The sequence below is a fragment of the Lytechinus variegatus genome, chromosome 3 (genome assembly GCF_018143015.1).
Source record: "Lytechinus variegatus isolate NC3 chromosome 3, Lvar_3.0, whole genome shotgun sequence".
Classification (NCBI taxonomy): Eukaryota; Metazoa; Echinodermata; class Echinoidea; order Temnopleuroida; family Toxopneustidae; genus Lytechinus; species Lytechinus variegatus.
Window position 1 is genome coordinate 75,327,849 of NC_054742.1, and position 144,179 is coordinate 75,472,027.

Consider the following 144,179-nt stretch of genomic DNA (forward strand, 5'->3'; position numbering starts at 1 on the left):
CCTGGGGAAATGGTTGCCCGTCAAAAATATAAAAAAAACTATTTAAAACAGTTTCTAATAAATCTTTGTAAATCTTTTATCTTTCTATGCCTAATAGCGCTAAGCTGTTCCGGTCATATTTATTTTATCATTCTATTTCCTTCTGTTTTTTTTTTTTTGGGGGGGGGGGCGTTCTCGACACCTGTTTGAGATGCGAGTAATAATTAATATTCCAAGTCGACGTGAATTCTACGAATGGCTTGGGCCTATACGAAACGAAAATATGTGGAATCTTATTTTCCCACCTAAAACATGAATTGACTGTCTTCCAATTGCAAGAAGAGAGGTTTTCATGGTTATTGCAGCAAATTCGAAAGATCAGTAACGATTTTTGACACATGCGTGATTTTTTTTAAGCTACCGTGGCTTTATGAATGCACCCGATAGATGCGAACCACAGTTCAGAACAGTGACCCGAACTCTCGATCCGACAGTCAATATGAACATGATGAAGGCACACATTTGTTTTGGTCGTAGAGGGAGCTATTTAGAATAGATTCTTCGGCCTTTCGACAGAAATTAAGACTTGCAGGAAAGACGAACAAAAGAACGGTGGCATTAAAGGGCCTTTGATGGCGGCCGTTCCTTTGAAGACAAGGGAACGTTGGGCGGGAAAGCCGAAGCGAAAACCCGGATGCGGGAAGAACGATGAAGAACGGTGCATGGACTTTTGACAAGCTACCTTAGGTCCATGCTGAAACTATAACTCTCATAAGACTTCTGTTGATGATGCTTATACTAATAATATCCAATCAAGATTCGTTTATCACTGTCAATTATTGCTATGTTCATTTGTATTGTTCTATACTCGCCTATAGATAATGAAACTGCCCAGCACGAGCAGGAGAAATATTTTTAGTCATTCATAATGCTTTGATATTATGACTTTGTTCTTGTTATAATTCATTGCGATTTAAAATGTTTTGAAAGTAAAGCTTAATTGACAGGAAAGCAGATTTCTATTTTAAATAATGCACTGTGTATGCCTACAAAATGCGTATGTGAAAGAGAGAGGAAGGGGGGGGGGTTGTAGCTAGTATGCATGGTCGAAGGGAGAGAGCGAAAGGGGAGGGGTCGTGGCGTGGGCAATAACCAGGGAATGTTAAGATCGTACGTGTGTGTGTGTGTGTGGGATTTGTGAAGAAGTCAATATTCGAAGCGAATGCATATTTATAGACATGTCTATACTACTACTGGTGATGACGGCTGAATAATCTTTCTTTACATGTATATTTTGGCGATATTGAATTTTAAAAATATTTTCTTGTACCATGAGTGAGAAGATCGAGGTACGTGATTCAATAAATTGCATCAGTTTTTAAGATAACAGAAATTCACGAACAGATTATTAAAAAAAAAAAAAAAAGAGTCAGAAAGATCTAATTCTTAATTTAATAGCCCATCCAGCGTAAACAACATGAATGATATTTGAGGTCACGAAACCAGCTGATTCGCATTGAAACAACAGGTTAACAGGTCACGCACATGGCACACATTCTATGGGCGGGATTTCGGGGAAACACGTTTTCAAGCATGATGATTGGCTCAACCCCGAAAGTGAATAATATGTAGACCACGTGCCATCGGCTTTGGGGCGTCTCGTTGACATTCCAACTCATTTCATAAGTAATTAGGCTAACGACATTGTAAAGATAACTCTGTATAAAACACAATTCCGATATAAAACATATTGAGACATAAGTGAAATTGAAAAATTCATCCAACGATATTCAAATTATACTAGCAACTCATGTGGGCGTGAACAAATGACATACATGTCCTCTAAACGTTCACACATATCAACTTCAATAATTCGTACTTAAAATGCAGGGACCGCGGAAAGGTCTTGAAAGTGGGGCGGGGGGGCTGACCATGCAAAAAACACTATTAGGTGGTTCATTTTATGTCTTTGTACAGGGTTTTGGAAAAAAGGTGGGGTGGCTCACCGTGGCTGAGTCCCACCCAACCCCCCCCCCCCCGTTTCCACGCCCCCTGAAATGAATATCTGTGATTGAATTGTCAATTTCACTTTGTTGTATAGTTCTATCGAAATCTATTGAATCACGTACCCCTTTCCAATCGCCATAAAGATTATGCAGCCACAATAACAGTAGACACATCCATAAATGATTTTTAATTTCATTCGCTCCGAACATTGACTTCTTCTCGCCCCCCCCCCCACAAAGTCACAAACATCCCATCATTTTCATTTACATTACCCACGACCACCTCCCATTATTCTCTTTCTCCTTTGCACCGGACCTTTACACAAATTAATTTCAAATAATATTTTATGTTAATTCGTAATTGTTAAGCAATTGTACAACAAATACATGAAGCATCCACTGTGATGACTACAAACATTTCTCAGGACCGTGGCATGTGCGTTCTTTATTTAAATTGGCAGGAAAAGAGAAATAAAGAACTAAGCTTTTTCGATAAACCGGTATTAGTAATACCGTTCGGTATGAAAGTCATACCGGTATGGATACCGCCGTTGAAATTTCAATACCGAAATACCGTCATACCAAAAGTTGAAAATATACCGGTATTTTCTTCTGTATTGTCGTTTATGGGTATTTTTACAGTAAAATTAAGCCAAAACAATAAGTTCTTTGGCTCTCTCAACGTATTTAACGAAATCAGAATCCAATAATCTAACCTCGAAATGAATACATCGCCCCTTAACTACTGTCTGAGCTCCGTTAGCCGCTGCATAAGGCCTCGGCCCCACCGCTTCTGATACTGGGGTGCATGTCGGCTCAGCTCCATGCACTCGACACAGCTACAGTAAACAATGAAGTCGACCGAGACGGAGAGCATTTCATGAAGAGGTTTTTTCAGTGGTTTCAACAACAGATTTGCTTTCCGCCAATCACATGCGAGGGTTTCCTAGCTTGTAACATCCCTCTACACAAACAAAATCACTGACAAAACTCTTTTTGAAACACTCCCTAGCCTGCCTTTTGACCACGTGGTGTATTGCGGGCTTCAACAAAGTATCAACCTTGGCTTGGGGCGTTGACAGACAAACCACAGGGATTAACACTTTTTTATCTTTATGCAATGTTTTTTTTCTGGACTGCTCTTGACTTGTTTCTATTATGACAAGTTTACGTTTATACTATAAGCCTGCTACAAAAATCGTCTGACCCCCCCAAAAAAAAAAAAAAAATAGATACATAAAGAAAAAAAATACATTTATGAATAAATAAATTAAATATGAAAATAAAAAAAGACAGAAAATGTTGATAACATTAACAGGAAAAAAATGTTACGCCATCCCTCTTTGTTTATTTTGATCTGTGAAGTGATCGTAAATGTAAGAAAGTGGCTGAGAATATTTGTGTGATTTGTGATGGGTGTTGTATCCTTTTTGTGCATGTGCGGTCATGAATAAAATAAAATAAACTATTGGATTGATTGTAATTTAAATTTATGATGGTCTCGTGGCGTGACATGATGTTGATCAACTAAAATTTGGCAAGTGTGAAAGATGAAATTGACAAAAAAAGAGGGGAAGATCGAGATTCGGAGAAGAGGAGGATGTTGATTGTTCGTGGTAAGAGAGGGGTTGTGATGGGGAGAGAATGGGCCAATGGGAAAGAGAGAGTGAAAAAATAAGGGGCTGGGGAGATAAAGAAAAACAAAAGCAAGAAAAAATTAGTGAAAAAGAGGCAGCCGGGGGATAAGAAGTTTAGGGGGGGGGTTACTTTTAGACAACATGGAGATTCACAAGAGGGGGGGGGTTCAACACAATGGACATTTATAAGAAAAGTTATTTACAAGACATCAAAATTTGAGGTTAACAACCTTTGAACCTTCGACGAACACGATGTGAGTGGTAAACAAAAGGGGCGAATCTGAATGTGAATGAGTGGGGCCAGATCGGTGAAGGGAAAATCACGCATATATCCGTAACATTTTTAGCAGGGAATTTTGGTGCTTGGAAGTAGGGCATGTAAACACATTTAGCAAAGTAAGTAGCAGCGAGTTTGTGCGGTAGGCCTGGGACTTTCGGGTTTTTTTCTCTTCGGGTACCCGTGGCAGGTTTCGGGCGGGTACCCGGGTACCCGAAAATCATGTCGCTCGAAATATGACTGGTGGAAAAACCCCATTGGTGACGTCATCAAGCCAATGCGATGCAAGCCAATTTATGAATGAAAATATAGTAAGCATGCGCATTGCAAGCCTCCCGTGCGCCACGCATTATCGAAACAAGTCTGCAATACTCTGTCACCTCGTACCAAAATCGACCTAGAATTCCACTTTTCTATATTTTATATGAATTATGAAAGGTATTCTCAGAAGATCTATTTTCTCACCGATAGCGCACAGGTAAGCAAATTTTTATTACTTCTTGCTTTTCCGTCAAAATCGTACGAAGTAGCGTTGATATTACATCGTGTTCGTGAGTTTGTAGAATCTATCGCTACGTGAACAAAGTCAATTGATTTCCGGGTTTCGGAGCGTCAAATGCGCCAGCCAATCACGATCGTGTTACCATTTTCGGTTTATGATGGACTGAAAATGGTATCAAGAACGTGATTGGCTGGCGCCTCGTATGCTCCGAAACCCGGAAATCAATTGACTTTGTTCACGTAGCGATAGATTCTACAAACTCACAAACACGATGCAACATCGACGCTACTTCGTAAGATTTTGACGGAAAAGCAAGAAGTAATAAAAGTTTGCTTACCTGTGCGCTATCAGTGAGAAAATAGATCCTCTGAGAATACCTTTCATAATTCATATGAAATAAAGGAAAGTGGAATTCTAGGTCGATTTTGGTACGAGGTGAAAGAGTATTGCAGACTTGTTTGGACGGAATACTGCGTGGGGCTTGCAATGCGCATACTTACTATATTTTCATTCATAAATTGGCTTGCGTCGCAGTGGCTGGATGACGTCACTGCGCTGCAAAAGAAACATGGCGACGATTGAACGATCTCAGTCACATCATCACTTGAAAAACTAGTTATTTTGAGGGTAATTGGTGAGATTCAAAATGAGACTTGTGTACTTTTGTGATGAGTTTACAATCATGTCTTACACTACGCAATACAAATCAAATGTACGTTATACTGGTGAGCAATTTTCGGGTATCGGGTATTGATTTTTCTACCCGGGTACCCGAGGCTTCCGGGCGGGACCCGGGTACCCGGGTTTTAGTCCCAGCCCTATTGTGCGGTGTAGCATTTGGCAACTTGACTTATTGATTTCGTACCATGTGCTTGCTGAGATAATTTTGCACACATGCACAGGTATTTCACAGCTCTCGTTGGGGAGAGAGCATGATCGTATAACTTTTGGTAAAGAAAGAGAAAGTTTTTGTCAATGAGAATGGACCATGCTTAGCATTCCTCAGCTGACCACAAGCATCCCCTCTTTATCCGAGGCCATATCAGGGCTAAACAGACATTGGACACTGTTTGCACAATAAATTGGGAATTTACTCGGTATTAGTCGGTATACCGGTATTGAAGCTATTAGTAATACCGGTATTGAAAATATCATTACCGAAAAAGCTTATAAAGAACAATACAAATGAAAATACACCGTAGGTGTAACTCACATTCAAATAAAAAATTAGTTGTAATGTACTAAAAAGTGTGAATAATATGTATAAAGATTATTGCTTATGAAAATTATAACAGATTCAATGAAAATCTGGAAATAAAAAAAAAACATTCAAATTAAATCAGTTTTGGATCCCATCTAATTTTGGAAGACTCGGATCCCCACGGATCAAGCAATTTGATGCCATGTGCAATTGTGGCTGTGGTGAGCGTGAATGCAGTGACACAGAACTTGGTAGATACACCGTCGCGAAACTAATAAAAACTTTCATAAGATCGATGCAGAGATCAAGACATTGGAAATTAGGGAGTAAAATCGGAATATAAATGTGAATAAATCATTTTGCTGTAAGTAAATGAGTTGGACATTATATCAATCCATTCCATTATCAACGTGATCTTTTAATAATTTTCTCAATTCGCTAGATATCTCTACCTCAGTGTCATTAGAAATGCATTCATGTGCCGGTAGGTGGTGTGGTAAATGTAGCTATGAGGCCTGGGACGAGATGAAACTAAATTTCGATCAAATTTTTATATTATTTTGACACACTTTACTTTTGACAAAATAAGTGACAATATCAACTGAAATTCAAGACATCTAAATGACATTGCCCAACCCAGTAACCAATGGTACCTCTCTCTCCTCACTTTTTTGAGCGTATTTACTACCATTTCACACAAGTAAATAATGTGAGCAATGCGAGGTAAACATCTTGGGCCTCGAGTCGAGTTCAAATCGTAGGTCCGTGCTCTGAGTGAGTCAAAGAAATCCCGGGAAGAAATCGTAGACGAAATAATCGACAAGTTTATTTTAGGATCTGAAAACCAAATTTTTTTTTTTTAATATATTCATTTTTTTGTGTAGATCTAGGCATGTTTTACAGTTGTCGGCCACAGTTGTCGGGGAAGTTCACGGTTGTCGGATTTGCTCTGAAAATTTTCAGGGTTGTCGGCGCCCGACAAGCGTGATGCGTGGTAGCGAGAACGTTGCATACATCTGTCTTTTCCAAGTCGATAATAAAGTCAAACTGGTTTTGTAAAGTAGCGTGAATGCCGCGGGGGAATGCAGTTTTGCCACTTCGGGGTCTCCAAAAGATATATATTTTAACAAAGGTAAAATATGGATTGAGGTGGGTGTACATTCGTCATGATTCATTACAGGACAAGTCTACCCCAACAAAAACTTGATTCGAATAAAAAGAGAAAAATTCAACAAACATAACTAAAAATTTCATCAAAATTGGATGTAAAATAAGAAAGTTATGGCATTTTAAAGTTTCGCTTACTTTCAACAAAGTAGTTATATGAATGAGCCAGGTACATCCAAATGAGAGAGTTGATGACATCACTCACTATTTCTTTTGTATTTTATTATATAAAATATGAAATATTTTAATTTTCTCATCATAGTCATGTGAGATGAAGTTTCATTCCTCCCTGAACATGTGGAATTCCATTATTTTTAACATTTTGTGCTTCAGGCAAGGAGGTCCTAATCATCGAATTTGTAAAAAAAAATTGAAATATTGTGTAATTCAAACAATAAAAAACAAAAGAAATAGTGAGTGAGTGACATCATTGACTCTCTCATTTCGATGTAACTGGCTCGTTCATATAACTTTTTTGTTAAAAATAAGCGATACTTTGAAATGTCATAACTTTCTTATTTTACATCCGATTTTGATGAAATTTTCAGCATTGTGCTTGTCTGATTTTTCTCTATTGATTCAAATCAACATTCTTCTGAGGTGGACTTGACCTTTAAAGCAGTAACCTGCAAAGCAATGTCTCCTGTAAATTTTCCAAGAGAAATAAAATAAATTAGAAACAAAACAAAATTAATGTTTTACCTAAACCGAAATGCATTTTGCCCGTAAATACCATAGATTACGGTGTGGCAGACACACCAACAAAAGCGATACGTGAAGCCGATGGAAGCTATTGTGTTGAGATTGTGTTATCTCGAATGACATAACATTGATCGCTTTATTGTCCGATTCGTGAGTGTGACTGTGACATAGAGGTTGTTTTGGTCTCGTTTTAGCGCAATATCACGTCATACATTTTGACATATTTACCTTCTTTCTAATCAAATTAAGACACTAATACTGTCATGAATCACATCAATGTTTTTGCTAATATACTAGTATTCTCTTTCATGTAGAATGTTGACATTGTGTATTAATTGCTATTATTTATAAAACAGTTCAGGATTCATGAAAAAGATACTCTGTTATAATTCATGTAAATTAGGTAATGATAAACAAGGATATCCTAATCATTTTATGTCATTATTCTTCCCTTTCGTACCCTAAGTCTTTATTTCCAATTTTAGGGCAATTCTGGTTAAATATGTATTCTTAAATACTTGTTTTCACTATATCGACCTAATATGCAAATTTATGCAAATTACAAGCTTATTTGCATAGATACAGCGTATCTGTTTGGGTGAATCTTTTTCTTTTGACTCAAGGAACATTTGTGCCAAGTGGGACATTTGTACTAAAAAATGCAGCGTTCACCACTTTTTTTGCAGTGAACAAGTCTACTACCTGGTAAGTTCTTAACCTAAATGAACAAAAGGAGGGGCGAAAACAGAAAAAAGGCAAGGGGGGGGTGTGGGCAAGAGAGGTGACAAAACAAGGTCCCTTTCAGGGATTATTAATGATAATAATAACTCGGGTAATTAACAAACAGGGCCAACTTCTTAAACACGTGTCCGAAAACAAAATTGACAAGCCCAAGTGAGGAAAAAATCCAAATTTTTTTAAATAAATTACACGAGACAAGACATTAATTAATTAAAAACAGAAAACGTCTTAGTCCAAGAGGAAGAGCAGGATCAGCTAAGAGAAAAAAAAGCACAAGGTTTTTTTTTACAAGAAGTTGAAAAAGAAACGACTAATAGGAGCTGATCTGAAAGGATGAAGTAAAAACTTACTTTCCTTTAACTTGAAAGCGGAATACTCATTAGCGAGAACAAAGAACGCTTATTAAAAGAACAGGAAGGCTTCCCAAGATGATTAGTCTAAAAAAAAAAATTCAATACAAAATATAATTCATTATAATTAATTAATTAGAAGAACAAGAGATTGATTGAAAAACAAAGGGAACAATCAACCAATTCAAAACAAGAACAACAACAAAGTTGAAAACAAGTTTGAGAACAAACAAAGGACGATGCTCCTACCTGTCTAACGTAGCCGAAGCTGTGGAGAGGGGAATAAAATCAATTCAAGACGAGGCGAAAGGAGCAAGTCAAGAATTATAACAAATCATAAATAATAAAGAAAGCATCGGACCAATGCCCACGGCATGCAGGAGCTCTAGCGCAGAGCTGCGGGAGGGGAAGCGGAGGCAACCCGTCTGTGAGAAAATTAATTTGACGGTTCAGAACTCACAATGTTTATTGGAAGAAAACATGAAAAAGTAACACGAAGGCTCCGCGCAGAGAGATAGAAAAGGAAATCAATCTAAGGCCGAAATGCGAAAGATTGATAAAGGATGAAATGCAAAGATAAATATGCCAAAATGAGACTGAATCAATGCAAAATGGGAGTGTACTTAGCTATTGTCTGATCACGCTGGCAGGCAAAATTAAAAGTGGGAAAGGACGCCAATTTGCGGGATGATCTTGGGATAGTGCTTGCATAGAGAGATGCAGCGCGAACGCAGGAAAAATTGTGTACTTTTGTTTGGCGTGCAAGTTAATCTTAATTAAGTAGCAAATCAATTTAATATATCTCAGTTATTGACAGTAAATTCAATATTTTCCATGGGTTTGAGTTTTTTCCCCAACTTTTTAGCCCTCCAAAGGCCTTATATTAATTCAAATAATATCAAAATATACAAGAGGAAACATTACACAATCAAGAAACAAAGTCAGACAATAATAATACTTAAACATTTCTAAAGTAAATAAATAATGAAGTTACATCCATTTAGTATTCAATTTGTTAAATAAACCAGATATGGTCAATTCCAGCGTAACGGACATGACGTTCAGACAAATTTTTGTAATTCAAAGGTTTATACAATAGAATTAGCAGTGTTTTGATAATTGTTACTAAGCTTATCAGACACATTTAAGTATCAGTTACATACACACAAAATTTCAAATCGTTACGTTGAACAGTTGTGGAGAAATTGCACTCTTTGTGAGCGTAACGGACATGACACGAAATGGACGGAGCATTTTTACCTCCTATTGCTTATCAAAATTCCTGTGAATTCTTAGATTGCATGCACCTGACATTGGTGCTAATTTAACCTTAATATCATACTCTATCCATAATATGGTGTTTAACAACAGTTTTGCAGTGCATTCTGTATTCATAGATCAAAATGTAGCGTAACGGACATGACACACGAAGTGTAACGGACATGACAGTTTCGTCCACTTTTTGTAAGCGAATATAATTATTTTATTACAAGATATGGTACAAGTCTAATTGTTTACATGTTAAGGCTAGAGGTTAGAGACACACATCATAACTAGTAATCTGTAATATCTCCCATTATTTTGCAATTTAAGAGGGGGGCTTTTCATACAATATTTATAAAACAAAAAAATAGTTAGAAAAATTTCTTTTACACCTGTTAACAACAGTTAATGAGTATTTTCCAGTTAATACCATCTGCCACACCTAATTAAAGGAGAAAAAGTTGACAGTAAAGATTATTTTTTATTCATGGCTTAATATTTGATAATATACTAGCGTAACGGACATGACACCCTTACGAGGTGAACTTCATCAGCACTTCTTAGTTTCAAAATGAAAGAAATATGAAGAATGAATTTAATTATGTAACAGCAAAGTACCTTTACTAACATTCTTAAGAAAAATATGTAGATATTATTAGCAGGTATCATTAATTTAATAGCTATAGCCTACATGATAATTTCATATAAAATACAATGTTTATTGTACCACTACGACACACTGAGAAGTCCAAATCTCATTTTTTGTGAGAAGAAAACAAAATGAACCAGACCTGTATAAATCCAAGATGAACATATTATGAAATGTATTTATGATAAAGAATATGTACTAGTATTAATGTCAGTTTTAAGATTTAAAAAAATGACATTACTATTTTGAAATTTAATAGCCATACCTGGAAACCAGTCGTTCATTACTGAGTATGTATGAGTTGAAAGGTAATCGGAATGTTTGTAAATTGCTTCTGAGAATTTTTTTCATTCAAAATAAATATCCTGAGTATAAATCATCCTTTCATTAAATCTTGAATGTTCTAAATCTTACGATCTTGCTTGCTGACAAATGTGGCTGTATCTAAATTTGTTGCATTGACCGCACTGCTATGAAGATACATCATTCAAATCGTGATTTTGGCTGACCAAACTACTATGATGAAATAATTTAATTGATCGCGCCCCATTCCTTCCACAGCCCCTTTGCTTTGTGATATTGCAAAGTGCCACTGTAGATTCATGGATTCATAGAGCTACATCATGTAACAGATATCTGAATCAATACAAACTTGTTTTTAAATGTGAGCCCGTGCCATCACTGAAGAAGTACAGGTTGGTGAAAGTCAGATACTTTGAAGCAATATCATCAATGATCTCATGAATTCACAAGTTGGAGTTTTATCATGCTCCAAACTGTCAGTGCAAAAAGATAATCAATTGCATTGTTCAAACACAAATGATGCAGATTGTGATCTGAGTATGTTGCCAGATCTAGCTGCATCATATTATGTGGCATACCGTTAATTCTCAGAAAAATCTACCTGAACAAGAGCTGAACTTCCATCATTCTCGAACTTCTGGAAATAGCTGAATGACATGTAGATTCTAGGAGTAATTACATCCAGCTATCCTCAAGCAATTGAGACTGACCGCAGTCTGTGACACTGAGCCTAATATTTTGTTTTTGTGAATGCTGCCTTTTGTCATATAAAAGGCGTCATGTCCGTTACGCAAATTGTCATGTCCGTTACGCCATTTTTATGAAAATGGGAAATGGTAAGGGAAAATGATTGCTACACATGGTAGGGGGTTTAATTCTAACATAGAATCTGAATCTGCAGTACCTTCAGACAAATTTCCTGTAAGCTGTGAAAACTTTGAGTGAAAAACGTAACGGACATGACACTGATTATGGTAAAGAAATCACACAAGTCTAGAGACAGATTTCTCTAAAATTGATGAATGGCATAATATTTAACGATGATTTTCTGTCGATTTAAACATTAATCAACTATTCAAAAGTTAAAAGAGACCTCTGTGACCTCGTTTGCTTTTAGTAGAGACGGGAAAGATGAAATGTTTAAAAATAGCCACATTTTTTACTTTTTGCAATTTACTATTCTATTTTTTTGATGATGGAAAAAACTACAAAATTTTATCAATATTTTGAATTTTCTATTGGAAATTGAGACTTTATAGATTACTTTTTAAGAAAATTTGACTGCTTAAGTGAAATCCAAAACTTCATTTTTTCTCTAAAGTGAACATTTTCCATGGAATTGCCCATATAGAACTAATATATCTCTCGTCTTCATAATATTGCATCATTTTTTTTCTTTGTAAACACTTGTCTTTTACTGGTCTTTGAAAAAATAAATGCTGTTTCATCATACATACCAAACAATTCAATGCATCATTTCTTTTCTCATCAAAACCAAAGGTTACATTTTTCAAACTCAACTTAAGGTGTGCCTGAGAACATTCATTAATCCAATTTTCTGTTTTCTTCCAAATTTCTTTACTTCATAAAAAATTGTACAGTATCTTCCAACTCCATATTACAGAATGAATATTTTTAATGATTAACAATCTTCATCTTATATAATTGTTCGTTCAGAAATGATATTCTATTTAATATCTTATACTGAAAATATCTTAAAGCAAAATCTGAAGTAAAACGAAATAACATGTGGTATTTTTCAGTTTTTATAGTATCAGGATGGTCATCTAGATATCGATCCCATTTTGAACATATTAAATAGACACATTTTGTTTTTCCAAGCAAAGTTTTATGAATATATTGACGTCCTTTCGGTCATGTACTAATGTTTTAATATGTGAAGGTATCAAAGGATTTTTTATATTTTTTCACAAGTTTCGACATTTACTTGATATCAACACTTTATTGTTTGCTTATAGAAAAATAAGACAAATAATTTACCTTAAAACAAAATTTTTGTTCACATTTATTTTGAGTAAGTAAATTTCCTTTATCATCAATCAGGTCATTGATAAATCTAATCCCATTTTCATACAGTGAATGAAAAAATACAGACTTATAAATTCCCTATTTGAATAGCATTTTTTTCTCCACACTTTCTTTATTCTAGACATGCCTCCCTTCACATTGAATCCATGTTTGTCTAGCAAATCAAATGAATATATCCAAATTATTGACAGTAAATTATGAAAATACTTGATGTTATTAACATTATTTTCTTATTTACTTTTTAATTTTTTTTATGCCAACATAATTCGTCTCATTTTGCATTGCTGTATGGAGTGTACAAATAATTCTTGTAGACACTTTATATACTATTGTTTTCCCCATTGCCTTTATGCCCTATTCGCACAATTTTGATTATTTCCTTTTCTTTCTATGAATCAGGTATGGATGGTTGCATAGGGTATCATCCACCTATCCCTGTCAATTCTAGAACACATGAGGGCAGGTATCACTTCGACCACATGCATCATCCTCTACACGGGTACGTACTAGTTCAAATCTAATATCTCTCCAAAATAATATGAAATAGGCCAAACATGAAATGAAATAGGCCAAACATGAAATGCCATAACGTCCTGTAATTTTATTCTTTGTGTAATTCCAGTTTATTATTTGCCTGTAGTACCAGTAACCATCAAGCAAAGAATACAGTTTTCTGTAATCATTCATTCATGAACTCTAGGAATTAAAATATCTCACAGTTAAACTCCATTTTGCCATTTAAGGATGTTCCACAGTTAAAATGAAATCCATGTCATTTTCACCGAATTTTACAGTTACTTTAGCATCTGAATATTTAGGATTATAACATGGGTTCATGTGCTTGATTTTTGTCTTGTCTAATAGCAGAGCAAGACTATGGGTGCCACTTTTTTTATGGCGGCTTCAACGGCAGCGCCGTCAACATTGAAATCTTAACCAAGGTTAAGTTTTTTAAGTAACTCATCATAACTTAAAAAAATATATAGACCTAGATCATGAAACTTTGACATAAATCAGGTATTACTGAACATCCTGCCAGAGTTCAGGTCACATGACCAGGGTCAAAGTCATTTAGGATAATGAACTTAGACCATGTTGGGGAATCAATATCGAAATCTTAACCAAGAAGACCTGCTCATCTCTCGTAAGTGTGAGAGAGGTGGTCCTGGCAGTGATACCAGGATAAGATAATTCCTGTGTAACAGAACAAGATTACCACTTGATAATCTTAAAAATCATCATCAACATACTTGCCAACCATCCCGATTCTGGCGGAATCATCCTAATTTTTTATTGCCAATTCTGCATTACGACTATCAACCCCATAATTCAGATTTTCATTAATTTTTACATTGATAATATTGAAAAAGCAGCTGGAGTAAAGGTTAGACCAAAATGAAGCTTGCGGACACCTGGATATCGCAATATCCCAAATAGCATTATTTTTCCACCAACTGAACACACTCTTGTACATAGTTTTTTGTCTCACCTGCATAGCAGAGTGAGACTATAGGCGCCACTTTTCCGACGGCGGCGGCGTCAACATCAAATCTTAACCTGAGGTTAAGTTTTTGAAATGTCAATATATGGACCTAGTTCATGAAACTTGGACATAAGGTTAATCAATTATCACTGAACGTCCTGCCTAAGTTTTATGTCACATGACCAAGGTCAAAGGTCATTTAGGGTCAATGAATTTTGGCCGAATGGGGGTATCTGTTGAATTCCCATCATAACTTTGAATGTTTATGGATCTGATTCATGAAACATGGACATAATAGTAATCAAGCATCACTGAACATCCTGTGCGAGTTTCAAGTCACATGATCAAGGTCAAAGGTCATGTAAGGTCAATGAACTTTGGCCATGTTGGGTTTTTTTGTTGAATAACCATATCTCTGTAAGTTTATTGGTCTAGTTCATAAAAAGTGGACATAGAGTAACCATGTATCACTGAACATCTTGTGCGAGTTAGAGTAGTTTTCAAAGTCAGCACTGCTGCTATTGAACCTTGTGATGCAGGTGAGACGGCCCGAGGCATTCCACTTGTTTACTTTGCCTTTCTCACATGGCGCGCACATTGCATAAGCGTGTGCAAACACAGCTAGAGCGACAACACGTGCAAATAATGGTGCGACGTATACCGCGCTGCATGCATATTACGTGTGCAAACATTAGTCCTGCTCAACGATTGTCGGACTAATGCTAATGGCCAAAGGATATACTAGTTTTTCCTTGGGAATTTTAAAGCCAAAAGTACAAATTTAGTGTGTGGAAAGTGGATACCGTCGCCAATGCATCGTTTGGATTGTGAATGTGACTGTGATTCCGATCGTTATACAGACAGTGCAGTGGGGAGTACAACACAATGACAGAGATAAGCAGCAAGCTCCAGCACGCTCCCCGGGCCGGAGCTCCCTGGCCTGGGTTATGACAGTGAGCAAGTACCATATCGGTGCATTTGCAATAAAGTTCATGTGTATTACATGTGCATTTAGACTGTCAAAATGAGTAAACCCCAAATTAATCCGAAATAAAAGGAGTATTTGAGAAATATCCAGTTATTTCACTTTCAATCTCATCCAAATTTTCATTTAGGATGTATCCACAGTACAGTACAATATAATGGAAATAGATCTGTATGTTTTTAAGTTTGAAAATTTTGTACAATTTCATGAAATGAATCCTGTTGATTTTCCTGTTTCATGCTTCATTACTCTGGGACAAAAGTAAGATTTTTTCTTCTCTGTGGACAGGTAAAAAGGCACTTGAAAAGTGAACGAAAACCCCCATTTCACGTTCTAAAATTCCAAAAATTTCTAACCGTGGCAGGGGGGTATACGTCACACCCTTCCCCCACAAAATGTCACACGCTCGTTACTCTGAAAAATGGATTCCTCTTTTTTTCTTCTAAAGTTGGCAAGTATGCATCAAGATCGATACTCAAAGCTCTATCATCATCATATCAGCCCACTGCAGGGTGAAGGCCTCCTCAAGTTGGTGCCAAAGGTGCTTGTCTTGTGCTGATGCAATCCAATTTATGCCAATGAATTTTGTGAGCTCATCACTCCATCTCAATTTTTGTGTACCCCGATTTCGTGATCCTAGCCATGGTCTCCATTCTGTGATGCATTTGGTCCACCTATTATCATGTGATCTTGCAACTCTATGGCGTAGCTTTATTCTTATAAACAATATAATTGTGTCTCATGTACTCCCTTAGACTGAAAGATCAGTCTATTTCATCCCCTCCGTCAATAGACCGATGACGGCCATAGGACTCATAATGCGGAGGTTTACCCGTCGCAGCATCTATGGGGAAAAGGGTGTGCTACAAGGATCTCACCCTCTTCAATTTCAAGCAAATTACTTCCAATGGTTGACAAAGGCCACAAGAATTGAAATTGATTATTTTATTGTCTCGCCCACCAGAGGTGAAGGCGAGACTTATGACACCTAACTCAGCAACTGTAAGTCACTTTTCAACCAAACTTGGATGATAGATGGACTTGGGAAACCTGCATGTAATGCTGCAGTCAGAGGTCACATGGTATGGTCAAAGGTTATTTTCAGGTCAATGTTAAAGTTTATATTTGTATGCAAGACTCTCTTATGACACCTAACTCTGCAACCGTAAGTCACTTTTCAACCAAACTTGGATTGTAGATGTACTGAGGGGACCTACATGTTATGCTGCAGTCAGAGGTCACATGTTAAGGTCAAAGATCATTTTCAGGTCAACGTTAAAGTTTACATGCAAGACTCTTTTGACAGATAACTCTGCAACCGTCAATTACTTTTCAATCAAACTCAGATGGTTGATGAACTTAAGGGACTTGCATGTTATTATGCAGTCGGAGGTCCCATGGTAAGGTCAAAATCATTTTCAGGTCAATGTTACAGTTTACGTGCAGGACTCTCTTATGACACATTCACAACCGCAAGTCACTTTTCACCCAAACTGTGGTTGTAGATGAACTTAGGAGATCTGCATGTTATGTTTTTGTTGCAGGTCACATAATAAGAATGAAGGTCATTTTCAGGTCAACGTTAAAGTCAACGTGCAATAATCTTTAATGTCACATAACTCGGCAACTGTGAGTCAATTTTCAACCAAACTTAGATGGGAAATGTACTTAGGTGACCTGCATGGTATGTTTTAGTCGCAGGTCACTTGGTAAGGTCAAAGGTCATTTTCTGGTCAATGTTAAAGTTAACATGCAGAACTCTTATATTACACATAACTCCGCAACTGTGGGTCAATTTTCAACCAAACTTGGATGGTAGATGTACTTAGGGGACCTGCATGTTATGCTTCAGTCGGAGGTCTCGTGGTAAGGTCAAAGGTCATTTTGAGGTTAATGTTGTGACACATAACTCTGCAACTGTTATAAAGTCACTTTTGTACCAAACTTGGGTTGTAGGTGTACTTAGGAGACGTGTATATTATAGTGTTCGGATGTCATATGGTAAGGTCAAAGTTAATTTTGACGTCAACATTAATGTTAACGTTGTTATGATACTGCAACAAATAATGGAAATTAAGTTTTGAATTTGATATTTTTTTATTACAGGAAATGATCAATCATACGCTAAACAAAAAATAAATAATGATCTTACATCTTTTGGAGAGTTACATGTGCAATCCAAAGTGATAATAGTCCTGTATTAAATCCAGATAAAATCAAGTTGGTTGGCGAAGATTCCTTAAAGGTCAAGTCGACCTCAGAAAAATGTTGATTTGAATCAATAGAGAAAAATCAGACAAGCACAATGCTGAAATTTTCATCAAAATCGGATGTAAAATAAGAAAGTTATGACATTTCAAAGTTTCACTTATTTTCAACAAAATAGTTATATGAACGAGCCAGTTACATCCAAATGAGAGAGTTTATGATGTCACTCACTCACTATTTCTTTTGTTTTTTATTGTTTGAGTTACACAATATTTCAATTTTTACGAATTTGATGATTAGGATCTCCTTGCCTGAAGCACAAAATGTTAAAATAATTGAATTCCACGTGTTCAGGGAGGAATGAAACTTCAATTCACATGACAATGATGAGAAAATGAAAATATTTCATATTTCATATAATAAAATACAACTGAAATAGTGAGTGAGTGATGTCATCAACTCTCTCATTTGGATGTAACTGGCTCGTTCATCTAACTTTTTCGTTGAAAATAAGCGAAACTTTAAAATGCCGTAACTTTTTTATTTTACATCCAGTTTTGATGAAATTTTCAGTGTTATACTTGTTGAATTTTCTCTTTTTATTCAAATCAAGTTTATGTTGAGGTGGACTTATCCTTTGAATTAAAGTTCACAGTTATGGCGATGATGAAATTGATGTTGAAGCACAATAACAAGAATCACTGTAACAAGTTGAAATGTCTGTGAAGACGATGTCGATGATGATTAACAGTCAATTTCAGCAATCCATGGGTTGAAAAGCGTTCATTAAAACGGGTTGATTATCTAGAGAGCTTCTCTCCCAGAGAATTTCTCACTCAAATTAACTGCAAGCACTTCATTGATGACATGCAAACAATTCCACTGAAGATAAATGTTGTATTCCAGTTGGAAATAAACAGTGCTCTGACATAAAGTCTGGTGTATTGATCTGATCTGATGTGATGAAGAAACTGCCATCTTAATTCTTATATAAATTTCCACTATTCTGGAAGCTTCTAGTATTGACTTAAAAAAGAACATTATCCTTCTTTCTGGAACTGTTCACTTCTCGAAGACTCTAGAATGACCTCAGTGAAATCGAAAATGTAAACAACATAGCTAATCCTATTGTTCTTGTCACTGCAGGCAGGCTCTATTGTCTACATTCCAGAAATAGCAAAGATTACTCAGCCTATTAAATAGACATGCCTACCAAAGCTTTACTGAGACATTTTGGAATATTCTTTATTATATACTATAAATATCCTTAAAGAGGAAATAACTAAATAAATGAATGTAGTTGCTCTTACAATTTAACTTATGTATAACAACGTTGCTGCTTTGGCGAGCTGTAGTGAAAACATGATCAAAGATCATATGGGTTTAAAGTTCCCATGCCGGTCCTAATTGTATCCCAGAACAGAGTTCGGAGGATACTATGGATTTGGCCTCTTCGCTCCGCCGCGTTCGCCATGGAGATTTCCTTGTGAGCGCTCCATCAGCTGCATTTCTTCTCCGATCATCTTCAAATTTGACATGAAGGTTGAGTATGGTATAGCGAAGAAGCCTAATGATTTTGGTGTAGGTGGAGTTGACATGGTAAGGTCAAAGGTCATTTTCAGGTCAACATTAAAGTTTATGTGCAAAACTCTTTTATGGCAATTACGCAACCGTAAGTCACTTTCAACCAAACTTGGATGATAGATGAACTTGGGGAACCTGCATATTATGCTGCAGTCAGAGGTCACATGATAAGGTCAAAGGTTATTTTTAGATCAATGTTAAAGTTTACATGCAAGACTATCTTATGACACCTAACTGCAACCGTAAGTCACTTTTCAACCAAACTTGGATGATAGATGGACTTGGGAAACCTGCATGTTATGCTGCAGTCAGAGGTCACATGGTATGGTCAAAAGTTATTTTCAGGTCAATGTTAAAATTTACATGCAAGACTCTCTTATGACACCTAACTCCGCAACCGTAAGTCACTTTTCAACCAAACTTGGATGATAGATGAACTTGGGAAACCTGCATGTTATGCTGCAGTCAGAGGTCACATGGTATGGTCAAAGGTTATTTTCAGGTCGATGTTAAAATTTACATGCAAGACTCTCTTGACACTTAACTGCAACCGTAAGTCACTTTTCAACCAAACTTGGATGGTAGATGGATTTGGGGTACCTGCATGTTATGCTGCAGTCAGAGATCACATGGTATGGTCAAAGGTCATTTTTAGGTCAATGTTAAAGTTTACATGCAAGACTCTCTTATGACACCTAACTCTGCAACCTTAAGTCACTTTTCATCCAAACTTGGATGGTAGATGGACTTGGGGGACCTGCATGTTATGCTGCAGTCAGAGGTCACATGGTATGGTCAAAGGTTATTTTCAGGTCGATGTTAAAATTTACATGCAAGACTCTCTTGACACTTAACTGCAACTGTAAGTCACTTTTCAACCAAACTTGGATGGTAGATGGATTTGGGGTACCTGCATGTTATGCTGCAGTCAGAGATCACATGGTATGGTCAAAGGTCATTTTTAGGTCAATGTTAAAGTTTACATGCAAGACTCTCTTATGACACCTAACTCTGCAACCTTAAGTCACTTTTCATCCAAACTTGGATGGTAGATGGACTTGGGGGACCTGCATGTTATGCTGCAGTCAGAGGTCACATGGTATGGTCAAAAGTTATTTTCAGGTCAATGTTAAAATTTACATGCAAGACTCTCTTATGACACCTAACTCCGCAACCGTAAATCACTTTTCAACCAAACTTGGATGATAGATGGACTTGGGAAACCTGCATGTTATGCTGCAGTCAGAGGTCACATGGTATGGTCAAAGGTTATTTTCAGGTCAATGTTAAAATTTACATGCAAGACTCTCTTCTGACACCTAACTGCAACCGTAAGTCACTTTTCAACCAAACTTGGATGGTAGATGGATTTGGGGTACCTGCATGTTATGCTGCAGTCAGAGGTCACATGGTATGGTCAAAGGTCATTTTCAGGTCAATGTTAAAATTTACATCCAAGACTCTCTTCTGACACCTAACTCTGCAACGGTAAGTCACTTTTCAACCAAACTTGGATGGTAGATGGACTTGGGGGACCTGCATGTTATGCTGCAGTCAGAGGTCACATGGTAAAGTCAAAGGTAATTTTCAGGTCAACGTTGAAGTTAACATGCAAGATTCTCTTTCTCTGCAACCATAAGTCATTCAACCACACTTGGATGGTAGATGGACTTGGGGTATCTGCATGCAAGGGTCATTGTCGCCATGATAATTGTATTTTTTGTCAAATTTCTGTGTGAGCTCTATTTATCGCAATGACGGATGATGTGGTGGGTTCGGGGGATACATGTGCTTGGCTGCGCGACCCGCCGAACATCTCTAGTTAAAGGCTAAGGAATTATTGTTTTCGCCCAGGTTGACCTTAAAGTGCTTTGATGAAATCTATGAATGTGTGGCATGTAATGGCCCTCAAGCAAGTTACTTGGGAGCTAATGTGTCTATTTCCAAGATATTGTGCTATAGATAAATGCCAGTTCTAATAATGGTTTCTAAATGATTTCACACAAAATTACATAAAATGAGTACATAAGTTTGCATTAAAAATATGTGCCAAAGGATTCTAGATGAAATTGTGTAATTGCTGAGAAATTACGGGCTGTCAAAAAAAGAAGACATGTTCTTAAGAGTATTCAATTCTGTCCTTAATTACCTTATCAATGTTGTATTATTTCTTAGCTCTCATGTAATTTCTCATCAGTGACAGCAACAATATAAAAAAAACTATCATATTAATGTCTTTAGTATGGATAAGTGATGAAGGAGATGATTTTCAGGTTAAAGTTATTTCATTCTAGCGTTATTCTTTTTTTCTTTCTTTCAGCCACACCCCTGGCAGTAGTCCAGTACTTTCTGATGTATCATTAATCCGTCTCACACCTCAGCGTAGTGGTTTGGGTAGCCTTGCTGAGAGTCCTATCTATCCTTACTATGCTGTACCTCCATATGTAGATCATCTTCATGGTAGTCCAGCCCTCTCTATGTTATCACATGCCAGAGGCATTAGTCCCACATGCTCAAATTCAGGTCAGTGAAAACCAAGATCAAGCAAAATTAGTGCCCCATGCCCCATTTCATTTTAACTTCCAATTGATTGCCAGCAGAAAATTACTTTATTAAAATTGAAATATTGTAGTTTGATTGGTTGAGACTGAATTTCTTCATTTTTATTTAAAGCCCCCATCACACTTATTCTAAATCAAGCAGAATTGGCCGGAATGGAAGGACTATTGTTCAACCACCAGTTGGTTATGTAAATCTACTTCAAACTCCGTTCGAAAATACCCCTCGAATGTTTTGAACATGACCAAAACCTTCGGGACGGCCAAAAGAAATGACGAAAATATTTTGACTGCACTCACAATGCAGTCAGAACATTTAGAATGCGCCTAGAATGTCCTAGTGCTGTTGTCGGGAACAAAACTCCATGTCGACATGTCGCTTAAAAATTAATTCAGACATGGACAATGTCGACATGGAAAAGGGACCATAATTTAGGCTTCCTTTTTTTTTTAATTTAGTAACAATTATTAGATCATGGCACATACCACTCTCAATCAAATTCACCGTGACACGGATGATATCCCCAAACTAGATCTAGATCTATATACAGGCTCTGTTCAGGAAAACATATTTTGAATAAGCAATAGTGATTTCACTTCCAAAATCGCCCATTTAATACACATTTATTCTGGAGAATCAAGTCTTTGTACCATGATCTTGAAAGCATTATGCAATCTCACTCGTTGCCAATTTGAGAATCACCCATTGCAACAGTGATCATTGCATATTATACCCTGGTACACAGGTGCAAGCTGCTCAATTTGACAATAGAAATTAATAAAAATCAATCGATAATTTCAGTACCACTTCTGCGGCGATCCGTGCAACGATCTCCAAACGAAGGAAGGCAAGTTTTTTGTGACTTAGTGAAATGAAGTAAGTGCTCAATAACAGCGGTCACAACTTTGACGAAAACACTTGTTCGCTGCGCTGCTCACGTCTATGTGAAAAGTAATAAATTGAGGAGCAGCGTATTATCAAAACACATATTGCATGGTTACGGTGAACGTGAATGCTGCTCGCTAGGGCACTGCACAGATCTAGATCAGATGATCGTCGGGCTAGGGCCCTGCACAGCACAGACGTATTCTACTGATGCGCTGCTCGCAGATATTTTTTTATTAATTTAATGCGCTGCTAAGCGGAGTAAACCTTTCAATTGCGCCAATTGATAATCAATGCTAGTAGACCCCTCAGAGGAAAGACGGCTGGTGGGGGGGGGGGGGTTGGGGGGCAATTTGGAAAATACTTATTTTGCTCATATTTTGGCCATTTTAGCCGAATTGTATAAATGCTTCTAACTCTTCAGGTAAGCTTTACACTGGTGACTTGGGCTCGACCCATTTTTATTTCATGTTTACATGTCGATGTGGGTGCGTGCATGTCGAAATGTTGGAAACATTGAAAATCTTTTGTATGTCGACATCAATGTCGATATGAGACCTACCGACAAAAGCACTAGAATGTCCAAGAATGTAGCACGAATTATCAATCTTACTCCATTGCGGTTCATTTTGACTAGTGTATGATGAATCACCTGGTCAATTTTCTGACTTTCAACTCCAGTTTGGTGAATTCATAAGTTTCTCAAAAATTTCTAGATTTTTAAAACATTTTTTTCATTCCAGCTTCTGCTTGATTCCTGCTGATTTTGAATAAGTTTGATGGGGGCTTAAGGCATCATTGCAAAATGCATCTTTCATAAAGAATCCCCTCATGCCCATTTCCATTGCTGCATTCACATTTTGTAGACAAAACAATGGGGAAAGTGGTTAGTTGTTGATGAGAAAAAAAATGTTATATTTGAAAATGTATTTTTTTCCCCGGTTCCTTCCTGAAGTTTCCTATATTCACCCACTTTATGGATGAAAGAAAGGATGTTTTCATTACTTAGAAAAAGTTTTTACAGATTATATTTTGATAATATAAATACTTTCAAAAATCTTTAGTTGTTGATAATTAGATGATTTATAATTTTTTGAAATAATGAAATAACCCAGAATGAAATGTTTAGAAGTGGAGGTGGTTATTAGATAGCTTCTTTATGTTTAGGTGTTGATTTCGGGTCACAAACCAACCCTGGTAGTAGTTACATTCCTCAGCTTTCATTTAGTCATGGTATATCAACAGACCTACATCCACCCAGTACTGCAGGCAGCATTGATCATCCAGCATTGGACTTCAGTTCAGTTGAAGGTAATTGGTGACCATGTTCCTGATGATCTGGGATAGTTATGCTGGTGTTGTTATTGATGATCTGGGATAGTTATGCTGGTGGTGTTGTTGATGATCTGGTATAGTTATGCTGGTGGTGTTGTTGATGATCTGGGATAGTCGTGCTGGTGGTGTTGTTGATGATCTGGGGTAGTTATGTTGGTGGTGTTGTTGATGAACTGGGATAGTTATGCTGGTGTTGTTGTTAATGATCTGGGATAGTTATGCTGGTGTTGTTATTGATGATCAGGGATAGTTATGCTGGTGGTGTTTTTGATGATCTGGGATAGTTATGCTGGTGGTGTTGTTGATGATCTGGGATAGTTATGCTGGTGGTGTTGTTGATGATGTGGGATAGTTATGCTGGTGGTGTTGTTGATGATCTGGGATAGTTATGCTGGTGGTGTTGTTGATGATCTGGGATAGTCGTGCTGGTGGTGTTGTTGATGATCTGGGATAGTCGTGCTGGTGGTGTTGTTGATGAACTGGGATAGTTATGCTGGTGGTGTTTTTGATGATCTGGGATAGTTATGCTGGTGGTGTTGTTGATGATCTGGGATAGTTATGCTGGTGGTGTTGGTGATGATCTGGGATAGTCGTGCTGGTGGTGTTGTTGATGAACTGGGATAGTTATGCTGGTGGTGTTTTTAATGATCTGGGATAGTTATGCTGGTGGTGTTGTTGATGATCTGGGATAGTTATGCTGGTGGTGTTGTTGATGATGTGGGATAGTTATGCTGGTGGTGTTGTTGATGATCTGGGATAGTTATGCTGGTGGTGTTGTTGATGATCTGGGATAGTTATGCTGGTGTTGTTGTTGATGATCTGGGATAGTTATGCTGGTGGTGTTGTTGATGATCTGGGATAGTTATGCTGGTGGTGTTGTTGATGATCTGGGATAGTTATGCTGGTGGTGTTGTTGATGATCTGGGATAGTTATGCTGGTGGTGTTGTTGATGAACTGGGATAGTTATGCTGGTGGTGTTGTTGATAATCTGGGATAGTTATGCTGGTGGTGTTGTTAATGATCTGGGATAGTTATGCCGGTGTTGTTATTGATGGTCTGGGATAGTTATGCTGGTGGTGTTGTTGATGATCTGGGATAGTTATGCTGGTGGTGTTGGTGATGATCTGGGATAGTTATGCTGGTGGTGTTGTTGATGATGTGGGATAGTTATGCTGGTGGTGTTGTTGATGATCTGGGATAGTTATGCTGGTGGTGTTTTTAATGATCTGGGATAGTTATGCTGGTGGTGTTGTTGATGATCTGGGATAGTTATGCTGGTGGTGTTGTTGATGAACTGGGATAGTTATGCTGGTGGTGTTGTTGATAATCTGGGATAGTTATGCTGGTGGTGTTGTTAATGATCTGGGATAGTTATGCCGGTGTTGTTATTGATGATCTGGGATAGTTATGCTGGTGGTGTTGTTGATGATCTGGGATAGTTATGCTGGTGGTGTTGTTGATGAACTGGGATAGTTATGCTGGTGGTGTTTTTGATGATCTGGGATAGTTATGCTGGTGGTGTTGTTGATAATCTGGGATAGTTATGCTGGTGGTGTTGTTGATGATCTGGGATAGTTATGCTGGTGGTGTTATTGATGATCTGGGATAGTTATGCTGGTGGTGTTGTTGATGATCTGGGATAGTTATGCTGGTGGTGTTGGTGATGATCTGGGATAGTTATGCTGGTGGTGTTGTTGATGATGTGGGATAGTTATGCTGGTGGTGTTGTTGATGATCTGGGATAGTTATGCTGGTGGTGTTGTTGATGATCTGGGATAGTTATGCTGGTGGTGTTGTTGATGATCTGGGATAGTTATGCTGGTGGTGTTGTTGATGATGTGGGATAGTTATGCTGGTGGTGTTGTTGATGATCTGGGATAGTTATGCTGGTGGTGTTGTTGATGAACTGGGATAGTTATGCTGGTGGTGTTGTTGATAATCTGGGATAGTTATGCTGGTGGTGTTGTTAATGATCTGGGATAGTTATGCCGGTGTTGTTATTGATGATCTGGGATAGTTATGCTGGTGGTGTTGTTGATGATCTGGGATAGTTATGCTGGTGGTGTTGTTGATGATCTGGGATAGTTATGCTGGTGGTGTTGTTGATGATCTGGGATAGTTATGCTGGTGGTGTTGTTGATGATCTGGGATAGTTATGCTGGTGGTGTTTTTAATGATGTGGGATAGTTATGCCGGTGGTGTTGTTGATGATCTGGGATAGTTATGCTGGTGGTGTTGTTGATGATCTGGGATAGTTATGCTGGTGGTGTTGTTGATGATCTGGGATAGTTATGCTTGTGTTGTTGTTGTAGTTATGCTTGTGTTGTTGTTGATGATCTGGGATAGTTATGCTGGTGGTGTTGTTGATGATCTGGGATAGTTATGCTGGTGTTGTTGTTGATGATCTGGGATAGTTATGCTGGTGGTGTTGTTGATGATCTGGGATAGTTATGCTGGTGGTGTTGTTGATGATGTGGGATAGTTATGCTGGTGGTGTTGTTGATGATCTGGGATAGTTATGCTGGTGGTGTTGTTGATGAACTGGGATAGTTATGCTGGTGGTGTTGTTGATAATCTGGGATAGTTATGCTGGTGGTGTTGTTAATGATCTGGGATAGTTATGCCGGTGTTGTTATTGATGATCTGGGATAGTTATGCTGGTGGTGTTGTTGATGATCTGGGATAGTTATGCTGGTGGTGTTGGTGATGATCTGGGATAGTTATGCTGGTGTTGTTGTTAATGATCTGGGATAGTTATGCTGGTGTTGTTATTGATGATCAGGGATAGTTATGCTGGTGGTGTTTTTGATGATCTGGGATAGTTATGCTGGTGGTGTTGTTGATGATCTGGGATAGTTATGCTGGTGGTGTTGTTGATGATGTGGGATAGTTATGCTGGTGGTGTTGTTGATGATCTGGGATAGTTATGCTGGTGGTGTTGTTGATGATCTGGGATAGTCGTGCTGGTGGTGTTGTTGATGATCTGGGATAGTCGTGCTGGTGGTGTTGTTGATGAACTGGGATAGTTATGCTGGTGGTGTTTTTGATGATCTGGGATAGTTATGCTGGTGGTGTTGTTGATGATCTGGGATAGTTATGCTGGTGGTGTTGGTGATGATCTGGGATAGTCGTGCTGGTGGTGTTGTTGATGAACTGGGATAGTTATGCTGGTGGTGTTTTTGATGATCTGGGATAGTTATGCTGGTGGTGTTGTTGATGATCTGGGATAGTTATGCTGGTGGTGTTGTTGATGATGTGGGATAGTTATGCTGGTGTTGTTGTTGATGATCTGGGATAGTTATGCTGGTGGTGTTGTTGATGATCTGGGATAGTTATGCTGGTGTTGTTGTTGATGATCTGGGATAGTTATGCTGGTGGTGTTGTTGATAATCTGGGATAGTTATGCTGGTGGTGTTATTGATGATCTGGGATAGTTATGCTGGTGGTGTTGTTGATGATCTGGGATAGTTATGCTGGTGGTGTTGGTGATGATCTGGGATAGTTATGCTGGTGGTGTTGTTGATGATCTGGGATAGTTATGCTGGTGGTGTTGTTGATGATCTGGGATAGTTATGCTGGTGGTGTTGTTGATGATCTGGGATAGTTATGCTGGTGGTGTTGTTGATGATGTGGGATAGTTATGCTGGTGGTGTTGTTGATGATCTGGGATAGTTATGCTGGTGGTGTTGTTGATGAACTGGGATAGTTATGCTGGTGGTGTTGTTGATAATCTGGGATAGTTATGCTGGTGGTGTTGTTAATGATCTGGGATAGTTATGCCGGTGTTGTTATTGATGATCTGGGATAGTTATGCTGGTGGTGTTGTTGATGATCTGGGATAGTTATGCTGGTGGTGTTGGTGATGATCTGGGATAGTTATGCTGGTGGTGTTGTTGATGATCTGGGATAGTTATGCTGGTGGTGTTGTTGATGATCTGGGATAGTTATGCTGGTGGTGTTTTTAATGATCTGGGATAGTTATGCCGGTGGTGTTGTTGATGATCTGGGATAGTTATGCTGGTGGTGTTGTTGATGATCTGGGATAGTTATGCTGGTGGTGTTGTTGATGATCTGGGATAGTTATGCTTGTGTTGTTGTTGTAGTTATGCTTGTGTTGTTGTTGATGATCTGGGATAGTTATGCTGGTGGTGTTGTTGATGATCTGGGATAGTTATGCTGGTGTTGTTGTTGATGATCTGGGATAGTTATGCTGGTGGTGTTGTTGATGATCTGGGATAGTTATGCTGGTGGTGTTGTTGATGATGTGGGATAGTTATGCTGGTGGTGTTGTTGATGATCTGGGATAGTTATGCTGGTGGTGTTGTTGATGAACTGGGATAGTTATGCTGGTGGTGTTGTTGATAATCTGGGATAGTTATGCTGGTGGTGTTGTTAATGATCTGGGATAGTTATGCCGGTGTTGTTATTGATGATCTGGGATAGTTATGCTGGTGGTGTTGTTGATGATCTGGGATAGTTATGCTGGTGGTGTTGGTGATGATCTGGGATAGTTATGCTGGTGGTGTTGTTGATGATGTGGGATAGTTATGCTGGTGGTGTTGTTGATGATCTGGGATAGTTATGCTGGTGGTGTTTTTAATGATCTGGGATAGTTATGCCGGTGTTGTTATTGATGATCTGGGATAGTTATGCTGGTGTTGTTATTGATGATCTGGGATAGTTATGCTGGTGGTGTTGTTAATGATCTGGGATAGTTATGCTGGTGGTGTTGTTGATGAACTGGGATAGTTATGCTGGTGTTGTTATTGATGATCTGGGATAGTTATGCTGGTGTTGTTGTTGATGATCAGGGATAGTTATGCTGGTGTTGTTATTGATGATCTGGGATAGTTATGCTGGTGTTGTTGTTGATGATCAGGGATAGTTATGCCGGTGGTGTTGTTGATGATCTGGGATAGTTATGCTGGTGGTGTTGTTGATGATCTGGGATAGTCGTGCTGGTGGTGTTGTTGATGATGTGGGATAGTTATGCTGGTGGTGTTGTTGATGAACTGGGATAGTTATGCTGGTGGTGTTGTTGATGATGTGGGATAGTTATGCTGGTGGTGTTGTTGATGATGTGGGATAGTTATGCTGGTGTTGTTGTTGATGATCTGGGATAGTTATGCTGGTGGTGTTGTTGATGATCTGGGATAGTTATGTTGGTGGTGTTGTTGATGAACTGGGATAGTTATGCTGGTGTTGTTGTTGATGATCTGGGATAGTCGTGCTGGTGGTGTTGTTGATGAACTGGGATAGTTATGCTGGTGGTGTTGTTGATGATGTGGGATAGTTATGCTGGTGGTGTTGTTGATGATGTGGGATAGTTATGCTGGTGTTGTTGTTGATGATCTGGGATAGTTATGCTGGTTGTGTTGTTGATGATCTGGGATAGTTATGTTGGTGGTGTTGTTGATGAACTGGGATAGTTATGCTGGTGTTGTTGTTGATGATCTGGGATAGTCGTGCTGGTGGTGTTGTTGATGATCTGGGATAGTTATGCTGGTGGTGTTGTTGATGAACTGGGATAGTTATGCTGGTGGTGTTGTTGATGATCTGGGATAGTTATGCTGGTGGTGTTGTTGATGATCTGGGATAGTTATGCTGGTGGTGTTTTTGATGATCTGGGATAGTTATGCTGGTGTTGTTGATGATCTGGGGTAGTTATGTTGGTGGTGTTGATGATGTGGGGTAGTTATGCTGGTGGTGTTGTTAATGATCTGGGATAGTTATGCTGATGGTGGTGTTGATGATCTGGGATAGTTATGCTGGTGTTGTTTTTGATGATCTGGGATAGTTATGCTGGTGGTGTTGTTGATGATCTGGGGTAGTTATGTTGGTGGTGTTGATGATGTGGGGTAGTTATGCTGGTGGTGTTGTTGATGATCTGGGATAGATATGCTGGTGGAGATGATTTTAGGTCATAATGATGCTGATTGGCAACATGTTTTACATGACTAACTCAGATAGAAATCGAGCCTTTAATATGATAAAAATGATTAAAAAAATTATCTTGTTATAACGTTTCAATCTCACAGAAGAAATTGTGAAGCTAAGCAAGTTCTAGATCTTCTGAAGGAATTCTCCTATTCTCTTTGTATCAGGTTCTAGATTCTCCAGCCCAAGGCCAGGAGCCCGGATGAGTAGAAAGCGTGCTCTCTCCATCTCTCCTCTCTTCAATGAATCAATAGATATCAATGCCATGATACGTACTTCACCAAACTCTCTAGTAGCATATGTGAACAACTCTCGTAGCTCCTCAGCAGCTAGTGGGTCTTATGGTCATCTATCTGCTGGTACAGTAAGTCCTGTCAATTGGAATCACCATGTTCCGCCTCTGGCCCATCTTCATCATCTGCAGCAACAGCTTTTAAGACATCATAGGTAGGTCACCTAAGACGGAAACATTAGGGGAAGGCAGGGTAAGTTGAGCCTTAGGATAAGTTGAGCCACCACCCCTAGGCCAATTATGAATATTGTGGCGGTGACATATTTTGATGTATTTTTATTTTTATTCATAATGCTGTTAATGTTGGTCTTACCAAAATGGTAAATATATGAGCTGAGTTTATCAATTTATTGCATAATATTGCAAAATCAATGTTAAATTAGCAAATTTTCATGAATGATACAGTATGCAGGACTTCGCATTATCCACATGTTCCATGACAGTGAAAGTTAATAATAGAAAGAATCTTTTACAAATAAGATCATAAATGATCAGTTTGGGAGCCATTTTCTTCATGCAAATTTGGTTGTTAGAACATGAGAAATACGCTATGGAACAGGTATTATCTGATTTAGCACATTGGAATTGTTTAAAATAGTTCAGTTTGCAACTTTAAACCCCGAAAGGCCTCTAGAAGGTTATACAGTGCGTATCAAAAAAAAGTTTACACTTTGAAAGAGCCCTGGGAATTAAAAAATATACAACATGTGGATAATTTTTTCACATATAATCTTGGGTTTGGGTCTCATCTATCCGATGAAAGTAAAAGTTTTGTCAGAATGTTACACTTGAGTGAACACTGTCCATTTCTGTAAAGAAATGCTCGTTTTCATGCTGTGTCAAGTCGAAAGGACAAAATCAAACTAACACTACGAAAGATTTATCATACATTTCCCTTGCACGTTCAGTCAATTGGAATAAAACGGAAACATTCAAGCATTTTGTGACAATTTTGCCACCCAAATTGAAATGTCAACACTCAATAAGCACAACCTTTACCCTATTTGTGCCAGCTGGATCTGAGGACATAACTGAATCTGAACAAAAGTTTATATCAGACATCTCCAGCATTTTTTCACTAAGTTTTTTATCATTGAAAGTTGGTTTTCATTTCATTGTTTGTTTAATACTTGTTCACTAACTTTTCAAACGTAAGTGGTGCTCACTGAAGCGGAAATATTTTTCGACAGTTATATCGTCATTTGCTTTAATGGACCTGTACCAATGTTAAAATGTCGAACAATCTTCAGGATATTACAAATGTATAATTCTACAGGATATTTTCAAAGTGTAAACTTTTTTTTGATACGCACTGTATAGGCATCTTTTTCGGGAATGGCTCTAGTTTATTATGCCTCTCTACTGACTGTATGCGCTTACCGAACCCATTCTGTTTTCAGTCAACTACAAACCATCAACTTTGTTTTTAGCTTAGTGGCTTCACAATCTGATTAAGTTAAGTGGGCTACATGTATAAATGGGTGATTTTTGTCTCCCTTCAGGCGCCGCTTTTCCGACGGTGGCGAAGTCGTCAACATTGAAATCTTAACCAAACATTAGTTTTTGAAATGTTATCATAGCGAAAGTATATGGATCTAGTTCATGAAACTTGGACATTAGGGTAATCAAGTATTACTGAACATTTTGCCTGAGTTTCAGGTCACATGACCTAGGTCAAATGTCATTTAGGGTCAATGAACATAGACCATTTCGGGGGAATTAATATCGAAATCTTAACCAAGGCTAAGTTTTTGTCTCACCTGCATAGCAGAGTGAGACTACAGGCACCGCTTTTCCGACGGCGGCGGCGTCAACATCAAATCTTAAACTGAGGTTAAGTTTTTGAAATGACATCAAAACTTAGAAAGTATATGGACCTAGTTCATGAAACTTGGCCATAAGGTTAATCAAGTATTACTGAACATCCTGTGAGAGTTTCATGTCACATGACCAAGGTCAAAGGTCATTTAGGATCAATGAACTTAGACCATGTTGGGGGAATCAACATCAAAATCTCAACCTGAGGTTAAGGTTTTGAAATGTCATCAAAATTTGGAAAATATATGGACCTAATTCATTAAACTTGGACATAAGCTTAATCAAGTATCACCAAACATCCTGCACGAGTTTCACGTCACATGACCAAGGTCAAAGGTCATTTAGGGTCAATGAACTTTGGCCGATTTGGGTGTATCTGTTGAATTACAATCAAAACTTTAAAGTTTTTGGATCTGATTCATGAAACTTGGACATGATAGTAATCAAGTATCACTGAACATCCTGTGCAAGTTTCAGGTCACATGATCAAGGTCAAAGGTCATTTAGGGTCAATGAACTTAGGCCGAATGGGGGTATTTGTTGAATTACCATCATAACTTTAAAAGTATGTTGGTCTAGTTCATAAAACTTGGACATAAGAGTAATCTAGTATCACTGAACATCCTGTGCGCATTTTAGGTCACATGACCAAGGTCAATGGTCAATGAACTTTGGCCACATTGGGGGTATTTGTTGAATTACCATCCTATCTCTGTAAGTGTATTGGTCTAGTTCATAAAACGTGGAAATAAGAGTAACCAAGTATCACTGAACATCTTGTGCAAGTTTCAGGTCATATGACCAAGTCAAAGGTCAATGAACTTTGGCCATGTTGGTATCTGTTTTTTTTACCATCAGTACTTTGAAAGCTTATGGATATGATTCATGAAAATTGGATATAAGGGTAATCAAGTATTACTGATTATCCTGCCTTGGTTGAAGGTCACATGACCAAGGTCAAAGGTCATTTAAGGTCAACAACTTCGGCCAAATTGGGGATGTTGGTTGAAATACCATCATTACTTTGAAAGTGTATGGATCTGATTCATAAGAGTAATCAAGTATCACTGAACATCCTGCAAGTTTCAGGTAACATGACCAAGGTCAAAGGTCATTTAAGGTCATTGAACTTTGGCCATTTTGGAGGTAATCATTAGATTGCTGTCATAACTTTCAAAGTTTATAGATATAGTTTATCAAATGTGGATATAATAATCAAGAATCACTGACAAGTCTTTGGTTGCATGATCAAGGTCATTTCATTGTCAATGAACATAGTGTTGTATCATTATATGAATGTTTTTTGTGTGAATAATTATTTTAAAGTAGTTTTCAAAGTCAGCTCTGCTGCTATATTGAATTGTGCGATGCAGGTGAGACTGCCCAAGGCGCTCCACTTGTTTTTGATAAGCACTGTATAGGTGCAGCTTTTCTGACGACGATGGCGGCGTCAACATCAAATGTTAACCCAAGGTTAAGTTTTTGAAGTGACATCATAACTTAGAAAGTATGTGGACCTAGTTCATGAAAATTGGACATAAGGTATTCAAGTATTACTGAACATCCTGCCTTGGTTAAAGGTCACATGACCAACAAAAATATGCTGTCCATAGGTGAATTAGAGCTTAATATGTTGCGTGTCATACGGGACATTTCTGCCTCCCATATGACACATAACTTTTTCACCTATAATTTACCCATAATCAATTTTTTGTGTTGGTTATTAGTTTTTCACATGACTACCCACTTTAGCTTCATCTTTGACAAAAGAATATTTTATTGCTCAAGCATTTGGCTAGGAAACTAGAAATTAATGTCAAAATGTCCCGCACGGCACGTATGGAATTGCCCCAGAGGGGTTCCACTTCTTGATGACCCTTGTTTGGTTTCATTGCATGTAGTAGCAGTTTGCTGAGTGCATGTTAGCCCCTTAATTGTTCAAAATTGCCGTATTTTTTTTATGACCCCCAGAAAACTTTCATTGGGATAAAAACCAATAGTAATTTGTATGAACAGCAGCCAGAAAAATTTCAATACAGAAAAGTTCATATTTATCATGTGCTATATTTTGATTATCAAACCTATCTTCTCTTTTTGATTTTTTTGTTATTTTCTATGCAGGGGACTAACTGGGGTGGGGTACCTACCAACGAATGTACCCCCTCCCCAACATCCTGCTATGGCTACATTATTAGCAAGAGCTCATAGCCAGCAGAGTGGGGTAGTTCCTGATCCTCATTCTAGTCTTCCACCTACCCACGACAACAATCATCCTAAGAAGGCTTCGGAGTATGAGGACCACTCCCCTCAGGTATCAGATTTACATCAATAACTATATGCTACTTAATCTATCTTGCTTTTGTCCCTTTTAAACTAGAGGAAATTCCCACTACATTGTTGAAATTCAGAAAAAAAATGCCTTGGACGTAGCGCCAACTTTATTGTAATAGAAAAATGTGAAATCGTCCTATGCCATGTCCTTTCTAAGTTCATGTCGCTTTGGTGGTGTTCCACTGAGTCTATTATGTGTGCAGACGTGCTGTGCGTGGTGTCGAAAGAGTTCCTGCTACATCGGAGAAGATAGCAACTTGTACTTATGTCTCCATCATGTAAAAAAAATAATCCTGCAGGTCAACACCTTTTTCATTCGTACTCCAGAGGTCTTAAGTGGAAGTTGGCTATTCCGTAGATATGGTTAGGGTTGTTGCTACGTTCTTTCTGTGTCTGCTGCATATATAATATGTCAGTGGAGCTGTTAGTAGGTCCCAAGAAGGTCCTTACTGCATCATTACTATGCATAAAGCTCCTACTACATAGACATTGGACATGGCCAAACCTAAAAAAGACTGGGCTATTTCAATGCCCCAAGAAGTCCTAGTCGGGGGGGGGGGGGGGGGCTGATTCAACCCCCTCATGATCTTGGCCATTGATTGCACCATTGCAACAAAAATAGGCACATATTTTGCCCATGGCATAATGTAAATAATTGTAAGATCTAATTCTCTAAGAAATCATATTTCTAATTATGCTAATTTATGAGTAAAATCTGAAGTTCGCTCTAATTAACTAAATAATGCCCCTAAAATAATCAATTTTGTTCAGACTTTTTATAGGATACTGATCAAATGTATTTTTGAAAAATTTCAATATCACAATTTTCATATATATTTTATTGTTTTCTAAATTTCTTATGTACAGTTTTGTTTTTTGACTTTTGTAATTGTTTCTTTAATGGAAATCATTGGGGACTTTATTCTGACCATAAAGAAGATTGAATTGATTGAGTTTAATCAGTAAAAGGAGAAATAATGATACATTAATGAATTTCGCAGAAGAGGTCTATGGTACACCATGTCAGTCAGACTGCAGTCCCCATGCTAATGACCAAATATGCCAGATTCATCCAAATCATCTCGTGGCTGAATCCCCCTCCTTGCAAAATCTTGTGATTCTTGAGATTTTCTATCTCTAAGAGTGTACCTTCTTTAATCTCAATTGAAATTGGATATCATTGCACCATCAGATAGAGTCAATGTTACTTTTTCACATTCGTCATTTATTTTGTATAAAATATTTTGAGACATAAGTGAATTTCAGGCATGAAAATGTGCATCACGATTAAATTTTCTTCCTCTGTTTTCTTTTGCCAATTGTGCAAAACTAAATTATTTTGAGCCTCAAAGATATCTATATCACCACAAAGCTGAATTTCTGTACTTTCTCACGATGTCACACTTTTCCCACCAAGGTTTCAAATGAGATTTCTAAAATTTTGGAGTAGCATGAAAACTAGTCTTCTGATTGGCTGGATAAGGCTTCAAAACCACAACCGCGGGTAATTTGATGAGATAACCACATGCTAAGTGTGACCTTGTCGTGAACCCAGTACTGGATACGTTGGGTGTGTGGTCTCTTCGACCAATCAGAGTGCAGTATTCTTGTTTTCAAGCTGCTTAATGTACTTCGCCAACGAAAAATGTGTTCTTGACCCGATTGAACCAATTCTTGTCTTGAAACCTGTACCACTTCAAAGCAAAAATATTAAGCTTTATCATGATCTAAAAATCATTTGGGATCGAGCAAAAATAAAGTGTAAAAATAGCAACTTTTGTCAGGTGAAAATGATCAGTTTGTTGCATATTTTAGATCAAAAGTTTCACCTTCATTACAAAATCTAAATAAATCTAAACATATGACCTGAAAGAATTATTTTTCTTCTTTACAATGATGCAAAAATAAGGAAATTCGATGTATAATTAGAGCAGCAATGACCAAATGAAAAGAGATGTTTTGGTCCACACCAAGCTCATTAAAGTAGAAATATATTGAAATCGTAAAAATGGAGAATCATTTATCAAATTAACCCTAAATCTCCCGGGTATTTTGATTCTTGTCATTCCCGGGGGGGGGGGGGGCCATAATGGCCCCCCCTTAAGATCTCGGCCGCCGATCGCGCGAGCGACGCAAAAATTTGCACGCTGGTAGTGTGCGATGTAATCTACAAGGCTGTATGGTAAAATTTTCCAAAATAATGAGATTTTATTTTATATGAATTAATTATGCTAATTTATGCATAAATCATACTTTTTGCTCTAATTCACTAAATAAAGCTCCTAGAAAGCTAATTTTTGGTAAAAATTTTCTTTGTAGCATTCTTAACAATCGTAATTCAAAAAAACTTTGGTTTGGAAATAAATTTCTTATGTATTTTATTGTTTTATGAATTTCTTATGTATTTCTTTGTTTTTTTACTTTTTGTTTTTTATTGTTTTTTCAATGGAAATGTTCCAGACATAATTCTGATCATAAACAAGGCAAAATTAATTAAGTTTAATCAGTAAAAGTAGAAATAATGAAACATTTATGAATTTTGGCTAAATACGCAATTTGCATTGGATTTGTACATGAAATAACGTTTATGAGCAATTTTGGGTCTGACATGCACTTGCATAATGTTGCGTAATGTCGGAACCGCGTACCCGGGCGTCACAAATTTGGTCTCAAAATTTGCGCGAGACTTGAATGTAAAAAGTCAGTGAGCTGCGAGGTGAAAAAATTTCGCGCAGCAGATATATCGCGAAAATTGTTGAGGGGGGGCCATTATGGCCCCCCCGGGAGTATTAGGGTTAAAGGAGAAAGTAAGGAGAACACGATGGTGTACATCATTTATTATTGAGAGCAATGATACTCAGTTAATTGATAGTTTAAAGTTCTCTATCTGAATGCTTCAAACACGCAAAATTACGTCCCCGAAATTGGGGATTTTTTATGACGTCACCGTCTGTACGAGAGGCGTGATTGGCTCTCCCACGTGAAGCTCTTCTTGCATGCAAAACCTGTTGCGAGGGTACGTTTTCTCCACAATGTCACTGAATACTTCGATCCCGAAATGAAAGAAAACCCAGAATTTTATCTAGATTTGGATTTTGAAATTGATGATTTTGATGATGAAGTGAATAACAAAGTGACGTAGTTGGAGGTAAATTGGGGGAATTACGCCGATGATGATGAGTTGGACAATACTTGCAACACAATCACATGCCGATTCGCTACCAACTCATGCAGCTGCTAAAAGTGCTAGCTACACCGCATGGGCCAAATTGAATTCATGAAAATGAATTACCACACTGTCCAGACAGTCTCTTTGATACCTCTGTCGCCATGATAGTTGTATTTTTTGGTCAAATTTCTGTGTGAGCTCTATATAGAGCTCTATATATCGCAATGACGGATGACGCGGTGGGTTCGGGGGATACATGTGCTCGGCTGCGCATCTCTAGTTTTTGTAGTCCTTAAAAGGACTGTAAACCAGAAGGAGAGGGAAGGTGACAAGTATGCAGGCTTGAGTAGTTGAGAGAAGGCTGGCTTGAGTCGGTGATTAGAGTGGTAGCAGGAGCAGGTGAGTAGACTTGACGTTTCGGCAGGTTGACTGTTCGTCTTCAGGAGTGATTGTTCGCTAGTTATGCGGCGGCACTTGTGTGCTTGCGGCAGTGGTCAATGGTGGCGCTCTGTGTGTGAGTTTGCAGGAATGCGTGGGCGGTTGCTATGGGGACATGGAGAACTTGCATCGGCGGAGGAGTAGGGTAAACAATGGCATCGCTGTGCATGTGTAGACTGGCAGGTTCGGCGGATTGGTTGGAGGCTTGGTGTGTGTGTTGGCGTCGGTTATAGCATGGTTTGGGAGTCAGCGGTGTCTATGTCGGGATTGTCGGCGAGGCTGTCTGGGTTGGTGGAGAGTTAGGGAGAGTCAGAAGGAGATTGGTCAGAAGCGGAACGATTATGAAGGATTGGGTACCAGATGCTGTTGATACGGTGTTCTGTTGGTGAATTTCGATGGCTTCTCTTCTGGTGCTCCAGTGGTAGATGTGTCTCTTATCCAGGTGAAAACGATGGTCCTCTTGCTGAGCTTGTTTGACGATGGCTGACTTGTCCCAGTCATTGCGTCTGTGATGGGTCTTGTGTTCCTTGAGTTGAGTGTCAAAATCGTGCTTGGTTTCTCCTACATGTATGTAGACTTTGCCACAGTTGCAGGAGATCTTATAGATTCCTGGTTGTTTGTTGGTTGGGTGCTTGTCCTTGTGAGAGTGGACAGTGGTATAAAGCTTGCGGGTGGATTGATGTCTAACAAAAATACATTGAGCTTGAAATAATTATGCTAATTTATGCATGAAATAAGACATTTGCTCTGATCAACTATCACACAGACCCAAAACTGCTCATTTTTATTCACAGATCCCTATCAAATGTACTTCTCAAAAAATTTGGTGTAACAATTTTTTTCTTATGTATTTTATTGTTTTTTTTATTTCTTATGTATTTTGTTGTTTTTCAAATTTTTATTTTTAATGTTTCTGATCTCAATTCTGATCCCAAACAAGACAAAATTAATTTAGTTTGATCAGCATAAGTAGAAATAATGATACATTTATGAATTTCGGTTAAATGCACAATTGGGATTAGATTTGTACATGAATTTACGATTTTGAGCAGTTTTAGGTCTGACATGCACTTACATAATGTTGCGTAACTTCGTAACCGCGTACCCGGGCATCGCAAATTTGGTCTCAAAAGTTTTGCAAGATATGAAAGTACAAAGCGAGTGGTACGGTTGAAAAATTTCGGGTGGCGGATTAATTGTGGGCCTTTTAGGGTTAAGGTTTGGTTTGTATTGTTGGAAGATATTGAAACTTCAGCTCTCAGGATTCTCAACCTTTGATACTGAGACTAACTTCTGACCCTGACCATATTCTTGGGCCTTGCTGCTGGGTGGTTTGCGCCCTGCTGCTTTTCTGTGAAATTGTAGCCTACCACTCTTTAAAGGAAAATTAAACCTTTGGAACAAGATGGCTTGTGCGAAAACAGAAAAATCAAAGAAACAGATCAACAAAAGTTTTAGAAAAATGTAAATATAATAAGAAAGTTATGAGCATTTGAAGTATTGATAATTATTTTAATGCAGATTCTCCCATTGGCATTGCGATGTGTGTGACCTCACGTTTGAATAACTTTCCCTATTACTTTTGTACACCATCAGAGGTGAAGGCAAGACTTGGGATCCAAATGACGTCCGTCCGTCACAAATCTTATGACACCTAACTCCGCAACCGTAAGTCACTTTTCAACCAAACTTGTTGGTAGATGGACTTAGGGAACCTGCATGTTATGCTGCAGTCGGAGGTCACATGGTAAGGTCAAAGGTCATTTTCAGGTCAATGTTAAAGTTAACATGCAACCCCCTTTCCGCAACCATAAGTCACTTTTCAACCACACTTGGATGGTAGATGGACTTGGGGGACCTGCATGTTGTGCTGCAGTTGGACAAGGCTCTTATGAAAAGTGTTCTTCCATCCCAGTCATTTCACAATGAAGTTTCAATACAATTCTCTTGCATGCCCTCGCAAATCACGATATTTCTGGTTATTTTCATAAGTGGGCGAGACACAAAATCAGTTTTGCCTTGTTCTGAGTATGGATGATAAAATTGAACCTCCCTTAGATGCAATGATAATCCCATCACCTGATCATGTGCATCTTAATTTTTGTATTGATTTTAATGCATGTATTTCACATTGTAACAACTAAAAGGAAACAATGTTTATATTTTTATACCAATATTTCACTAATTTTATCAAATTTCTGTATGTGGTGGAAGACTTATTATTGTACAAACTACGTAATCCTTTATATTTAAAGTAAATGTTTCCAGGATTGAGCCAGACGGATTCATGGGAAAAACGATCACCCCCCCCCTCTTTTTTTTTTTAGCTCATCCGGCCCGAAGGGCCAAATGAGCTTATGCTGTGGCGTGGTGTCCGTCTGTCATCCGTACACAATTTCAAAATGCTACTTCTTCGCCATTTCAAGTCCAATTTCATTTCTGTTTGCTTTATATGATAGCACTAGGTGGGGGATTCAGAACTTCTACACAGAATTTTGAAATTCATTAAATTTGCTAATTTATGGGCATTTTTCAAAACTCATTAAAAAAATCTTCTTTATTTGTTGACCGAATTTGATTTTTTTCTCGATCTGGTAGAGCTTCATGAAGTTCACCAAACTTCTACACAGAATTTCGAAATTTCGACTAGAACAATTTTTGTCTCACCTGCATAGCAGAGTGAGACTATAGGCGCCGCTTAACCGACGGCGGCGGCGTCAACATCAAATCTTAACCTAAGGTTAAGTTTTTGAAATGACATCATAACTTAAGTATATGGACCTAGTTCATGAAACTTGGCCATAAGGTTAATCAAGTATTACTGAACATCCTATTAGAGTTTCATGTCACATGACCAAGGTCAAAGGTCATTTAGGGTCAATGAACTAAGACCATGTTGGAGGAATCAATATCAAAATCTTAACCTGAGGTTAAGTTTTTGAAATGTCATCATAACTTAGAAAATATATGGACCTAGTTCGTGAAACTTGGACATAAGGTCAATCAAGTATCACTGAACATCCTGCATGAGTTTTATGTCACATGACTAAGGTCAAAAGTCATTTAGGGTCAATGAACTTTGGCCGAATTGGGGGTATCTGTTGAATTCCCATCATAACTTTGAAAGTTTATGGATCTGATTCATGAAACTTGGACACGATAGTAATCAAGCATCACTGAACATTTTGTGCAAGTTTCAGGTCTCATGATTAAGGTCAAAGGTCATTTAGGGTCAATGAACTTTGGCCAAATTGGGGGTATCTGTTGAATTACCATCATAACTTTGAAAGTTTATTGGTCTAGTTCATAAAAAGTGGACATTAGAGTAATCAAGTATCACTGAACATCCTGTGCGCATTTCAGGTCACATGACCAAGGTCAAAGGTCAATGAACTTTGGCCAAATTGGGTGTATCTGTTGAATTACCATCATTTTTTTGAAATTTCATGGATCTGATTCATGGAACTTGGACATAAGAGTAATCAAGTATCACTGAACATCCTGCGCGAGTTTCAGGTCACATGATCAAGGTCAAAAGTCATGTAAGGTCAATGAACTTTTGCCATGTTGGGTTTTTTTGTTGAATATCCATCATATCTCTGTAAGTTTATTGGTCTAGTTCATAAAAAGTGGACATATGATGCAGTATTTGGTACCCTGGGGTACCAAATAATAATTCGCCATTTTGTTGAATTATTTATTTTATTTTTTTTGGTCTGTACCCTGGGTTACCAAAAAATGTGTACAAGTATATTTTAATATTTTGTACAAATTTTTTTTTCTTTTTAGTGATCTTATGTAACAATAATGCATGCAAATGATAACTTTATTCTATTTGTTTACTATTATTGGCATTAGATTGTATCAAAGAAAGGAAATAGGCGTGGTGATCATTGTTGCCATTCATTGTCATGATTGTTGCACCGATCGTACGACCGTGATGACCATGACAACAATGTAACTGTACACTATTACAACACGAGATGGCGCTGCACAACACTGTACCCCGGGGTACTACGGTACCCCGGTGTACTACGGTACCCCCGGTGTACGGCGTGGTGCATCATATGAGTAACCATGTATCACTGAACATCTTGTGCGAGTTAGAGTAGTTTTTAAAGTCAGCACTGCTGCTATATTGAACCGCGTGATGCAGGTGAGACAGCCAGAGGCATTCCACTTGTTATGCTAATTTATGTGAAATTAATTTTTTCATATTTTTAAAAATGCACCTGAAATGCTTTTTCTTCTTTAATCAGCAGATTTTGATTTTTTTTTCTTCCATCTGGTAGAGCTGCGTGAGGTTCATCAAACTTGTACACAAAATTTTGTCTGGAAACTTATTTATGCTAATTTATGCAAAATTTATTCATAAATCACAAAAAAAGTTTTTTCTTCATTTGTTGATCAATATCAATTTTGTTTGCTTTATATGATAGGTCGAGGTGGTCATACAAAATTTGAACACAGAATTTTTAAATTCATTAAATATGTTAATTTAATTTATTCATATATTTTCAAAACTCACAGAAATTATTCATTTATTTGTTGATTGATTTTGATTATTTTTGTTCCATCTGAGAGCTACATGAGGTTCACCAAGGTTCTACACAGAATTAAGAAATTTTGACTAGAAAGTTATTTATGCTTAATCTATATGAAATTTATTCATAGATCACAAAAAAATGCTTCTATGTCATTTCTTCATCAATTTCAATTCTATATCCTCAATTTATGTCACCCATAAAATTCACTACAGTGTCAACTGGGCTGAAATTAAAACTGTTAAATTTCATTGCGAGATGCCGGATGAGCTTCTCATCATTGATATGCTAGTTTAAAAAAAAAATCAGTATGCATAATGAGTGCAAGATGCTAGGGGTGACTGCTGGGTGGGTGGGTTCAGTTGTTTGACATAGTGTCTTTCTATATGGTTGTTGGATGAATAAGGAGTATGGTATGAATGTGAGTGTGTTTTGTTTTGAAAGATTGTTTGTCGGCCCTGTTAATGCATAGCTCTATTCAGGTTAGCTGACCCTCCAAAGTTCCGCCTGAGCAATGGATTTGAATAATCAATTCTATTGCTCAGGTTGAATGGTGTTGTTGTGGGATTGGCAATCCCTGGCTGGAGCTGTGCATTGAACTTGACCGCTCTTTCGTCCCCAGACACCCTCCTGTCTTTCATTTTTTTATCTGCTTAAAACTAAGTTTTTTAAGTTTTTTATTGTTTGAATTAAGATGTTTATCAATAAGCATCTTTCCACCACCACCTTTCAGTGTTTTCATCTTTTCATTTTAGTATACATATATATTAAGTTGCATTATATTTTCATCATTTCAAGTTTGATGTTTTTAAATCTCTACATTCTATGTATATATACCTGTAAATTGTACGCAATTTGGCCTTTTGGCTGCAAAGTGCAATAATTTTAATAAAACTTTTTCAATTTCAATAGATTATGCAGGTGTTTGGCCATAGTAATTTTCAATCAATGACAACCAAGGTGTATGTGATACTTTACAAAGGAACAATTTACCTGGCCTTGACATTTGTTTGCTGATGTCCTGATACAGAATATGCATTTCAATCAACATGCTTTAGATTGGGAGCAGCAAAATTGAGAAGCAGATGATTTTTGTGATATAAAGTGTGTATAAAAACCTGACTAAGCTGCACTCTGTGTGCAATGTATAGGGATGAAATGAGATGATCCATCACAATATCCCCTCTAATATGCATTTATTGAAAGCACATTGAACTGAGGTAAACCCATATCAATGTTTAAGTGACATCTTATCTTCTGCACATACAATTTGTGTAATACTAGTGTCCAATCAAAAATTTCTTCTGGCCAAGTCCACCTTGACCATCATACAATGAAATTATCCATATATGACGAGAATGTTATTCAAATGACAATTACAGTATTCATCATCTACCCAATGAATGTCTCATCTCTTCATATGTCCATGTATTGACTTATATTTGTAGTCCACCATGGACAATGGAATGGAATGTTAAAGGCCTGTTTAGGAAATTGAATAGTTTACAAGCCATTTTGAGTCTGAAGTCACTCAAAGAAAATCCATAAACTTAAAAGATTACTTATCATACTATCAGCTACATTGTTGGTTAAGCAGAATTTGTTTTTATGAAATACTCTTCATTTCATCAGATTTTTTTTCTGATAATAATGAATGGATTGTTATTCCCATTTAATGTTTAGAAAAAAATCTTTATTAAATAAGGTATATATTCTATGAATAGATATGAAATTTCAGAAAATAATATGTGTCTTGTTTTACAGGGGGTTGAACCTAAATTGTATGAACTAATGTAAAAGCTAATAAAGCAATTCTTAACAGAGTAATCCCTATTGGAGATGACATTCTGATGGAAGACACAGATTCATTTATATTGCCTCTCCCTTGATGGATGGTGAATGTTCTTCTCTTGGGGCAGTATATGTTTTGTTCATAACAAATTTTCAGTCCCTGGGCAAGCCATTAATGTCATGAGTATAACAGAAATCTTGTGGAATCTCACAAATCTATTATGAAATTCAAGAGGGGATCATTAAGTGGAGCAGAAAAAAAGTTGTAGAAATGAGGAAGGTGTCGGAAATTGGTATCGACTTATAGGGCAAATATTTAGAATGCTGGCCGTTTTGAGCCAGGAAACAAATAGGGGATTAACTTATTTTCATCTGGGAGTCATTATGTAGTTCATCGAAGTTCATTCATGTTGAAAATGTTATTGATATGATTGTGCATGACACTTAGTCATTTTCTTTAATTCTCTTTTCTCAATTTATTTTCTCTCTTATAAAAAAACATAATCTTTCTCCTCTATTTTCTCAGCATTTCTCTGATTTCCTTTACTTTTTTTGAGAGGGGGTGGGGCTTGTGGAAGTGTATTATAGGGATAATGGTTCAGAGAAGCAATACGAAGTGTTGCACTCATTGGAACTCAACAATGCTTCATTCCTTCAGTGATCCTAGATTCAATTGCTTAAAGTACCAGCGACCCTAAAGCTCTTGAGGAGAATGCTGTGGTTAAAGCTATTGGTAGAATAAGGGTGTTAATGTGTCCTCTGGCTCCCTAATTTCCTGTCTTATTCTGCAGCTCAATGTTTCTCTGATGTCCATTGTTGAGTAAATGAACTCTAACCACATTCATGATATGTATTTCCTCTGCTAAGCCCTACTTTCCCTTCCCTCTTGCACTTACAATCCAAGACACAAAAACGGTTTCGACAATTCGTTCTTTTTTGCTTTAAAATCCTTTGCCATGATTGGCCAATGTTGTCCCATGTGGAAATATAAATCTGTAGAGACCCAGTCACAATCTAGATCTAATTCGAGGATCTGTTAACTGGTTTATTAACATCTACCATGCTTTCCTATAGGGGTTTTCTTAATCAGATTATTTCTTTTAATTTGTCACCGAGGAGTTCAACCAGAAGTTTGTCATAAAATGAGATTTTAGAAGAAAGTCTTTCGGATAGAGTGTGGATTCGGTTACTAGGAGGTTGACTGAATTTGTCTCTCAAGAATTTGCATAAGAAGCTTGAGAGCCCTTTGACCCAATGTAACCCGTATGTTGGATCGGGACGAGCTGAAATAATTTGCGAAAAGATTTCACATCCATTTGCATTTGGTTACCTCAGGTAATTAGTCGTCATCTTGATTCTCTGTCAAACATGACGTATTAGAACTGTTTTTATAGATCCAGTTTTAATGAGTTAGTAATTTGTGGTTTGGAAAATGGTGGTAAAAAAAGCTTCTATGGCGTTAACGGTGTTGAGCGCGTGAAACCAATTTGTGTACATATGGGACTATAACTGAAGAAACCTTCAATCATGGCGGCCGATTGTGCGTGGAATATGAATGTTTTTTGCACTTTCTGTATGTGAACCTGAATGACACTATTCATTGAATCACAATCATTACCCTGGGACCCATTCACATCTTGTTTATTCAAGAATATCTTTTGATATATTAAACATGTTGATCTTACAACCACAAAATACATCGTACATTAAGCATGACTATGGTATGTGGCCTGTCATATTATTGTCTGTTTCATCGATTTTGATTTTTTTTAAAAGAAATTATTTTAGTTAGGACGATAACTATAAATGAACATTGTATTCATAACATGTTTAATACTCTTTTCACTCCTGAGACCAAATATGCCAATAAAATTTATAGTAATATACATGTATTATGTGCATTGTTTTCATGGATAATCTCTTTTCGTTTAACATATATTTTGATTGATTTTGTGAAACATTAAAAAGTTGATTCTTTATTGCGTTCATTGTTAATAATTACTATTTTAGAAAAGGTTTTGACTTTGTATATATCAATGAGAAAATAAATTTCTTAATCAACTTTTTTATTCATTTTATTAAATGGACACCATAGTCCAATAGTCCATATTCTGGAGTCTGGTTTAACTTATATTTACTTATTTGTTTGGTGTAACTCTGCTTAAAGTATGGTAGGCCAAAAGTGTAAAAATTCTGCTTATATTGTATATTTTCTTATATTTACTTATTTGTTTCCCTTTGCATTCATAATGTAGAAAATATTTCAATTATCATTCTGAGAAAGTTATACATGCCTTGAGTGTCAGAAGAGTTTATAAATCGAGCATGTACGAATAGAGATTTATGAACCAATTGGCTCTCCATAGTTAAACTATAACTTTAATCCAGGTTTAATTTATAGCTGAGTTCAGAATATGGGCCCATATGTTTGTAGATTTTGTACAAAATTACAAAACAAAAAAGATAATAAACAAGTGGTTTTTTTTTCTAGTAGGGGTAATAATAGTATTTCAGTCCAAAGATATGTTGAGTTTGTAAAGGATATATTTCAGTACGTGTTTGCTCTGATTTTTCGCAAGTATGTGCTATATTGTGAACTTGAATTTTACTTTTCTTTCAGGGATAATTAGGTCGATACCGTTTAAAGTGTGATTTTCGTTAATTCAAGGTAATCTGAAAGGACCCAGATATTTGTTTAAAAATCTATTAGAAAGAAAGTTTATTTTATAACAATACATTTAACCAACCTATGTTAGTAATTCTACTTGTTAGCAAGAAACATGCTGTATTCTTCCATGGAAAATAAGCTTTTGAGTTTGTGAAATTGGCAATATGGGAAATGAAATAATTTCTATTTCAAATACTTTATAAGAATTCAACAAATTTAAATTCTTTGCACTCCAAGCCATGAAGGAATGTAATTGCTAATTCATTACACAGACCCCTGACAGCAATAAAAATCATATCCCCAAATAACTGGTATTAAAGTTTATCAACAACTTCTTAAACAAGTTTGAACTAATCAGGGAGGTAGTCAGGTCGGCCCTGAGGCTACATTTTGCCGGCTTTAGCCTCAGGCCGACACACCTACAAAATGGATGGGAGGTTTTTCCAGCAGCCTCTACTACACATTTGGTGTAACTGTATGGACCGTCTCTCTGGAAATTGCCATTTAAAGGTCCAGCCCAGAAAAATGTTGAATTAAATAGAGAAATTTCAAACTACAGTAGCATAACGCTGAAAATTTCATCAAAATCAGATGTAAAAGAAGAAAGTTAAGGACATTTTTGAAATTTTCCTTATTTTTTACATATATTATGCACAACTCAGTAGCATGCAAATGAGACAGTCAATGATGTCCCTCACTATTTCTTCTGTTTTTTTATAGAATATTTCATTTTTACAGATTTTACAAAAAGGACCAACTTCACTGAACCATACAGTATTAATACTAATTCCACATGTTCAGTGAGGAATTTAATTGTTGTTTCACTTGACAATGATGAAAAATATTTCATATAATAAAATACAAAAGAAATAGTGAGTGGATGATGTCATCAGTCTCCTCATTTGCATACTGACTAGGATGTGCATATAACTGTTTTGTGAAATTATGCCAAATTTTAGAATGTCATTACTTATTTTAAATTCGATTTTGATGAAATTTTCAGTGTTATGCTTTATGCATGTTGGATTTTTATCTTTTTATTTAATTCAACTTTTTGTTGGGGTGGATTTGTCCTTTAAGCATGTACAGTTTGAAGTGATATGGTTGCCAATTTAGTAGGGATGATCAGTGCAAAAAAATAGTAAGAATTATGTTACAAGCATGACATTTGGCTGACAGGTAGTTAATAGTGCTGAACAATTTTAGCAAGGGGTGCCAACATGATCTGTCCTCATATAGCAACAGTTACTAGGTAACATAGTTACCTTAGCAACCACCATTTTGGGGTGTTATCTACATTTTAAAAACTATATTTTGACTTCTAAGCACCCATTTTACAGTCACATATCAAACAATGTTCCAACCATGTACAGCAACAGTTGCTAGGCAACACATTTTCCATAGCAACTATAGATGATATTCCTGCATACAACATCTTGTCATAATATTTAAATAAATGTTTACATTTTCAAGGTTAAGTATCTTTCCACAATTTCTAAGAACTGAGAGTGTTGTTAGACCTAAATGAGCAAACAATTGACAGCAAAATAGATTATCCATCTTGGGGATACAATTATTAATTATATTGCAAAATATGATGAAATTTTCATGGATTTTGACTGAGTAATAGGTCTTAAGGCTTAAAACTCATTGTTGTGATCTTGTGAGGTCTAAAAATGCCAAATTCTTTTGGACCAATCATCCACTTTTGGGTTAGCTTTGAAGCTCTGTAGCAAAAAATCAAGCACATGGACCCATGTTACTAAAAATGTTACTCTAACCAAATAAAGCTCAGTTACTAAGGTAAATATGTTACCTAGCAACCGTTGGTATTTTTGGTAAACTCATGTTGGCACCCCCTGCGAAAAATGTTCAGAATAACTGACTCTACCTTTGTGTCGACTTTCATGCTTGTACCATTTTCTGAACATTTTTTTCACCGATCACCTAGATTCGAAGAATACGTGATCAATCAACAAGGCCTGAGTCTAAAGGGAGTGGTCAGCCAGTGACTGAACGTTGCCATCGGTCACCTGTGCGATTTCTTCCAGACCAGTGAACCGCTAAAATAAAGAAAAATATAAATTCTTTATCACCAAAGACTGAGAATATCAACCTTTTTGAGACCAATATTTCCTTATTCACATTTACATCTTTACATAGAAAATTTCACATGAACTATATTTCCAAGCCTTCTTAAGTCAACCAATAATAAATAGCTAGGGTGTCTCAAGCACACAGAATAAAATGAAAGCACCCACACAATGGGATTATGATGTTATGGGCCGATAAATTCAAGCAAGAAAAAATAAACCTTGTTACTATTCTTTTCTTAGCTGTACTTGCTTGGTTAAAGCTTTGGATTATCATTTGAAAGTTTAATGGTTCCAACTAAATGTTTGTATGGTTTAAGTCCATTGGTTTTTGTTGAGATTAAATTTCTTATTTATTTATTTAATCTGGCATGAAAGACAATACGAACTGCTTTTTTCTGCAAATGAAATAATCATTAACATTGAATAAATAGCAAAAACATGCTTAATTTTCTCTTTATTTTGTTTAAATATTATTGCTATTTATTATTAGGTGATCAAGAAAGTGACTGAACCAAACAACAACCAAGTGACAAGCAGCGTAGATCTAGACAATCATCAGAGCAGAAAGATGGAAGATCCTAACACAGTCTCTTCTACATCTCACATTGAGGGATCCCCTCTGGCTACTGCTCCAGGTCCTGGTGGAGACCATCGGGATGATGATGGAGCCCACGGCGGAGAAGAAGACATCCCAGTCGTCACTGATTGTGAATGGGAGGACTGTCACAGGAAGTTTGATACACTAGATCAGCTGGTTCAGGTACTAAAACCTATGAAATTTTGATAGATATGAATCAGCCTTTGCAGTAACTGATGGCACCGATAGCGATTTCCGTCGGTGCCCTTACCAGTTGCCGTGCTGCCTTTAACTTTCCCCATCACCAACGACGGTCAACTGCCTTGCCCTTTTATAAAACCGCTTTGGGTGCCCTACAAGCTAAAGTAAAGCACAATGACATTATTCAGATATGGTACATATAGATCCAAGTAAACATATTAGTAAAAGGCCTGAGACGAGAATGTGGTATTTACCATTTGATTATTTCCAGAAAGAACAATCGAGTTTTTCGATTGTTTGTCAGGAATCACATCAATTAAAATCACAATAGTTGACCTAGTTATTGTGACCTCCAGCTCCCCTTACTTCAAAAATTATATGGCAAACACATGTTAGAAAATTCAATCTCAATAGGGTGTCAGTTGTTGAACTTATGGTCAAAAGTATTGTCTTTTTCTCAGAAATAAAAGCAGACCTATTTTTCCACCTTCTCTTTGATTGTCGAAAGAATAATATAAATTAAGATTAAATCTTTCAGTTTATTGTTTCAATGAAACATCTTTCCTAAATCAAGGTTTGTATTAATTCAGAGATGCCAACCCTCCCGATGAAATCGGGAGGCTCCCGAAAATTCATCCCAACTCCCGCCCTTACGATTACCATCCTTATCCTCCCGAAATTACGATTTTTTTTGCATTGATCAAATTGGATTGAAAGTACATGTATCGTCTGCTAACTCTAGCATGTAGTAACTCCATTACCTTTGCTGCTAGTAAATTCTGTGTGAAAGGTAGACAAATAAGGAGCAGTGAAAAGCTGGTGCATGTGATATGCCCAACGGGAATCCACTGTGCACCAGGCCGGTAGGCCCGGCCAGCTTCGCTAGGCGTGTCCGCTCGCGGCCGCTGGATTTGTAGAGTCGTGCGGTGGAATATCAATGCAAGATTTCGGTGTATTGATGGGTTGATATCGACACGAAATGGCGGAAAATCAACAAAAGAAGACCAAGAAATGGTCTCAGAAGTATATCACTGAATACAGTCTCCAGAACCCACGTATTCAGAAGTCGGAAAGAGGAATTTACCATGCATTTTGCACAGTTTGCAGCGTGGACATTTCAGGGAATACGGACATTGCAAAGACAAGTCTTCAACTTCTAGCTCCTGTTCACTTATTTCACCAAGCAAGGGACCAGCCAGTGAGGAGGAAGACGTTATCTGCGCTGAGCTTTTCTTAACTGGATTATTATAATTCCTCCTTATTATTTTTGAACAGGTACTTTTCTTCTATTGTCCCCTCATTTTTTTTTACATGTAAAAATGCATATTTTTCTTCAATTTTTATGTTAAAAAAGTGGGAACAATGTTTTTTTAAAACATGTGAAATGCTCCAAAATAAGGGTCAGATTGCACTAGAGAGCATCTAGAAACCCTGGACCCCAGCCGCATGGGTCAAGCGCTCCGCGCTCGAGATGTGCGCTACATAATTTGGTGTCAGTTGCAAATCCTCCCTAATTCTGATTTCCAAAAGTTGGCATCTCTGTATTATGCATCTCTCCAAGTGCACCTGCACATATGAATGAATCAGCCCAGATCAGCGAGGACACCTGCATTCCAAAATCCAATCTCTCTAACAGTAAACAATTCATTCATGTACATTGAAGTATTCTTTATGACAGACACGGAAGGTGGCACCTTTTACTTATTAAAAAATCTTACACTTGCCTACCTCCAGTTATTCATCACCCACGATGCTACACACGATATTAAAAAGAAAGTAATTGCAAAATATTTCAAATACCTTTTAATATTACAAATTGTATCAATTGATCCTATGACTGGGTATGTATTTGGAGACTAGTCCACGAGCTGCTCAAGAATTAGTGACTGCACTAATATTATAATAATAGTAGCGGTATATTTACCCAGGGTAGCAACTTCAGTTCCGAAAATCAGTCTCCCAGCGGGCCCATATAAGCGTATTGGAATGTTTTTTTCCCTCAGTAGAATGACAGGGGTATTAGTAGTGTTACATGACCAAGATCTCTTTGTTTCTAAAATTAATTTTTTTTTTAATCTCAAGGGGGCAGTCATGCACTGCCTCCTTGTGGGGATGCGATGCCAATACATCCAATTATTGTAATATCTGCAGAAGGCTCTTAGTTCTTAATATGCAAATGAGGTAGATTTGTTTGCACTTTTGATTGAAAACTTCTCTGATCATCATCAAATGTAGCCTGAAGGTCCATTATGGTTAAGCAAAGCCACCTATTGATTTTGGTGTGGTGGAGCCATCATTGCCATGGTAACAAGAGTTTTTGTGGAAAAAGCAGAGATGTCCTTGTAAGCACTCTACCAGCTGCAGTACTACTCTGATCATCTTCAAATGTGGCATGAAGGTCCATTAAGCAAAGCCGCCTATTGATTTTCTGCATTTCTTTTACAATTATCTTCTAATTTGTCATGAAGGTCCATTACGGTAAAGGAAAGCCGTGTATTGATTTTGGTGTGGGCGGAGACGTGGAAAATTTGGTAAAACCTGTATTTTCTGCTTTTTCAGTTTGTCATAACAGTTGGCACACAGAAGCAATATTAGAAGGTGAAGCGAAGATGCTTTCATTTTTGGTGGGGGGTCTTAGGGTTAGGTTTACATAATATATTCAGATTAGGCCTACTCTATAATTGTACATTTATTCTCCAACAGGTGATACTTGACAATACTTTATGTTCTGCAGAGAAACGCTGCTATGTCATATTATTGTCATCAAATTTGGTACCAAAAGGCAAAATGTGGGCAGGGTCATTGTCATTATGATAATTGCATTTATTTGTCAAATTTTTGTGTGAGCTCTATATATCGCAATGACGGATGAAGCGGTGGGTTAGGGGGATACATGTACCCGGCCGCGCGTCCTGCCGAGCATCTCTAGTTTATTGTGAATTTTTTCTCAAATTTAACTGCTTTGTACAATTAATTTGTAATCTGTGGATTATTTTCCTTTTTTAATATTTTTATGGCTAATTTGCATAATATGCAAATTTCATAAATTTCTACTTATATTTTGGGGACTGTTGTTTAGGGGACCTTCCTGGAACACATTGTAGTGGAATATCCTGTGTTCCAATTAGTGGTATGTCAAACCCTGTATTGATTGGACTACATGTAGTACATGTATGTCTTTCAAATTATGTGTACTGAAAAAATAATGACAAAGGAATAAAACAAATAAATTAATTAGAAATTCAGAACAAGTACTGTTTACTCCACATTGGAACTGTTACAATTTTATCACTCCTTGTTAGTGCCTCAGCTCCAAGTACATTGTCTTTTTATTATACGCCTGTCTCGATGGGACGTATTACTGTAATACACCCAATGTCCGTCCGTCTGTCTGTCGTATAACTTTTCCTTGTAAAGGCAATAACTTCAGGTTTACTTAACCTAGGCTCATATAATGTGTGATGTGTATGATACAACCATGGATCCCAAGAAGCCTATTGATTTTGAGGTCAAAGGTCAAGGTTACAGCGACATGTTTTCATCTTACCACACTGCAGTCCTCGTAAACGTGATAACTTCAGTGTAACTTAGCCTTGGCTCATATAATTTGGTGCGTATGATACTAGCATAGATCCTAACAATTCTATTGATTTTGAGGCCAGAAGGTCAAAGGTGAATTCGCCATCTAATACTTTTCTTGCTTGACCAATAACTCTATTTTCCATGTTACCGACAGGCGTATTATGTGCTTGCCTTAGCGACGCTCTTGTTTGTTCTTATACATCCATACAGCATATCAACAATGATCACATTCACAACGAGCGTAAGGAGTTCATCTGTCGATGGCGTGATTGTATCCGAGAAGAGAAACCTTTTAAAGCTCAGTACATGTTAGTCGTTCATATGAGGAGACATACAGGCGAGAAACCTCATAAATGTAGTGTAAGTATGGGCCAATTCATCAGTTTGAGGTAACATACATGTAATCAAAGACATTGAATTTTCATTTTCATTTCCAAGTTGGCTTGTTAATTTTTGTCATTAAGTGATGACTCAAATTTTCAAAACTCAATAAAGCAGCATTAAGTCTAAGCTGTTTCTTTCTGTGGGAATCCTGTTCAGTGCCATATCACTGTTAATCATTTAATTTTAATTTTACTGTAAAGGGCAAATACTAACTTTGTTTGAATTTGAAAAAAAATATCATTTTGTACTTGAAAATGGTAGATAAGAGCATGGACCTATAAATAGATGGGCATTTAATAAAAGCATTTCTTTTGTTTGCATTGACGGTCACCACCTTTTGATTATGTGCATGTTAATGAGAACATACAGGTGTTCGGACAGTAGTGACTACCAATGCATTTCTGATATTAAAATGAAAACACACAAAGGAACAGTTTTCCTTGTCTTGATTTTTGTTGGCTTATGTCCTGTATCAGAATATGCCCTTCAGTCAACATACTTTGGAGCAGCAAGATAGAAATTAACAAATGTACCTACCTTCATGAAACTAATTTGGACTTTATTCTTAAGTCATTGATTCAAAGCAGCGAAAATCCCTGGCAAAGTTCAAACAGACGCCAAGCATACTCGTTAATGTTATGTCACAGCCGAGCGAGAGCTTGCGTTGTGGTTATAGTGTGAACTGAGCTAGCGCTATTCATTTTGGACTTGTGATTGATTTTTTGACTTGCGTTTAAATACAACTCTTTCTGCAATGGACCCCTGGGAATGCTTGTCACTAAAACTGGGGTTGAAGCCACATGCAGGCTGCAATAAGTGAAAGCTCCTCATGCAGTAAAAGTGCTACATTATGTCTGAGTGCTACCAAATTCATTTGGATGTGGTTCTCACCATGGACGGATCCACAAATTTTGCCCACACTTTTGTCTCACCTGCATAGTAGAGTAAGACTACAGGCGCCGCTTTTGCGACGGCAACGGTGTCAACATCAAATCTTAACTGAAGGTTTAGTTTTTGAAATGAAAGCATAACTTGGAAAGTATATTGACCTAGTTCATCAAAGTTAGACACAAGGTTAATCTATATAGTATTACTGAACATCCTACCCGAGCTTCAGGTCACTTGACCAAAGTCAAAGGTCATTTAGGGTTAATGGACTTACATGTACACCATGTTGGGGAATCAACATCAAAATCTTAACCTTAGGTTAAGGTTTTGAAATGTCATTACTTCAAAAGTATTTTGACCTAGATCATGAAACGAGGCCATAAGGGTAATCAAATATTACTGGATATCCTGCCTGAGTTTCAAGTCACATGACCAAGGTCAAAAGTAATTGAGGGTCAATGAACTTTAGCCAAGTTGGGGGTATTTGTTGAATTTCCATCATAACTTTTAAAGTTTATGGATCTGATTCATAAAACTTGGACAAAAGAATAATCAAGTATCGCTGAACAACTCGTTCGAGTTTTAGGTCAGAAGACCAAAGTTTATGGATATTAATTTTGGGCTACCAAAAAAAAAACCCTCAAAAAAAGTTTGGAAATCTGAGTCTGGCCATTAATTTCTCCCAACTCCCAATTTTACACAATGCATATTTGACATCATTCAAAAGATCCTTTTTAATTCTGTTCAAAATAATACCATGCTTGTTCTGATCATGCCATCATGCAAAGAGCAGGATTCAAAAGTGTTGGATGAGGTCGGAATTGAAGTCGGAATTGAAAAGCTGCAAAATGAGCAGAAATAGTCTTGAAGGGTCAATAAAGAACATGATTCTTTTGTCTGTGTCATTAGAGATGAAAATCCATTCAAATCGAGCCACTGCTCCTTTATTTTTGTCTCACCTGCATAGCAGTGTGAGACTAGAGGCGCCGCTTCTTATTCTTAACCAAGGTTAAGTTTTTGAAATATTGTAGCTTAAAAGTATAAACATGTAAATATATTTCATCATACTTGTACGATGCACGTTGGCAGTACAGGGCACGCTTTTCACTCAAACTGGGGGTGAATCCATGATGGGTTAATGTTTCTGTTGTATATTCCAATGTTATATAATATATAATTGTTTTATTTTGTATAGTTTGAAGGTTGTTACAAGGCTTATTCACGACTGGAGAATCTGAAGACTCATCTCAGATCCCATACTGGAGAGAGACCATATGTCTGTGAGTTTCAAGGCTGTACCAAAGCTTTCTCTAATGCATCAGACCGAGCTAAGCATCAGAACAGAACTCATTCAAATGCCGTAAGTTTGCCTGAAGTATGCTTTATTGTATGATGTTCACTTAGAGATCTAGGGCTTATTGTATACAGAGTTGATTTTAATACAACTCGTACATCAATCCAGTCTTGTAAGGTGTGCAGGACTTTTTTGAATACCCTGAATATTAAGAGCTGATTGGGATGGATTCAGTTAAGATTAAATATTCATATTTCAGTTTAATTATCATCATAATCTAGACTTCAAAAATGTAGGTAATAATTTGCTACTATTTAATCTAGGTAATGAAAATGCAATCTTACTTTTTAATAACTTCAGAGGAAAAATGGACAGGCTTTTCAGGGTTAACTGTTCATACTTGAGGTGGCTGTTAACTTGGAGCTTTTAAGAATAGATCACAGAAAATGTTACAAGTGTGCGATTTGCCAAAAAATCAATTTGCAGCACTGAGCATGGTATATCCATGACACACTATATCTTCATGCTCTTTCAATATACATTATTCATATTATAATATCCATTGACTAGCACAAATTAGTTCATTATAGCATGACTATTTAAAATGAAACAACTCTGACGGTATGATCTTATTGATACCGAGTCAATCTTACTAAACAAGGTAGCAAGTCTCAACTTTGCCACATATGCATAGTGCAGAGTACCTTGTCTTAAAATTTAATTCTTCTGAAATACTTTTCACCTATATATAACTTTCTACCCCCACACTGAAAGTCATCGTGACCTTTGAAAACAGCAATGTCAAATGGCTCAACTTGCCCCATCTATGGGATAAATTGTGCCACCTTCTGGGGTAAGTTGAGCCACTAAACCTATGTACAAAATGTATGGGGAAAGAACTAGCATGCCAATTTTTTATTCAAAGTCCTTTCACTTGCTTATTCTCTATTAACATCCTCTAAAGGGAAAAGTAAAGTCATGTAAATTTGCTCATTTCTGCCTGAATATCTATGGCTTTTTAAGGTTTGCTTGTTTTTGTATATGAATTATCCATCCTCGGTTGTATGGCAAAAATTACTATTTTTCCCCAGTCTGAACTTAATGCGACAATTTCACATCCACACATTTCTTATGCATCCATCATTTAAAAGACTATGAAAAGAATGATGATCCATACCTGGACTTACAATGTTGTCCTTATGTCTTTATTATATCTAAAGACATATGTGTGTAGAAAGCACTATTTCATACCTTTTTTTTACTTTTTGGCTTGAATTTGTATTTTTCCCTCTAAAAGTACCTTTTGTTTCAAAATTGAAAACAATGTGGGAGGGTTAGGAGTTATGCAATGGGTCATCAATACATGACACCTCCACAATGTTCATTATTGGCCTGGGGGTGGTGGCTCAACTTGCCCCTGTGCTCAACTTACCACGCCTTCCCCTATATAATGCGCTTATATAGAGCACGCGCAGCACTGCTGGTGATAATGTTGTGCATTCGATTAGCATGAACTTGACTTAATGGTGTTGTCATGCTGGTCACATATGTTGTGCCACAATAAGCTTACACAAATGCACATTCTGAATAGTAAACAAATATACCAGGCTTTGAGTAGGCAAAGTGGAAATTATATGCCTGAGGTTGGACTGGGGAAAAATAGTAATTTTTGCCATACAACCGAGGATGGATAATTTCCTCTATACCTTGAAATAAAGGCCTGGTATATTAGTTTTATATCTTACTTTTTTATCAGTTAGAACAATAGATCTTGATAATCTATTTTTGTAATCATAGTTAATCCTTTTTAATTTCAACCAGAATATAGATACCGTGCTGCCCTGACAGACATATTTTTCCTGAAGCCATGCTCTCAGTGGAAAGCAGATCAGTGTCTGTGCCTCCACGTGATTTGAGAGACACCTCGCTGACCTGAGAGATTGCATGATCTGTGACGTCACTGATGGAGTAGTGCACTATTCCATAATTGACGTCATAGAATAGTAAATTTCTTTAGTGGGCATTTCATTTTAACATCATCGCATAATAGTGAGAATATGTTTGGTCACATGACATCAAACCAATCAGCATACAGGAATTTATGTAGGATATAATGTTTATTGTTGTGTATGCATAAAAGAAGCGAGTTATAGGCACTCTTTCTCCAACAGTGGCAACAAAGATTTTTTTTATGCCACCATAACTTAAGAATATATTTGGATCAATTTGATGATAATTGGTCACAATCATAATCAGGTATCACTGATCATCTTGCATGGTTTTTAGGTCATATGACCAAGGTCAAAGGTCATATAGGGGCAATTGATTTTGACAATGTTGTCTTATCATTGAAATCTTAATCCTGAAAGGACTAGGCTATTCGAAATGTATTGGACGGGGGCCATGATGGCCTTTCTGATCTCAGCCGTCGTTCGCGTGATTGCGTCGAAATTTGGCTTGCACATTCTTTACCACATAAATTACGAGCAAGTATACAAAAAAATGAGAGATTTCTTAATATTTATTATGAGTAAAATATGCACATTCATACTCATCGGGAGATTGCCACACCCCGTCCAGAATTCAGCTGACTTTGGTGAGTTTGTCTCCACACAATCAATACAAGATGATGACGCAGTGATCTCTTCCAATGTGGAGTCCCTATTCACAAATGTCCCAATCGAAGGAGCATGCAGAGTCGCTTGGGATTGCCTCACAGCAGACCCCAAGCTTGGCACAAGGACCAGCCTGACACCAGATAAAATTTCTGCTCTCCTAGAATTTGTCTTAAATTCTACATACTTCCTACACAAAGGCAAGTTCTGGGAACAAACAGAGGGCGCCGCCATGGGTAGCCCCATTACAGCCATCATCGCCAACATGTATATGGAAGCTTTCGAGAATGCTGCCCTCAACGACTGCCCGTTGAAACTCAAGTCTTAGATGTGGAAATGTTATGTTGACGACACCGACACCTTCGTCATCATCAACCAGGACAGCTCAAATGATCTCTTAGACTTCATGAATGGAAGGGAAACCACTATCAACATGCCGTCAAACGCGGTTTAATCAAATGCCTCTACAACAGGGCGAATAGAATCATCTATCAACCATCAGATTTGTCACCAGAACAGCTCCATCTCCAGTCGGCATTATCTCTGAATGGTTAACCTAAGGAGCAGATCAACTTAGAAGAGAAGCAGTTTGCTTGATGATGATGATCCACAGCATTTATATTGCGCCATATATCTGTTCAAACACATTCATAGCTGCAGGTTCATCCAATAAGTTAATCACTACACATCTGCCGAAATAAATGAGTTTTGAGAGACGGCGTAAAGAGTTCTTTGTTCTCAATTTCACAAAGTGAAGAAGGGAGAGAGTTTAGAGGCATGGAGCAATAGAAGAAAAGGCACTGTCTCCAAATCCTGTTAAGTGTGTGATGGGTACATGAAGAGTGACACCAGTACCAGATGAGCGCAAGCCAGGACGTACACAGTGTTGTTCTATAAGAGAAGTCATGTATCCTTGAGCTAAACCATGCACAGCCTTGAAAGTAAAGAGGATTTTGAATTCGATCCTGAACTTAATTGGTAGCCAATGCAAATCTGTGAGAATAGGGGTGATGTGGTCATTTTTCTTTGTACCAGTTAGCAGGCGAGCAGCAGCATTCTGTACACCTTGAAGTCTGTTCAGCATAGTGGAAGGAAGACCAGCCAGTAGACTGTTACAGAAGTCAATTCTGGAGGTGATTAAAGGTCAAGTCCACCTCAGAAAAATGTTGATTTGAATCAATAGAGAAAAATCAGACAAGTACAATGCTGAAAATTTCATCAAAATCGGATGTAAAATAAAAAAGTTATGACATTTAAAAGTTTCGCTTATTTTCAACAAAATAGTAATATGAACGAGCCAGTTACATCCAATTGAGATAGTCGATGATGTCACTCATTCACTATTTCTTTTGTTTTTTATTGTTTGAATTATACAATATTTCAATTTTTACCAATGTGATGATTAGGACCTCTTTGCCTGAAGCACAAAATGTTAAAATAATGGAATTCCACGTGTTCAGGGAGGAATGAAACTTCATTTCACATGACAATGATGAGAAAATAAAAATATTTCATATTTTATATAATAAAATACAAAAGAAATAGTGAGTGAGTGATGTCATCAACTCTCTCATTTGGATGTAACTGGTTCGTTCATATAACTATTTTGTTGAAAATAAGCGAAACTTTGAGTGCCATAACTTTCTTATTTTACATCCGATTTTGATGAAATTTTCAGTGTTTTGCTTGTTGAATTTTTCTCTTTTTATTCAAATCAAGTTTATGTTGGGGTGGATTTGTCCTTTAAGGAATGAATAAGGCTTTCTGCTGCAGAACGATTGAGTAGTGATCTTATAGCCGATATGTTCCGTAGCTGGTAGTAAGTTGCCTGACACACCTTGGAAATATGCTTGTCCATCTTCATACACTGGTCAAAGAAGACACCAAGATTACGAGCATTCTCTGAAGGAGCAACAGACACACAGCCAACTTGAATATTTTGTGGAACAATCTTGTTTCGCATATGTGCTGAAGAAATGACTAGATATTCAGTCTTGTCATGCCCTACGTCTCCTCCATAGCTCATCAACTACGGTGATGACTGGAGAAACAAAACATTCGCAGTCTTCAGGTCAGTCACCACTCTTAGAAACCAACTCATCAGAGCCAAAGATCCAGTTCCAACTCAGAGGAAAGATAGAGTTGTATACCAGATATCATGCAAGAACTGCAATTTCTCGTATATCAGAGAGATAGGCAGACCAGTAAAAGAAAGACTGTAAACTGAACATCAGAGAGACGTTAAGCAGCGAAACACCATACTTTTGGTTGTAGCAGAACACGCGTAGGAACGAAAAACACAAACTCGATTGGTCTGGTGTCAGATGCATCAACAGCACAGCATTGGCATACCAGACGTGTGAAGGAATCCATCCAGATTCGACTACATTCTAACACAATTCATCGAGACGTAGGCTTTGAGATTGCTGAATCATGGATGCTCTTCATCAGAAATCACCATAGCAGAAGAACACCCACCATCGACCAACAGCAACCACCACCGACCGGTCAGCATTCCGACACACTCACCAATGTACGACAATTTCCGCCTCTCCGACGTCCGAGCAAAATCTTTATCACTTGACAAAGTTGAGCAGCAGCCACCGAAACCTTGTGAACGCTTGTTCAAGTTTCAACTGCTTTGAGAGACAACCGATTAATCAACTATTGAATTCACTGTGATGAAGAACATCTTCAGAATATCAAAACTTATTTGTGAAAAACATTATTTGCATATTTATCACCCAACTTCACTTAAATTTTTTTTACCCAAATGTACCCTCTGAAGTCTTATTCAAAGGTTTTCCACAAAGAAAAAAAAATTGCAGAAACCAAATTTTTCCTTATGTTTTTCTTTGTTTTTAGAATTTATGTATTTCTTTGTTTATTCATCTGTTTTTTTCAATGGATATTATTACTAACCATTTAACAATTTAATTAAGCCCTAAATTAATTAAGCAGAACAATATAGGAGCGCCTTGAGCACCTAACCAGGTGGATATGTGCGCAATATAGATATCCTATATTATTATTATTAGAATGAAACATAATCACCCTTTTATTTGTACACAAAGTATCAAAATGAGCCATTTTCGGCATGACATTGTCTCATAAAAAGTCATGTGGCTTCTTGACACGATACCGTACATCGCGAATTTGGTCTCAAAAGTTGCACAAGACTTCAAATAGAGATAACATCATCTTCAAACTCTTTTTCATAGCTTTTCCTCACAGGTTGGAGCTTTTCATTAAGACTGCAGGTATATATTTTTGTCTCACCTGCGAAGCAAAGTGAGACTATAGGCGCCGCTTTTCCGACGGCGGCGGCGGCGTCAACATCAAATCTTAACCTGAGGTTAAGTTTTTGAAATGACGTCATAACTTAGAAAGTATATGGACCTAGTTAATAAAACTTGGCCATAAGGTTAATCAAGTATTACTGAACATCCTATTAGAGTTTCATGTCACATGACCAAGGTCAAAGGTCATTTAGGGTCAATGAACTTAGACCATGTTGGAGGATTCAACATCGAAATCTTAACCTGAGGTTAAGTTTTTGAAATGTCATCATAACCTAGAAAATATATGGACCTAGTTCATGAAACTTGGACATAAGGTTAATCAAGTATCACTGAACATCCTGCCTGAGTTTCACGTCACATGACCAAGGTCAAAGGTCATTTAGGGTCAATGAACTTTGGCCGAATCGGGGGGTATCTGTTGAATTACCATCATAACTTTGAAAGTTTATGGATCTGATTCATGAAACTTAGACATAATAGTAATCAAGCATCACTGAAAATTTTGTGCAAGTTTCAGGTCTCATGACCAAGGTCAATGAACTTTGGCCGAATTGGGTGTATCTGTTGAATTACCATCATAACTTTGAAAGTTTATGGATCTGATTCATGAAACTTGTACATAAGAGTAATCAAGTATCACTGAACATCCTGTTTGAGTTTCAGGTCACATGATCAAGGTCAAAAATCATTTAGGGTCAATGAACTTTGGCCGAATCGGGGTATCTGTTGAATTACCATCATAACTTTGAAAGTTTATTGGTCTAGTTCGTTAAACTTGGACATTAGAGTAATCAAGTATCACTGAACATCCTGTGCGCGTTTCATGTCACATGACCAAGGTCAAAGGTCAATGAACTTTGGCCGAATTGGGTGTATCTGTTGAATAACCATATCTCTGTAAGTTTATTGGTCTAGTTCATAAAATGTGGACATAAGAGTAACCATGTATCACTGAACATCTTGTGCAAGTTAGAGTAGTATTCAAAGTCAGCACTGCTGCTATATTGAACTGCGTGATGCAGGTGAGACGGCCAGAGGCATTCCACTTGTTCTTGTACCCATCTGTTTTTGTCTTGCCTCCATCTGTTTTTGTCTTGCCTGAACAGTTAAGCAGAGACCTACATTTGTTTGATTGATATCATATTAATGTTCCTTCACTTTTAATGGCTTTAAGACCACTAACTCAGCCTGAAAAAAAACTTTGTAATGCTGTGAAATAGCGACTACCACTAAAATAAGTCTAGCTAGATGCAGAGCACTGGTCATGTCAATCCTTTCTTCCCTTTTTTAGTTTTTGTGCAACTTGTTCTCATTTCTTTATTTCTGCATCAGTTCTGTTTACACTTGATACAAATGATCCTTGGTTAATACCACATGTATGTTCATGAGGATGATAAGGTCAAATGTATTCTAGGGGTCCAAAGATCATGTTGCATATTTCATTGATCGCGAAATCAGGCGAGACTTGTGGTTCATGAGCTACCTTGTTTTTATTACCCTCAATCTCATCAGGATGAGGTCTTCTGACCCAGCAAAGCTACCGTGAGTGATTCAACCACTCAGTGCTGTTCCCTAAAATCAGTGGCAGTGAGTACAAGGGCAGTCATTAGAGTCCTGCGACAGGCTCTAGAGAGGATGGAACTGTGGAGATGTAAAGTAATTGCCAAGTACCCTGTGACAGGGCCTATACAATTTGGGAGCCCCGAATGCATGGTGACTTCTCTTGGACTGATTGACCTAGTGGCCATTGGGTCCAATGACCAGGGTAAGAGCGTAGTGCTCTTCCCCTGGCAATCAAATCGACTAGGTTTGGTGCACCGTAAGTCCTCTTTCTCTGGCTGATGTTTAGGTAATGGCCAAGGTTATCATGGAGGTGCCTGATTCTGACTCAGTTGTGCTTTGCACGACCTTGAAGATTGAATAACCCACCAGCCATCAGGTCAAAAAGACCACAGTGCGACTAGTGACATTTCCCTGATGGTGCCAGTACGGCGAGTCAAAAATGGCCATCTAAACATTTTTTTTACCAGCTACATATAGGTGGTTTGAATAAAACAGCTGTTTTCGACTAGTATTGCTTGCCGTATGTGAAATGTGACTTTAGCATCAGGGCCACCTGCAGTCGAAAGAGAACCATGAATCCGAAGTTATGAGATTTGGGGGACGCTACCTCCTTGCCTGCAGCTGTACTGAGATAGCCTTTCTGTGCAGGAAACTGTGATTGTCTAACTTTTCTCTTATGAACTCTTTAGCCCCTTTATCGAATGACTCACAAGAAGAAGATAAGTAGACATAAGCCCTTGTAATACATGTAGGGCAGTCTTGCCTCTTCTTTGTGGACAGCTAAGCGTTGCAGCCTCCAGCGCTGCTTCAGAGCCTCTCAGAGCACTGTTTATCTTCACCAGAATGCCGGTGATATTGAGCACCGAGCCGATCGACTAGACGACTGCCAGTCTGCACACTGGGAAGCCATCAGTGAATCTTTAGATCTGCCGCTGCAAGTGCCTCCCCATGAGCTATTCCCCCCTTATTCCAGGACCATTGATCGTTGCCCTGCGTCTGGTAGTAGACGCCTGAGTCACCAACCAGGGACTCCACAGCCTAGGTTGCTCTTGGAACTTTGCTATTAGAGGTGACCTTGTTGGACAAAGAGTCCTAATCTGACTAGCGCACCTGTTCGGCTCCCCCACCAAACCTTCATAGTTGCTCCCTGATTCCAGGACACTCTTTCAGGGGTAGCTCCCTCATCTTTATCCCCTGTACCGATGGAAGATGAGGGACAAACTCTTTCCCCTGAATGGAAGGAGGGGAATCAAGAAATGATAGGAGCCTGGGGCGGTATTCTGAACATTGTCTTTTCTCCATATTTTATCTTTTCTCAGAGATATGACAAGATCGGTATTCTGGTGGATGTCATTACTTTTGTCACAAAAATTGTCATAAATTTTGTCTCTTCTCTTTACTCTTCATGCATTACGTTCGCATTATTGCACAACCACACATTTCCCATAGATGTCCTCTGTCCCATTATTTTTCGAACAATTGCATGCCCCGGAACATGCCTAGCTATAATGTATAGCCTGATGTTTTTGTATACCGTACATGTGTACCGATCAATCGCGCGTGCGACATTAGTTTAGCATTCGACGGATTATCGCAGTTTACAAATTACAGAATCGTTGAGTTTTCCAAAAAAATCAATACATCCAGATCACAGCCAGGAAGTTCATTGAAAAAGGAGAGGAGAAAATCAATAAAACCTTCCTCACAAACAATACCATGGCCAGGTTTATTGTTAGGAGTCTGTGACTCTGGCACGAATGTGAATGAGACCCTTTCAATGGAGTACAGTACCAGGCAAAAATTTACTCTCTATTATTTTCCACTATATATGGGCTGTTTTTTATCAGATTATCATGATTTTGGTATCAATACAAAGCTAATGTAATGAACAGTCCAAGTGGATAAATAAAAATCATGCCACTAACACAAGAACCAAAGTAAAAGGGGGGCTAAATTTTGTTAGAAGTATTAGGAGAAAGCATTTAGAAAATGTAATTTACTATACATATTTCCATAATTTAGCCAATAAATTTATATACGATAAGAAAACCCAGGAAACACTCTACAGGTTTGCTAAACATTTTCTTTAAAAATGATCAGATAAAAAGTTATGGCACTCTAAATAACAGTGTATTATACTGCGTAGAGGGGATCACTGCTAAAATAATGCAACACAGGGGGTTTACAGGTGAACGCATGAAGAGTTAACGCGCACCAAAATACGCAGATTCAAATGCGCATAATCATTTTATAGAAGCAAAAGATATGACAAAAGTTATGACAGGGGGACAGCAGTCATAAATTTTCTCATATCTTTTAGTACCAAATATCCCGATATCCTGCCGACTGGATGTCAAGCATATAATGGTATTATTTACATCAGATTGTAGTATCAGTTTCACTCGTCATCCATGACAATTTTCAAATTTATTTTTCATGCTACAATTAGTTAGGCCCTACATATTAATTACTCCTTTTTTCTCTCTGTTTTCCTTCTTATTCTACTGCTCCTCTAAAATCTTTAACAGCTCCCTGTCTCTCTATGTAATTAAGCGCATCAATATTTGCATAGTTGCGCGATGCCAGCATCTGTATTGGGGATACGCCCTACCTGTCACGGGGCCTTCCTATCGGCTAAATAGGGCTCCCACTGGGAACTAACAGTGATTTTGAGTGGTTTGTTTCTGAAAAGATGGGCGTGAACTTTGAGAGATGTGACAAGGAAAAGACAATGTTCAGAATACCGATTTGTGACAATCATAGCGGTGTCACATCTCGGAGAGAAATGACAAACTTTATGACAAAAGTTATGACAGAGTTCCAGAATACCACCCCTGGTGTTTATGGGCTTCCACTCATATTTCTGTGCCAATGGAGAGGTTTCACAATAAAACACTGAAAATATGATCATAATAGGACAAGAAATAATAAAGTTAGGACATTTCAAATATTTTCATTTTTTGGTTGAGACACTTTCAGCTATCCGTCAGCAACTTACATGGCTAAATTGGGATTATCTTGCCATGGCCTGTTGGGTGCATGTACTCCCTTTTTGTCACAGCTACCGCCATCCTGCTTTATCTTTGCGAGTGCATGGGCCCAAGGAGGCCGTCATCCCTGAGCTTGGGGGCGCGGCCTATAGCCAGGATGAGACGCTTCCATAATCTGGTATCATTTTCAGAGATTTGGGATACCTTAACTCTTTACTTCACCACCCTTACAGGTGTGCATTGTTGTGGGAGAAAGCTGAGGTCGAGCTTCCATTGATTCGTTCTTGGGCACTGGGGGTATTTCCCCATTGGCTCTGTACCCAGATTTCTGATGGTCCCGGCCACTGCACAGATATAGGGCGTTTTAGTGTCTACCTTTTTAACACTCTGGATCCATTCTCTTTGCCAGTGCCTACTTCTCTCAAGAACTTAGCTCACTTCCCCTCTTTTTGCCATAAGATTTCCCTTGGATGAATTCGTGCTGATCTAGCATAATCAAGTAGAAGTTTTGAGTTATTACTCGAGCATTTCACTCCTTGTTTACAGTCGTTAAAAGGACTACACTCAATTCCGAAAGATACTCTTCTTCATAACTTTCACTTTCTCGTCTCTCCATTTCACTTATACCTCTATCAACTCTTTACATGTATCTCGGTCCTTTCTAGGACATTACTCATGGTGAACTCAATTGTTCATACCACCATGGAAACATGTTATTAATGAGATAACTGGATACATCTATTTCAGTCCAGGATAGAAGAGGCATAACCTTGCTTTTATATACACAATATTTTTTGATGGTTTCTTGTCAATTCGAGGGTGCTGATTACGAATCTGAATGATGCCACCCGTGTAACCTTGAACATTTTCCGCAAATTGGCAAAATCCAATATCGCCGCCCAAATATGCAAATTATCCATGAAAATCATAAAATTGTGCGCACATTGGCTATACAATGCAAGGAATTGTGTGGCAGGAGTGAAATACTCTCTGAAAAAATAATTTTTGACAAAATATTTATTTTTCTGATATTCAAAATGGTTGCCATAGGCTCTTGTATACTCTATGATGTAAAATATGAATAGGAAAAACTAATTTTCACAAAAATGAGCACTAAACTGCAAAAAATCACAATGTATGAACGAAGTAGTACATGCAAATCATCAATACTAACGAGATATATCATTAACTATGTCATATATGGGAACATTAATGTATTTTGATATCTAAAATAGCCGCCACTGGCCCACAGTATTGCGTACAATGGCAATGGGGGGCCAAAAACTTGACAAGAGTGATCACTAAAATGCATATTATTAAGATTAAATGAGTGGAATACTGACTAAAACTTAATTGTGTACGAAATATATTATCAATATTCATGTATGTGATGAATGTTGTATTTTGATATTCAAAATGGCTGCCAAAGGCCCTATAAGTATTATGCACAATGAGAAAGAGGAGCAAAGAAATCACAAGAGTGAGCACTAAAATGCATATATATGTGATAAATTAATGGGATACTGTCTAAAAACATATTTTCTAACGAAACGTATCATTCAGGTTTCAAGTTTGTGTTAAATACTGTATTTTGACTTTCAAAATGGCCGCCATAGACATTAACTGTATTATGTACAATGCAAAGTGGGAAACCAATATTCACAGGAGTGAGCACCATAAATGCATGTATAGTGATCTATGAGTAAAATATTGTCTGAAAGCATAATTTCTATTAAGATATATCATTTATTCTGCCAGTTAGGTGATAAATACTGTTATTGGAAAGTCAAAATGGCCGCTACAGGCCCTTACAGTATTATGCACAATGTGAATGGGAACAAATCATTTCAATAGAATTTGGCTTTGCTTTGCCAAATGGTGATGTATGAGTGAAATATTGTCTGAAAACATGATTTATAACAAATTATTACCCGTATCAGACATATGAGCTGGTCATTTACAAAACCGTATTGCCCTACATTTTCTGAATATCTTCTCGTTGTAGTATAAATAATGGGCATCGGTATTCATGAGACGGGGTTTCTAAATCATATAATTTGCATGTTTATTTGTTTTGTTTTCAGATACTCACTGAAAGCATGGACCTATTAGGTCCATGCTGAAACTATAGCTCTCATAAGACTTCTGTTGATGATGCTTATACTAATAATATCCAATCAAGATTCGTTTATCACTGTCAATTATTGCTACGTTCATTTGTATCATTCTATACTCACCTATAAATAATCAAACTGCCCATCACGAGCGGGAGAAATATTTTTAGTCATTCATTATACTTTAATATTATGACTTTGTTCTTATTATTTATTAATTGCGATTTAAAATGTTTTGAAAGTAAAGCTTAATTGACAGGAAAGCAGATTTCTAATTCAAATAATGCACTGTGTATGCCTACAAAATGCGTGTGTGAAAGAGAGAGGAAGGGTTGTAGCTAGTATGGTCGAAGGGAGAGAGCGAAAGGGGAGGGGTCGTGGCGTGGACAATAACCAGGGGATGTTAAGATCGTATGTGTGTGTGTGTGGGATTGGTGAAGAAGTCAATATTCGAAGCGAATGCATATTTATAGACATGTCTATACTACTACTGGTGATGACGGCGGAATAATCTTTTTTTACAAGTATGTATATTTTGGCGATTTTGAATTTTAAAAATATTTTCTTGCACCATGAGTGAGAAGATCGATGTACGTGATTCAATAAATTGCATCAGTTTTTAAGTTAACAGAAATTCACGAACAGATTACTAAAAATGAAAAAAAAAGAGTCAGAAAGATCTAATTCTTAATTTAATAGCCCATCCAGCGTAAACAACATGAAGGATATTTGAGGTCATGAAATCAGCTGATTGGCATTCAAACAACAGGTTAACAGGTCACGCACATGGCACACATTCTATGGGCGGAAATTTGGGGAAACCCATTTTCAAGCACGATGATTGGCTCAACCCCGAAAGTGAATACTAAGTAGATCACGTGCCATCGGCTTTGGGGCGTCTCGTTGACATTCCAACTCATTTCATAAGTAATTAGGCTAATGACATTGTAAAGATAACTCTATACAAAACACAATTCCGATATAAAACATATTGAGACATAAGTGAATTTGAAAAATTCATCCAACGATATTCAAATTATACTAGCAACTCATGTGGGCGTAAACAAATGAAATACATGTCCTCTAAACGTTCACATATATCAACTTCAATAATTTGTACTTGAAATGCAGGGACCGCGTAAAGATCTTGAAAGTGGGGGGGGGCTGACCATGCAAAAAACACTATTAGGTGGTTCATTTTATGTCTTTGTACACGGTTTTGGGAAAAAAGTGGGGTGGCTGAGTCCCACCCAGCCCCCCCCCCCTGTTTCCATGGCTCCTGAAATTAATATCTGTGAATGAATTGTCAATTTCACTTTGTTGTATAGTTCTGTCGAAATCTATTGAATCACGTACCCCTTTCCAATCGCCATAAAGATTATGCAGTCACAATCACAGTAGACACATCGATAAATGATTTTTAATTTCATTCGCTCCGAACATTGACTTCTTCTCGCCCCCCCCCCACAAAGTCACAAACATCCCATCATTTTCATTTACATTACCCACGACCACCTCCCATTATTCTCTTTCTCCTTTACACCGGACCTTTACACAAATTAATTTCAAATAATATTTTATTTTAATTCGTAATTGTTAAGCAATTGTACAACAAATTCATGAAGCATTCACTGTGATGACTACAAACATTTCTCAGGACCGTGACAGGTGCGTTCATTATTTAAATTGGCAGGCAAAGAGAAATAAGAACAATACAAATGAAAATACACTGTAGGTATAACTCACATTAAAAAGTGAGTCGTAATATACTAAAAAGTTTGAATAATATGTATAAAGATTATTACTTATGAAAATTATAACAGAGTCAATGAATATCTGGAAATAAAAAGAAAACATTCAAATTAAATCAGTTTTGGATCCCATCTAATTTTGAAAGACTCGGATCCCCGCAGATCAAGCATTTTGATGCCATGTGCAATATGTGGCCATGGCGAGCGCGAATGCAGTGACACAGAACTTGGTAGACACACCATCACTAAACTAATCAAAACTTTCATAAGATCGATGCAGAGATCAAGACATTGGAAATTAGGGAGTAAAATCGGAATATAAATGTGATTAAATCATTTTGCTGTAAGTAAATGAGTTGGACAATATATCAATCCATTCCGGTGGCTTTGTCATTATTAACGTGATCTTTTAATAATTCTTCTCAATTCTCTCTACGTCAGCGTCATCAGAAATGCATTCATGTGCCGGTGGGCGGTGCGGTAAATGTTGCTATGAGGCCTGGGACGAGATGAAACTAAATTTCGATTGAATTTTTCTATTTTTTTTGACACACTTTACTTTTGACAAAATAAGTGACAATATCAACTGAAATTCAAGACATCTGAATGACATTGCCCAACCCAGTAACCAATGGTACCTCTCTCTCCTCACTTTTTTGAGCGTATTTACTACCATTTCACAGATGTAAATAATGTGAGCAACGCAATACGCAAATGCGAGGTAAACATCTTGGGCCTCGAGTCGAGGTCGTATCGTAGGTCCATGCTCTGAGTGAGTCAAAGAAATCCCGGGAAGAAATCGTGGACGAAATAATCGACAAGTTTATTTTAGGATCTGAAAAGCTAATTGTTTTTTTTAAATATAATCAGTTTTTTGTGTAGATCTAGGCGTGTTTTACAGTTGTCGGGGGAAGTTCACGGTTGTCAGATTTGCTCTAAAAAATTTCAGGGTTGTCGGCGCCCAACAAGCGTGACGCATGGTAGCGAGAACGTTGGACACAATAGAACTCTGTTTTTTAAAGAAATATCCCCATTATCATGATTTTTGCTCTAGATATCTGATTTGGATGATAAAAATATTGACTAGCTCTTCTTTCTGGGAAAATCAAATATATTGCCCTTAAATGACCCATATTGCCCTCGTCTAAATACTCGGGCCAATATGCAGCGTTCTCGCCAGTGTATAATACGCATGGTTCAAATACCATGCGTGCGGAAATGGAGACCAAGTGGAACCATGCGTAAAATTTCAGCGACATGCGTGGAAAAATTAAATGGAAATATTCAGAAAAATATAATACACTCCATGAACTCATCTTAGTGATATCAACTTCATTTATCTGGTTGCGCCGAAGTCCCACCAACTTAAGACCACTTACACTCCGAGTTACAGGCCTACTACGGCTGGGAAAGTGGCAAGGCGCCCAGCTAGCTCGCGCCTGCTATTGCGGGCATTATGACGGCACGGTACGGTTGTTCCGTTGCCTATTCCCCCGTCTGCCCCGCACATCACACCGGCTATGCTCCATGACCTACCGGTAGCTGCGCTTACTGATATGATGGGAGTGGAACTTGGAATAAATGCATTGTATGTACAAAGGAACATTTACTTGTACTGTGTTTGTCATTTATCCCGCCCTCTATACACACAATGAACGAATAGCAAAGGAGTTGTACTGTGTTTTTCATTTTATCCCGCCCTCTCTGCACACAATGAACGAATAGCAAAGGAGTTTGAGAACTGTGCGTGACCGCTATGGTGCATGGATGTTAGGCCTGGGACGATTGTCATTTTTACCATTCAATTATTTCCTGAAAAAATAATTGAATGATTCGATTGTTCGTCGGGAATCAGGTCTTTTAAGTCACAATAGTTGACCTACTTTATAAAGAAATCTCCATCAAAGTCACATGTTTAGAATAAATGAAAGTAGGACCTTTTTCCCCTTCTCCATGATATTTATATCAAAAGAAACTACATGAAATGAGATTAAAACTTTCAGTTTATTGTTCCAATGAAAATCCTTCCTAAATCCATGCTGTTACTCTGGTATTATGCATGCATCCCTCCAAGTGCCACACCCCTGCATATGAATGAATCAGCCCAGATCAGCTGAGTCGAGTCCGAAGTCCAAGCCCAAAGATGTAAACAACTCATTCATGAACTATTCTTAGAGACTGACCCCAGGTGGAGCATTTCTTGAACAATTTCATCCCTTGCCCACACCATGTCCCCGCCCCCACTTGTGGCACTGCCCACGATTCTACACATGTATTTCAAAAAAATATATTTTGCAAAATATTTAATTTGAAATACCTTTTAAAATTACGATTTTTTTATCATTTGAACCTACATGTATAACTGGGTCTATTTTTGGAGACTAGTCGAGAAAGTACCGGTGAAGACGGGCGCACGTTGGAATGTAGTTTTCATTGTGTGAGGGGGATAGAAAAAAGGTTGCATTATTGTTTTGAAACATGAAAGGAATTCTCTGGCTCCCACCCTTATCTTTCTCTCTCCCTCACACACACACACAGATGGGGGAGGGGTCAATTTATTTCTGAAGTCATGACCTCTCCTGATAAGGGAACCACTGCCTTCTTCTTTGTTTCCCCCAAAGTTTCATTGGCTATCCGAAGGTCCAATCAGCTCAAGTGAGCTTGGTTGTGTGTTTTCTTATTGTTTTGTGCACGCAGACAATGAACTCATTTTGTGTATAGAGGGCAAGGTTGGGTGGGATTAAAAAAATTCAGAGCGCTTTCATGTTGGTGTGTAACTGTGAATGTAATACAATCATTGATTATTTTTGAAAAATTATCTCGGTAACATAATTTTTAAAACCTGTATGAAGTGTCATTGTTTTCTTGTCATTTTGTTATTATTACTTGGGTATTCGAGTTCTCCCAATGTCATAATCGGGATCTGCCGAACATTCGATTAGTGTAAATTTTGCTAATCGATTGGTGATTGGCGGCATGCCAATCGAACCATTCGATCAATCGATGTTTACTCCCAGGCCTAGCATTTATGTGCATTTGTGTGGGCTTAAAAATACGCCACAATGGGGCTTCCTTAGCGTCTCTATTTGATGAAAAGGCCGTTGCTCCCGCGCTCTGCGAGGGAGGGGTGAACCCCCCCTCCCGCACCCACCCCCCAGGAGTGGCAGCACAAGTCCCCGACATGGGTGAATTTTTTTCTGGCGAGAACGCTGCCAATATGATTCTTTGGCTGGCAATATATTTGATGTTACCCTCAAGGCCAGTCAATATTATATAGATATATCATATCTTACGTAATTTAGGTGATAAATACTGGATTTCAACGTTCAAAATGGCTGCCATATGCCCTTTTTTGTGAACATTATTTGTCTCAAGTCAAATTGTATACCGTAAGTAACGGTGTATTAACCGCACCTTTTTCTCGGCGGGGTAGAAGCAAAAGTCAGGGGTGCGGTTTATACACATTGACGGGTCTGGGCCAGCCCGCCGTAACCCTCCCGTACATGTACGATGTCTGCCAGTTCACAACACATCGAGTGGCCGGGCGTAGCCGCCCAGGCAATGTCGTTTAGAGGGGTATGAGCCGCGGGTAATGGGAAGCGATTATTGCAATATTAATTAAATGTTGTCCATAACAAACGCACCCACCTTCATGACACTAATTTTGACTTTATTCTCGATTCAAAGTAGTGAAGTTCCCTGGCTAATTTAAAAGAGACGCCAAGCATACTCGGTAATATTTTTGTCACCGCTGAGCAAGAGTTGAGTGAGCTCAAAGATTGCGTTGTAATGTGGTTATAGTACGACTTAAGCTGGCGCTATTCAAAGTCCCATTTCGCACCAGCTTGTTTTTTTTCCTTCCTGTTTGCTTTTCATAAGATACCATGTAAACCACGCACGAGAGAGACGGCACGAAGCCATAAAAAAACAACTGGAAAAAATGCCAATTTCTTTGTTTCTTGAACCTTCCTATAATCCTGTATCCAAAATATCAAATTTCTGAAAGTGATTGTGAGATTGTGATGCAAGAAATGTGAATGTTTCTTCCTCCTACGCTGGGAAAGACACAGATCATAATTTGATAAGATGTACTGGCATGACTTGTACTGTATCATAGTTTGCAATGTAATGGCAGTGGTGTGTGTGTACACTGTGACTGTGTAAGTTGCCAATATTGTCGGGACTGTTCTTTCTTTCTAACATTTGTAGATGAATTGATCAAGAACAGCATATTTCTGCATACCGGTAATCTCTTTGGATACTTTGAAATCTTAAAAACTTAAATTTTGTTTCTTCGTACCTCAAATATGCATGTAAATGTGAAAAGTTTTTTTTTTTTTTTAGTCCAAAGTTGGGGGTGCGGTTAATACACCGTTACGGTATTATATGATAAGGGCCTATGGTGGCCATCTTCGATTTAAACATGCAGCATTTGTCACCTTAATTACACATTATGATAGATCTCGTTAGAAACCATAGTTTTAGAAATATTTCACCCTTACATCACAATTAACAATTATATGGGCTATTCCATGGTTACTCATGTTACATTTGGAGACACCTTGACTCATACTTGGAGCTGTAACTCCATTATTATTGATAGGAACTAAACATCTCCTTATCACAACAAAGTACACAGTCTGACTATCCTTCGTATAAAAACAAACTTGGGAAATTCTATTATGCTCCTGGCAAATCTTTGGAATGTGTCGGTTACTCACTTTACATGATTTGGACATGCATAAAATGAAAAGTCGACATAAGTGAAAAGTCTCCTCATACAAGGCTTTTATGAAAGTTGATTATACAGTCCGACCTCTCTTATCCGGCCTCCCCTTATCCGGATCTCTCTATTATCCGGACGCACACTTGCAGAGATTTTTTTTTTTAATCTAGTACAGGTACGTGAGGAAATGAGATTTCAATCTAAACTCAATCCTATACATAAACCCACTCTGATTACATATATTTCCCAACATAGTCACCCTACACCAAACATATTTTTCATGAAAATATCTCACCCAAATCACCAAAAGAACTTTAGGAATGATAATTTCCGGTAAATCAGGGTGCAGCGCAAACATTTCATCACGTTTCTCTTTTTGATTCGCGGGAAAAACAACACATGTCTTGCTAGCTAACTTTAGGCCTCAATACGGACAGCGCCATCTATCATGTTTGAGCCTACAGTCAGTGGAACAATGGCTGACATTGCGAAGCTGCGATACCCGCCGCGATGATCTCATTTTAAAACTTGGTTTCATTCACTTTCTTTCGAAGTATGCTCGATGTATACCTCAGTCATTTTAGCGGGTAAATTATCCAAGAGTTTTGGCCATCGATCGATTTCATTTCAATAAAAAACACTGCCTATAATTTGCACTGACTCTGCAGTGAATATTGTCTTTACCGTACGCCCACTACAATAGTGCAGTGTAGCTACCGCCGGTGGCCTGGGGAGGCAGCCGGCAGCGCAGCTGCGTGTATTTAATATTGGGTCTCCCAGATCCGGATAAATCCCTTATCCGGATTGGTGCTGGTCCCAACGTGTCCGGATAAGAGAGGTCGGACTGTATCCATTTCAAAGAAGTATATTAGGGAGACAAACTTGGTATATAATTAAAAGAATAAAGAACACATGGTTTTTACTTGGGGTGCAGATAATATGGTTACTCACGTTACGGTTACTCACGTTACATTTTGTCCATGTATGGTGAACAACACACATGTCATTAAAAATTCAATAATGTGTATAAAACTCATTGCTAGGAACATCTAAAAGATATTTTATACCAAAAATTGGAACAATTGGAGCTTTATTAGGGAGTAGGAGGGAAAAGTATGATTTCGCTTGCTAATTATGCATAAATTAGCATAATCGCTTAATACCAATTTGCATGAAATAAATTACTGTATAGTATTGTAGATTATGTCCAAGACAACCTGCACGCAAATTTTTCGGCGTGATCGTGCGGCCAATGGCCGAGATCTCAAGGGGGGCCTGGAAGCCCCCCCCCCCCCGGGCCATATCAACTCCAAAAATACCCCTGCCTAGATAGGGTTACATGTAAGGGCATTCAATGTGTTGTTCGAACACTCTTTAAAGTTTGGTTAATCAAAACCAAGTCTTACTAATCCACTCTCGCATTGTGAATACTTCTACTAATTTTCAATTTTTTGTGTGATTGTATGACCACTGATATTTTGATGAACAAAGAGTCGCATCAAAGAGATGTACCCTCATTTTGCTTTTAATTAAATCAAAAATAACTTCACAACTCACCATGAGAATTAAAACTTGACATCCCACAGAAAATGTTACCGAACTGAATAATTTTTACTGGTTACTCACATTACATGATGGTTACTCACGTTACAAAGTTACTCACGTTACCGTTTTTGTTCATCATTTTTATTAAAAAATTGTACTTTTTAATGATTTTGATAGTCATCACTGTGTCAAAGATTGTTTGAAGGAAGAGAATTTAAATCCCACCAATTAACTGTAAAGAATTTTTCTCTCAGAAAACAAAGTCCTTTTTTTCGGTTACTCACGTTACATCACCTGAGCAGGTTGCAATATTCATTTTTGAATGAGTACTACAAATTTACTTGAAAAGCGGTTGTGTATTTTAAGTGATTTGACTCTTCTAAACTTCAGAAATATGTAAAGTGGTATGTTGTTGCAACAACAAAATGGTAATAAGGCATATTTCATTTTTCACTATTTTTCTTGTATTTTGGTACACAATGGAAGACACAACTTTTGACCATTTGTTTTCCAAAGTATACATATGAAAATAAACTTTTTATTTCTTGTTCCTGAAACTATATCATGTATGAAGGACTTAAAGTATTAAAAAATCAAGAAAATATTGAATTTGAATTTTTAAGCTCATGTCCACCAACCTGTGGAATTGCCCATATGCAATATTTAGAGTCAAGCAAAGCCAAATTCTGTCAAAATTGTATGTTCCATGTTACAATGTACACATAATTTTAGGACCTATGGCAGCCATTTTGGATTTCAAAGTACAGCGTTATTGCCTCCACGACCAATATATGATGTATTTAGTTAGAAATCATGTTTAAGACAATATTTTTACTCGTACATCAGTTATATGCATTTTATGATTCTCACTCTTGTGAAAATTAGTTTCCCTATTCGCATGTTACATTTAGTTAGGGCTTGTAGAGGTTATTTTGAATGTCAAAATACAGTATTTATCACCTATATGGCAGAAGAAATGCTAAGATTTATATATAAATAAAAAAATATGTTTTTAAATAACATTTTACTTATTCAACATGATTATATGGATATCATAGTCAAGCAAATCCAAATTCTTTCAAAATTATATGTCCCCATTCACATTGTAGATAATATACTGTTAGGGCCTATAGGGCCATTTTAAATTAAATAATAACCCTCATCAGGGTGACCAGATTTCACAAAATGAAATACGGGACAATCGACAGAAAAAGATCAACAAAGAAGGCTACACAATGTTACACCTGTGAAAAATTATAAAGAATTGAAAGGGAGGGTGAACAAAAGAAAGAAGGAGAGAAAGAAAAGACGAAAGAAAATAGATGAATTGAGAAGAAAGAAAGAAAAAATTAAGGGAAAAAAGATAATAAAAGAAAGTTAGAATAAAAGGATGAAAGAAAGAATAAAAGAGAGAAAAATGTTTCCGTCATTCTTTGAATTGCATACAGAAAGAAAGAAAAAGAAAGGAATGGAAGAAGAATATGTGAAAGACAACAAAGGAGAGAAAGAAAAAAAGTAAGAAAAAGGAGGAGGAAAGAAAGAATGAAGGAAAGAAAAATGTTTCCTTCATTCTTTGAAAGAAAGAAGAAAGCAGTAAGGGATAAGGGAAGGAAGGAATTAAGGGAGGGAGGGAGAATAAGAAAAAGGGAAAGAATTAGAAGTAAAATGGAGAATGAAAAAAAGGAGGAAAGAGAGGGAGGAAGAATTGAAGTGTGGAGGGAATGAAAACACAATGGAAGAAGAGAATGAATTAAAAGAAAAAGGAGAGGAAGGAAGGGGGAGAAAAAATATTTTAAGAAAGAAAGAATATAAAAAAGGGAAACTTGATAAAGAAGACAGGTAAGAAAAAGGAGGAAAGAAAGAAAATGAACAGAGAGAGAAAGAAAGGATCAGGAAAGACAAATAGGAAATAAAGATAGATGGAACAAAAACAGGCAAGCAGGAAGGATAGAAGGATGAAAAACAAGGATAGAAAAGAAAGAGGAAAAAATTCAAACTTCAAGCAAAAAAATCTAATCATCTAACAAAAATCATAATAATATTTGGTGTTTTTCAAATATATTTTTAAAATAAAAAAAAATGTTTTAGAAATGAATAAAATTTCTAAGTGATTTTTTTTCACTCAAAAATTAGATGAAACATTGCGGCATCATACACAACAAGACTCAAAACGAAAGCTGAAACAACTAGTTATGAAAACTCAATAACTTGTTCCTCCGAGATTACATCTCCAAATCAGTAATCTGAGAACCCATAATATAGTCATACAAATTTCCCGCCGATTTTGTGATTATTTTGGCATGTTTGGTGGAGAGAATCTGCTCAGATCCTACATGCCTACCTAGTAGCCTGCCACACAATGGCAGGAGACCAGTTTGTTTGCGATGTAATGGGGTTAGCAAGAAAATCACCGCAGAACTTGCAAAAGGTTATTTATCGATTTTATTGTTGTCTCTGCTTGGTCATCTGTTGGTTATTTTGATGGAAATTCGTCACTTTTAAATACATTTTGTTCAATATTCTGAAATATGGGACAAATAGGCGTCCCGGGAAGGGTTCGTCGGGACGCCGGGACAAAGAAGCAAAATACGGGACAATCCCGGGATACGGGACGTCTGGTCACCCTGACCCTCATGCATGTCAAAAGAAATGAATGTCTTGCTATAAAACATGTTGTCAGACAATATTTTACTTGTAGATCACAATCACATGCATTTTATGTTTCTTACTCGTATGAAAATTACATGTAGTTTCTCCATTCACATTGTACATGATAAATATAGGGCCTATGGCAGCCATTTTGAATTTCAAAATGCAGCCTTTATCAATTATGTTTTTAGTCAGTATTCCACTCGTTTACCCTAATAATATGCATTTTAGTGCTCTTGTCATTTTTTGGGGCCCGGCTATTGCCATTGTACATAATACTGTTTGGGCCAGTGGGCGATTTTAGATATCAAATTACAGCAATGTTCCCATAAATGACATAATAAATGATATAATTTGTTAGTAATGATGATTTGCATATATTACTTTGTTAATACATCGATTTGTTTATTCATGGATGAGTGAGCATGCATCAAAGTGGGAAAATGGGTATTTTCAATGTCACAGACTCATTTTAAAGGGTAATAAGTTGAATATTGGGGGCAAATTCGGTTTCAAATGTGACTTTAATTTCTGTTGTTTTTATCACCCATCATTTCTATCACCACATACTTTCCGAACTTTTAACATTTTCGTGGTTGAGCGAGCACATTCGAAAACTTAGGAATGAATACTCTTTATACTGCATAAATGTATTCTTTTCCTAACAATTTCTTATGATCAGTTTAATTCATGGACAAATCAGGGGGGTATCCAGAATTTAAAATGGGGAGGGGCCTATTATCTGGGTAGCCACCAACATTTTCAAATTTTAATAAGACCTAACAAGTTGAAGAGGATACTACCAAAAACCCCGATGATGATACGTCACAATACAGGGAACGGTTTTCAAAGTGTGGGACTGACCATGCAAAAAATCACAATCGTATGGTCAATTTTACATTTTTGTATATGCTTTTGGAAAAAAGTGGGGGACCTCGGCCTCCCCCCCCCCATCCTGCTTCTGCGGCCCCTGGAATATTGTGCTCACTCAACCATGAACATACGATATCAAAATTGTGTGTGGAGTGGCTAAATGATGGATAGTAATACAGCATAACACCATAAATTTCACCTAAAAACAACTTTTGCCCAACTTTGTATTTCCACAATCTGAAAAACGACACTCTTGACTTGAAAAAATTGTCATTTTTAATTAAATCTTTAATCATTCATGCATGATTCAACCGATCAATCTCATTTTTCCCCAGGAGTTGCTTAATGAGTGTAGAAAGCTACCTACGAAATATATCTCCAAATAATTCTGTTCAAAAGTTGCAGCAATTTGATTTAGGGGGGACGTACATTTTTTGTTGTGTATATAAAAAACAAGGTTTGGTCAAGTTTCTATGGGGCCTATCCTGGACTATTTGAGTCCCTCCCACCACCATCCCCTTTTGATGTGAGGCAACATATCCCAGCTTATGGAAGCTCTTTATGAGGAAGAACATGGCAGGGGATGAAGCGCATGTTCACCAGGAGATAATGCTGAATTGCAGAAATTTTTGTTTACGAATGATTCAGGAGCTTGTTGTTTAACCCCAAAAGAGCCATGTTATTTTGGCCCCTCTCATGGGAGGGGGGGGTGGATTCCATCCCCCTCCTAAGATCATAGGGCCTTTGATCGCGTGAGCACTGCAAAAATTTGCACAGTGGTAGTGTGCGATAAAGATTTTTGATTTAATGGAATCATTATGCTAATTTATGCATGAAATAAAACATTTGCTCTAATCAACTATCATATGGCCCCAAAACTGCAAAATTTTTATTCACAAATTCTTTGTAGGATCCCGGTCAAATGTACTTTTAAAAAATTCATATTTGTCTCACCTGCATAGCAGTGTGAGACTATAGGCGCCGCTTTTCCGACGGCGGTGGCGGCAGCATCAACACCAAATCTTACCTAAGGTTAAGTTTTTGAAATGTCATAACTTAAAAAATATATGGACCTAGTTCATAAAACGTGGATATAAGGTAGATCAAGTATTACTGAACATCCTGCTTGAGTTTCACGTCACATGACCAAGGTCAAAGGTCATTTGACCATCTTTGAAGACTGTACATGATAGGGTCAATGAACTTTGGTCAAATTGGGGGTATTATGAGTTGACTTATGTAAAAAGTGAACAGTAGAGGGACGAGATGGGACCCTTGTGGGACTCAGATAGGTACTGAGAAAATTTCAGAAACAGTTTCTTCAATTTGGATCTGCTGAATTCTGTCAGTTAAATGACAAAATGACAAGATGACAATGAGAGATTAATTAGAGATGTGATGGTGGGAATCAGTGTATCCGTACACTGAAAAGAATCTTTGTGGGAATTGGGTCTGATGCACAAGACTTTTTGCTGAACTTAGTTATAAGTTTCTTGACATGTTCTGAAAGGAGAGTAAAGTTAATTTAAGTCAGGTACACCATGGGAGGAAACCTGAAGATAATTTGTCCGTGGATTGCTACTTTCATTCAATCTTTCACTCAATATTTTCATGGATCTGTATTACTTTGTTCTGAAAAACTTGCCTAAATCATCCACAAAGCCACAATAACTATAATCAAATAAATGTATCCAGTTATCTTTAAACAAGAAATTCAGATAAGTATTTTTAGGATTCAACAATTTAATTTACGTATGTGGGTAAATGATAGCTAATCTATGATTCACTATCTTTGAAGACTGTACATGATATCCAGAACTCATGTTTCTAAATGGCAACAAGGCAATAAACATAATAATTAATACAATCAATAATAGCAATTTTATCTCTTGATTATTTACATTACCAAGGAGTTTTTGGCTTTCATTAAAGAATGCTTATATGTTGTATAGGACACTGTACGCGATATTTCCGAAATGCAATAAGGTAGTGCCACAAAAAAATCTCTTTAAAATCTTGCACATCTTTTGAGACCAAATTCGGGAAATATGGTTATAGCATCGCAATGTCACGTGACTTTTTAAAAGACAATGTCATGCCGAAAATGGCTCATTTTTATACTTTTTGTACAAAGTCTATGGGAGATAAAATTCATAACAGGGTGATTATTTTTTGTTCTAATTGGTCTGCTTAATCAATTTAGGGTTTTAATAGGTTGTTAAATGGTCTGTAATAATTTCCATAAAAAGAATGAAAGATGAAAAAACAAGGAAATACATAAGAAATTCTAAAAACAAAAAGATACATAAGGAAAAAATTGGCTTTCACATTTTTTTTAAATGGAAACCTATGATTTAGATTACAAAGATGACATCTGCAAAAAAGAAAGAAAGTGAAATTAAATTGATTTGATTTGATTTATTTTTTTCCGGAACACATAACATTTGTATGCAATACAATTTTCATTACGTAACAAACATAATATATTGGTAATTGATTTTGGTATGAACTATAAAGAAAAATATAAAAAATAAAAAAGTCATTCTAAACAAATATGATCTACTACCAACAAAGAAAATTGGGTGTTAATATATGCAAATAATACTTTTCATGAATAGATTTTCATATTTAAAAAAAATTATTTTCAGAATCTTCTTGTATTCTAGCTTGAATTTTTTGTCTCACCAGCATAGCAGAACAAGACTAAGGGCCCTGCTTTTCCAATGCCCAGTAGTATTATTATGATTATTAAGTATGTGATCTGAGAAAGTCCTCCAAGCAATGTAGGTACTGTGATGATAATGCATAGATGAAAGCTTCTGATTTATGTTTTCTATCTTTTTCATTTTCACTCATTCATTTTCAACAGAAACCCTATGCATGTAAGATAGCCGGATGTACCAAACGGTATACGGATCCCAGCTCACTACGTAAGCATGTGAAGACTGTGCATGGACCAGAAGCTCATGTGACTAAACGGCAACGAGGTGATAAACGTGATCCACCTTCTGGGCCTGGGGGAGAGAAGGAAGGAAGGAGAGGAGATGAGATGGATAAAAACAGTCATAGTGATGTAAAACCAGTCACTAAAACAATTTCAATATCATCTAACTCGACTAATAATAACAAGGTAAGCTTAATGCATTTCAGAAATTGATGAATGAGCATGATCATCCTTATCACAACCAATGATTTCATCATAACCACAGGAAATATGGAAGAAATATCTATGTCCGGATTATTTATTTCATGAGGCCGGAGGTTCAATGAACTGCGCTAAAAAATGAGATGTAGAGCAGCATCTGCCTGATCTGATTTGATTTTCATTTCATTTAGATTTTAATTAAACAAATCCATAACGTATGCTGAACAACATTTGCATACACATTATAGATATGAAATGTAGTTAACTAGCATTAAAACTTAATATGCTACTTGAATGAAGCGCATAAACGGAAAAGTGGAGGAAACCTTTAAAGCAGATGCATGTAGATAATGTTCCTTTTTTGTAATACTTTTTTTAAATTCATGTTTAATGCACATGGTGACAATTATTAAATCTGACCAAAAAACCAAAAAGAACCGAAAGGTGACAAAACACAAAGAAATGCAAACAGCCATTCATGTAACTAGACACCGGAAGCTTCAAATTTCAAGTTAAACCAATCAATGAAGAATATTAGTTTTTGGCCAGGTGCATGTCCAAAGGTATAACTCTGATTTTCACTGCCTTTCACCTAAAAATTATTTATTTCAATAACTGGGATACATCCTTTTAACTATGTTATTCATTCAGATGAATGCCTAAACCGAAGACAACACCCACAAAATTCATTGCGCGGTGACCCATCTCCCTTACCGAGCACTACACCCGGTTGATCAATCACGGCCACGTCACGTCCTCTTTTCACTAAGTCTCCAACATTAGAATTTTAATGTTTGGAGACCTCTTTTATTGGCTTCTTGTTATTCATATGGCTCATTTTGTTGTATATCAGTCTTAGTCAAGGTTAAACACACTAGCTCGAGTTTATGTGTATTTTAGACCCTTCTTGGTCTTCTACTTTTGAGCTTGTTTTGCCGTCACACGTTGCTCTTATGGATGGAGAGTTCAATAGAGCCTCTCCGGGCGCCTATTACCTTGAATTGGTAATCTTTTGTGCAGCGTTGGACTTGAAATTGTTCTTGCTTCGCCTTAAATTCTTTTTCTGCGTCTTGTCTTGAATTAATTCTCATTCTGACTTCTCTGTATTTAGGCGTGGTCTTGCCATTTTTATTATTGTTAGAAACTCTCAGTCTCTCTTCAGTAAAGTGACTGTCTGATTTTTTGCTAGGGTGTTAATACTATTGTATTGTTTTAACTGCCCTTTGTTTACAATTAATGTATTTTAATTTTATAGATTTTTTAACTAATCCATGTGATTGATTTTTGTCTCAACTGCAAAGCAGAGTGAGACTATAGGCACCGCTTTTGCGACAGCGGCGTCAACACCAAATCTAAACCGAAGGTTAAGTTTTTGAAATGACAGCGTATATGGACCTAGTTCATGACACTTGGCCATAATGTTAATCACGTATTACTGAACATCCTGTTTGAGTTTTGAGTCACATGACCAAGGTCAAAGGTCATTTAGTGACAATGAACTTAGACCATGTTGGGGGAATCAACATCAAAATCTTAACCTAAGATTAAATGTTTGAAATGTCATCATAGCTCAGAAAATATATGGACCTAGTTCATCAGACTTGGACATGAGAGTAATCAAGTATCACTTAACATGCTATGCGAGTTTCAGGTCACATGATCAAGGTCAAAGGTAATAATAATAATTGTAAATTTGTATTGCGCAATTTCTATTTGGATATACTCAACTGCGCATTACAATACATAACAGATAAGAAGAAAAACAATTATTAACAGGATACGCAAAAATTTTTAAAGTAAAATTAAGTTCGCTAAATTAATCGAAGAAAAATAAGTAAAGATTAATTATTTCTACAAAATACATAACCAAAAACATGAAAAAGTTACTTCCTTATTAAAACTCTCTTGAAAGAGGTGGGATTTCAGTTTGGTTTTAAATAAGTTGACAGAGGATGTATTTCTTATTGAGGAAGGGAGACTATTCCAGAGTTTGGGTGCAGCACTGATAAAGGCACGGTCACCTAGTGTGATCTTTGTTTTACATGGTGGGAGACTGAGGAGCATTGTGTCAAGGGAACTACGAAGCCTGTAAGACTGGGTGGGTGATTTAAATTTAAGGAGTTCACTGAGATAGGTGGGGGCCATGTCATGTAGTATCTTATATATTAGGAGCATTATTTTGAATATACTTGATTACTCTATGTCCAAGTTTTATTAACTAGACCAATAAATTTTCAAAGTTATGATGGTAATTCAACGAATATCCAATAATATTACTTGATTACCCTTATGGCCAGGGTTTCGTGAACTAGGTCCGTATACTTTCTAAGGTCATGTAAGGTCAATGAACTTTGGCCAAGTTGTTGGGTATTCGTTGAATTACCATCATAACTTTGAAAGTTTATTGGTCTAGTTCATAAAACTTGGACATAGAGTAATCAAGTATCACTGAACATCCTGTGCAAATTTCAGGTCACATGACCAATATCAAAAGTCTATGAACTTTGGCCATGCGGAGAGAATAAGTTGAATTACCATCATAAATTTGAATTTTATGGATCTGAGTCATCAAACTTGGACATAAGAGTATAACCAAGTATCACTGAACATCTTGTGCAAGTTTCAGGAGGTCACATGGTAAGATCAAAGGTCATTTTCAGGTCAACATTAAAATTTACATGCAGTACTCTCTTATGACACCTAACTCCGCAATTGTAAGTCACTTTTCAACCAAACTTGGATGGTAAATGTAGATGGACTTGGGGGACCTGCATGTTATGATGCAGTCAGAGGTCAAATGGTAAGGTCAAAGGTCATTTTCAGGTCAACGTAGAAGTTTACATGCAAGACTCTCTTTCTCTGCAACAATAAGTCACTTTTCAACCACACTTAGATGGTACATGTAGATGGGCTTAGGAGACCTGCATGCTAGGGTAATTATCGCCATGATAATTGTATTTATTTGTTAAATTTTTGTGTGAGCTCTATATATCGCAATGATGGATGATGCGGTGTGTTTGGGGGATACATGTGCTCGGCTGCGCGACCCGCCGAGCATCTCTAGTTATTACCCCTGCTTTAGATGGGCTTCCTAGGCACTCAAGCATTCAGGAAATTTCCTACCGGGTACCCAGTTACCTCATCTGGGTGCAAGTAAAGTGCAGCACAGTGTGTATAAATTTCTTGCTGAAGGTAAACCCACCATGGCTAAGATTCGAACCCACGACCCTGTTTCAAAGGCAAGAGTCAAAACCACTAGACCATGACGCACTGGTCTATTTCACACCCTTTTTTTTTTACTTTTTTTGCTGAAATTTGTATTTTTCCCTCTAAAAAGTACCTTTTGTTTCAAAGTTGAAAACAATGTGAGGTCAAGGGTTGTGTAAGGGGTCATCAATGCATGACACCACCACAATGTCTGACTCATTCATTATTGGCCTGGGGGTGGTTGCTCAACTTGCCCCTATGCTCAACTTACCCCGCCTTCCCCTAATGTGCAACATATCGCTATGGTCTCATAGTGGTTGGAATCATCATTTGTCATGTATTATAACAATGAAAAAAAGAGCATAATACATTAAAACAACTATTTGCTAACATCAAAAAGCTTGATATTACTTGTTTGATCTTTTTATTCAGTAAATGAGTTGAATACGGGATTGTCTCTTAGACACATTGTGTAATCATATTATTGTAATTGTAATTACTAGTGCTCACTATGTGAATATTTAAAATATTTGATTTGTTCCTTACAGGCAAAAGATATACCTCAGGAATGTCATCCAAGCATCCATCTTAATGCTCCGATTAATGAATACAGCTGCTCTCCACATAACGACAGTGGTGTAGAGATGAATGCTACTGGAGGCAGTATTGGAGACCTTACAAACATTGATGATGATAAACTGATTCAAGATGACCAGATCAGCTCTAATGTTGGAGATGTAGTGGATGGGATTACACACAGAGGAAGGATGGGTCGTAGAGGAGGAGGAGGAGGAAGGGGTTGTTTGACAGTGACAACAGCTCCAACCATTTCTGGCAGGACAACAAGCCCCTTCATGGAGAAATCTATTAAGGTCAAGGCTGGACTGAGTGGCAATCGAGATACTCATAAAGCTAAGAAGGGTGTATCTAACTTGCCTCAGATGCATCCACAACCAATTCCACATCAGCAGCTGCCGCCTCTCAACAACAATAATCGTAAGTCATTCTACCTTAAATTTATAACATCAATTTGAAAAAAAATCAAAAGTTCACAGGTCAATTTGAGATCAATTTCGTTGGGTTTATTTTCAAATATTTGATATGTTCTTAATGATTCTGAAAATTTAATCTGTTTTTTTTTTCTTCATCAAAGGTAAATGGTCATATCCATTTGTTTCCTTATTATGGCCTGAGCCAATTGATTTTAAAATCGATGCTTGCTCAAGCATCATTGCAGATTTTCTAAAATTGGTGCAATGAAAAAAATGACAATGTGAAAGACTAGATCTAATAGATGGGTCACTATGTGGTTTGACCCGTAACAAATTGCAACAAATTATTTTTCAACGGTTTTTTGTACTCTGACCTCAGCAATAACATACTAAAAATCTACCGAAATCCGTTTATGGAAAAGTAGTTAGTTAGCTTCAAGATGGCATCCAAGATGGCCGCCATTCACTGAAAAAAAATGATATAACTCACTCATTATCCACCCTAGAATTCTATTTGATTCATATTCCATGGTCCAGTGGATAAACAAATTTATTGATACCAGTTAGAGTGAATATTAGCACTCCTGGGTACCAGGAAAATCCAAGATGGCTCCCAATATGGCTCCAGGAGGCTAAAAATAAAAAATCATCTATTACTTAAGTGGCTTTAATTCTTTTTTAATTCAATGGTTTTGATGGTGAAGAAGTATATTGGTACAAGTTACAAGGACAGCCAGTGGTCTGGTGTGTCCAAAACTCCAAGATGGCTTCAAAAATGGAGTTTAAAAAATGCTGTTTCTACTTTTAAAAAACCCATAATTTTTCAATATCCAGGAATATGATTTTGTACCTATACTGTGTTTGAATGGGTAAAATAATACATTGAGATTAGTTACAAGGATGATGGGTGGTCAAGTACGTCTTAAAGTCCACAGTGGCTTAAAAATTTTATAAATTAGCCGCTGGTATTTACAAATGGACATAACTCATGTATTATCCGTCAAGGGTATGTGATTTTTATGTCTTTACCATGGTTTTAAAAGTCAGAAAATAAGTAACAAGGACAGTCAGTGGCTTCCAAAAAATCAGAGTCTAAAATGACTGATGTTACTTTAAAAATTGACATTGTTCATTCAAAATCCACCTAGGAGATATGATTTCAGTGACCACACTATGGTTTCATGGTTGAAATAATATGTTTGAACTGGTTACATGAATATGCAGTTGTCCAGTTTGCCTAAAAATCCAAGAGGGTTTTCTAAAAAGGCATCTAGAATGACTCATATCACTGAATATCTATCTGTAAGAAATAATATCAGTGTCTAAATTTTGGTATGAAGGGTCAAATAATACATTTGGACAAGAACCAAGGATGGTTAGTATTCCATTTTGTCAAAAAATCCATGGCAGATTCTAAAATTTCATCAAAATGGGTGCTGTTACCAACTCATGAAACAATATGATAATGTATCCCCATGCATGTAAGTGTAGGCACCAACATTATTTCTTACAGGTGGATATTGTGTGAGCTATGTCAATTTTTAAGTCACAGCAGTCACTTCAAAACCCATTTTTATAAAGCCAACTTGGATTTTATGGCAAAATTGATAACTGCATATCATGGTAACCAGTTCCAAAGTGTCTTTTGACCCATGAAACCCTAGTGTAGATACCAAAATAATATCCCCAATGTGTATTTGTAATGTTCTAAATCCACTTATAAGTAACAACAGTCGTTTAAGACCCTCATTTTTTAAGCCATCTCCAATTTTCAGATATACCTGACTGTATTACTTGACCCTTGAAACTCTACTGTAGTGTAGACAGTAAAATTATACCTCCGAGGTGTACTTCTAATAAACTTCAGTGCGTATTAAAAAAAACGAGACAGTTTAGAAAAGTCTATCAAAATTTTGTTTCAAATTAAGATGTCTATATTTTGATGTTAATTGATGCTCTGATGTCTCCTCTTTCAAATACTTAAAAAACAAAAGTTTTGTTTATGCTTGAGCGAACACAAGACGTTTTTGTGAGGGTTCAAAAAGATGCTTGTGCCAAATGCCAGAAAATAAGAAAATATTGAACATCAGACTTCTTGCTAGTTTTTATTCAATTTGCTTCAGTTTCTTTATTTCTTCATCAATTATGTTCATACTTGGTAGATATTATCATTGGATAATTTTACATATCTGCCCATGAGGATGATGAGGTCAAAGGTCGTCTAGGGGTCAAAAGATTATCTTGCACATAGTATCGCAAAATCAGGCAAGACTTATGGTTTGCAAACCACCTTGTTTAATTTAAATATGTTATCTTTCAGCATTGAATAAGTAAGATAAAAATTGTCAACCTAACCATGGAGATATCCATTATTAATGGAAGAGCTTATAATTTATTTGTATCCTTTTATTATGTGCAACCATGGTTATGGTGCATTTGAAAGACATGAATCCTATTGTCAAGGGGACATTGATTCCTTGAACAAGTCAAATTGTGTGCTTGACAGGACAGTATTAATTCTAACAGAAGGATTCATGTCTTTCAAAGGCACCAAAACCTTTTCAGCCCACAATGAAGGGATTTGATCAAATTACAAGCTATCCCATTAACAATACGAATCCCCTTACTTGGGTTGACAATTTTTTGTTTTACTCATAAAAAACATTCAATGCTAAAAGATAGCATAGTAAAAAAGCACCAACAAAACAATTTAAAGATAAATTCCAGTATTGGTAATGATCTCAAAATGACTTTTTACAGAATCTAATATAATGACCACCCAAGTGTCTGTTTGTATGAATAAAAAGTATGTGCCAAAGGATTCTGGAAGAAATTGTGTAATTGCTGAGAAATAAGCAAAATAATCGCGGATTTGGTCACTTCCGTCTGGTCTTTATTCCAGCAATGATAATACACTGTCCCATGTGTGCCTATCTGCGTTGGTGATCTTCAGTGTGAACATTTTTCAGCGTTGATTTCAAGATTTCAGGAAGTTCAGTTTATGTAACTGTACCAGATCTAGATCCTCGATGATATAATGCCAAGTGAGCCTGGTTTTACAGAATTTCTCATGAAATCAGTGTTTACTGCAACTACTGGCATTTCTCTTTAAGTAAATGGGTTTTGACAGCATAATTAAAAAATTATGTAAGAAATTATGAAAATATTGAACGAAAGTTTGCTGATTAGCAAGAAATTTGATGATCAGCATTTTCTGCCATTTGCCACAAGCCTTTTTTTTGAACCCCTCACAAAAGTGTGTCGTGTTCACTCAAGCATGAACGAAACTGATTTATTAATGGCATTTGAATGAAAGGACTACAGATCATCTATTAACAACAAAATGTAGGCATCATGATTTGAAACAAAATTTTGATAGCCTTCAAATTTGTTCCGCTTTTTTTATTTGCACTGTATGTATAATTTTAAGTAACAACAGTCAATTTTCACCCCATTTTTGAAGTAATCTTGGATTTTTTAACATACAAACATACTGGTCTTGTAATTTGCCCTAGTGTATTACTTGACCCTCTAAACCATGGTTTAGACACCAAACTCATCTTCCTCATACAGATATTGAACAAACTATGTCCTTTTATAAGTAAAAGCAGACATTTTTAAATCCATTTTTGGAAGCCATCTTGGAATTTTGGACATACTAGATCACTGACTGTCATCGTAACTTGTCATGATATATAATTTGACTCTTAAAACCATAGTTTAGACACCGAAATCAAATCTCACAGGCGGATATAAAATGAGCTATGCCACTTTTAAGTATCAGCAGCAGTGTTGTAGTCAAGGCTCAAACCTCCAAGGCCAAGGCTTTAATACCCAAGGCCAAGGCTTCAATAACCAAGGCTGAGGCCAAGGCATGGAAACCCAAGGCCAAGGCCTGAAAACCTCAAGGCCAAGGCATTTCAATTGTACAATATATGGAAAAAAATTAGACAACAATGCTTAGGCGGCATACATGACACACAGGACCAAATGTATAAAAGGTGTGAGCGAGCAAAATTTTTTACCCTTGTACATTTAAAATGAAAATAATTTCATGATAGATCATGTAGATTTAGACATAAAAACATTTAATTATTGTTCTAGGCGATTCACATTGCAATAATTATTATTACCAAGGTGATCTGATCCTAGCATGCTCATTCTCAACATATGTCTTTCTCCTCTACCTGGTACAGGGGAGGCAGAATGTATTTTTTTTTTTTTTGGGGGGGGAGGTCAAAGCCAAAAATGCACTTACAATATAAGTCAAAATGAGAATTTTGGTGCAGTTCTGCAAAGCTTTTTTAAGTGATTTCTAATTGATAAGACAGATATTTTGATTTAGGCTTTAATTTCCCGCTATAGAAAGCATAGCGAGCAAGTTGTTTTGGAAAAAAAAAAATTTTGAAGTTGTAAAACTCAATTTTGGGTCAATTATGGTGCTAATCACTGTTAAAAGGGCATCCTTGCGAGATATTGTAATAAGATGTAATAAGAAATGAAATTTCAATATTTCGAGCTGTTTTTGTAATCATGAAAAAGGTGTGCATCTTACTAAACAAATTAACGCGAGCACAAAACACAAGCTGAAATTTTTACTGACCAGAAAAGGAAGCTGTTCTGGACTGCATTTAGTGACTCATAAATAGGATACATAACTCACCAATCAAATAATGTGAGCGCAAAGCGCGAGCTCAAAAATTTGTAATATTCTGACCTAAAAACTAGACATTCTAAGCATATTTTTTGTGTAAATTGAATGCGAACCTTACTTAACAATAATTTATGCAAGCACAATCCAAAAGTTGTTGATTTTGAAACCTAAAATTTTGCTCTGTATGCCATGCTTGGCCCCTCAAAATTTTTGGCTCATCATGCCATTGATGCCATAGCCCATTTGGAAATGACAAAATTGAAGTTTGTGTTCAAGTTTACCGAATCTTTTCAGAATATCATTAAGACTTAAAACATTCTTGTTGGTCAAAGAAAATAATACAAGGAAAACCTAATGGAATAGAAATTAACCTTGTTATCATTCTTTAGAGTAGGCTATTTTTAAAGTATGAAAATTGTTGTCAAAATTGCAGTCAGATCTGTCAGAATTATTCCTGTCAAAAAATCACTATAATCAGTGGCGTACCGTGGGTCACGGCATTGGGGGGCACCAGCAAAAACTTGGAACTGCCTAGTGAGCTCGTGAAGCGCGCCCAGTTGCCAGGTATACTGACCTAATAGAGATATTTTTATAAGGACAGTGCCAATAAACGGACATGTATCTCACTAGTCAAATAATGCGAGCGAGAAGCGCGAGCTTAAAATTTTTGATATTCAAACCTAAAAAGGGACATTACAATCAATCTTTTGTAATCATGATACGTACCTGTCTCGCTAAATAATGCGAGCGCGAAGCGCGAACTAAAATTTTTGTAAATATTGACCCCAAACAGGAAGATTTTAAGGACTACATTTTCGGAATCTTTTATCTATTAAGTTTATACACATTCACCATAGTCATTTAATGGGAGTGCCAATAAGCGCTTGCTGATTTTGTTAAAATTACATCTAAACATGCACATAAAGCACTTGTAATCATGATTAACATACCCATCTCACTAATCAAATCTTGCTAGCGCAAAGCGCGAGCTGAAAATTTAGGAAATTCAGACCTGAAGAGGGGCATTTTAAGGCTTGTTTGTAGGAATTCAAGAAGACCTTACGTAGTTCACTAACCAAATGATGCGAGCGCGAAGCGCGAGCTGAAAAATGTTGATATTCAGATCAGAAAACAGAAAAAGGGACATTTTAAGGACTCATTCTAGGAATTGATGGAGAGCAGACATCTTTCACCAATCCACTACTGTGAACGTAAGCACGGACAGGAAATGTTTTATATTAAGACCTTAAAATGGGACAATCACTTTAAGTATTCATGAAAAAGAAGCATACTATTGTACATGTAAAAGAATAACTCGAAGTGCGAGGAAATATATTTGGTAGTTTGGTGTATATTGACTTGAAAACGGGAGGTTTTAGTATAACAGGATTATATATCTCGGTAAACAGACAATGGGAGCACCAGGAACAATGAAGACATATATGCCCTGAGCCAATAATGTTTCATTTATATGAAAATGTTTCTTATGTAATGTAACATAACATAATTATAACATTATAATGAACATTAATGTCTTCTTTCCCCACTACGTTTCTCTTCCTTTCTCCCTCTTTTCCTCCTTTTTTTTTAGTCAGCCAATTGGGGGAAGGGGGGCACGTGCCCCCATGCCCCCCCCTGTAGTTTCGCCACTGACTATAATCCTAATCATAATATAATTATTATTGATATTGTCATTATCCTTATTAGTCATGATTACATCATATTACCAGTAAATAATATTAATTTTCATCACTTCTCTTTGTTACATAATTATGTGATGATAATTGCAATTGATGGCACTGCTAAGTACACTTACTGCTTCTGCTGCTGCTGACTGGTAGTATTTAGTGTCATTAGATGTACAGAACAATTGAAACATTTATAATTACTTTTATAAAACAAATGAAAGTACAAAATACAAAATGCCTTGAAAATGCCTTGAAATTTCAAGGCTCAAATCCTCAAGGCCAAGGCTTTGAAAAAATAGGTCTTAAGGCGCCTTAAGGCCAAGGCTGAGCATCAAGGCACTACAACACTGATCAGCAGCCATTTTATAATCAATTTTTGGAAGCCATATTGGATTTTTGGTCATGCAAGACCACTGGTGTCCTTAAAAATTGTTCTTATGTATTATTTTGACCCTTAAAACCAGTGGTTTAACCCTAAAAAGACTCTCCGGGTGACCCCCGAGTACGCGGTTACGACATTACGTAACATTTCGTAAGTGCATGCAGACCCAAAATTACTCAAAAACGTGAATTTGTGTACAAATCCAATGCAAATAGCCAAAATTCATAAATGTATCATTATTTTTCCTTTTACTGCTTAAAATCGATTAATTTTATCTTTTTTATGGTCAAAATAAAGTCCCTGACAATTTCCATTGAAAAAACAATAAAAACAAAAAGTCGAAAAAAAAAGAAATACATAAGAAATTTAGAAAACAATAGAATACATAAGAAAATAAATGTGATGTTGAAATTTTTTTTTTAATTTGATCAGATGCCTATCTAGAGAATGTGAAACAAAAATTAGCATTTCAGGGGCATTATTTTATTAATTAGAGCAAACTTATGATTTTACGTATAAATTAGCATAATTAATGAGACATGAGATTTTTTGCAGAATTTGATGTCATAGTTTTGTAGATAATGCCATGGGTAACGCGTGTGCCAATTTTCGTCGCAATCGAGCGATCGACGGCCGAGATCATAAGGAATCAGCCCCCCCCCAGTCTTCTTAAGCATCGAAATAGCCCAGTCTATTTAGGGTTAAACACCAAAATCACATCTCCCAGGCCGATATGAAATAAGCTATATCCAATTGAATAACAGCAGTAAATTTAGAATAGATTTTTGGAAGCCATCTATGATTTTTTTGACATATCAGATCACTATCATTGTAACTTATCATAATGTATTATTTGACCCTTGAAACCAGTGGTTTAGATGTTAAAGTCATATCTCCCAGGCCAAAATGATATGAGTTATGTCCGCTTTAAAGGACAAGTCTACCCCAGAAAATATTTAATTTGAATTGATAAAGAAAAATCAAACAAACATAACGCTGCAAATTTCATCAAAATTGGATGTAAAATAAGTTATGACATTTTCAAGTTTCGCTTATTTTTCACAAAACAGTTCAATGCACAACTCAGCGATATGCAAATGAGAAAGTCAATGATTTCCATCACTCACTATTTCTTTTGTTTTTTATTGTTTGAATAATACATTATTTCAATTTTTACAGATTTGACAATAAGGACCAACTTAACAACCATAAATTGTTAAAATAATGGTAATTCCACATGTTCAGTGAGAAAAAAAAACTTTATTTCACTTGACAAGGAGAAGAAAATTAGAATATTTCATATTTGATATAATAAAAAACAAAAGAAATAATGAGTGGGTGACATCATCAGTCTGCCAATTTGCATACCAACCGGGATATGCATATAACTGTTTTGTGAAATTAAGCAAAACTGAAAAAGTCATAACTTTTTTATTTTACATCTGAGTATTAGCAGCCATTTCAGAAACAATTTTTGGAACCCATTGCAGATTTTTGCACATTACAAGAACAATGACTTGTAACCTGTCCTAATGTATTATTTGACCCATTTAATCATGGCATTTCTGGATATTGAACAATCTATTTCGGTTTTTTTAAGTAGCAACAGCAATTTAGACTCCATTTTTGGATGTCATTTTGGATTTTTAACATACTGGACTACTGACTGTCCTTGTATCTTGTCCCAATGTCTTGTTTGACCATTGAAAACATGGATTAGACACCAAAATCATTATGTACCCAGCGAATATGAAATGAACTATGTCCATCTTGAAGGTCAAGTCCACCTCAGAAAAATGTTGATTTAAATCAATAGAGAAAAATCAGACAAGCACAATGCTGAAAATTTCATCAAAATCGGATGTAAAATAAGAAAGTTATGACATTTCAAAGTTTCGCTTATTTTCAACAAAATAGTTATATGAACGAGCCAGTCACATCCAAATGAGAGAGTCGATGACGTCACTCACTCACTATTTCTTTTGTTTTTTATTGTTTGAATTATACAATATTTCAATTTTTACGAATTTGATCATTAGGACCTCATAGCCTGAAGCACAAAATGTTAAAATAATGGAATTCCACGTGTTCAGGGAGGAATGAAACTTCATTTCTCATGACAATGACGAGAAAATAAAAATATTTCATATTTCATATAATAAAATACAAAAGAAATAGTGAGTGATGTCATCAACTCTCTCATTTGGATGTAACTGGCTCGTTCATATAACAATTTTGTTGAAAATAAACAAAACTTTAAAATGTCATAACTTTCTTATTTTACATCCGATTTTGATGAAATTTTCAGTGTTATGCTTGTTAAATTTTTCTCTTTTTATTGAAATCAAGTTTTTGTTGGGGTGGACTTGTCCTTTAATTATCACAGCCATTATAAACTCCATTTTTGGAAGCCATCTTGGATCTTTGGACATACCAGACTACTGGCTGTCCTTGTAACTTGTTCCAATGTACTACTTCACCCTTAAAACCATTGAATAAAAACCAAATTAAAGCCACTTAAATGAATTGTGGATTTTCAGACTACGGCAGCCATTTTGGTTGCCATCTTGGATTTGTACACTGGAGGGCTTATAATTCACTTTAGCCAGTATCAACATTTTTTTTACCCCTAGACCATGGATTATGAACGGAAATAGGATTCTAGGGTGGATAATGAGTCAGTTGTATCCATTTTCAGTGAATGGCGGCCATCTTCGACGCTATCTCGAAAATATCCTTTTTTTCCGGATGCAGATTTTGGTAGATTTTTAGTATGTTATTCCTAAGGTCAAATAGTACCATAAAAGTCATTTGTTGCAATTTGTTCTGGGTAAGGCTATTTTTGTCTCACCTGCATAGCAGAGTGAGACTATAGGCGCCTCTTTTTCGACGGCAGAGGCGTCAACATCAAATCTTAACCTGAGGTTAAGTTTTTGGTATGACATCATTACTTAAAAAGTATATGGACCTAGTTCATAAAACTTGGCCATAAGGTTAATCAAGTTTTACTGAACATCCTATTAGAGTTTCATGTCACATGACCAAGGTCAAAGGTCATTTAGGGTCAATGAACTTTGGCCGATTTGGGGGTTGAATTACAATCAAAACTTTAAAAAAAGTTTTTGGATCTGATTCATGAAACTTAGACATAAGAGTAATCAAGTATCACTGAATATCCTGTGCACATTTTAGGTAACATGACCAAGGTCAAAGGTCAATGAACTTTGGCCGAATTGGGTGTATCTGTTGAATTACCATCGTAACTTTGAAAGTTTATGGATCTGATTCATAAAACTTGGACATAATAGTAATCAAGTATCACTGAACATCCTGTGCGCATTTTAGGTCACATGACCAAGGTCACAGGTGAACTTTGGCCATAATGGGGGTATCTGTTGAATTACCATCATTACTTTGCAAGTTTATTGATCTGACTTTTGAAACTTGGACATAAAAGTAATCAAGTATCACTGAATATCCTGTTTAAGTTTCAGGTCACATGATCAAGGTCAAAGGTCATGTGAGGTCAATGAATTTTGGCCACATTGGGGGTATTTGTTGAATTACCATCCTATCTCTGTAAGTGTATTGGTCTAGTTCATAAAACATGGAAATAAGAGTAATCAAGTATCACTGAACATCTTGTGCAAGTTATAGTAGTTTTCAAAGTCATCAATGCTGCTATGTTGAATCGCGTGATGCAGGTGAGACGGCCAGAGGCATTCCACTTGTTGGTTGTAAATTGACCCGTCTATAAGGTCTTTCCGTTTGGTACACAAAATCATCAAAATGAACAATGTCTAACTTAACTACATGTACTACTTACTTTGATTATATTCCCCCAAAATGAAACCTGTTGTGTATTATGCCTATTTGCCATTAATTTGAAGTTTATTTTGATCCCAGTTTGAGTCTCACTCGTCTGTTCATGCTGAGATAACTTGTGCATGATAAATTCATGAATGGAATTAATCATCATTGATCCCGCATGCGCACTTTGCTTTAATCAAACCAGATCGAAGTAGATCTTAAGAGGAAAATCATGACGCGATCAACAGAAAAATAAACCTTGCTAAAATAAGTATTTCTGACTATGGCCATAAAACAATATTTTATCATAATATTTGATAATAATTTGCATATAATAATAAATATGAATTTAGAATTTGATTTGAATATTTGTATTTCGTTTCCATTCGTTTCTGTCGTCCGTCCGTCACAAACCTAATGACACATAACTCCACAGCCATAAGTCACTTTTCGACCAAACTTGGATGGTAGTTGGACTTGGGGTCCTGCATGTTAAGTTGCAGTCAGAGGTCACATGGTAAGGTCAAAGGTCATTTTCAGGTTAGGGTTAACCCTAACGTTAAAGTTAACATGCAAGACTCTCTTCTGACACCTAACTCCGCAACCGTACATGTAAGTCACTTGTCAATGAAATAGGGTTGCAGCTGCACTAAGGGGACCTGCATGTTATAGTGTCGTCAGAGGTAATTTCATGTCAAACATAATAGTTTTTTCTGCAAGACTTTCTCATAACAGATAACTTTGCAACTGCCATGCATTTTCAAACTAATCTTTGGTGATAGATGTAGAATGTGGAGGTACTGGTTATGATGCTGTTGAAGGTCATGTGATGAAGACAAAGGTCATTTTAGGTCATGTATGAACATTAACTTGCAGGACTCTCTTATGACACATTCTGTAGGTTAACACATGTTGCCATGGCAAATTTCCATTTATTTGGACAATAAATATGAACATAAGAATTTATCACTCTTCTCAATTTTATTTGGTTTAACATTCTATACCAGATATTTCACAATGGGGTGTGAATATAATTCTGTTGCATGGCAAAGGAGATCAAAATATTTCTAGTTATTTTCACAAGTAAGGCAAGACACATCATAGCTAATGCCTTGTTTTTTGTCTCACCTGCATAGCAAAGTGAGACTTTAGGTGCCGCTTTTCCGACGATGGCTGTGGCGTCAACATCAAATCTTATTTGAAGGTTTAGTTTTTGTCTCACCTGCGAAGCAGAGTGAGACTATAGGCGCCGCTTTTCCGACGGCGACGGCGTCAACATCAAATCTTAACCTGAGGTTAAGTTTTTGAAATGACGTCATAACTTAGAAAGTTTATGGACCTAGTTAATAAAACTTGGCCATAAGGTTAATCAAGTATTACTGAACATCCTAGTAGAATTTCATGTCACATGACCAAGGTCAAAGGTCATTTAGGGTCAATGAACTTAGACCACGTTGGAGGAATCAACATCGAAATCTTAACCTGAGGTTAAGTTTTTGAAATGTCATAACTTAGAAAATATATGGACCTATTTCATGAAACTTGGACATAAGGTTAATCAAGTATCACTGAACATCCTGCATGAGTTTCACATCACATGACCAAGGTCAAAGGTCATTTAGGGTCAATGAACTTTGGCCGAATTGGGGATATCTGTTGAATTCCCATTATAACTTTGAAAGTTTATGGATCTGATTCATGAAACATGGACATAATAGTAATCAAGCATCACTGAACATTTTGTGCAAGTTTCAGGTCTCATGATTAAGGTCAAAGGTCATTTAGGGTCAATGAACTTTGGCCGAATCGGGGGGTGTGTGTTATCACTGAACATCCTGTGCGCATTTCAGGTCACATGACCAAGGTCAAAGGTCAATGAACTTTGGCCGAATTGGGTGTATCTGTTGAATTACCATCATAACTTTGAAAGTTTATGGATCTGATTCATGAAACTTGTACATAAGAGTAATCAAGTATCACTGAACATCCTGTTCGAGTTTCAGGTCACATGATCAAGGTCAAAGGTCATGTAAGGTCAATGAACTTTGGCCATGTTGGGTTTTTTTTGTTGAATAACCATCATATCTCTGTAAGTTTATTGGTCTAGTTCATAAAAAGTGGACATAAGAGTAACCATGTATCACTGAACATCTTGTGCGAGTTAGAGTAGTATTCAAAGTCAGCACTGCTGCTATATTGAACCGCGTGATGCAGGTGAGACGGCCAGAGGCATTCCACTTGTTTTTAAATTACAGCATAACAGGATCTTCGAAGACACCTTCAGAACAAATGTGCACGATTAATCTGTCAAAAACCAAAATGGTGTCATGCTACCCCTCTTCTAAATGAACTACATTGGCTACCTGTTTCTGATAGAATACATTATCGAATACTTATTCAAACCTATATGTCTCTGTCAACCACACTACCTTATTACATTTCTTCATTATTTCAGCAACAAAGATCTACTTACTCTCTTCGTTCTACTGCTGCTCCTTCCTATGTAATTCCAAAGGCCAGAAAACAGGCCGGTTTCAACTCCTTTCAATCTCTTGCCCCCTGTCTTTGGAACAAACTCCCTCCATCTCTTCGAAACCTCTCTTCTCTTAACCTCTTCGAAAAACATCTTAAAACAAACTTATATAACCATAAACCTTAACTTGTCTTATGCAATTAAGAGCACTTTGTATCCTCTGGAAAAACGAGCTATATAAATCCAATTATTATTATTAACTAGTATATGGACCTAGTTCATGAAACTTGGCCATAAGAGTAATCAAATATCACTGAACATCCTGTGGGAGTTTCAGGTCACATGATTAAGGTCAAAGTTTATGTAAGGTTAATTAACTTTAATTTTAACTTTAGCCATATTGGTGGTATTTGTTGAATGACCATCATAACTCTTTAAAGTGTATTGGTCTAGTTTTTTAAAGTTGGACATAAGAGTAATCAAGTATCACTAACATCCTGTGCAAGTCTCAGGTCACATGACAGAGATCATAGGTCATTTAAGCAAGAGTTGAGTGAGCTTGTGTTGTATTTTGGTTATAGTGCGACTTAAGCTGGCTCTATTCATTTTAACCCCTCCTCCAAAGTCCCATTTCACGCCAGCTTATTTTTTCTTTCCCGTTTGCTTTCCATAAGATACCATGTACACTAGCACAAGAGAGACAGCACAAAGCCGTAAAAACAACTGGAAAAATGCAAATTTCTTTGTTTCTTGAACCTTCCTGTAATCCTGTTTCAAAAATTCATGCTAAGACATCGAATGCTAGTCAAATTCTGAAAGTGATTATGAGGTTGTGATGCAAGAAATGTGAATGTTTCTTCCTCATATGCCGGGAAGGGCACATATCATAATTTGATGAGATGTACTGGTACCATATCGTAGTTTGCAATGTACAAGAACAGCAGTGCTGTGTGTGTGTACACTGTGAGGTGAGTGAGTGTGTAAGTGGCCAATATTGGCGGGACCTTTCTTTCTTGCTAACATTTGTAGATGAATTGATCAAGAACAGCAGATTCCGCATACCGGTAATCTCTTTTGATACTTTGAAACCTTTAACTTAGTTTTTGTTTCTTCGTACCTGAAATATGCATGTAAATGTGAGAAGGATTTTTTTTTTAGTCCGAAGTTGGGGGTGCGGTTAATCCATGGGTGCGGTTTATAGTCCGTTACTTACGGTTATCAAGTATCACTGAACATCTCATGCGAGTTTCAGGTCACACGACATGAAACTTGTACAGTTTGATTTTTGTGAGTCTCAAACTTTTGCAGTTGCTTGTGGTACATGTATATATTGCACGACTACATTGGGTAATGATCAGCGGTTAGATATTTTCACTCTGGCACTTTATATCACATTTTAACTAGTAACTATTTTAACTAATTTTAACTGCCCCCAAATTTGAACTTTTTAAAAGAGATTTCATTTGTCCTCTTTTACAGATGGTATCGATTATAAGCCAAAGGGCCGTATGGTTGAGAAGCTGATCTCTGAGGAGCGTTGTGATAGTTCACAGTCTATGGCTGGAAGTTTGGACAACCTTGGAAACAGAAGAGGCAGTGACCATAGCACCGTCAGTTCATACTTCAGTGGTAGGTCATCTGAAGCATCCCCATTCTTCATGGGCAGTCAGTTCTCAAGTAGGAGGTCAAGTCAGACCAGTTCATATATGTCTTCTATGTCATCCAGAAGAACGTCGGGAGCATCACAATGGTCTGGTCGTATGGGTATGAACTCTCCCTATGACCCTATCTCTGTTGGGTCATCAAGGAGATCTAGTGAAGCGAGTAGTTTGAACGGTCCTACAGGACTCCCTGGTTTGACTCTGGCGCAGCAACGTTCCCTCCAAGCAAGATATGAACAAACTATCATGCAGCAGAATAGTGGGGACGAAAGGTTTGGAATGAGTCCTTCACCTATGCCTCCTCCTGGTTATAGGAGATTGAGTGGTGTAGCCAGTATGCCTCCACATCCCCCAAGGACTCCCCTTCCAAATGAGATTCCAGGAAATGAAATACGAAGAGGTAGTGAGCCCATAAGCTCCAACCAAATTAACAGACACTACAGTGCGTTCAATAACAAGCAACCACTTCCGCTGCCTGAAAACATGAAGAGTTTCAGACCATCGTTCCATAATATTCACCATCCACCAACAATCCACGAACAAGATGGAGGTTCTGGAAGAGAGCTGTGGCAGAATATTCCGCAGAACCACTATGAGCATGGAACTATTCCTGAAGAGAATATGGATACTGGTGGAGGACCAGAAGAGTTAATGTATCCTGATGAAATGGTTCAGTTCCTGGATGATCAGTGTAAGCAGGAGATGCAATGGAGTGGTCAGAGACAGATTACTGCTGGAGTAAGTGGTGGTTTCAATCAACCTCATGATCATCTAGGTCATAACCAGATGCAAGGTAGCTACAACATACAACCAAATGCCCAAGTGAATAATGGAAGTATGCAGCTTGCAGGCAATCAACAACAGCACCAGCACCCCCAGCAGCAGCAAGCTTACAACTCACAACACCCAGGATTTCCTCAGCCTATGAAACAGGAGAACAGTCACATGCGTGGCAATCAACAACAGCAACATGTTAATTGCAGCATGCAACAGCCTTCTTCTATGGAAATGTCTCCAGGTTGCAACCAAGTTACCAGTACAGTGGATGCTACAAGTGTTCCTTACAACCGGCAGCAATGTCGACCACCACCCCAGCAACAGCCCCAGCAGTTGCCACAGCCACCAAGACAGACCTCACATGGCCCAATCGAAACTTTGGATTGTGAAAATGACCATGTCGCCAACATGCTTGCAGCACTCAACTCTGATGCTTTGGATCATGTTCAGCAAATAGTTCCAGAAACAATGGAAGGTGATACTGAAGACAAGGTGCCATACAACTCACAGGGTGCCTCTGCAGGGTATCCTCAACAGGGTAATATCAATCCTAGCATTGCAAACATGGCTGTTACTGACATGTCTTCCATGCTAACATCCCTGGCTGAAGAGAACAGATTCCTCTCCATCATGTAAATCTCAGGGTTACACTATGTTGGCTAAAGATATACACACTTTCTTTCTTTTTAAGCCCAAAGAATTTTGAAATGCTGCTTTAATGACCTTCGTATTCTTGTTGAAAATGCATGCACATAAGGTGACTGATAAAACCATAGGTTACTACGAAGGTTCTACTTTTATGTTCCTTTGTGTTTTGGTCAAGACTGTTACATAAATTTTTATTGATCAGTTTGAAGCGCATTATTATAGGATTCCTATAGGTTCTGTTGTATATACCTTACAAGATTGTTGCTATGTGTGATGCCTGTAAAATTTGTATTTTTGTCCATCCATAAAGGGTTGATATGTACCTTTTTAAAAGCTATTCCCAGTTTGACCATAAGTGTAAAACTGACAATATAATACATCATTTAAATTCATAATGAATAATATGTTTTGTTTACAATTTGCCAAACCTTTGATGGTTTTCTTGCTGATAGTTGTGTAAGTCATTTATGTAAATTGCTTAATAACGTCCTAAATTTTTGTAGTGCTATATTTCGTAATTTATATTAAGTGTGCTGGCTGAAATGATTAAGTAGCCATTTAGGTGTGTGAAAAGTTATTGCAATGGCTTTCCCAATTCGAGATATTATATTCATCAGTATTCAAAGCCTTAGAATTTGTGTGCCTTTGAATTCTACAATGTGTGCTTCAATTGGATTTTTTATTGGATGGAAAAGTTTTGATACGATAGAGTTTAGATTGATAGTTTGAGTTTTATGGCAGCATTATTATGAAATTTCTGTGCTTCAATTTTGAAGAAAATAAAATTGATTAATTTTTACTTTGGCAATATAATAGTTAGAATATTCAGAATGCATTTCATATCCAAAATGATCATGTGGGACACTCATTCCTGAGATAAAATCAGAACATTGAGAAGATTAAATTTTTCAAATTATACTTGGTAACTGTTTTAATTATATTAAAGGAATATTACATACACTATGTAACTGAATTCGTTTTTATGGCATACATGTATGTACCTTTGGTGTTGATTTGAAAAGTTTTTTGTTTTAAGTTTCATACCATTAAAATCTCATGAATATGTGTGCTCTTAGCAGTAAAACCTATGTACATGTATCTTGGCAATGTGTGCTGATGTGTAACATGCTATGACAATGTTAAGTGAACAAAATGTAACACTATTGGTAAAAATAATAGTGAATGATAATGCCATGCAATACCATATTTTTCGGTGTATAAACCGCGCCTTTTTTCCCGCTTTATAATCTTGAAATATTGGGTGCGGTTTATTCACGGAAACAAGAAAATTTCGTTGGAAAATTGACTATGCTTTGTCGGTAGTATTACCTTCATGTGAACCAACAATAATATCGAATATTTAATGTATAATCATTTGTTGGTTACTAAAAATAGGGAGTATATTTTGCGAAGTTTTCTTTGAAAATCTTCTTCGTAAAGATCGGTTTATGTTATTTATTTAACTACTATCAATTTAAAAATGTTTTCCAAAAAACAACCTGATTGTTTTGTGATGAAAACTTTTTTTTCAAATAAAATTGCATGGGAAATGCTCTTCAATAGACATGTTATCGTAATCGATTGTAATTGTAATCGGTTATTAAAAAGGCAATAAATAATGTCCTTTATTCTTTATTTCTCTAGTTTTTCTCTCAAAATAAAAAAAAACTAACCCTTTTTAGACCATAATTTTGATATTAAAAAATGCCATTGGTCACCTTTTGCTTAAAAAAACCCTGTTTTTTTGTAATGAAAACTTATTTTTTTACACCTAAAAAGTGCATTGAAAATGCTTTACAATAGGCGTGTAATTGTAATCGGTTTGAAAATAGGCAATAAAAAATGTCCTCTATTCTTCCATTTTTTTCTCCCTCACTTTATCTCAACATTTTTTGTTTTCTTTTTCCGTTTTTAGACTATAAGTTTGATATACAATACTGCCATTTCATGGTCTTTTTTTTTCTTTATTCTACAAAATAAAGTTCAAGAATGTAGTAACCATTTTGTAAAATACAAAAATTAGTAATATATCTTTTGGTCTGTCAAGGAATTATAAGTTTAGTTTGCTCATCCAAATAATACCAAACTCGGTTTGCCAATTTTTTTCTCTTTTTAGAGCCTCCCGACTTTGAGGTGCGGGAAATACACGGCCGCGGTTTATATTCCGAAAAATACGGTATTTATGTTGCACTAATACAGTATTAATTCCCTCACCCTTAGTTGGCTACCCTCAAGTTATATACACAAAATAGTATTTTTATGCCCTGCAGAGCCCCCGCCGATGCAGCCCGGAGCGGGCTCTTGTGAAATATTCAACAGATTTAAACGAATTTGGGTTTGTAGGTATATGACACCAAAATGCAGGCTAAATTCAAATTCGGAGTCCGCAGGTCAAAGATGAAAGGTCACAGCCCATTATATTTGTGAGTTGGTTTCTGCATATTAACTTATGACATATTCAACAGATTGTTGGAAAATTTGGTGTGTAGGTTAATGACACCAAAATACCGGCTAAGTTTGAATTCGGAGTCTGCAGGTCAAAGGTCTCAGCTCATTATATAGGCAAGTTGGTTTCTGCATGATAACTTTGGAAATATTCATGTGATATTAAAAATGTTTGGTGTCTTGGTGGATGAGACCAAAATACAGTTGGGTCACATCTTCTGTCAGAGATTATTGAAAAGGGTGAGTCATTAGGTCAAAGATTTTTGACCAAAGTAATTTGTTCATTATATATATATATATATATATGCATATTGGTTTCTGCACGATATTATGTTCAATTACATTGAATGAATTTTTGATTGCGTTAAGCAGGGGCATCTGTGTGCTTTGGACACACCAAATTTCTAGTCTTAAACTGTGAGACCTATGTCACAAAACTGAAATGTTGGATAAGTGATATGTCTTGCATGGGTCATTTCCTGCTAGCTTCAATCTTTCCCTTAACTTTAATACAGAATAATTTCTGTGCAAATTCAGTGTGGTTGAGTTTTTCTTCTTGTCTCGCCTGCATAGCAAAGCGAGACTATAGGCGCCGCTTTTCCGACAGCCGTGACTTCAACATTGAAATCTTAACCAAGGTTAAGTATTTGAAATGTCTTAACATAGAAAGTATATGGACCTAGTTCATGAAACTTGAACATAAGAGTAATCAAGTATTACTGAAAATGCGGCCTGAGTTTTAGGTCGCATGACCAAGGTTAAAGGTCATTTAGGGTCAACAAACTTTGGTTACGCTGGGAGTAGTCGCGGAATTGTCATAACTTTAAAAGTTATGTAGTTCATGAAACTTGGACATAGGAATAATGATGTATTACTGAAGATCCTGCCCAAGTCTCAGGTCATGTGACCAAGATCAAAGGTCATTTAGGGTCAACAAGCTTCTGCCATGTTGGGGGTATTTGTTGAATTGTCATCATAACTTCGAAAATTCATGGATCTATTTCATGAATCATAAGCATAAGGGTAATAATGATAATAATTGGCATTTATATAGGGCTTTATCAATCTACGACTGTTCAAAGCGCTTCACAATTATTATTACCCGGTCACTGGATTCATAGCACTTCAAGCAGCCTGTGTTGCGCACACTTGCTAAACCAACCACAATGATGGGTGTTTCCTACCGTTACCCAATTAGCACCTGGGTTAGAGTGGCAATGTGTGGATTGACACCTTGCCAAAGGGTGCTAGGCCATGGTGGGATTCGAACACATGACCCTCTGATTACGAGGCGAGAGTCAGACCGTGAGTAATCAAGTGTCAATGATTGTTTTGCACAAGTCTAAAGTCACGTGATCATGGTTCTAGATCATTTTCAATCAATGAACAATAACATTATCATAGAATGTATTTTGATGAATAAATATTCCAAAGTTGTTTTCAAAGTCAGCACTCCTGCTACACTGAATTGTGTAATGCAGGCTTGACTGCCAGAGGCGTTCCACTTGATTAAGTAATTTTTCTGAATAACTAATGTAAGCATTTCCCTCGGAAATGGTAAATTCTTTAAATGTATTCAGATAATAGGTATTCATTATTTCCCAATGAAATCGTACTTTTTATCAATTTGCTGAAGAAAAGATATGTATATTCTGTGAGAGTTTAGACATGCATGATTTGAACTATTGTGAATTTGGAAGTTGTGAATTTTATACAGTTTGCCAAACTTTAACAAGTTTTTTTGTAGCAGGATTCAACTATGCAAGTAAGATATCCAAGTGACATTTTAAATGCCGAAATATGGAATATCTATGTGTGTGCTTTTGTCCATTCTGCAATGTGACTTGAATTTATTCATATAGTTATAAATACTGCATTTAAAGGTGCTATTTTTTACTAGCATAATGCCTTATAATTGTGTGCCTTTTAAGAATAAAGTTTGTACATTACTTTGTAATTGCTGATATTTTTCATGAGCATTTTAAATCATAGATGTATTGCAAATTCAATTTTGAAATTCAGCCTTATGTGTGATGTATGATTGACTTTGGTTGTGGCCTGAACCAATGTAGAGATAAAGTCATATCATGCAACAAAGCAAATTTATAGGTGTAAGAATTTTTATTGATGTTTTTAACAATATATACATGTATATATATCATGTGAAATTTAAAAAGAATTAATTAATATTTTGAATGTAGCCTAATTTCATTAATCTGGGGATTTAGATTTGGGAGTAAAAATGAGCTTTAGAACACTCTTAAGGTCTTACTCCAATAATTTTGTCTTTATTCTTCTGCATCTTGACTTGACTTAACGATTGTAAACTTTACTTACTATCAGTCAATTGCTGAAAGAGATTTTATACCTCGCATCACTCGCACAAACACTTGCACTAGTTCATACGAGCGATTGCATTGCCTCACTTTGACTCTCACAACGATGCAGTTGGTCGCATTGGCGGCGGAAGCCAAAAGGTTTAGGGGGGACCACCACAATTTTTTGACAAGCAAAAAGAAATTGAGGTGGGACACAGGCAAAAAAATTGACAAGCAAAAAAAAAAGGTCATCAGCTAAAAATGGGGGGAATCGTCCCCCCAAACTCAAATTTAGGGGGGGACACGTCCCCCCGCTTCCGCCGCCTATGGTTGGTCGTCCCCACTATTAATATTAGTGCAAAACCACTCACAATCGCTCTTGCAACACTTGAAAGCCTTTATGCACTCTTATGAGATAGATAGCGATCGATGACTGTTGCAGCTTGTCGTGCAACCAAAAGGTCACAGATGTTCACAAACCAATTTTTAAAGGGGCTTAAAGTCAGGCAGCATATATGTCCTGATTTGACTGCTACTGTGACAAATATGTGATTTTTTTTTTTTTTCACTTCCATGTGTCCAGTGACATCACAATGAACAACTGTGAAATTTCTTATAGTCATCTTGACCATCTGAGGTCAATCTTGAACCAAATCGGGTCAATTGGGGTCACAGTTTGAAAATGCCCTGATTTTATTGAGTGACATGTCAAATTGTTCAGTGTAACAAGAAAAAACAAAGACATTTACAGCATCATGTATCCTCGACCTCCCATGAAGAAGTTATTACCCAAAATGTCAATGAACTTTCATGAAAAGGCAAAGTACACTTAGGTGCTATGAAATCTAATTTTTAATGGAATTTTTTTAGGGTGACTTTATTTTGAATAGTGCTATTCAAGAAATATTTATTCAGTACATAAAAGAGGATCAATAGGTCATTGCATCCCAGTTGAGCTCATTTCTGAACAAAATACATTCATAGAGTTAAAGGCATAGTCGGCCCACCTCCATTGAAGGTATGCCTGGGTATGCCTTGGAACAGTTTGACAAGCTTACCGGTTACTCTTAGCAAATATTCCTGCATAAATTAAAAGTTTGCCATCTTCATGGTGTTATGAGTGTGTGCTTCCATCTTTCAGATTTGTAAAGTAAGGCATGATATTGATACAGTGCCCCAAGAAATGATGTCTCACTTTATATTTGGATATCCTCAAAATTAAAAAAATTGGTATGGTAAGTTGGTATCTTTCCAATGTATGACTGCTACCAGTGACAAAGACGCAACAAAGGCAGGCTCATTTCAGTTGGCCATCATACTGATGTGGTATATAAACATTATTTTGGGGGGCCAAGAAGGATTTCACATTTGATTTCTTTGCTGTCATCAACACACAAAAAAATAATAATAGCACTTACGTATATTGCGCTTAACACTTTATCAGAAGTCTACAAATGCTCTCCAGTAATGCAGTATTATTAGCCGGACTTTAAAAGGTCAACAAACTTTTATTAGAAGGGAAAATGCACTAAAGTGTATTGGAAGCACATTTTTTTGTGGGATTTTAAAGGGTGAATTTTTATTTTGACAAGTTTTATTTAAGAATTCCTTATCTAGTACATGAAAGGAGGTCATTGCATCCCAACTAAGCTCATCCCAACAAAAGGCATTCACATACATGTAGTTAGATGTCAGGTAGGCCTTCATCCTGTGTGGTATTGTATAATACAATATCTAGATTTATCGAGCACTTTTTCCAGAGCATACAACGTGCAACTAAAGTTAATGCCAGTTATCAATGCAGATACTGAGGGGTTTTTTCTTTTGCCTTTTGTGATTTCTTCCAAGTTGCTTGGATGTTGCACTATAGAATAATCATTGAAGTAAAAATAAGTAGGTGGAGTATTGTTGAATTCTTAGGATTCTCTGATCCTATACTTCACTTCTGGCATGCTTTTGGTTATTTTAACTATAAAAAGTTATCTCTTGTTTCAACATGTTTATCCTTGGCTTTGGATATCAGTCCAACATCGTAATGATTAAGATGCGATTATTTTGCTAGTGCCAGAATCTTGGATATTACAAGGACTTGCCCTGAAGATTTTTGACAGAGAGTCAAATTTAGGGGATTAATAAACCCACCATTGATTGCTACTGCATCTCACAAGTACGTTGATGCAACCAGATGGCTCAAGCTATAGATTTGACAAAACTAGCAGAAAACCAAATTTCTGACTCTTATTGTCTCGCCCACCAGAGGTGAAGGCGAGACTTAGGGATCCAAATGTCGTCCGTCCATCGTCCGTCCGTCGTCTCGTCCATCTGTCACAAACCTAATGACACATAACTCCACAACCGTAAGTCGCTTTTCAACCAAATTTGGATGGTTGATGGACTTGGGAGACCTGCATATTATGCTGCAGTCGGAGGTCACATGATAAGGTCAAAGGTCATTTTTAGATCAACGTTAAAGTTTACATGCAAGACTCTCTTATGACACCTAACTCCGCAACCGTAAGTGACTTTTCAACCAAACTTGGATGGTAGATGGACTTGGGGGACCTGCATCTTATGCCGCAGTCGGAGGTCACATGGTAAGGTCAAAGGTCATTTTCAGGTCAATGGTAAAGTTTACATGCAAGACTCTCTTATGACACCTAACTCCGCAACCGTAAGTGACTTTTCAACCATACTTGGATGGTAGATGGACTTGGGGGACCTGCATGTTATGCTGCAGTCGGAGGTCACATGGTAAGGTCAAAGGTAATTTTCAGGTCAATGTTAAAGTTTACATTCAAGACTCCCTTATGACACCTAACTTCCCAACCATAAGTCACTTTTCAACCAAACTTGGATGGTAGATGTACTTATGCAACCTGCATGTTATGCTGCAGTCGGAGGTCACATGGTAAGGTCAAAAGGTCATTTTCAGGACAACATGAAAGTTTGCGTGCAAGGCTCTAATGACAAGTGTTATCTTCCCAATCATTTCACAACAAAGTTTTGATACAATTCTGTTGCGTGCCCTCGCGAATCATGATATTTCTGGTCATTTTCACAAGTGGCCGAGATACAATATCGCTCTTGCCTTGTTTCGATATTGACGACCGCCATTCTGAGTCTGAATCTGCATAGCCTACCCCTATAGCATTTTAATGAGTGGTTTTCATCAAATTCATTGTGAAATAAGTGGACAGATATCATGGTCACCAGCAACTCAGCAGTTTATAAAGATCACTGTAAGATAATTTTAACCCCAGTTATAACTTTTAATTATGACCCGTGCATCTGTATGGTTTTTGTCTCGCCCACCAGAGGCGAAGGCGAGACTTAGAGATCCAAATGGCACCCGTCCGTCACAAACATGACACATAACTCTGCAATCGTAAGTCACTATTAAACCAAACTTGGGTTGTAGGTGTACCTAAGTACCTTAAGATATCTGCATATTATTGTGTTTGGAGGTTGAATGGAGAGGTCAAAGTTCATTTGAGGTCGACATTAAGTTTACATGTATGACTCTTTTGACAAATGTTATTCCATCCCAGATATTTTACAATGAGGTTTTGATACAATTCTATTGCATGACCTCGCAAATCACAATATTTTTGGTTATTTTCATAAGTGGGCGAGACACAAAATTGCTTATGCCTTGTCTGAAGTCAAAATAAAATTTACCCCCTTATTCATCAATTTGCAAATTGGAAACATTCAAGTACATGCACACATAATTATGCAAAATATAATTGTAAATGCTTATATTTTTGTCTCTCATGAATGATGTACAGGAGAGACCTAGGGGTCACTTTTCCTGTTGGCCTATTACAAAAATACAAAAATATTTTTGTTCAACTTGCTCTCATTTTTTTTCTTTATTTTTGCATCATTTATGTTCATACTGGGTACATATGACCTGGGGTAATACCACATCTGAACCTTCAAGAATGATGGGGTTGAAGGTCATTTAGGGGTCAAAAGGTCAATGATATGAGGTCATATCCATCCTTTTGTTTGTGTGTGTGCAAGTTGTTCTCATTTCTTGATTTCTGCATAAATTTTGATCACACTTGGTAAATGTCATTGTATGTTTTCAAGAATGATGGGGTCAAAGGTCATCTAAGGATAAAAAAATCATTAAATTTTTCTATTGATCGTGAAATCAGGTGAGCTCACTTTACCCCTAAATGGCCTTGCCTTGATATAGGGGGTTTACATCTACTGGATAAGGACCTCTTTAATAATTAAAATACTCATTTTAAAGAAAAATAGACAAGATGAAAAAAAAAGAAACATGAAAAAAATTTGTGTCGAAAGTTTGTTGACCTTTCCACTTAACAAGAGCTCAAGGCTATATGTATTGTGTACAATTTCATGATCAGTATAACAGGCAATATGACATGTCACTTAAAAGCAATCAGGGCAGTTTCAAATTTGACCTGATTTTGACCCCTCAAATGGTCAAGATGACCATTAGAAATTTCACACAAAAGTTGAAATTTCTTTCTTGTGATGTCATTGAGCATGATAAAGTAAAAAATCTAAGTTGGCAAATGTGTTGAATTAAATCACAAATGCTGCCTGACTTATTTTGGCCAAATCTTGTAAATATAGATTGAAGTGTGTTAGTTTAGAGCATCAAATGTTTGTCATTATTTCTGTTTTCATATACTCAGTAATTCTTTTTATTTTCTTTATATGTCTATGATTGTAAATATTATGTATGATGTATCTCAATGAACTATGTATGCTTGCATGCCGCGAGTTTACATAATAAACAGGCTGAACAGAGAATGTTATGTTTACAAGTCTTCCTTGAATATAGTTTTGTATCCTGTGGTCCCTTCCAAATAATTGTGTTATCCTGTAGTTTAGGTTTGTATTGTGAGAAGGGTTCTAGGACAATTACCACCCCCCTGGACAACTACCCCCCCAGGACAATAACCCCTTGAGGACAATTACCCCCGGACAATTACAAGGTGTTCTTGTGTGTATTATTTTAGGGTGAAAGCAGTTAAATGTTACAGAAGGAAATCACTTTCCAAAATCACTAAAGTTTATTGACATAATCAAATACAGTGTATAATCATGATACTACTACATTTACAAGGTGCATTTTGTGGACGGTTTGTGAGAATTTATAAAGAAGTAGGCCAATACATATACTAAACAATAGGAATTTGGCAAATCAAATACTGCGACCGTGCAGTGTGAGCTGAAATTTTTTTTGTAAATGAAAAAATAATGGAACCTCGATATTCATTATTGTGTACATTGACTTCAAAGCTTGATATATTAAGCTCCATATATTGATTAAGATATGAATCTCGTCAAACAGGAAATGCGAGCACGAAGCATGAGCGAACATTTTATAAAGAAAGTTTTCCCCTTACTTTATTTTATTCACTCATCTTCCTCTTATTTTCCTCTTTTTTCTACTATCTGTCTCATTTTTGTCTCACCTGCATAGCAGAGTGAGAGTATCGGCGCCGCTTTTCCGACGGCGGCGGCATCAACATCAAATCTTAATCGAAGGTTAAGTATTGGAAATGGCAGCATAACTTAGAAAGTATATGGACCTAGTTCATGAAACTTGGACATACGGTCAATCAAGTGCTAAGATTACTGAACATCCTGCCTGAGCTTCAGGTCACATGACCAAGGTCAAAGGTCATTTAGGGTCAATGAACTTAGACCATGATGGGGGGATCAACACCAAAATCTTAAACCTCAGGATTCAAGACTTTCTCCACAGCAGAACTCAAAGGGTAGTTTTCAATGGATGTACCTCAAATACCATCCCAGTCTCATCAGGGGTGCCGCAAGGCAGTGTCCACCGCCCTCTCCTGTTCTACTCTACATCAATGATCTGCCTGATTGCATTTCATCTCAGACAACAACCAAACTGTTTGCTGATGACTGCCTACTCTACCGCAAGATCCAAGATCAGGATGATGCCAACAAACTTCAAGAGGATCTTGACTCCTTGCAGAAGTGGGAGTCAGACTGGCTAATGAAATTAAATCCTAAGAAGTGTCAAACTCTCAGTAACCAACAAGCGGAAACCACTAAACATGACATTCTCCATTCATGATCAATGTTTACAAAAGGTCAGCTCTGCTAAATACCTTGGTGTCCATATTCATCAGATCATGAAGTGGAACCACCATATTAGCATGGTCACCAAGAAGGCCAACTCTACATGTGCCTTTTTGCAATGTAACCTGCACTCATGCCCAAGAAGCGTCAAGGTTCTATGTTACAAATCTCTCCTCAGACCTGTCCTGGAATATGGATGTGAAGTGTGGGACCCCTTCACCAAAGACAACACCCGGAAGCTGGAGATGGTGCAGCGACGATATGCTAGATTCACCATGGGAGACCATCATCGCACTATTAGTGTCACCAATATACTACGACAGCTACAGTGACCCACCCTTGAAGAGAGAATAGCCCAGTTCAAGGAGGTGATGGTTTATCGCTTGGTAAACACAATTGTAGATGTACCAACAGTACAGTACTTATACCAGGCTGCTACTTCCACCTCGCTTTGTGGTCATCGGATGAGGTTACATGTCCCAAATGCTCACAGTTACAGTTAACTGCACTTCAGTAGCCAGCTTCAAGGCTGAGGTGCACAAAATCCATTTGCGCTAAGACTGCACCAATTCTTTTTAACCACACATAGAATAGATCTTTCACAGCACTGTACATACTCCTACACAATTTTACAAGTACGATGATGCACCAACCTGGTGGACTGTACTTTAATGGAATATGATGATGAAATGTCATCATAACTTCAAAAGCATATGTACCTAGTTCATGAAACTTAGCTAAAGATTACTCTTATGGTCAAGTATCACTGAACATCCTGTGTGAGTTTCAGGTCACATTATTAAGGTCAAACGTCATTTAAGGTCAATTCACTTTAGCCATATTGGGGGTATTTGTTGGATTACCATCATACCTCTGAAAGTGTATTGGTCTAGTTCATGAAACCTTGTGGGTGTTTCATAAAGCTGTTCGTAAGTTAAGAGAAACTTTAAGAACAACTGGTGATTCTTGTGGAAAATGTTATATTCATTGGCGATGGTTAAGCACATAAAAAGAAGGTTCACCAGGCGTTCTTAAAGTCACTTACCTTACAAACAGCTTTATGAAACAGCCCCCTGGACATATGAGTAATCAAGTATCACTGAACATCCTATGCAAGCTATAGGTCACATGACCAAGGTCAAAGGTCAATGAACTTTGGCCATGTTTAGGGGCATTGTTGAATAATCATAACTCTGAAAGTGTTTGTATCTAAATGTATTTCATAAAACTTGGACATAAGAGTAATCAAGTATCACTGAATATCTCATGTGAGTTTCAGGTCACATGACCAAAGTCAAAGGCCATTTAAGGTCAATGAACTTTCACAATATTTTAGGTAATTATTAGGTTGCTGTCATAAGTTTATAGATATAGTTTATAAAATATGGATATAGGGGTAATCATGTATCACTGACAAGTCTTAGGTCGCATGATCAAGGTAAACTGTCATTTATTGTAATAGAACATAGTATTGTATCATTATATGAATTGTGTTTTTGTGAATAATTATGTTATAATTTTCGAAGTCAGCACTGCTGCTATATTGAATCGTGTGATGCAGGTGAAACTGCCAGAGGCGCACTTGTGTGTTGTCTTTTCCCCCTTTTTTTTCTCTGCCAATTTCTTTTCAGGGGGGGGCACATGCCCCCTGGCCCCCCGTAGCTACGCCACTCCGAAGATTGCCAAAAGGAATGATGTTATGCTATGGTGACATAAAAATTATGATCAAATTTTGGGTTTTGTAAAGATTTTCAGATGGAGCTCACTTTTTACGGCTTGCTTAAATGGCATTCGTTTGATTCCAAAGATACTCGAGAATACCTTGAATAATTCTTACATGAAATGTATGATTCTGTGCACTCCTTTTGTCTAGGGGGTTATTGTCAGGGGGGGTAATTTTAATCCGTTTATTTTCCTGAGGCGGTTCACTAACTTTTGAGCACCTCTATATAATACCATCAAGGAATCAGAAAACTTGTTTCCACCAATTTTATCATTGGCGTTCCTTTGCATTTGTAAAGGAAAACAAAATTAATGAATAAAGTATTATTGTTAACCTCTTTCCTTGTTTGTACATTGATATGTCTTCTAAAGCAAATTACACTGACTGCTGACTAAAGTATCTAGTGAGCACCACTTTAAAAAGTTAAAAATTAGGATCAAATGGCTGAAAGTAACCATTAAGAGAACTTCTGCTGTGAAGAAGATACCTTTGAAGCTTTCCTTTGTAACTTGTCCAAGACATTCCATCGCATGCCCTCCATAGGTCAGCCATGACTGACTCGAGTCCATGCATCTGTCTGTCTATCTGTCTAGACAATAGACGACTCTGAAGCAGAGCTTTTCTCCCATATCTCCCTACTCGTCAAGTCACTCAGAAGTTGGATTTTGTTATTGTTTTAGAAACCAGAGCCAATGCTCTCCTGCATTTTCCCTTGGGCGCTGTGATAACTGAACCTTGCTCACTCAGTGTTTTTTTAAAAGCGAGGGCTTGAGTCTGGCTTCAACTTTTGGGGTACATGGCCAGCCTACCAGATTGTCGGCTACACATGATTCCTTTTCAGAGGCACTTGTTGCGCATTTACAGGCCTGGTGTGGACTCGTTGCAGTCTTGGATTCCACTTCCAGCAGGAATCGGACTCAATCTTGCCTCGTGGACCCGAAAGTCATTTTTTTCTCAGGGCAAGTTTTCTAACACTCCGCTCCCATCCACGTTTCTAACCACAGACTTGGATTTACATGTAGGGCTGGGATGGCCACTGTGGTGTAGACGGTTGCAGGGGACTGCTCACACCTGCACATCCAACTACCTGACAGCACATCCTGGTTGGCAGGTCTGTGTTGATCCTTACAGACAATAGGACTGTTGCAACCTACATCCATTGGCAGGGCAGCACTCGCTTGGCTTCCCTCAACTCGCCAAAGCTTTTGAAGTGGTGCTGATCCAAGGCGATTGTTCCCATTTTCTTTTATATTCCAGGCAGGAACAATCTTCTAGCTTATTTCCTCAGGGAAGTTGCCTTCCCTCTTAGTGGTCTCTTCTTCCAGAGGTGTTTCAAGTTCTCCATGCATCTTTGGCTCCTTTAGAGATAAATCTGTTTGCAATGTTACACATCCACAAGCTGCCAAGGTTTTGCTGTCGGGTAAGGAAACCATAGCATCTGCTCTGGATGCCTCTTCCCTTCACTTGGGGCCTCTGTTGGGCTTTGTGTTTACCCTGAATACCCAGCTTTGTGGCATTACACCTATTCTTTCACATCTTTTTATTAGAAAGACGGCTGTCTGGCGAGGAGAGATTTGCCTCAGCCCTGAAAACAATGAACTTCTTATCTACATCTCCATAGACCTTTTAGCTCACTTCCCTTTTCTTTTGGCTTTTGGACATGCCTCCCACTGGTGAATCCGTGCTGATCTAACATATTCAATTAGATGTATCCTTGTTATTGACATAAATCTTCAAAATACCTGATTTTGGTACATGTACTTATGTGATAACTGGATACATCTACTCTGAGTCCCTCCCACTAGCCTTGTGGGGCAACATGTTTCAGCTATATCGCATTTCGAAAAGTGTGCTAGCTTTGGATGCGGTATTGACACCACAGAGAGTGAAGACAAAAGAGGAATTAGGCATGGTAGTCCAGGATAGAAGAGGCATAATCTTGTGTTTTTTTCATATGTACAATATATATATGTCTCGCCTGCATAGCAGGCTTTTCCGACTGTGGCGGCGTCATTAACATTGAAATATTAACCTAAGGTTAAGTTTTGGAAATGTCATCATAACTTGGAAAGTGTATGGACCTAGTTCATGAAATTTGGACATAAGGGTAATCAAATATTACTGAACATTCTGCCCGAGTTTCAGGTCACATGACCAAGGTGAAAGGTCATTTAGGGTCAGTGAACTTGGACCATGTTGGGGGATTCAATATCGAAATCTTAACCAAGTCTAAGTTCTTGAAATGTCGTCATAACTTACAAATTATTTAGACCTAGTTCATGAAAATTAGACGTAATGGTGAAAGTGTATCACTGAAGATCCTATCAGGGTTTTAAGTCACATGATCAAGGTCAAAGGTCACTTAGGGTCAACAAACTTTGACCGTGTTGGGGATATTTGTCGGTTGTCATAACTCTGAAATTTTATGGATCTTGGTAATGAAACTGAGACATAAAAAGTAACCATGTCTCCCTGAATATCCTGTGCGTGTTCCAGGTCACATGACCAAGATCAGAGGTTATTTAAGGTCAATGAACTTTGACCGTGTTGGGGGTATTTGTTTTAATTGGCATCAGAACTCAAAAAGTCTACACTTGTTGTTCATGAAACATAGATAGAAGGGTAAGCAAGTATGAATGATTATTTTGCACACATCTTAGGTCACATTATCTTAGTTAAAGGTCATGTTGGGTCAATGAACAAAGTAGTTTATTATCATATGAGTGATTTTTTTTGTTAATAATTATTCATTAGTTGTTTTCAGTCAGCACTGCTGCTATATTGAATCGCGCAATGCAGGCGAGACAGCCAGAGGCATTCCACTTGCTATGGTTTCTCGTCAATTTGGGGTTGCTGATGATGAATCGGAATGATGCCACTTGTGTAACCTTGAGCATTTTTTGCAGATTAGCAAAATCCAATATGGCTGCCAAAATATGCAAATTACCAATGTAAATCATAGAAGTGCCAGCAGATTGGCTATGAAATGTATGTAATTATATGTAGAAGTGAAAAACTCTCTGAAAAAAAAAACCTTTTTGACAAAATATTCATTTTCTTGATATTCAAAATGGCCGCCATAGACCTCTGTATACCCTATTATGAATATGAATAAAGGAAACTAATTTTCACAAAAATGATCACTAAACTGCAAGTAACTGATCTATGGACGAAGTAATGTATGAAAATCATCAATGCTAACAAGATTTATTCTGTCATGTATGTAAAATTGAATTCGATATTCAAAAGAGCTGCCACTGGCCCAAATAGTATTATGTATTTTGGCAAAGGGTGCCAAAAGATTTACAAGAATGAGCACTAAAATGCAAATTATTAAAATAAATGAGTGGAATTTGCACATAAATATTTTGTCAATTATTTTTTCAGAGTGTATTTCAGTCCTGCCTAGGGTTACAAAATTCCCGGGAATTTTCGAGGTGGAAACTTTCCATGGGAATAAACGGGAATTTATTGGGAATTTGGGGAATTTTCAGCAAATTTGGGGGAATTTTTCAAGAAATGTTGGGAATTTTCAAAAAGTAGCAATTTTCTGATACAGGAATTGAAAGGATTACCCGGCAGATGATGCTTGATTGTGCTTTGTCAGCAAGATTCAAGCCAAATATTATGCTAAGACAGTCAAACAAGGCAGAATTTCATTGAACTTTATTTAGAAGTTGATTTACTGTATTAGTAGCTGAATGGTATGTGCGATGGAAATACGTTTACTGTAAATGCTTTACACAAGGAAAATACTTTGTTCATGGAATGATGCCTGTTGGATATATTCTGATCTATTTGCAAATGATGGGAATAATTACTGATAATTATAATATTACTGTTCTTATTAGCATTGACATTATCATTACTTTATTTCGATTTATTTCGATTTATTTCTGCATAGCAGAAGTGAGAACTTGGTGCCTTTTGCAGCCTTAATTTGATTAGTATACATTGTAAATACAGATTGGTGGTTCAAGCTTAAAGTTTATTTCAGCTCAATTAACCCTCTCAGAAATGAACATTTTTGTTCATTATTTTTAAATACTACATGCAGATCAAATTAAATAAAACTGACGTGAGATTGTCATTTAATATCACAAAAATATGAAATTGATAACAGGTTCTTCCATCTCAATCAAGGTCAAAGGTCATTTGAGGTCAAACTGTAGCATGTTTTTTCTCTCTTTGTGAAAAAATTATTCATCTTGATTGTTTTCAAAGTCAGCCATTGTTATTTCTTACCCCCCCCCCTTTCCGGGGTGGAGGGGAGCATCTCAGAAGTTAATGTAACATTTTTTCGTTCCTAGACCTGATTTTTCCCATGTAAAGACTCAAGTCAGTGCCATAGCTCCTGGTGGGTTTAGTTTGTTGTGCAAACCTAATAAAAACTTTGATCAACAGGTGGGTCTCCACCCAAAGACTAGCACATAAAATCTTACTGTTTCCTGAGTGAGAGGGCCTTCAGTACACAAGGCATGAGTAGGTTGCACATTCAGACCTTCAACTCGAGTGAAGGCTTTGCACAGCAGACTAGTGCAAACCCTTCACTCAAGGAAAGTGGTCTGAAAATGCAGCCCAAGGTTTGTACCAATGACTTGTGTAATAAAGGTCCTTTCATTCAACAGAAAGTTTGTGCTGGTCTTGTGTGAAGTCCCACATGTGGATCAAAGTTTCAATAAGGGTCTGTGCATGCAGACTGCATGTAGGGGGCAATGTTCTCTTAACATGTTACTAGTATTATGTAATGGCAGGTTCTCACACAAAAACCCTTGACATTTAAAGAAAAATGAAAAATAGTGTGATGTTAAGTTTTATTTTTTCATGATGACTTGAAAAGCTTCATTTTGTACATAATGCTCGATCATGTTACTGGATACATGTACTTTAATGTATTTATGTACAGTTTTATGAATATTTTGAATCCTTGGCACATTAAAGGTATTGTTTAACTTTGTGAGCAGCTAATTTAAAAAATTATCAACCCAAGATGAAACATGTGTACAAGTGCATGTATTAGAACTAATAAACCCTGAAAAGAACCATTATTGAGAATGAAAAGCTAAAACTACAAGGCAAACCCCGATTTTGTAAATAGGCGTCTTATAGACACCTAAATAGTACACATAAATGTATGGGATGAAATTGATATGGTGTTTCCGGTCACTTTATATTTCAAATTTTGAAGGACTAAATAATTATTTTCGAACGCAATTTTTTCTGGGCTTCATTTTTGTAACATATCACAGACAAAGGTGACAAGTGTGACCTTCTAGCTCAGAGTTTTTAAAAGTCAAACCAATGTTGACCAATCACTTTAAAGAATGAAGAATAGTTTGAATACAAATAGGAAGTATAATATTTGAAGATATCAATTTACAATTTTGTATTTGAAAACAGAATTTTTCTCTTTTTGCGAAAAAATGAAAATTCCCGAAAATTCCTGGCAGCTGAAAATTCCCAAAACTTTCCATAGAAATTTTCCAAAATTTCCGGAAAGTTTCCAGTCCTTTGCAACCCTAGTCCTGCCACACAATTTCATGCATTTTAGCCAATGTGCAGACAATTTTATGATTTTTATGGGTGATTTGCATATTTTGGGGGCCATATTGGATTTTTGCCAATTTCAGAAAATGCTCAAGGTTACACAAGTAGCATCAGATTCGTAATCAGCACCCTCGAATTGACAAGAAACCATCAAAAAATATTGTTTATATGAAGAAAAAAGATTGGGGTTGAATGGAATTGTGTGTTTGAGAGTTTGCACTATTGTGTAAAAAGAATTGTGTACTATTTTGGGGGGACAGCATGTTTTCATGTAATAACAGCATAAGGAATTAGAGGTATGCACATGTATATGTATCCAGAATTTTTTTTTTTTAAGTATTTACATGTTGTATAAAAAAATTGCCATAATTGCCATTGTTTTTAAATCTATTATTTTTGACTTACATTTCTTTTCTACTCGTTATTTTAAATGCTGTATATGGTTTTGGGTACTCATTTATTTGAAAGAAGTGATATCTACCTTTAAGAAGTGATTTTATTCAATTGCTACTGAAGTAAATAAAGGGTCTGTTGTTGCCAACCAAAGAGAGATATGTGTAGCAGGATGAAGAGCTTATCTAAACGTGTTATATAGTCCAATAGAATAAATTGATCTCACTGTGTATATAGATTAGTTTACAGAAGAAAGTCAAACATAAAATATCAGTGTTTTAGCTTAGAAAGAGAATATGCTTTTATCGTTCATATTTTTGTACAATTTTGTTTTGTGAATGTGACTAACAAAATGATTGTCCATTTGGGCATATATTAACCTTCAATATTTCATGACAATAAATGATCTTTGTTTTGTCAAGTGTACAATCACATGAATGACATTTTGTTTTAACCCAGTGAGTGTCACATGAATGATTATTGTGATTTGATCTGATTTTTTGTATTCCACATTTTAATAAAATATTATATACAAGTAGAATCATTTTTCTGCATATCATATCATTAAACATAATGATAACAATGATTGGTATAGTATTGTTTCTAAGTCAGATGTAAATCATGCATGGATAATTTCTTTTAAAAACCAAAATTATGAAACATGAATATAACCAGGGGCAGTGGATCAAAGTTGAAAGTAGGGGACACAGGGAAAAAAGGACACATTTTCTTTCGAAGAGGGCACTATACAAACAAAGGGAAAAAAATATTGGCCGACTTATCTACATATTTTGCTCAATTTGGCCAATTTGGCCAGGTCGTGGGTGGGGAGAGAGAGCCGAAAATCCGTTCGTAATGAATCTTCTTCATTTTCTGTATATTGACCCATTTGGATGCTAGAAATTTTTTCTTCTTCATAACAATGTAATATAACATAGATATAACAAATATATATTGACAATAAATCAGTAATAGATCATTTAGCATTAAATTAATAGCAGAAGACGGATTGCCATTGTAAGCAAAAAAATGCTTAAAAATATGACAAACCGAAACATGTGTTAACAATATAATTATATTATGAGTAGAATGGATAATCATTAAAGTATCAATTAAGTATAATATAAAAAAGAGAACAAAATCTAACAAGCCAAAACTTGCTATAATATATATAATCAAGAAAAAAAAACAATGATAAATGAAGATGATGATGATGATTATGATAATTATGATGATGGTGGTGGTGGTGGTGATAGTGGTGACGGTGGTGGAAATGATGGAAAAGGAATAATAGAACATGATTATGACACAAGACAGTTTATTTTACATATTCTGATAGTAACATGACCTTAACTTTAGCTTTGAATGAGTGTAGGGAGCAAGATGATAACATTGAGTCTGGGAGAGGATTCCTAAGGTCAGGACCATGATGTCTTATGGATCTCTGGGCAATACGTAGTTTTGGATTGACCAAATGTAAATTACGAGTGGGGTAATCATGGAATAGTCGGGTCCAGATTTGAGAAAAGTAGACTGCCTTAGGCAAATCGTGTTGATGCTGAAATGAGAGTTGTTTAGCATAATTTGAGGGCGCTGAGTCCAAATTTGCTGTTTGCCAATCTTGATTTTGATGGTAAAATCCTCAAATTAGCAAAAACATACGGCCGCCATTCTACACCCTTCTTGCTCTATTCTGAACCCCAAAACTTGTCACAAAAATGCTTGTTTGGTACTTTTTGCTCTCAGAAAAAGAACACTAAAATCTATCAAAATTAGGATTCAGGAAGGTGGTTATTTTTTACATGGCCGCCATAAACTGAAAATTAAAATAACCAATACTTTATCTACCTTAGACATCTTTTTTGGTGCATACATGTATTCAATGGTGTAGGGGGTAAAAGGAAAGAAAGAACATAAGCACTCCAGGGTACCTGAAAATCCAAAATCGTGTAAAAAATGGCTGCCATGGCCTAAAAATTCATAATTCATCTATTACCTATTTTAGTGTCTTTTATTTGGCTTTTTTACATTGGTGATTTCAAACTCATCCATCTTGACGTTTTGAATTATATATTTTTACTTCAAACTAAACACAGATTAAAAAATAACACATAAAACTTCAAGAGGTAGAATGGGTTGGATCGCCTATCCATTCTTATACTCTTGACATTTTGAATTGTATATTTTACAACAAATTAAACACTGATTGAATAAAAATAACACAAAAACTTCAAGAGATAGAATGGAGGTGGAACGACACAGAATCTATGAGATGAACTTATCTTGCTGGTGTGGTGCTTTGTTCAACAAATCTGCTTAACAAAGCACCACACCAATCAACACTAGATATGTCAAGATGAGGTGTGTCCAGATTTGCATTTCATTATGCTCGGTGTTTCATTCCACTCTTACCTTGAATTGGTGAGTTAGACCCACTGTTATATTCACATGCAAGAATTTTTCTAGCAGAAACATGACTGTTGCTACCTCTACTGTATGTTTTACACCTGTCGATCCGATGTTATGACAGTTCATGTGATGCATTCATGTATAAATGTAACAATGATTGGTGTATTGAGGAGGTCTATGTTAGTAACGTCCAGGGCATGCTCTTAACTTGTTAGTAACCGCATTCTTAATACATGTAGCTGCATTTATTTATTTATCAATACATGACAGTTTGCTCACTGTGTCGACCTCAACCCAATACCAGACTTTTTGGTTTTGTATTGTATTATACATTATATACTCGTGCGCATACCTTATTCATTATTTATTCATTATATCCTCAGGCGTGTATTCTCTTGATAATTTTCTTTCTGTCCCCTTCCAGGAACAAATTATATCTAATTGTTTTTTGAGTGATCCAGACTGTCGCCAAGTTAGTAGACTTGTTAAGAGGTTAAACGCTGCATTTTTTAGTACAAATGTCCCACTTGGCACAAATGTTCCTTGAGTCAAAAGAAAAGGATTCATTCAAAGAGACACGCTGTATCTATGCAAATAAGCAAGTAATTTGCATATTATGTCGATATAGTAAAAACAAGTATTTCAGAATATATATTTAACCAGAACTGCCCCAAATTGGAAATAAAGACTTAGGGTAAGACAGGGAAGAAAATTGACATAAAATGATTGGGATATCCTTGTTTATTATTAACTAATTTACATAAATTATGCAAATTATAATTCAAAACAGAGTATTTTTTCATGAATCCTCAACTGTTTAAAAAAAACAGCAACTAATACACAATGTCAACATTCTACATGAAAGAGAATATATTAGCGAAAACATCGATATGCTTCATGACAGTATTAGTGTCTTAATTTGCTTAGAAAGAGGGCAAATATGTCAAAATGTATGACGTGATATTGCGCTAAAACGAGACCAAACAACCTCTATGTCACAGTCACACTCACGAATCGGACAATAAGGCGATCAATGGTATGTCATTCGAGATAACACAATCCCAACACAATAGCTTCCATCGGCTTCTCGTATCGCTTTTGTTGGTGTGTCTGTCCCAACGTAATCTATGATACATACGGGCAAAATGCATTTCGGTATCGGTAAAACACTAATAATTTTGTTTTATTTGTTTCTACTTTGTTTCTCTTGGAAAATTTACAGGAGACATTGCTTTGCAGGTTACTGCTTTAATGATACTCTGGCACATGACGAATGTGTCCTACCTCAATCCATATTTTAACTTTATTAAAACATATATCTTTTGGAGACCCCGTAGTGGCAAAACTGCATCCCCCGGCATTCCCGCCACTTTACAAAACCAGTTTGACTTGTATAATCGACTTGGAAAAGACAGATGTATTAGACATCAGTCAACATGTTTCCTGAAGAATTTGTTTTGGTTTATTTAAGCCTACGCCCACGGGAGCCCTCCGAATTTACCCCATCCCCTCTCTGTATTTCGACACTATAAATTAAAAAAATATCGTGTTTTAAAGCCACCGGCAAGGCAAATTGCCTTTTTTGGTATAAAGCAACTTTTATATGTATATTTCATATTTATCTATATTGATATTATTATTATTGTTATTATTATCATTATTGTTCTGCAGTTTGTAATAATGCTCTAACACAGTAAAGGCTATAACCCAACAGGAGCATGCCTAGGATACCCTTTCCCCTTTTGGTTTTATGTATTCAAAAATAGTTTATTGTCTTTAAAACTCTTAAAAGATTAATTTTGATTGTATTGATATTTTGGAATAGATTGAGGAGAAAATACTCTACAATTGACATGTAGAACAGCTGTGGTACATTGAAGAAAAGCCACACGTAATTCAAAGATATGTTTTAACAAAGTTAAAATATGGATTGAGGTGGGGTACATTCGTCATGATTCATGTGCCAGAGCTTCATTAAAGCAGTAACCTGCAAAGCAATGTCTCCTGTAAATTTTCCAACAGAAACAAATTAGAAACAAATAAAACAAAATTAATAGTGTTTTACCGATACCGAAATGCATTTTGCCCGTATATACCATAGATTACGGTGTGGCAGACACACCAACAAAAGCGATACGAAAAGCCGATGGAGGCTATATGTGTTGAGATTGTGTTATCTCGAATGACATACCATTGATCGCTTTATTGTCCGATTCGTGAGTGTGACTGTGACATAGAGGTTGTTTTGGTCTCGTTTTAGCGCAATATCACGTCATACATTTTGACATATTTGCCCTCTTTCTAAGCAAATTAAGACACTAATACTGTCATGAAGCATATCGATGTATTCGCTAATATGTTCTCTTTCATGTAGAATGTTGACATTGTGTATTAATTGCTGATATTTATAAAACAGTTTAGGATTCATAAAAAAATTAAATTATAATTTGCATAATTCATGTAAATTAGGTAATAATAAACAAGGATATCCCAATCATTTTATGTCAATTTTCTTCCCTGTCTTACCCTAAGTCTTTATTTCCTATTTTAGGGCAGTTCTGGTTAGATATATATTCTGAAATACTTGTTTTTACTATATCGACATAATATGCAAATTTATGCAAATTACTTGCTTATTTGCATAGATACAGCGTGTCTCTTTGGATGAATCCTTTTCTTTTGACTCAAGGAATATTTGTGCCAAGTGGAACATTTGTACTCAAATATGCAGCGTTCACCCCTTTTTTGCAGTTAAAACAAGTCTACTAAGTAGGAAACATTCCTAGCAATTTCTCCTTAAGCCATCCACCCTTCCCCCTTTTATGTGTTTGTTTTCATCCATAAATATGCACCAGATTTTGTCTTTAACCTTAATAGTCCAGGATAGAAGAGGCGTAACCTTGTTTTTCATATTATATAATATTTTTTTATGGTTTCTTGTCAATTTGAGGGTGCTGATTACGAATCTGAATGATGCCACTCGTGTAACCTTGAGCATTTTCCGCAAACTGGCAAAGTCTTATATGGCCGAAAAATATGCAAATTACCCATGAATATCATAAAATTGTCCGCATATTGGCTATGAAATGCATGAAATTGTGTGGCAGGAGTGAAATACTCTCTGAAAAAATAATTTTTGACAAAATATTTAATTTCCTGATATTCAAAATGGCCGTCATAGGACCTTGTATACTCTATTATGTACAATATGAATAGGGAAAACTATTTTTTTTTAATGAGCATAAAATGCAAAAAATCGCGATGTATGAACGAAGTAGTATATGCAAATCATCATTACTAACGAGAGATATCATTTATTATGTCATATGTGGGAACATTGCTGTATTAGAATAGCCGTCACTGGCCCAAACAGTATTGCGTACAAAAAAAGGGCGTACAATGGCAATGGGGGGCCCAAGAAATTTACTAGAGTGATTACTGAATATTATTCAGATCAAACGAGTGGAATACTGACTAAAAACATAATTGTTAACGAAATATATTATTAGTATGCCATGTATGTGATGAATGTTATATTTTTATATTCAAAATGGCTGCCAAAGGCCCTAAAAGTATCATGCACAATGAGAGAGGAGCAAAGAAATCACAAGAGTGAGCACTAAAATGCATATATATGTGATAAATTAATGGGATACTGTCTAAAAATGTATTTTCTAACGAAACATATCATTCAGGTTTCAAGTTTGTGTTAATACTGTATTTTGACTTTCAAAATGGCCGCCATAGTTATGTACAATGCAAAGTGGGAAACCAATATTCACAGGAGTGAGCACCATAACTGCACGTAATAGTACGAAAGACCATTAGTGCCACGAAGAAAAAAAACACTATTTCTACTAATCTGTATATACAGATTACGGTATTTCTGTTAATCTGTATATACAGATTAGCCGAAATACCGTAATCTGTATATACAGATTAGTAGAAATACCGTAATCTGTATATACAGATTAACAGAAATACCGTTATCTGTATATAAAGATTAGTAGAAATAGTGTTTTTTTTCTTCGTGGCACTAATGGTCTTTCGTAGATAAGCGGACAGGAGAGAAAGAGAAAATAGATGAGAGGATAGACACAAATAATGTATGAGGTTCAAAACCGAGCACAACTGAGGACTTGTGTCAGATTTTTTTTTCAATTAAAAAAAAAGATGATTTATGTTTCAATTAGTCTTTATAGTAAAAATGATGACTTGACAGAGATGATGAATTAGATTTAATTTGAGGATACATTATAAGATTTTAATAGAGATAATTTTAATTTAGTCTTAAAAGAGTTCAAAGATTTTACAGTTCTTATATCATTATGAAGTGAGTTCCATAACTTCGGTCCCTCATATATAAATGTGTTCTGAGCCAGCAAAGTTCTTAAAAGTGGTAAATGGATTTCACCCAATCGCCTTGTTGGATAGTTATGAATGGATTGATTTTTTGGAAACATTGAATGAAATACATTTGGGAGGTTGTTGTTGTTATAATTGTACATAAACTGACCGAGATTGAACAAATATAAGTCTTTAATTTTCAATATTTTATGTTAAAAAAAATAATGGGTCAGTATGAGACAAATATGCTGTGTGACATATGACACGAAGAGACTTCTTTTGTAATAGAAGTAATTTGTCTAAGAGTGTTTGATGTGTGTTGCCCCACGCTAAAATTCCGGAATTTAAATAAGGCAATATAAGGGATGAATATAATGTAAGCAGGGACGATAATGGTAAACAAAATTTAAGCTTGTTAATTATACCAATGTTGCATGAACTTAGTTTTACATATGTTATCTATGTGGAATTTCCATGAGAGCTTATTATCGACTGTTATTCCAAGAAACGATACATTTTCCAAGGGAGTTCCATCCAAAATAATATCAACAGGAAGTGTATTAATAGAGTTGCTAAAACAACATATATTTTGTTTTTTGTAAATTTATTGACAATTTATTTGCTCTTATCCGTTGGGTGACATTTTTTAGTTCAGAGTTGATTGTATTAGCAAGGTGAAGAGGATTTTTATGTGAAAAAAATAAGTTAGAGTCGTCCGCAAAGAGAATGAAAGAAAGAACATCTGATGATCTACAAAAATCATTAATATAAACTATAAACAAAATCGGGCCTAAAAGACTACCCTGTGGAACTCCACAATTATTTTTTTTAATTGGAGAATTGCATCCGTTTAAAAAGACATATTGCTTCCTATTCAATAGGTAGCTCCTGAACCACTCGAAGGCCTTCCCACGCACTCCATAATGATGTAATTTGTTTAGTAAAATATCATGATTAATGGTGTCGAAGGCCTTGGAGAAGTCCAGGAACAAACCAATTAAATGAGAGGATTTATCGATTGAATGTGCCGCTTTTTCAATGAAACTCAGTAATGCATGTGTAGTGCTATGCTTTTCCCTAAATCCAAATTGGGAATTTGAAAGTATATTATTTGATTTGAGAAAATTAATAGTTCTTTTATAAATAATCTTTTCTAGTATTTTCGACAATGTAGATAACCAAGACATTGGGCGGGAATTATTAACATCTAATTTGTCACCCTTTTTTAAAAAAAGGAATGACTTTTGCTATTTTCATGCTCTCGGAAACAATGCCGTTAAGAAGTGACAGATTGAATATATGAGTTAGGGGATCCGCAATTGACGATATTACCCCCTTAAGAAGAAAATTTGATGTCATCATGTCCTGTACTTTTTTTTAGAACTGAAATCAGAAACAATATTAATTATCTCCTGATTTATAAGTTGGAGCGAGAAACATGGAAGTAGAATTTGGTGGGCCTAAAAATTCAGAAAAGTTTATTGTTGCGGGAGAAATATTACTTGCAAGATTTTCCCCAATTGAAGAAAAGTGATTATTCTGGATATTACAAATTTGGCGAGAATCTTCAAAAATTACATCGCCAGATCTAATTTTTGTAATATTAGATTTATTATTTGATATATTCATTGCTTGTTTTAAAACTTTCCATGTATTTTGCATATCACGCTTGTAAAGTTGTAACTGATTAGTAAAATATCTTTTCTTTTCTAAACGTATAATCTTTGTCAGTGTATTTTTATAACATCCAGACCAAGATGCGGCGAAAAAGTAATCATCACAAAAGCATATTTCCCTTTATGTATGACCTATAGCTGCGGAGTCATGCGGGAATCATTTGTCTACACAATTGCAAGAGATGTTGAGCAAAGTGCATGCCTGACATACTTTCTGCTGGCGGCTATTAACCCCTGTTCAAAGAGATTTTATTTGATGTTACTCCATCTCATTTGAAACCTCCTTGGTATAACAGAGATATCACACGCATCATTCACACTAAACACCTCGTCAGCCTTGGATAACTAAATCACTATTACTGCATTAACAGGAAAAACAGACTTTAGAAATACAGTGCGTATCAAAAAACCGTTTACACTTAGAAAAAAATCCTGTAAATTATATATTTGTAATATCCTGAAGATTTTTTCACATTTTAAGATTTTTAAGATCCATTTAAGCAAATGACGATATAACTGTCAAAAAATATTTCCGCCTGAGTGAGCACCACTGACTTTTGAAAAGTTAGTGAAAAATTATTTGCGCAGAACTTTGAAATAGTTGTGCGAATAAAAGTAGACCTTAATCATGAAGAACACGTGGAATTTTGATAGAAAAACTGATTTGAAGATATCTTTTACTTTTTAAAACTTGTTTCCTTGCCCAAAATACATCGAAGAGTGCATTGCGCCCCACACCACTCCCCCCAACATACCGAGGCCATCGTGACATTTGCTTTACACTGAACTGTGATTTACATGAAATGGCGTAGGCTTGATTTTCATTCGGTTGATCATTATGAAGCATGGGAAAAGTGTGGAGAAACAAATATCAAATGATAAATGAAATGTAAACCCAATATAAATGATAAAAACTTAGTGAAAACATGCTGGAGATGTCTGATACAAACTTTTGTTCAGATTGAGTTATGTCCTCAGATCCAGCTGGCACAAAAAGGGTAAAGGTTGTGCTTACTGAGTGTTGAAATTTTAATGTGGGTGGCAAAATTGTTACAAAATGCTTGAATGTATCCGTTTTATTTCAATTGACTAAAAAAGCAAGGGAAATGTTTCGCAGGGTAAGTTTGATATCGTCCTTTCCCCTTGATACAACGTGAAAACGAGCATTTCTGCGCAAACAGATTTCTGCGAGCTTTACAAAAATGGACAGTGCTCACTCAAGTGTAACATTCTGTCGAAACTTTTACTTTCATTGGATAGATGAGATTCAAACCCAAGATTATATGTTGAAAAATTACCCTCATGTTGTATATTTTTTAACTCCCAGGGCGTTTTCAAAGTGTAAGCTTTTTTTTTGATACGCACTGTATAAATCAAATCCATCTATACACAATGAACAATCATATGCAGATCCAGGTGGGGGCCCGGCCCCTCCCCCTATTGGTGGAGCAAAAACTAAATAAAAAGGGGGAAAGAAAGAAAAAAAAAGAGAGGAGGAAAAAGAAGGGGAACACAAGAAGATGAAGACTAGTGACTAAAATAAGATGAGGGGAAGACTAGGAAAATAATTTTTAAAATCTTTCATGTCACTATAAAAAATGCTCGCTCGCGCTTTGCGCTCGCATTGCCTGTTAGGTGATCTACATATCAATATGGAGCTTCAAATATCAAAATTTGAAGTCACCATAGAAAACATATTTCAGCTCGAAAATCGAAATTTCATTATTTTGTTTGATTTACAAATTGATTTTTAAAAAGTGCTCTGTAAAACTTTCTGTTTAATGGTCTGAATATTAAAATTTCGGCTCGCGATTTGCGCTCGCATTAATTGTTGAAAATATATGAACTCATGCATCTTATTCATAAATACAAAAGTGCTTTAAATGTCCAGTTTTTAGGCCATAATATTAACAGTTTTCACGCTCTCACATTAGGCTTATTAGATTAATAAATAGGCTATTAATTTAAGAATCAACTTGTCCTTTATTTCAGAATAGAATATCGACAAGTTTCATCTCGCGCTTCGGAAGAGAACATCATTTTCTTCTTCTTCTTCTTCTTCCAGTAGTGTGCATAAACCTCCACGGAGTATCGTCGCACAACAGTTGGTTGTCTATCGGCTAATTAAACGTGTTGCTCGTAGCAAAGCTCGATGAAAATAAGTCCAAAAACGAACGCATATACACTATATACAAATTGTTCTCATATTTTGAGTTAGTTTAAGACGACATCTCTGACTCGTGTCTTGAAGATGTCGATCGATGGTGAGATGACCACATTTTCAGGTAGACCGTTCCACAAACGGATGGTGTTTGGGAAGAACGTATCCTTCAGTAGTGATGTGCGTGATCGTGGAATTAGAAATCTCTTGCTGTGGCCTCTGGTTGGAGTGTTGAGCGGTACCAACTGGTCGTCGGGGATGTCAATCAGATGGTTGGTGATTCGGTACATCATAGTAAGCTTTGACACTGCTCTACGATGTTGCAGGGTCTTCCACTGAAGCGCATCAATCATGGTTGTGACGCTACATCGTCTTGAGTAATTGTTCATCACATAGCGAGCTGCACTCCGTTGCACAGATTCTGCCTTGGAAATGGCTTTGCTGGTGTGGGGATCCCACACACAACTTGCGTACTCCACGATAGGCCGAACAAGTGTGTTGTAACAGGCAGCTTTGGTTTCCTTGGAGCATGACTTACCGGGCAAGTTTCTCCTTAAGAAGCCAAGTGTCTTCATTCCCTTTTTGGTAATGTTGTCAATGTGTCTGTCAAAGGAGAGATCACTCGAAATCTCAACGCCCAAGTACTTGGCAGATTCAACAGGCTTTAGTTCAGTTCCATGGACTGTATATGTATGGCTATGTCGGTCTTTTTTCTTCCGTTTGGAGACATGAAGAACCTGGCATTTCCCGGGATGAAATTCCATTAGCCATTTCCTTTCCCATTCTTGTAGTGCATTTAGATCTTGTTGTAGCTGAACTGCATCATCATGGCTGTTGATGGCCCTATACACCATGGTATCGTCAGCAAAGAGCTTGACATTGGTGCCATCGGAGACACAGTTGGGAAGGTCGTTGATGTAGACCAGGAAAAGGAGCGGCCCAAGTACACTGCCCTGGGGTACACCTGAGGTTACTGGTGCAATGTCGGAACTTTCCCCGTCAATTACTACACGCTGAGTACGGCCATGAAGGAAATTTCTGATCCACGTCAAGAGGCTGCCGGAGAGACCGTAGTACTCTAGCTTACGTAAAAGATGAGGATGGGGCACCTTGTCAAAAGCCTTGGCAAAGTCAAGCAGAATCACATCAGTCTGGACACATGCGTCGATGTTGCGAGCAAGGTCGTCCACGGTTAGGATCAGCTGGGACTCACAAGATCTTGCCTTCCTGAAGCCATGTTGCACATCAGTGAGAATCTTATGAACATCAAGATGGCCCATTATGGTGCTGTGGATGATATGCTCTAGGATCTTACAGCATATGATGGTCAAAGAGATCGGGCGGTAGTTGGATGGTAAACTCTTGTCCCCTTTCTTATAGATGGGTGTTACATTAGCAGATTTCCATGCCTCTGGTAGAATGCCAGTGTCAATTGATGCTTGGTAAAGAGTGGCAAGAACGGGACCAAGAATATCTGCGAGTTCTTTCAGAAGTCGGGGAGGAATGTTGTCGGGTCCAGATGCTTTGTGTGGGTTTAGTTTCTTAAGGAGTTTGATTATTCCATTTGAAGTGACGTCAATGTGCGATAGGCGGGGGTACGGACTAGGACCAAGGTTGGGGATGGGCTCCCTGTCCTCGTCAACGTTGTTGAAGACTGATGAAAATTGGTCGTTGAGGAGGTTTGCCTTGTCCTTACTGCTGGTGAAAGTTGCGCCAGTTGGTCCACGAAGGGGGGAGATGCCATTACTATCACAGCGCTTGCTTGAGATGTAGCTCCAGAATCTTTTGGGGTTAGATCGAAGATCAGGACAAATGATGTTGTTTATGTATGTCTCGTAGGCCTCCTTACAAGCTTTCTGCGTTTTCCTCTTCAGTGAGATGAATTTCTCCCACATCCGTGCCTTCCTCAGACCTCAGTATGAGCGGGCCTTGTTGTAGGCTCTTTGTTTCTGTCTACTTAACCTCTTAACTTTACTGTTGACCCAGGGTTGATTGTATCTTTGAGTGGTGAATTTTGATGGAACATGTTTGTCAAGTATTTCCTGTAATTCTGTTTTAATGGATGACCACATCTCATTTTCATATGATGACATAATGTTTTTTGAATGTCCTGGTCCTATGTCAAAACTCAAAGTAATAATAATAAAACCATATAAGCTCTTTTTTAAAATAAGATCCATATCCACCTCACAATTTTCCTACAAAGTGCTTGAAATACAGAGCTTAAATTGAACCTTTCAGATCGGAATATCAAATATTTCAAGCTCACTTTATCGATTTTCATGATAAAAAAGGTATTTTTTTTAATTCATTTATTTAAAACGGTTTAATACAACAAGGGTGTCTATAGCGGCTGGAAAGCCGAATTGCATTACCCTTTACAATCATTTACATAAAAAATACAATCAATATCAAACAAGGAACAACTCAATTTACACAAATTCTACATCATAAATACACTTATCACGATTGAATTTATACTGATAGTACATGCATTTGTTGTAAAATGTAAAAAAAAAAATTCTAACAGATTTAAAAAAATTCACATCTGAATGGCAAGACTCGTTGTTTTCTTTCCCGTATTAACCTGATTACAAATGTTAATAATGAAATAATATAAGTTCATCATCTTAAGTTGTTTACTCAAAGCAAAGGACAGAGAGATTTACAATAGGAATTAGAAAAAGAGGGAAATTGAGCGAAAATCAAAGGGAGAGAAATGAAGGGAAAGAGGGAGAGAGGAAGGAAAAAGCAATGAGGTGAATTGAGACAGTTGTCATAAAGAGAAGTTGCGAGTGTACAACAGATGGATACGTTATTAATTGATTGCACTTCCTCTGTAAAATTTGACAATCTACAAAACAGCGTAACCCCAGTCATGTAAGTGAACCTAATGTACAGCTACAGATGCCTGTGAAATGGATCCTGTAACCAAGGGCGAGACAAAAGCACGTAAAACAGTCTTAACATATGAATTCTTAGCAATGCGTCATATAGAAAAGTTAAAAAGAGGCATAGAAAGTAGAGATAGATAGGTAAAAGGCTAAGTAGAAGGGATGAAATGGAAGAAAAGGGTAAAGAAAGAAATGAAGCTAGGAAGAGAGAGAAAGGAAAGAAAGAAAGAAAGGGAGGTTATGAAGGAGAGAATGAAAGAAAGATAGAAAGAAAGAAAGCGAGAAATGAGTAAATGGAGGAGAGAGAGAAACGAAATTAAAAAAAACAGAGTAGAAATGAAAACTGGAAAAAGAAAAAAAAAATGGAAAAAGAGAGGGAAAGAAAAGAAAGAAATAGGAAACCAAAAGAAAGAAAGAAAGAAAGAAAAAAAAACGAAGAACAGACAGAAATGTAGACCGAAATAAGAGAGAAGATGGAAAAAGACTAAAGGAATGCAAACGTAAAAATGATGAGAGAATTAGAAAGACGCATGCACTGCAAGCTGACTACATGTGGTTGAAAATATATTAATTACAGTGACCATTCAATAGTCGGATTAGATATGGCAAAGGACTATTTCTATACCTAACAGTTTTACATTGCACTTCGGTGAATTTGATATTGTTTCTGAGATTCCTTGAGTGTGATTCACCGCGTGTTTGGGGAAGCCAATGTCTGAACCTCGCGTTAGGACCCAAGAGTCTCTGCGCGATGCTGAGACAGAGGCATTTCCCTGCGGTGACTCAGAGTGGGCAAACGGCACCGCTGGAGAGCATTCTCGTAGGAAGTGTACTGAAATCCTAGAATCATGCGACACACGCGCTTCTGAATACGTTCAATTTGAACAATTTGGATAGAAGTTAAAGGACAAGTCTACCCCAACAAAAACTTGATTTGAATAATAAGAGAAAAATTCAACAAGCATAACACTGAAAATTTCATCAAAATCGGATGTAAAATAAGAAAGTTATGACAATTAAAAATTTCGCTTCATTTCACAAAAACAGTTATATGAAAGAGCCAGCTACATCCAAATGAGAGAGTCGATGATGTCATTCACTCACTATTTCTTTTGTTTTTCATTGTTTGAAATATGAAATATTTTGATTTTCTCGTCATTGTCATGTGAAATGAAGTTTCATTCCTCCCTGAACACGTGGAATTCATTATTTGAACATTTTGTGCTTTAGGCAAGGAGGTCCTAATCGTCAAATTCGTAAAAATTGAAATATTGTATAATTCAAACAATAAAAAACAAAAGAAATAGTGAGTGAGTGACATCATCAACTCTCTCATTTGGATGTAACTGGCTCGTTCATATAACTATTTTTGTTAAAAATAAGCGAAGCTTTAAAATGTCATAACTTTCTTATTTTACATCCGATTTTGATGAAATCTTCAGCATTGTGCTTGTCTGATTTTTCTCTATTGATTCAAGTCAACATTTTTCTGAGGTGGACTTGACCTTTAAGCCCGAGCTCCACACGGGAGCGCAATATTCGAGCACCGGTCGAATGTAAGAAACGTAGATTTTAACCAGATCGTCAATAGGCAGTCGAAACCTGATTAGATTTCGCAGCATGTGCAGTCTCATGTTTGCCTTCTTTACCATTTCATTTACATGTGAAGACCATCTAAGATCACTCTGTATATTAACCCCTAGTAACTTTATACAATCTGTTTCAGTAATTTCTTGACCCTCAATTAATAAAATGGTTGGCAGAGGAGGGTTACGCATGAACGTTACTGTCATACTTGGACATTTCTTGGGATTCAGTTTCATATTATTATTATTGAGAGACCATTGTTCTAACTCTGTCACACTTGATTGGATATTAGATGGAGCGGACGAATTTCTACTCCCCAACAATGTGAGGTCATCTACATACTTCCAGTAGGATGGGGATTGGGAATGTTGCACGCATCGTTGATTATTGCAAGGAAAGCAATGGGGCCAAGTCTTGTCCCTTGTGGAGCACCTGCATAAACTTCTAGCCAATCAGAGAAAGATGTGCGATACTTTACGCTCTGTTGCCTGTTGTTAAGAAAGTCCGCTATCCACGCGACAGCGCTCGGGCGTGTTACAGCCGATCGTTGGGACCTTTCGCAATCCTCACCGACGCTAATATTGGGGTCCCTAACACAAAAGTTTCGCTCTACACTATGATAATTCTATATCACGTAAAAAATTGACCTTAAAATTACAATCAATTAAGAATAATATACAATGCAGACACATGCAATCAAGCTAAGCTTTGTGTTACAGGGGGGGGGGGTTACAGGCCCTACAGATCTGCTTTTCGTGTGCAAAATCCTTTCGATCCCGCGACACCCGCACCATACGTACATGTATATTACGACTGATGGCTGGAGATATTCGAAATGCAGGACCTAAAATAGATTATGACATGGATAAGAAAGTGTTTTTTCAAACAAATCGAGTACATATTGAATGAGGAAAAAACTTACTGAATGAAGGCTTAGATATAGATCATTACAGTCCATCGAATCGATATTGCATTTAATGTGGATTATTGGTGGATCACTGGCAATTGATTTCATGGGTCAGATCAACCTCTCTAGCCGAAACCATTTCTGTACACACCATACATGTACAATACGTTTAAGCACGGACCCTATAGGGTCCATGGTTTGAGCTAACGGGTTTCTTTGTTCTATTGTTCCCGACCTTTCGTTTGAGGACGCGTACGCTTTTTTAGAACGGTAGTTCATTTTGGGAGAGACTTTTGGGCCGTCGTCATGGTCGTAAAACTCCGTCCTGTAATGCAAATTGTGTGACATGAGATTTTTTTTTCGTTTCGCATCTGGAACGGAATCATTCAATTTGCGTTTCGTGTGCAAAATTCTGGTTGCTACTATGGTAACAGCGATGTATCTGATTTAGGACGACTTTCCAAATCCAAATTTGGTTCCTCCCAGAGCTCGAGAGGCCGCCCGGGAGACCCACTTCTATTGAATGGTGGATACCAGGCGCGACCACACGTAAAAAGGGAAAGAGTGGGTATACGTATAGGCCTTTGTAGCGTTATGAGGGTGTGAGAAACAATGATTAAAATACTGAAAATGGATATATTTACACTACTTGTAGGGTGTCACAACCCAAATACTTGTTGAGAGATGCATTTTCATGATCTGGAAAAGACCTTCCCTTGTTTAGGGTGCTTTTCGAAACCCCATGGTCGCGCCTGGTATCCACTCATCAATGGAAGTGTAGGCTACCCCCCGGCAAACCCCCATTTCTGCGGAAAAGTAAAACATACTGCCCATTAGATTGTGTGCTAAAGGCATATTGTTTATGTAGAAGGTGCTGGCAAAAGAAAAAACTCCGCAAATTTAGACGGTTTATGGCCTGTTGCATGCTGTGTACATGTCAACGCATGGGAAATGATTAGGCTTGAGAGGTGATCTGACCCATGGAATCAATTGCCAGTGATCCACAAATAATGCACAAATGCAATATCGACTCGATGGACTGTAATGATCTATATCTAAGCCTTAATTCGGTAAGTTTTTCCTTACTCAATATGTACTCGATTTGTTTGAAAAACCACTTTTTTTATCCATGTCATAATCTACATTTCGCATGTCTCAAGCCAGCTGGAGTCATAGCCATGATACAGGTACAGTCCCGCCGCGAGCTTAGGCAGGCAAATGGCATGGCATGGCATGGCATGCTGGTATCGTATGAAAGAGCTTTGCACACGAAAAGCAAGATCTATAGGGCCTGTAACACAAAGCTTGGCAATGATTGTAAAACAGTTTTCTACGTTTGATTGTATTGACTGTAATGTATAATCAATCTAGAAATTCGAGTCTATGATTAATCGTTAACTTTTGAGTTACCCGACTCTAATCTCGCGTTGTAGAGATTTGCGAAAGGTGCCTGTTTACGCCTGCTACACAAACGATATGCCTCTAGCACACGATGTAATGGGCATTATGTTTTACTTTCCCCAGAAATGGGGATTAGATTCAAATTCCGGGGGGACCCCTTCCATTGATGAGTGGATACCAGGCGCGACCACGGGGTTTCGAAAAGCACCCTAAACAATGGAAGTAAGTCTTTTTCAGATAATGAAAATGCATCTCTTATAAGTAGTTGGATTGTGACACCCTACAAGTATTGGATATGTATCCCTTTTTCAGCATTTTAAACATCGTTTTGACACCCTTATAACGTTACATAGGACTATACGTAACGTACTTGCCCACTCTGTCCCCTTTTACGCGTTGTCGCTCCTGGTATCCACTAATCAATGGAAGTGGGCCCCCCGGGCGGCCTCTCGAGCTCTAGGAGGAGTCAAATGTTGATTTGGAAAGTCGTCCTCAATAGGATATATCGCTGTTACCATAGTAGCAACCAGAATTTTGCACACGAAACGCATATTGAATGTTTCCGCCGCAGATGCGAAACGAAAAAATATCTCATGTCACACAATATGCATTGCAGGACAGAGTTTTACGGCCATGATGATGGGCCCAAAAAGTCCCTTCCAAAATCAACTACCGTTGTAAATTAGCGTCCGCTCCTCAAACGAAAGGTCGGGAATGTCGCAATCTGCGACATTATGCGTTGCCAGTGGCGTAGCTAGGATTTTTTTCCTGGGGGCACTGGGGGGTCCTTGCTTTTTCAGGGGGGGGGGGGCACCGGCCATTTTTCCGGTGTGTGTCACAAGGGCGGATCCGACTTTCGCCAATAGGGGACGGGGCCCGAAATTATCTTCACCTATTGTTTCCCGATCAGTCACTTCTTACTTATATTCTTATAAAACAACTTAAACATGAAATAATCTCATAAGCCTTATGAAAAGTGCGAGCTCGAAGCGCGAGCGATTTTTTTTTTACTTTCATGTATTTTTTCTGAAAATTTAATTTTCTGGGCAATGTAATGTGTGATCCTGAACAAGATTCGTATGTAACTAGATGGTTACTGCGAACGCCAATATATTTCAATAATGCGAGCGCAAAGCACGAGCAAATTTTTTTTTGACATTCCGACCTAGAAATTGGTCATTCTAATTTTTGTATTGATAAATGGGATAGGTATTTAACTAAACAATTGATGCGAGCGCGAAGCGCGAGAGGAAGAAATTGAGATTTTAGACCTAAAATTATCATTAATAACGCGATCGTGAATCATGAGCAGACAGTTAATGATATTCTGATGTGAAACTGGATAATTTAAGTACATTTTAAATAAAGAACATGCAGGCTATCGCGCTTGTTTTAGATTTTGACCTAGAATCAATCTGGGCATTCTGAATACATTTGTTTAATGGAATATTATGGAATACACGACGACAATATGAACTTGGCAAATTAAACAATATGACCACGCAGCGTAAGCTTAAAGTGCTGATATGTAGACCATAAAACGGACATTTTACAGACCACTTAAATTTGTAAATGAAAAGAAAATAATGAAAGCTCGATGTCCGAGCTAAAATATGTTTTGTATATTGACTTCAAAACTTGTTCATATCACCCTATTGAACAAGATATGAATCTCATCGAACAGGCAATTCTGGTGCGAAGCGCAAGCAAAATTTTTATATAGTAACCTGATTTGTTTTTTAATTTGCAAGTCTTCCTCCTCTTATTTTCCTCTTCTTTTTTTCTTCTGTCTTCTTCTTCTCCTTTTTTCTTTTCTTCTTTCTCCCTTTTTCTTTCTTTTTTTTTTGCTTTGCCAATTTTTTCTGGAGGGGGGGCACCTGGGGGGGGGCACACCAAATCTCAGGGGGGCACGTGCCCCCCCCCTCCCGTAGCTACGCCACTGTGCGTTGCTGCGGTTGTAACAGGCCTCACCCTATTGGCTGAATTTACCAGCATCTGAATAAGTCCCCTAGGCACCTTCCATGTCGCTGGTCCCACCTTTGAAATCTTGCAACCATTTCTGTACTTCTTCTTCACTGCTCATGTTCAACCTGACTTGGCACTTGAAATTGTCCCCATCAAAAGGCTCATAGCTGCAACTTTTTTTTTATTCATATGTCATAGCTGCAAACTTCATGTTCCTACTGTGACTGCAGTATTGTCCGCAACGTAGCAAAGACTGTAAGTAATCGAATCTCTCAAATTTATGATTCCAGATAAATTTTCATTTCATAATCAAACAAGAGTATATTTTAAAAAAATGTCGCTTCACTGATTTCTGACCTGTCTCCTACCTACTTCGAAAAATATGCAGAAGATGAATAACAGAAATATGTTTGATGATATCACTGATAATATTGAAGATGGTGATAACACTAACAATAATGATGATGACAATAATGATAATAATAACAATGATAATAATTATGATGATGATAATGACCACCATACCTATTATATCAATACTTATCTACTTCTGCTGATAATAGTAATAATGATAATATAAATAATAATAATAATAATATGAATATTAATAATAATAATGATATAATGATAAAAATAAGAATAACAAGAAGAAGAAGAACATCATGAGAGCAATAATATTAATTATAGTGTGTAATACTAATAAAATCGTTACTAATTATAATGTGGGACGTATTTTGATGCGTGCTTCATCTACTTAAGTGTTTATGAAATAAAATGCATATTTCGAATACATTATATATTTAGCAAGAATGATATAATAATAATAATAATATAGGGTATTTATATTGCGCACATATCCACCTTGTTAGTTGCTCAAGGCGCTCCTATATTACCCGGTTAAGCTAGGCGTTCATAGCGCACACAGCTTTTTAAGGAATTACTTTCTACCGGTACCCATTTGCCTCACCTGGGTTGAGTGCAGCACACTGTGGATCAGTTTCTTGCTGAAGGAAATTACGTTCATGGCTGGGATTCGAACCCACTGGGCCACAACGCTTCACGTTTAATAACAGTTTTGGCCTGCTGTGTAAATATAGGAACGGTGAATCCCATCAGTATTTTGTTATTACTTACCTTCTCCATGCACTTTGATGTTTTGATCTTTTGATTCAATCATTATTATTAATAATAATAGTATTATTAATAATATTCAGAGTGAGGAATTCACATTTGAGACCCGCGGTTTTCTTGACAGTTGAGAAAACTTCAGCTGTGCGGATATTTAGATCGGCAAATTTGAGCGGGGAGGGAGGCTGGATAGAGGGAAAAGGCGAAATGGGATAAAAGGGGGGGGGATTGCGAGAGGGAGGTTGAAAGAAATAAGAGTGAGAGAGAGAGAGAAGGGATAAGAGATTGAGATGGAGGGGGGTTAGTGAGGACATGACGCGAGTCCATTCATTCAAGGGCGCCGGAAGCGGGGGGGGGGGGGCAGGGGGGGGCACTTGCCCCCCCCCAATAAATTTTTTTTGGGGCAAAACAAGATTTTGCCCCCCCAACGTGCCCCCCTATAAGTAGAAAAATTATAAATTATTTAAGGACAAAAGTAAACGATGAAAGCACTTTTCTGCCTACAAATTGCCATTTCCATTTTCAAAAATAAAAAAATTTCGCCCTTGACGGGGCAATTACATATCATAGTAAGCCTCGCGTATTTTGATGAAAATGTCCCTCTATGAAACATACCTTTGATAAGCCCCTTTTCCATCTTATTACAGTGTGATAACGTTTAACCTTTTAATGAATACATTTCAGACTAAATGTAATTGTTTTCTTCCTAAATAATATGTACATTATGAACTGCGGTAATTTGTTAATCAGTTCATGCTTATTTACAAATGAATATTTCCTTGAATTCGATATTCATCATTTCCTAGCTATGGTCACATTTTACCCAGAAAATATGTAAAGAAAATAGAAGATTTTGAAGGAGTCATCCAAAAGTGCTTCCCAGCCATACAAAACATGCAAAAGGAAACACATAAATCGAATAATATTTTAATTTTTTTTTTCAATTTGTTTCCCCTCGACAGGGATATTAATATTATTCAAACATAGCAAGATATCTTTTCAATGACAAATCAAATTAATAACAACGAAATACAGTACAACAGTAATTGCAACAAATATATAAATTGAACTGTCAGGTTCACATAATAGTAAACAATTTAAGAAACAAGCGAGGAGTAAATGAACAATAATATTCATATGTATAATTGTACATGGAAAGGGAACTGAACAGATCACCTCATGTAAACATGGCACGTAATTGGAACCATTTCTTTGTAAACTTTACCATTTTACAATTTGACTCTGCGATATATTTTTCATTCTTGAAATAATTCTGAAGTGCAAATTTGATATTAACAAAAAACAGGTAATTGATGTTTTACTCTGGAAGTGTAAATCATTAGCCGTATCACTATCAATAAACAATTTAATGCATGATTACTTGAACCTCTTAAGCCAAATAATTTTTCTTTATTAGAGAAAAATATTCTATTTCCAGTTTTAAGAAATATCCATTGCTCAAACCTCTCCCATATATGTTTAATACATGTACATTCACAAAGTAGATGAGTGACTGTTTCACGGTGTACATTACAAAAAGTACATTCTTTTTGTTGAGCTAAATTAATTTTAAACAATATTTCATTTGTATATAAAATGCGTTGCATTATTTTGAAGTGAAACCAACGTAAATTCAGATCGGTAGTACAACTGAATCCAATAGAGCAATACGACTGCCATTGCTTGTCATTCATATCGAATATACACTTCCACTTAAGAAAACTTTTACACTCCACTTTTC

At 36.9% G+C, this 144,179-nt stretch overlaps 2 protein-coding genes across 3 annotated transcripts in view; both read left to right on the plus strand.

Annotated features, from left to right (window-relative positions):
* Positions 1–13,197: 13,197 nt before the first annotated feature.
* LOC121411935 (zinc finger protein GLI3-like) lies at positions 13,198–106,514 on the plus strand. 2 transcript variants are annotated; one of them, XM_041604846.1, is made up of 11 exons: positions 13,198–13,325; positions 21,407–21,609; positions 23,698–23,841; positions 29,971–30,250; positions 34,035–34,224; positions 49,441–49,710; positions 53,521–53,670; positions 55,778–55,942; positions 82,874–83,134; positions 86,905–87,352; positions 101,835–106,514. In XM_041604846.1, the coding sequence occupies exons 1-11, from the start codon at positions 13,228–13,230 to the stop codon at positions 103,427–103,429; spliced, it is 3,804 nt and encodes a 1,267-aa protein (XP_041460780.1). In that variant the 5' UTR covers positions 13,198–13,227; the 3' UTR covers positions 103,430–106,514. The 2 variants fall into 2 exon arrangements, with proteins under 2 accessions (XP_041460780.1, XP_041460781.1); XM_041604847.1 differs by having other exon boundaries at positions 23,776–23,841.
* A 35,003-nt stretch (positions 106,515–141,517) lies between these two features.
* Positions 141,518–144,179, plus strand: part of LOC121411936 (zinc finger protein GLI3-like) — a 128,102-nt gene continuing 125,440 nt past the window's right edge. Inside the window, exon 1 of the mRNA XM_041604848.1 lies at positions 141,518–141,521. The gene's annotated coding sequence lies outside the window, so the exon portion shown is untranslated. The remainder of the gene's footprint in view (positions 141,522–144,179) is intronic.

Coding starts and splice junctions, on each gene's coding strand:
- LOC121411935 (XM_041604846.1), top strand. CDS start 13,228: ATGGATGGTTGCATAGGGTATCATCCACCTATCCCTGTCAATTCTAGA. Junction 13,326..21,406: donor ATGCATCATCCTCTACACGG/GTACGTACTAGT, acceptor TCTTTCTTTCAG/CCACACCCCTGGCAGTAGTC. Junction 53,671..55,777: donor AGAAACCTCATAAATGTAGT/GTAAGTATGGGC, acceptor TATTTTGTATAG/TTTGAAGGTTGTTACAAGGC.